The 144,179-nt window shown below is 43.4% G+C and overlaps 1 protein-coding gene across 1 annotated transcript; it reads right to left on the bottom strand.

Annotated features, from left to right (window-relative positions):
- Positions 1-280: 280 nt before the first annotated feature.
- Positions 281-119,879, bottom strand: LOC144825055 (nicotinamide N-methyltransferase-like). The gene is made up of 3 exons (XM_078683965.1): positions 119,706-119,879; positions 38,161-38,365; positions 281-918 (listed from the first exon to the last, which is right to left on the bottom strand). The coding sequence occupies exons 1-3, from the start codon at positions 119,851-119,853 to the stop codon at positions 483-485; spliced, it is 789 nt and encodes a 262-aa protein (XP_078540091.1). The 5' UTR covers positions 119,854-119,879; the 3' UTR covers positions 281-482.
- Positions 119,880-144,179: the final 24,300 nt, after the last annotated feature.

The raw sequence follows: 144,179 nt of genomic DNA on the forward strand, positions 1-144,179 counted from the left end.
TGAGACCCTTCCGGGTGAGTAGTGCGCTATACAAGTGTTATGATTGATTGATTGATTGAAGGACAGAAGGATAGATATTCTACAGACACTTCCTTCCAGTGTAAGGTGGCACAGGGAAAGGAATCAGATCAGTACTTACCCATTCATCATGTCATAGCTTCGATTTTACTGCTCTTTTGTCTTATGAATTTGAATATTTCTTTTTTCTTTTTGGGACCCACGTGGTGTTTTTGGCGAATGCACTGTTGTTTATTTAAAAAAAATGGAATTGAAAACCTTCAACACATATTTTATTAGTCTTATTATGTAAGGAGAGAAACGTTTATGCTACCTTTTCCATGCTGTATTTTGAGCTGCCCTTTCTCCGACAAAAGTGAAACAATTTAGAATGTGATGTTATGTTATGCATCACTGCTTCTAATGAAAGCAATGCACAACAAAGGGGTTAACATTCATTTTTTCAGTAGTGCTATTTTACACTATTACACATTCTTTGTCTTCTGAGCTAAAACAAACAGAATACTTTCATAATCCATGACTGAAAATGTCGTTTGGTTGGTTCTCCGGTTCATCATTGCTTCCTTTATAACAAATCCTTCATCCCTCAAAACTTTCCTCACAAAATCCTCATCAATAAATAGTATTGGGAACTTAAGTGTGTCTATGTACCAATATGTACAATTAATAAACACAGATATTATCAAGTGCCCCCCAACTTTTAACAAAGTAGACATATTATTCACACTGCTGATGAAGGAGGCGTGATCCTTGCAGAGTTTAGTCAAATGGTGAGCGCTAAACAGGCAGTCAGCCTGAGGGAAGATCTTTAGCACTTCTTGGCTGTTCTCATCAAGGTCTACTTTTTCAATGATTGTAATAGATTGTTTTAACATCTCTTCTTTCTCAGTCCACTGTTCCCTGAGAAATAAAAAACAGAAAGCATTACTTAGATTCAAATAAATAAATGTGTACTTGCAGGTGCAGTGTTCAATACAGATAGGTATTCTTCCATAAAGACAGTATTTCTTTTTCATTACACTAGGAAAGTTACTTTAAAACATCTTTAACAACTGAAAATGGTCTGAATTGCCTCATTCGAGTCCACTTCTAAGTTAACAGAATACACTTCTTAAGTGGTAATAAACTCAGCTGCACCAGTTTTACCCCTTAAGTTAGGAAAAAGTGGATTACTTTTGTTGATATCCTTACAAAATATGTTAGCATATTTTTCTGTATGATGTTGAAAGCCTTTACATTTTCTTAATAAAGTAAGGAAAAACTGAGTTTTAGCCTTCATAGTACTTTGAGGCAAATGACTACAATGGCAACCTGAAGTTAAAATTGTAGCAGCCATATTCCCATAGTTATAGATTAAAAGCACAGTCCATTATACAACTCTCCTTATTGAAGGTTACGACCAGTGGTCGATGATTTCAAGTAAGAAGTTGAGACATTTCTGGGGTCACTGTGAAAGAAATCCCATCCATAAATATTTATACCAACAATAAAGAAGTTGTTTTAGAGTTTGATGCTATGTTATTGCTTAAAATTGGGTTTATAGTTGGTAGAGGTATGCATCCTGTTCAAGTAGGGAACCACAATCCTAGTCAGAGAAAGTCACAAAATAACCTTAATTATCCTCTGCCCACCCTCAACTAGAAGGCAATGTGTAAAGTAATTGTGCAATAACTCGTACAATAATGCAGCAAATTGATCAGAGGAACATGGCAGCCGGGTAAACGCGACAACCGCCTCTCACCTCTCCGAGTGCACAGCGGAGCACACCTAGCCCGGACCCAGGACAGCACCTTCAGCGGAGTCGGCGTGGGAGTCGTGCAGTCACACAGTCTACCATAAGCCGCCAAGGTCCATTGGAAGGGAGGGCAATAAACCCTGGAATCGTTCTCCACCATTCCACCCTCGCAGCAGCCTTCCTGCCGCGTTGACCGGTGGTTGCTGGTGGCTCTGCAGCCCCGTTGGGATCGGTGAGTTTCAGCCTAGCTACACTCCCAGGTCACGGGGGGCAGCTTCAGAACAAGTCCCGGGGCGCGTGCACCATTACTGGAGTTCCAGGCACCCCATCTTATGTTCCCTAAAAGGACCCCCCGACACCGCTACAAAGAAGAAAGGACAAAAAAGAACAACCAAGGCTGACAAGGCAGGACAGACCACAGATCTACCACAGAAACCCCCAGGTACATCCAGATATACTCTGAGGAATTCAAAGGTAGATTTCTCCTTAGGTTTACCCAGGGAGGAGGAGCTAGCAATATCTCCTCCAATAATTTTCCCTATTAATGTACCATACTTACTGGTGTTAGAACTCCCAGTCTACTTCCTCATAAACAAACTCCAGCACCTAAAGGGACACTCTTTGAACATAAGCAGAAAAAGAAAAATGGGAAAACACAGGCAACCCCACACGACCCGCCTATTTGGAAAACAAAAATGACTCCCTCATTAAGATCAGGAAAGGGAGGAAAGGGAGGGGCTGCCTATACCACCTTCTAATCACAACACTCCTTCTCAAGTAATCCCCTTTAAGGAAATGGCACACACACTTAAAGAACAGAGAAAATACACGGGACAGGGGGGAATCCCTCTCTCTAATAAATTCCAAGTGCTTGAGGAGAACCTATTAGATCTCGAGTTGGGATTAGAAGAGGACTCTGAGGCTCCAGCTTCGGAGACAACAGTTGTAACCACAGAAGCAGGGAGTATATCGCAAGATACAGGGGGTCTTTTGCGTGCACTTTCGGAAGAAATAAAAAATAGGTTCCGCTTTCGGAAGCAAACCAAGCCAAGATTTACAATGTTTGTGAAAGACTGGAAAGTAAACTTACAACACTCTTAGAAAGAATATGAATCTTAGATGTGGCCTTGGAGATGGTACAAGAGGAAACGGCAGATAACTCAAAACAAATAGCAGAGCTAAAAGGGAGCAAGAGACTACTACAGGAGAAGGTGGAGGTGCTAGAAAATCATTAAGGATCCTAAATATTCCAGAAGTGGGTGACCTAAAATAATTTGTTATAACCCTGATAAAAGAGTCAATACCGTCTGCTAAGACTCTCAACTTGCACCAAGATATGCAATGAGTGCATAGGGATCCGTTCAGGAAGAATCCCAATATATCTAAGCCATGAAAAATTCTTGTAAAGTTTAACACCTACACGATAAAAGAGAAGCTGCTTGTCGAAGGCTTAAAAGTGGGCACTTTTACAAGAGGCGATTCTGTCAGATCTAGCCAGGGAGACTCAGAATCGACAGTGGGAATTAGGGAAACACATTCAGGAGTTGAAAGCTCTAGGTGCTATGGCCCAACTAAAATTACCCGCCACATTAAGAATAATGTGGAATAACAAGATGTTCAACATAAAGGATCCAGGTGAAGTTGTAAACCTAATAGAAAAAATGAAAATTTAAAGGGCTAGGAGTAGACGATAAAATGAATAAATCATGATTAATATGGAGATGTGAGGGAAAAGGGCTATTCAGAATGCCCTATTTGGATAAAGGGAGGTTCCTCAGGTGGGGAAAAGTCAACACACATGCACTAATGTACATAATTCACAGGGTGGGGAGCAGTGGGAAAAATGAAGAAAAAAAGGAGGTCCTTATATGCGGTAACAAATACATTGTGATCAAAGCATGTCATGGTCTTGTGACCCCTTTAATAAATAAAAAATATTAATATCAATACTACCCGCACTCTCAAGATACTAAGGCCCCCATTAGGATGGCGGGCCATCGTGGAAAGGGACTGCCCGCCATAAGTGCGGGGGTCCTGTAGGGGGAATTAGGATGTGCCCGCCACAGTGGGGGGGCTTCCTGTATTTTTAACATTGCGGCGGGCGGTGCTGAATGCATTGCTGGCATGGAAAGGTATTGGTAAATGCCCATCCAAATATGACTGGCGGTGTCTGATAGACACCGCCACCATATAAACCCTTTTCCGCCCCAGTCGCAAGGCAACTGGGGCAGAAAAGCAGCGGACGGTCTTTCTGTCTGCCGCGGACCCCCCATAATAATATGGCGGGGGGTCATTCCGGCACGGATGGCGGCCGGATCGCCCCCGCAAGGCCGGCGGTGGCTACCGCTGGCCTGGGGGGGGTGATCCACCTGCCATCCTAATGGGCCCCTAAGTTGGAATGTGAATGGGCTAAGAATGCCAGCTAGAAGAAGGAGAAATTTGCTCTTCCGAAAACAATCAAATAATGATATTATGATGCTGCAGGAAACACACCTTAAGAAATAAGAGTGGGAAGAGATAGTCAAAGGCCAGGGCTGGATTAATCAGTATGCATGCAAAAATCAAAATTGTAATGTAAAAGGGGTGGCAATTTTAATAAAGAATTCAGCGCCAGCCAAAATACTAGAAGTTATTGCAGACCCTAGAGGGAGATGGTTGATAGTGATCATGAACATCAATTCTATAAAATACTCGATGATCACATATTATGGACCAAATGTTGCCGACCCCTCCCCCCTAAATGACTTAATTCAAGTTCTGTTAGAAAATGGAAATATCATCATAATGGCTTACGATTTTAATGCATTACTGGACCCTGTCTTAGACAAATCCTCCATACGCCCCACGGTAAATACACCCAAAATGACTCGGACTATAAAAAAATCTAATGAAGCCCATGGGTTTAATAGAGCCATGGAGGAGCAAGACGGGCAATAATAAGGGTTTTACCTTTCATAATAAAAAACATTGGCATGCATCCTGCATCGATTATTTCTTAATCGACATCAGGTTGGGAAATAAGATTGTGATAATCACACGCCAGCCTGCCCATCTGTCGGATCACTCTGCAGTGAGACTTGAGACATTAGATAGCCCTACTCCAAGTAATAGATGGACTCTAGACAGATCCATCTTAGAGGATCAGAATATAGTTATAATCTTGAAAAAGGATAGTTTAGAATTTTTATCTATAAACAAATACTCTGCATAGCCAGGTATAATTTGGGATACTTACAAGGCCTATCTGCGAGGGAAACTAATATGTTATGCCACACATAGGAGGAGGGAAGCTAACATAAAAATTACAGAGCAAGACTGCTGGACTCGTTAACCTGAATAACGCAACTCATGAAGAAGTGGTCACCAAAATTCAAAAGCAGATCGACAAAGCAAAAAAAACTATTTCAGAACATCTAGATGAGATTTTAATACAGAAATGGAATGCTAGCCAACTGGCACACTACGAGTATGGGGAGGGATGTGGGAAGCTACTCAGTGGAAGGCAAGACGGGAACTAAGCAGAAATAACATCAAAGAAGGCACAGTGGAAGAAACAGGGGAAATTTCTCAAAGTGATCAAGTCATTGGGAAAGCCTTCACTGATTTTTTTTTTTTTGGAGAGTTTTATATAGCGCAAACTAGACCCGAACCGAATCAGGTATCAGAGCGCTTTACATAGCACAAGTTAAGTTTTTACATGAGGACACACACACACTTTCATTTTTTTAGGCACGGGGAGATTAAGTGATTTGCCCAGAATCACAGGAGGTTTTGGCGTCGTTACCGAGACTCGAACCCAGATCCCCAGGTCCGAGGTCGAGCGCCTTAGCCGTTAGGCCAACTCCTCTCCCCTAAGCTGATTCTTTGAAAACCTCTATAAAGAAGACTGTCCGGCGACAAAATCTCAGATTGAGACTTGGTTAAGCTTAGACTCTGTCCTCAAACTTTCAATAGACAGACAACGATACCTTAACAGTGAAATAAAATAAATAGATAAAGTTCTTAAAGCTGTTAAAGACGCTAAAAGGGGGAAGGTCCCAGGCCCAGATGGCATTCCATCAGAGATTTATAAAGTCTTAGCGGAGGAGTTAGCTCCATTTTTAAAACATTAACTCTGCCAACTATCGTTAGATGCAAATTGTCCAACCTTCGAAGCTTGTGGATATCTCCTGTTAGACTGGGTCAATATTATTTGCCCATAGTGTGTTCATATCAGGCCCAATCATTATCCCGAGATATGTTGCCGTGTTTGTCTGACGCAGTTCTTGGAACATTCCCTGTCTAGTACAGATTATCTGTGTCTTTCCTTTATTCAGGCAGTAGCCTGACCTGCTCCCAAATTCCTCAGCTAATCTCTCTAGTTCTTCTATTGCACTTTTTGGGTTTGATGTAACTACTGCAATGTCATCAGCATATGAGAGTATTTTTGTCTCATATCCATTAATTTTGAATGGTTCAATCACTGCATTCTGAATTATCTCCCTGACAAATGGATCCAGATATATAGTGAATAGAATTGGGAAGGAGGAAGCCGAGTACTCCTTGCTACCTCTATCGGATCTGATGTTATTCCCATCATTTGCAGTCTAGCAAATGATTTATGGTACATTGCCTGAATTGCTGCTATCATTTTTGGACCTATCCCTCGCTCCTCTAGGGCTCCCCGCTAATACTGCCAGTTCACTCTATCAAAGGCCTTCTCTGCGTCCAAGAGAAACACAGCCAGTCCATCCCCCCTTGCTGTTGCTAGATCAAGCAGAGATATTACTCACCAAGTGTGATCCGTTGTCCCCCTCCCTGGCACAAATCCATGCTGCCAGGGTGAGACCAGACTGGCTATGATTCTCTGGCGCCGAGTTGACAAGACCTTTGAGTATATTCTTGCGTCTGTGTTTATCATTGAAATGGGTCAATAGGACCCTGGTGCTGACGGTGGTTTCCCCTTTATATGATATGTCTGTTTCCTTCCATGAGTTAGGCGGGACCCCCCGATATTGAACGTCTAGGAAAAGATCATGAAGAAGTACAGCCAGATCGTCCCGCAGTAGTTTATATAAGTCTAAGGGGATTTTGTCTGGTCCAGCGGCCTTTCCTGAAGCGAGCAAATTTATAGCTAGGACCGTTTCTTCCAATGTAATCTCTTCTTCCAGATCCGAGAGTGTATCCGAATCTATCTTGCTAAGCTGTGAATATTCCCTTCCTGTGATTGGTAAATTATCACAGGGAGCTTGTTGGTATAGTTTGCCGTAGTACTGCTTAAAAACATTCACTATTTTATCAGATGATGTTTCTATTTACCTCTCTGAGTTTTTGATTTCAGATATATTATTCCTGTTGGCTTTTTGTCTAGCCCTAAGGGCCAAAAGTCTTCCTGTCTTTTCTCCATATTCGTACCTGTCTTTTCGGTGCGCTTGATATTCCTGAGCTACTTGCATCTGAAACACTTTATTCTTCTCTGCTCTAGTAATTATTAGCTGATTCTTCACTACTGTCTTTGATCTAGTGCCCTCCCCCTGAGATAATAATTTATTGTGTTCTGTTTCTAATTCTGCTAATCTGGTCATTAGGAAAGTGACCTGTTTTTTCCGCATTTTCCACTGTTGACCCACATAGCTTATTATTTCACCCCTTAGGCACCCCTTAAACGTATCCCACACAATTATGCGTGAGGCACTATACTGGTTAATTTCAAAGAATTCTCTAGCCCATTCTTTAATATATTTTACAAAATTCTCATCTGTCAGCAATTTCCTATCAAATGACCAAGAGTGGGGTTCTTTTTCCAGGCCCTGGCCCACTGTTTTTGTCATGTATTCCTATAGGTTCTGAATCGATCCCCCTATTCCTGACCCTATTCTGGTTAAACTAACTATCAAGTTAACTAACAGTCAGCCCATGAGGCAAGAACAGCCCCCATGATGCAGATACCGTTATCTGACGCAGTCACACTACGGCACAGGAACGTGTTATCTGATTAAGTCATAACGCTTGAGATCTAATTAGACAAGCGACATTCCTCCAGCCCCTGATAAGGCATACGACGTTCTCATAACAAATCAAACCTATGACAACCTGGAAAATCCGTGCGGCCATTGTTTTGATTTCACAGAGAACTTTAGTAAAGAATGTGCTAACGAGCAAGTCGTATGACATCTTTATTGACGTATCTATGTCCATCCTTACGTCAATCTCGGCACCTTTAAGGTATAAATATTGCCGATCTTGCCCTATGCAAACACACGCGTGGTGACGAGACGGAGCAGCCATACTTGCCGAAGCCGAGAGCAGAAGCAGACCCCGCTGGCAGCAGCCCCGCCTTCCTGACGCGCTGAGAGACGCGCTGCTATCTCAAGCCGAGAGACCCAGCACCGGCGCTTCTGGGCAGCCCTCGCAGGCAGCCTGGAATATCGAGAGCAGAGAAAGAGATACCATTCCTCATTCATCCTAACTTCCAGGTACAGAACTGAATAACCCCTCACAGAGAATTCTTTAGTTATTCACTTGGCAAAAACAAACTTAACTTAAACTGTAACTTTCTATTCCCGCCCACGCATTAGACTTAGGTCAGGTACACGGGGTAGGCGTATTTAGAAACACCAGTTGAGTACGTTTAGTCAAATGTATATGTGTATGTAAATATATTTTAATCATTTTAAACATCATATGGCTCAGAAACCATATCAATGTTTTTACAGTATTATTTTATACTATTGCTTTTAATGTATGCACTTTACTTAACTATAAGTATTGCAATAATATCGATCCATTTCTCTTGTACGAGAAAAGAGACTGATCAATAAATAACACCTTTTTATTGAACACGCCCGTCTCTTCCTTTTCTCTACAATCTGATGAGACTAAGAATGCACGTACTGACTGAGTAAAATAATTGCCTTGTGCTCACACGACTCTCGAGATTGACTCTTGATTAGGGGAGAGCAAAGTTGTCATGTTCTATGGTTGTCAGAAACTAAATCCCTTCTTGTCTAATCAGGGAAGTTAATTCCTCCTTGAACATTCGAGAAAGTTTCTAGCGAACTCTGAGCTACGCTGGCAAACCCAAAACTTAAGTCTAGTATCGACAGTAGTAGACCTAGTTAACGTCTGGCCTAGGCCTTTACTGCTGTAGGTATTATTCCAATGCGCAGAGCCTATTGGGAAGATAGGAACTACACTACATGGCGCCCAACGCGTTTGGAAAGGGCGATAAAACTAACGTAAGACATTTAGAGTAACTCAGTCGTGCTTTCTCACTCAGACCCCTTTTCCCAAATACTCCAAAGACGTCTGGAGTGGGTGAAAGGTAATATCCTCCAAAACCTCGCAGGAGGGAACTCCTATGTAAGGTTCTTGGTATAGTCAACGTTGAAGGATAAACTGTTCCAAAATATTGTGCATCTAATCTCTGTTTCCATAAGAAACCTGATCTGCAAACAAACAAAATAAGCTTCCTGTCGGTAAAATGGCAGAGAGTGATGATGAAAGAGAGGCAGTTAGATTAGCAACTGAACTCGCAGATGCTGATGCTACCATGCAAGCAGCAGACGCGGATATAATACTCATTCCGGTCATCAAAAGAAGATCTATAACTCTAAAACTTATAGAAAATGGACTGACACCTAGAGGTGGCACAGTCATATTCGTAATTGAGGCACACGAATATCGGCAGACAGAGGTATACTATTCATGGATACATTTTCCAGCAGCAAATGCTGTAACAAAGTACTTCCACTATTACAAAATAGAGGAACCTCCTAATGAGTACACTTCTTTCGAGGAGGTGAAAGTACCACTCAAATTCCAAGAGCATTTGCTCTTATTTGATGGCGCCCTAAAACATAACAATCACATTACAAGGCTCGGTCCTTTAGGTAGACCAGGAGCAACGTGGCCGGTCTTAGCCGGATACACACCACACCCAGACATCGAAGGGATGTCCACAGGAGAGCTGTTAATACAGCTAAAACAATTACTAAAAATTCATAGACAATTAGTTCAGTATGTAATGCGGACTTCAACAATTCAGCCAGCGATTAAACTTCCACAGCTGACCCCTCACCAGGGGAACACAAATAAAATCACACCACAGAACATCCAATCCTGCCTAGGTAAAGTTCCGGCTAAACGGGAACAGATACCATTCTGGTTGGCACAGAAAATCACCCAAATAGAGGCGGTGTTTCCTGACACCACCTCGCTAGAAAAACACAGGATTCTGACTATATGTCTCCCAATGGGAATCGCACCACACATAGAGGACTGTGACACTTGGGGTACAGTCTTTGCTTCCATCTACACGAAAACGCACGGTGTTCCATCCATTTCGGTGATACCAGATGTGCTAAAACAAATTCAAGATGAATACGGTCCAGAACCAGCTTTAACTCTTGGTATGAAATTACTGAAAGACTTCAAGCAGGTCTCGGCTATATTATTAGCCAACATAAAAGGTGAAGCAGCAAACGTGGCGATCCGCCAGAGGTTAAAAGAGACAGATATAGCAGACCAACCAGCTGAAATTGCCAGAATTATAGAAAAATCCTATGAGGAACTAGGGAGAGATAGTTTAGGTGGAATACCAGTAAAACCGCAACTGACTGAAAGTCCAGAAAAAATATTTTTTAATAATAATTCACCAAAAAAGAACTGGGATGGAAACAAACAATCCAATCCTAAAGAAAAGAAATTCCAGTCCAGAGGAAGGTCTCCTAGGCGAAGAGAAAAATCTCCAAACCGAAGACAGACGTCACCACAGAGTGACCCCTCTGGGAATAGATATAACCTTAGAAATAGGGATAATATTAAAAAACCTGATAGATATCAAGACATTGATACACGTCCCTCTCAATCTTTTCAGAATTCCTCGCAGAAATGGGAAAGAAGAGGACGATCAGAACAAAGAGAAGAGCACGCCAAGTCCAAAGACAAGGAACCTGCTCAGCTAAAAAAGAAATTACAATTTCCAAAAAAGAAGGTAGCCAGTATCAAGGTAGTTAACAATGCCGAGAATACTGAGGACACAACTGAAAAACGGAGAGTAGGCTCAGACAATGCTAGACAGCGCAGCAGAGGTGAGCATAGCTCACAAAGTCCTTATGAATCATCTGGAGACAGTGGACACGAATGAATATCTTCAAGTGGAAACTGCAGACACCAGAGTTAGCAAACCCCACAAGATATATGAGATAACATTACGTATAGAGGGAGATAAGACTAGGAAAATAAGGGGACTATTTTGGGATAACCTCTCCAAGGGATATGACATCCTTCTAGCTGAAAAAGACTGGCCACCAGAGTTTGTCAGGGAGTGCCCTCATGGCGAAGAAGTAATTATGCCTGCCTTCTCGAATCAAATCCCGATTCATAAAAAATACACACTTGCTAGAAAGTGGGCAGTGGCCTTAGCACCTGCTTTATATAAAAATCATGTAGGATGGGATGAGGATTCTCCTCCTCACAAAATCCAGTTAAAATCACAACCTACTGCACAAAGGCAGTACCCAATTAAGCAAGAAGCTAAAAAACAGGTAAATGAAATACTAGATCAGCTAGAATACCAGGGGGTGATTAAAACTTGCACCTCACAAATGAACAATCCTTTGTTTCCGGTCTCCAAACCAGACAATTCATATCGTCTAGTTTTGGATTACCGACACCTTAACACATGTTGCAAAACCTTTGCAGTGCAAAACTCACACAGTGCTGCACTAATGAATAACATAGTGCGCAAAAAATACAAAACAACCTTGGACATCTCCAATGGATTCTTTTGTCAAAATATAGCACCAGAGAGCAGATATTTAACTGCATTCTCAGTAAATGGCACTCAAAAGCAATTCAGTCGGTTAGCCCAGGGGTACAAGAACAGCCCGGGGGTATTCTCAGCGAGAGTAACAGAATTACTACAGCTATATGATGATGAAGCATTATCTTATGTCGATGACATTTACTTAACAGATGATGACTTGGATACTCACTTGAAAAGAGTGAACACCATAATACTTGGGTTCGCAGCAGAGGGTTACAAATTCAACTTTAAAAAATCCAGAATTGCCCATTTAACGGTCTTATACGTAGGATATGAATTATCAAGTATAGCCTGGTTGACAATTTTCTAAAGAATTAGAAGAATTAAAAAATCTAAAATATGAAAAGACGTATCCTCTGCCAATCGACATTCTGCCTCTACGACATTACGCCTGTGTAATCTATACAGACGGACATGCTCAACCCTCCGTTTGGGGAGAACAAGCATACAACCCCACATGTGAGATTACAAAAGAAGTGTGGCGCGGAGGTATATTAAAACCTCTATTAACAAAATCACACTCAGTAGAAACTAATTCAGAACAACAAACTGAAATAATAGCACTGAAAATGGCGCTAGATAATGCGGATCGCGAATTCCCGACACTTATAGTGTCAGATTCATATTACTGCGTCAAATCATATAACAGCGATTTGCAGACATGGATCCAAAACGGTTACAAAGATGACACAGATGCACCAATAAAGCAGAAACTGCTCTGGGAACAAATAGCTCTTTTACAAAAAGAACTACCAAAGACTCACGTGACTCACTCACTGAGTCATCAACGTGATGGCGTTCACGTTGTAGGGAATTCATTGGCTGAAACAGCCGCAGCGGCAGCCACTAAATCGGCTCCCGCAGATCAAAAAAAGCGTACATTAAAATACATTGACGGTGAAACATTGCTGGCGGTGAAAACGTCATCAAAAGGCGACTGCTCAGCGTTACCGATCAACTACCCACTCAATTATACATACATAATCGATGCAAACTCCGTCCCATTTGCTCGAATCCCTGGAGTGGGGGATAGAGTGATTCCAAACATGGACAGGAGACACTTGTTAATCGCAGACGCACATATGGGTGAGGGTCTTGGACACCTCAAACTGAAAGATTCTCTGGAAGAATTACAATCACGGTACTGGTGGCCAGGCATGAGCCTACATCATACCATGTTTGTAAAAAACTGCCCAAACTGCAACAGAAATCGCAGTGGGGAGAGAAAAAATATAATACGGTGGAATCTGACTGCAGATAACATCACCAGTAAAAAGAATGGCTTGCGATTAACATATACAGGCTAGTTTCCACTTATAATGTAGATCCTCAGCACTCGGCTGACGTCCGGACTGTTATACAAAGATTTGCGAGTCTAAATGGCATATACGCTAAGAGCATGCTACGTTAGACCATTGTTTTCACTCATGCACACCAGCCTGGGGGGAAACATGGCCAAATGAGCACAGCCCAGCGGGAATCTTCTCACTTCCTTCCTGAGGGTACGGGATGGTGTAAAGAAAAAACCAAGGCAGAAAGCAATCTATAATAGAAAGGATATTAGGTTCGGGAGCTGGGTGGGTCAAACATCTAATAAGTGTCCAACGTAGTCTAAATAACTTGCCAAGAAATTCTCTGAAGGGATTCAGTCCGTACGAATTATTATTTGGAACTAGAATGATTATCTCTGACCTCGACAGTCAGACTTCAGTGGTTAAAGAAAAAAGCTTTGATGTCAAAGACCGTTTGGCTATTTTGCAGGACTTAAACAAAACAAGAAAAGACCTGAGCAACATACAGTTGAAAGAACAGCCAACAACCACTGAAGAATCACCACCTGTCCCAGCAAGACCTGTCTGGATTCCAAAAGTCGGGGATCTAGTCAGGGAGAAGATCGCGGTAAAGAAGGAATTTGGGCCTTCTTACAGAAAAGCAGTTCCTGTCTTGTCTGTCAACGGGACAAGATCAGTTGTACTACTGCCACTTGCTGGTAAAAAGGAGAACCGAGTTGTATCCATCGACCTGGTAAAACCACAACATGTGGCCGATAACAAACAGTAGGCCAAGTGGACTCCCAATAAGTAGCAGAACACCAAGGTTTGCTACCAGTACAGAGGTCCTATCGAGGAGGCTAATCACATTCGAAACGCCTGCAGAAGAACAACAAGGACTATGCAACGATGCAATAGAACTCAGACCTCTGAAAACCCAAATAAAAACATTTAGCAGAGACACACCAATCTACAATGAAGTACCAAGTGACAATGCAAGAAACAAAAATCCTGAAGCAATTGGAACAATTGACAGAACTGCATCCGGGTACTTCATCAACTTCGATGATTCCTCTGAAGGCTTCAGTGAATCAAAGACACAGCCATCATCAAAAACCTTTAAAGACAAAACTAAGGAACTTTTGAAACAACTGAAAGAAACATATCTGATTTCTCCATGGATTGAATTTTGGGTGGGTTTTGGTGCATTTATCCTCATACTTTGGCTAATCATGGTATTTACTTTGGGACGCTTCATTGAGGGAAAATATGCTAAAATGGACACAGCAAGTCAGAACATCAACTTGGTCCTCAAACCACACACATCTTCACACGTCGAGAAAAGAGAACTTTCTTCAGCCAACTTCACAGCCAATCCAATACCTGGTGGGGTAGCCTGGGACAACACTGACTATGAAATTTATGGTCCGGTTGAGATCCTGAAATATCCACACCAAATCAAGATCTCCTTGAGTGACTTTGCAAAACCAAACTCATTTGCTGATGATTGGGACTTCGAAAGCATTAATAACATGATGTCTGATCTAGTAATGTCTGCTAAATTTACAAAACATGATTACTTGCAAGGTTCTACAAATTATGATAGTATGTATTGCTATAACCACTATGGTAACCACTTTTTACATAAATCTGCACAACCTAGAAATGTTTTAAATTATAATCAATGGGAACATTGTGCAACACCTCCAAAAGGGAGCTCAAGAACTGTTTACGACAAATATTCATATTTTTCAGGTTTTAACACAAGTAATGCTGAAACATTTTATTATAAATTGTCAAACAAGACAGGGATGAAAACCATGATAACCAACACAAAATTGATATATTCAGATTCATTCTTCGAAAAAATGAATACCTTTGGATTTGATTATTGGGACAAAAATGTTGATTTGAAAAGTGTTTGGGGTACAAAAGATTGGCAAGTACAGGGTTTAGAAGCTTTGTTTAGAGCCTGCATGATCCCAGAACAAATGATATTTTTAAATGACACTGTTCAACAAACCACCTGTCTTGGCTTAGCCAAAATCAAAGATTTAAATAAACCGTCTATTCCAAAGCCAATAATGTTTAGCAATAACTCTGATACAGATGAAGAGATAGACGTAAACCATATATTAAACCAAAACAGAACACATCCTGATTGGAAACAATGGTTGATCTGGCCCACAGATACAAATAACTGTCAAGATAGATTCCTGAATAAAACACAGGGTTTCAAAATGACCAGGCCAGACCCTAGATATCCCCAAAGACATCACCCAGGGATAATAACAACCTACAGTGTGGGCAAATTATGCCTTCAATGGCTACAAACTTCCACACTGCCTGAAATTAAGCAACACCTAACTTTACTTACTGATGGTGCTGACTTGCGTGATTTCATACTGGGACCACGCAAACAGCGTCAAAAGCGTTTCATAGCAGCCTCTGTATATGCCGCATACAATGAGGCCTGGAAGGTTACTCAAATTGAGACAGCAGAGAGAATACGGGAAATTGACCGTATTAATTTGGAAAAATCACTTTCTGTAGTGGACAATGGGTTAATGACTCTGTCCTCCAGAATTTTTTCATTGGACAGCATTGTGTCTTCAGCAATCGATATATTATCGCAAGACTTACTGTTATTACAACATGGTCAGTCACAATTGCGTTCTATTGTACAGCTTGGCTGGACGTTACAAAATCTGCGTTCAGGCTATGTGCCTTGGCGTTTAATCAACACAACGTCACTATTCCAAATCTTTAACCTTACTGATAGACAAATCGGTATGGCGCAAAAGGGTGCTGATTATACAATCTTGAGCATTGAAAAACTAGAAAGATTACCAATGACAATGTCAGAACGACCTGTCAGTGAATGGATAATACACGGAATCATAGATATTCCAATCTCAACCTTCAGGTTTCAATACTGCCAAAAATATATACAGGCTGGCATGTACGAGAAATTGGGAAAGGGGTACCTTAAAACAACTTGGAACCTGCCCTATTCACATGCATGTGTCAGTAATAAAGGACAGAAAGTGTTTCTTAGTGGCAGCAATTGTGCTATGTCACTAAGCGGCACGCTTCTGTGTAACGGAATTAGTTTGCATGGAGCCTGTGAAGGGAATTCATACAACCTTTCATGTCACCAGCATGGCGCACCTGCAACTGAAATAGAACGATTCTTTCAAAGACTCTATAATGGGAGTTACATTCTTATTGTAGACCGCAGATGTTGTAGTCTTATGCCCGGGACTCCTTATCTAGTCACTACGACTGCGAAGGTCAAGTGCTGTGGACGTTCTTTGTTCCCCAGCTCCTTTCCAGACAGGGAGGCAAGGGCATGGCCCAATTTGAAAATTACTTCTATTCGAATAGATACTTTAAGCAGAATGAAAACAGTGCTTCTTCAGACGCCTACAAGACTCACGTCATCAAAAGAAACGTATGATCTACAAGTCGCAAGGACGACTGCAGAGATACATACATTATTATCGACTAATTCCCCCGTACATTTCGCGGAAATCCTGAGCGAAATCTTAAATATTTCTGATACCACTGGGGTCTCAAAGGTATTTAAGACAGTATTTTCGATGGCATTAACACCATTCAAAGCCATACTGGGTATTTTTCCAGATTTCGTCCATTCGATTTTTGGCGGACTTCCCCTGATCCTGGGACTAATTGCAGGAATCCTATTCTTAGTCCTTATTTTTCGTTATGGCAACCCATGTCACAGATCAAACTCTCGCGACAATGGAAGATACGATCCTAGCCATTGGATACCGGGACCGGATATCAAAAATCCTGGGACTCTCCCGGCTTAGAGACCTAAACATGACTTGGTTTCTATCATTTCGACCAATGTGGCAAAGGTGTGTTTTACCTGTACTAAGGTGTCTGCTATGCGGAGAAGAATGCGTGTTAGACACCTGTCTGACGCTACAATCGGATGCGCCAGTGGATGCAGATACATTGTTGGTTCCTACCAAGGTTCACGCTTTGTGCTGCCCTCAAAGGCTGCCAATCCTGATGACGGCATTCCTGGAATCTTCACCACTACGATTGAAGAGTAGTGAAGTTCAAGATGAAAGCAGCATCGATCAGGTACGACCTTCTGTCAGCAATGCGAATCAGAATGTCAATGGAGACAATCATGCGCACGAATGCATGGTTACACCTATTTCCGACTTAGTGGAACTTTCCCATGAAGCTGTTGACAGTTTTTTCGAAAGCCTTAATGATATGATGTTCTCTCCAGAACAGAAATAGAGACTTTTGAGCAAGCTCGCACACGGCGTTCCCTGAATTCGGCCTTCAACTTTAAAAATAAAGTCACATGAACAATTTTTCCCACCAGTTCACGGACAGCAATTTTTTAGCAGCCCCAAATTGTTTTTTACAAAATTTTCGGGACACTTATCTTCTGCTTAAAGTAAGAAACTATTCCTAGAGAACTAAGATTTCTATTTTTAGATACTTTATAAACTTTAGTTGCCCGCTGGGATGTTCACAAATATTTTACTATGTGATGAAATGGTCTCGAACTTCCTTTCTGTATAGCTATATTAAGAGCCATTTCATGTGTATTTCTCATATACCAAATAAGCAATAATGCATACAAATGCGTGTTTACTTTAGCGTTTAATTCATAGCTTAAGTGCATAACATTTTATATGACTGCAATTTTTCAGTATATTTGAAAGTTTCAAAATGCATTTATGTATTTTGGGGTGGTAAGGTATACACTATACTCTATAGTATGTTGTACTATGTTATATTATGCATAGATTAGTAAATATGACCATAGTTAGCGTGGAGTGGGTGTCATGTATTCCTATAGGTTCTGAATCGATCCCCCTATTCCTGACCCTATTCTGGTTAAACTAACTATCAAGTTAACTAACAGTCAGCCCATGAGGCAAGAACAGCCCCCATGATGCAGATACCGTTATCTGACGCAGTCACACTACGGCACAGGAACGTGTTATCTGATTAAGTCATAACGCTTGAGATCTAATTAGACAAGCGACATTCCTCCAGCCCCTGATAAGGCATACGACGTTCTCATAACAAATCAAACCTATGACAACCTGGAAAATCCGTGCGGCCATTGTTTTGATTTCACAGAGAACTTTAGTAAAGAATGTGCTAACGAGCAAGTCGTATGACATCTTTATTGACGTATCAATGTCCATCCTTACGTCAATCTCGGCACCTTTAAGGTATAAATATTGCCGATCTTGCCCTATGCAAACACACGCGTGGTGACGAGACGGAGCAGCCATACTTGCCGAAGCCGAGAGCAGAAGCAGACCCCGCTGGCAGCAGCCCCGCCTTCCTGACGCGCTGAGAGACGCGCTGCTATCTCAAGCCGAGAGACCCAGCACCGGCGCTTCTGGGCAGCCCTCGCAGGCAGCCTGGAATATCGAGAGCAGAGAAAGAGATACCATTCCTCATTCATCCTAACTTCCAGGTACAGAACTGAATAACCCCTCACAGAGAATTCTTTAGTTATTCACTTGGCAAAAACAAACTTAACTTAAACTGTAACTTTCTATTCCCGCCCACGCATTAGACTTAGGTCAGGTACACGGGGTAGGCGTATTTAGAAACACCAGTTGAGTACGTTTAGTCAAATGTATATGTGTATGTAAATATATTTTAATCATTTTAAACATCATATGGCTCAGAAACCATATCAATGTTTTTACAGTATTATTTTATACTATTGCTTTTAATGTATGCACTTTACTTAACTATAAGTATTGCAATAATATCGATCCATTTCTCTTGTACGAGAAAAGAGACTGATCAATAAATAACACCTTTTTATTGAACACGCCCGTCTCTTCCTTTTCTCTACAATCTGATGAGACTAAGAATGCACGTACTGACAGAGTAAAATAATTGCCTTGTGCTCACACGACTCTCGAGATTGACTCTTGATTAGGGGAGAGCAAAGTTGTCATGTTCTATGGTTGTCAGAAACTAAATCCCTTCTTGTCTAATCAGGGAAGTTAATTCCTCCTTGAACATTCGAGAAAGTTTCTAGCGAACTCTGAGCTACGCTGGCAAACCCAAAACTTAAGTCTAGTATCGACAGTAGTAGACCTAGTTAACGTCTGGCCTAGGCCTTTACTGCTGTAGGTATTATTCCAATGCGCAGAGCCTATTGGGAAGATAGGAACTACACTACATTTTAAGCATAAGCGGATTATGATCCGAGAAGATTTGTGGCAATTTATCGATCTCTGCTCCCCCTAGTAGGTTAGTCGAGACCAAAAAATAATCTAAGCGAAAATATTTTTGATGCGGGTATAAAAAGTACGAATAACCAGGATCAGATTCCTTCTTGGCTACCCATACATCTACCAAGCCATGGCTAACCTTAAAATTTATTTATAGCCTGATTGACCCTCGGCATCCTTCCCTTATATTTCCGCCCTCCCACATTATAGCATTCAGAATGTATATTAAAATCGCCACATGCTATTACTAAATTTGGCCATGCAGCAAGTTCTAGCTCCAGTTCTTCTCATAACTCTGGATCATCTTGATTTGAAGCGTACACAGTCACTATAGTTACGCCAGTACTTAATAATACAATGGCCCACCTACCCCATTTATCCGCCATAGTCCGTTTAATACTGCCTACTTGGCGCTTGACAAATACTGCTACTTCTCTTATCATCGAGGTATGTAAAGAGCTTACTGCTAAATCATATCCTATCATTTGGAGGATACCCCGATTATTCCAAGAGACATGAGTCTGTTGTAGGCAGACAACTTTCGGGGTTAAAAATCTCAAGATTTCAACCACTTTTGCTATCTTATTTCTATCATTTAAGCCTGCAACATTAACTGAACAAATCTGTAGATTATTCATTAATTCTTATAGATTTACACCGTCTCAGTGATTCCAACCTCTTTCCTCTAATCATTCCTTTATTATCTGAATTGCCGATCTTGACCATTACCTTGTACCTGAAGTGGCCATTTGTGCCCACCTCTCCTTCCTGTCCCCCGAACCGCCTCGTCCACCCCTCCCATCCCACCCAACCCTCAACCCACCCACGAAAGCCTCTAAACCTTGGTCTAGTAGTGATGCTCGAGCTCTTGGCGTAACCTTAGTGTTCCCCTTTGATTTTTTTTTTACAATAATCAAATCCTAAAATAAACCATATACCCCAAAAGCGTGCGGAGGGGGCTAAAAAAAAACCCACAATATATAACCAAAAAAAAACCATGTTACTATCCTTCTTCATACCGTATCACCCCCTGTGCCTATACACATTCCTTAGTTTACCACATGCTACCTTGATACTACCTAGATAATACCTAAATCTAGAGCCTAATCTGCCCATCCTATTTTTTCCCACTTAGCTCATCCAAAAATTCTTTTGCTTTAATTTCTGAAGTAAAAAAACGGACCCTGTCCCCATTACAATTTTCATCTTTGCGGGATTCAGGAGGAATGCCTGCGCTCCCTTTTCCTGAAAGGGGCTGATCATCTGCCGTAACCTCCACCGTCTCTCAACAGTCACATGGCAGAAGTCTGGCCTTGTAAACAATTAGACATCCCCCACCCGCCTTTTGCCGATCTGGTCCAGCTTTCTCAAAGATAATTTGGTGTAGGAGATAGTTGCCAAAGAAGACCAACACGGCCCGAGGTCTCAGGGTGACACCAGACTGTTGTTTCTGAGTTATTGGGACCCGATGTGCTCGTTGGACTTCCTGGTCCCACTTCCATCCCTCGATCTCAGGAAAGGCTTTAGCTAGCAAATCAGCCATAAATGAGCGAATATCCGTCCCTCCTTTATGTTCCGGGATTCCCAGAAAGCGCAGATTATTTCTTCTTTGGCGATTTTCCTGGTCGTCAAGTTTCCACTGTATGTCCGCAAGTCTAGCCTCATGAGAGGTGGTCTGCTGCTGTGTTGCCATCATCTCCGTCTCAATACTACTCATTCTTGCTTTGAGGTCTGTTAACCTATCCGAGACCTCCGTGCATACTTTGGCTATTTTGTACACCAAGCCTTGAATCTTCCAAATAGCAGCCTGGAATCGTCTATTATCCTGTTTAGATTCATCCCTGTGTGCCATAACAGACTGTAGTATTGCGTCCAGGGTTGATGTGGTTGCTGATTCCGTATTGGGAAGAATTCCGGGGTTGCCACCTACCAAATGGCTAGTGGCTGAGTAATCCCAGTTTATATCCTGCGTACCCCCATTTATTTGAGCTGTGGTTGTCAATGACCTGGCTAGTCTCCGTAGTGTAAAAGCAGAATCCCTACCTCTAGTGGCATGCGGTCTTTCGCTGTCTCCTTCCACTTCGCTGCAGTTTTCACTTGTTAGCTCCACTTCCTGCCCCACCAGTGATTCAGCATTCTCAGAGAGTGAGTAATAGCAGTCCGTTGTCTCCATATCTGTCTCCTTCCCTTGATGGATTTTCTGCGCGAAGTGCTTAGAGCGCTTAGAAACTGGGTTGTCCAATCTCTTTGCTAATACCTCAGTTTTCTTTTTTAACATAGAGCTCAAGCTTGCATCTTTAGTAAGGGGCTGGGTTGGTTTCCCGTTACTCTTACTCTGACTTGGGCGATTAGAGTTATCTGGTTGAGCACCCCGGGGTCCCCCCTGACCTGCTTGTCTCTGCTTGTCTCTGCCCTTTGCCAGTTGATATTGAGGCATCTGATCATCCCCCTCCTGTATTGCTCCTTCATCAAGCATTCCCACATTGTCAGCAGTAACTTTTACCCCAGCCTCTCCACCTTGCTCTCCCAGTCTTCTGGAACCTCCATACTGTCCTCCACCATTTCATTCGTTTGAATGGGGGATTCTGTAGATTGAACCAGAGTGCCTGGGAGAGCCAAAACATCCCCTCCGGGCACCAACCCCGCCGCAGCCGCCTTCTGGGCAAGATGCTCAGATACTAAGCCCTGACTTACAGAGTCATTCTCCGCTGCTACCAGTCCTACCTGTATCCCGTCATGTGTTGCTGCTCTCAATTGTTCCTCTTTGTCGCCAGGCACCCCCTGCGCTTGTTGCTTCTCATGGTTCTTCTCCCGGCTATTCGTTAGCATCTCCATGATGCTAGGACCTGCCGGAGGCGGCTGGGGCGTTCCTCTACCCGTGAGGTCCTTCCGGGTCGAAACCTGCCCGCCTCGCCCGGGCGGACGCGTAGTTCCTCCTCCTCCTTCTCCAGTAGCAGGACCATCTTCCAGCTTACGGGAGGTTTTCGCCGGCATGTTATTCGTTTTTCCCATTGGAGAGACATCGTCGGCTGATCCCTTTAAAGCAGCCTTGGTTTGTGCTTTTGGCTTCATTGCCGCGTCGTCCACACACTGTTCTTCCAGCCGTACACCCGACAGGATGCTCCGCTCACGGCTCGTTCCCCACCAGGACACTGCCCAGCAAGCACGCCAGCAACAGGTAAGGGTGGCTACACTCTCCGCCGTCTCCAAACCTTCACACCGGTGTGTCTGTTCCGCACTTTCACCCAAATGCATCTTTTATATATCAGAATATTCCAGAGCTGGCCGGGGGGTGCATATACTCGTCAGGGGGATAACACCAGATGACGCCATCGAGCAAGTGCCGCAGCCTAGCCTAGCCTGCCGCCATCTTGGCTTCTATTCAGCATTTGAAGATCTTCCCTAAAATATTATATTTATTACAAGCAATCCCCCTAGAACTACCGCCCTGTGTATTTCAGAAAATGAATTCAATCTTTTCCAATTTTATTTGGAATTACCCAAAAACTAGACGGGCCTTAAGGACACTAACTTTACCAAGGGATAGAGGTGGATGGGCTGCTCCAAATCTATTTTTTACTATTTGGCGAATTTTGTGCAAGAAATGGGAGATCTGTTGGGAGCGGATAACTGTGTGAGCGAGGATAGCCTGCCTTCTATATATCAACTAGCTGTGAGGGGAGAAGCATCAGGGCTCCTCCTCAGACAGCTAGAACCTAGCTGGTATAAGAAGGCCCACTCTAGATGTTTGAAGGCGGCTAGATCGGCTTGGAGTAAAATTTGCTAAATTATGAAAATCCCTAAATGCAACCGGTATACCCCACTATGGGGAGCTTTAATCTTCCCAGGTGAATTTTCTGATGACATGGCCATATAGTGGGCACATGCAGGTATACAGCGAGTTGGGGATCTGCTTAATGAAAACCGTGACATGCTGCCATTCAAAGAGCTGGCACAGAAATGTGAGATTACCAATAGAATGTATTTTAATTATGTCCAAATAAGGGGATGTATAAGGGCCCATTAGGATGACGGGCGGACTTATGGGACCGCCCGCCATAAAGGCGGGGGTCCTGTGGGGGGTATTAGGATGCACCCACCACTGTGGCGGGCGCATCCTGCATTTTTAACATTGTGGCGGGCGGTGCTAAAAATGCATGTATCCATGCATTGCTTGCAGCTTTGTTTATGCAAATGCAGGGAGGTACCACAGGCACCCCCCATGTGCACCCCCCCTCGCCTTCACCATGGGGGCAAGCAGGGGGTCCCCAAAGTAAATACTGCATGCCTTTCCGTGACGGCATTGCCGCCACGGAAAGGCATCTGATTGTGCCCATCCTAATATGGCTGGTGGTGTCTGAAAGACACCGCCAGCCATATGAACCCTTTTCCTCCCCGGCTGCAAGGCGACCGGGGAGGTAAATCGGCGGAAGGTGTTTACATCCTCCGCGGTCCCTGCCGCCATTGTAATATGGCGGGGGGAAATGGGTGGCGGCGGTCACGGGTGTCGGGCGGATCGCCACCGCCTGCATGGTGGTGGCGATCCGCCCGACATCCTAATGGGCCCCTTAGTTAGGATTCAGGAAGAACTCGGGGCAATACCACTACTGGCTAAGGTGCATCGGGGAGATGGAAGGATTGGGGAATTCTATAAACTGTTCATAGAAACAATACCTCACGATGTGGAAAAAACTGAGGTAAAATGGGCATCCAAACTGGGGGATGATGATATGTCATTAAAACTGGGTGTGAATATATTTTTAGCTGCAAATCTTCAGCCCCAACATTATAAGACCTTTTTTAACTTATATTACACTCCAGCAAAACTCTTTGGGTGGGGAAAATGTGATAACGAACATTGTCCTAGATGTCAACAAAATCCCGCAGACATTACACATATGTTCTATGCATGTGCGTCCCTGACCTCTTTAAAAAAAGGCATAGACATTTTTGGGTGCGAATTGATGGACAGTGCAATCGAAATTAGTGCTCCATTGATGCTCTTATGCTATGATGACCGCCTGGAGTTAATACCTGCATATAGGTATTTTGTTTTTGTTTTAATAGCGATTGCAAGGCTACTAATGCAGCGTACGCGTACAAAATGCAGCCGCCAGAGCAGTCGTAGGCTTACCCAGGTTCTGCTCCGTCTCCAATACCTTGCGCTCTTTACACTAGCTACCGATTAGGCAGAGGATCCAGTTCAAAGTGTTTTGTATGTCCCACAAGATCCTTAAAGGTTCCCCTGCTCAGATTCTCCAGAACCTTTTGTCTCTCTACATCCCATGTCACTCACTACGCTCATCGGACCTTGAACTAGCAGTAGTTCCACGGTTTAAGCGTAGTCGGGCTGGGGGACGCTCTTTTCGTGTACGTGCTGCTGTTCTGTGGAATGCCCTTCCCTTCGAAATACGTACCCTTGCTGACCTGTTCTCATTCCGCAGGGCTGTTAAGACTTTTCTGTTTTCTTAGTTTGTTCCTTTTTATCAGTCCACTCTTTTAAAGTTGTGTTATGTTGCTTCCTTGTCAGGCGCCGGGACGCTCCTTTGCTGGAGCAGCTGTGCGCGTAATAAATGCTCGTAACATAACATAACATAACATAACTAATAGCTACAGCTTGGAAAGACCCGGACCCACCGGTGTATACCGCTTGGCTTCATCGCCTATTGAATATATACAACTTGGAACTGGCCTTATTTATAAATAAGGGTCATCGGGCTAGGAAGAGAGGGGACAAGATCTGGGCGCCCCTATCAAAATGGCTTGGAAAAAAACAAGATGAGTTAGGAAATAGAATGTGCATAGGGTAAAAGGGAGTAATGATGTAAGAATGTATTTTTTATGCTTCTCTTTAGTATGTCCTTGCTCTCCTCGTCTTTTGTTTTCTGTGTTTTATAAGCTTTGTATTGCCAAAAGCAGTGTGTGTATCCATTATTGTTTTTTTTCTGATGAGCTTTATAATCTGTACCTGATGGCAAAGAAAATTAATTTAAAAAAAATAAATAAAAAAAGGAGTTAGCTCCAGAGTTAACCTCGTTGTTTAATCACATCTATGTAGGCAACAACATTATCCCTGCTACGTGGAATGATGCCACAATCACTTTGATTTTAAAAACAAATAAAAACCCCAAAGCCTGCGAATCCTACAGACCAATTTCATTATTAAACAATGACTATAAGCTATTCACAAACATCTTGGCCAAAAGATTGGGGGAAGCCATAGGTGAACTAATTAATTTCTCTCAAAAAGCGTTCATGACAGGGAGACATTTACATGAGCTGGTCCATGACTTGGTCAGTGCGATTGATCTAACTACTGCCTAACAACACCCACTACCTGTAATGATGGTGGATGCCGATAAGGCATTCGACCGGGTATGTTGGCCTTACCTACATGAAGTACTAAAGTTTAACGGGGTGGGGTAAAACTTCCTGCACGTCATTCAAAATATTTATAGTTCCCCAAAAACAAGAATCATGGTCAATGGTAAATTAACTCTTGTAATGGTGATAGGTAGAGGCACCAGGCAGGGTTGCCCCCTTTCACCAATATTGTTAAGCTTATACATTGAACCATTGGCCAGGAGAATTAGAAGGGAACAGCAAATCACTCCCTTACAATATCAAGAATGGGTCAAGAAAGAGGCTCTGTATGCCGATGACCTCATGATATTTACACAAGACCCTGTAGGCTCTTATCCCATCGTTATGGATACGCTAACAGACTTTGGGAAAGTGTCTGGATATTTAATTAATGAGGATAAATCTGAGATAATGGCATGGAACATCCCCTTAGACACAACATTTAAAAAGCTAGAGAAGACTGAAATGAGGTACTTGAGTATACAAATCACGAAAGATATAGATATTATGGCAAAGACTAACTGGACAAAAATCGCTATAGAAACTAGCAAACTCCTACAACTCTGGTCCCATCCTGCTCTCTCAATTATAGGTAGAACCAACTTAATTAAAAAAATGAATCTGCTTCCAAAATACACTTTTCATTTCAACGCGCTCCCCCTATACTTTGAGTCCAAATGGATGAGGAATGCACAGGGCAAGATAAGTAGCTTTATCTAGAATAATAAAGCTATTTGAATCTCCTGGAAAAAGTTGCAGAAAAATAAATTGGTGGAGGATTACATTTGCCAGACCTTCAGATATATTGTTGGGCCTTCCACCTAAAACATTTTGAAGTATTATTATCAGACAACTGTCATCCAAGGAGATCCTGCTACTTAGCTCTAACTGGGGACTTGGCAGACCAGAGCTCTGGGTTTCTTTTCAAGTTTGGGCATTCCAAATATTTTAAAAAGGTGCGCCTCAGGGTGTTGGTCAGCACATGCAGACTATGGTCACAGATCAGAAGAATTCTTGGAATTCCCTATAATTGTCAGGTGGCCCCAATCCGGAATTCCACAGGAATCTCAGCATGCCTATTAGAGTCATTGTCATGACCTCTTATTCAAGCTGGGACAGAGAAATGGGGGCAACTGTTGGGGGGAAAGAACAGTATCTCTTGGGACTACCTTGCTCAGGAAACAAACAACACACTATCAAGGTTCAAATATGTACAACTAACAAGTTGGGCCCGTGATCAACCACACGCAGCACAGGCCATGGATTGGGTAAAAACAAATTGCGATATCAAAACCCAAAAGAAAGAGATCTCAACCTGGTATTGGATGCTGATAAAGGCAGAAGATGGCCCCAACACTCTACCAGAAGAAAGATGGAAGAGAGATCTCCCTACTGCCGACATAACATCTCTGTGGCAAGTATCAATGGCTACTTTATGATCCTTTGGCAGTTACGCTCCATTAAGAAAGAACCATCTGTTTACCTCCTACAGGGTATATTGGTCTCCTCTGGAATTGTCTAAAATAGGAGAAGGGAATAAGCTTTGTTCAAAGTGCTACAATGACAAGGCTAACGACCTTCACATGTTTTGGAAATGTCGAGGAGCTCTACTCTTTTGGCAAGAAGTGGGTAAAATACTGTCCACGCTATTGAAAAGAAGAATTGAGGTAAGCCTACAACTTATTGTTTTTAGAGCTCTAGAAGATAATGACCTTGTGGGGAGAGTCAGGAAATTCCAAGAGCAACTGTTACTTACTCTAATAATTATAGCACGTAGGGAAATCTGTATTATGTCGGTGTCAAAGTTGCCTCCTACCTGTGCTGAATGGTTAGCAACGGCAGAACGCATAAGTAACTTTGATCACCTTAGTGGCTCATCAAATAGAATAAAAACCTGGGAGCCGTTAGTTACATATATAAGGGGACTAGCACACATATAGTTGTGGCAAGATCGGGGTCCTATGATTAAGACTCTCCCCTCCAGAGAGATATTAGGTGGGTTACCCTTATATCTCTCGAAATGAAGCAGAAGGTACATCAGGAGTAAATCTGTCCTGCAGGATGTGGGCATGGGGCATGGGGCGATGGTGAAACAATGGTGCCTTTAATGGAACATTATCGGCATCCCTCTGAGGCACTCCCTTGTCTCCTTAATAAAGGATTCCACTCATATGGTTGAATTAATTTTTTATTGTAGTTTTATTCATTTGATTCATTTTTCATTGTTTCGTGTTTTATCAAATTTCATTCTTTGATACACTTTTATGAATGGATATCATTACTACTCATCCTCCTATGAATTTTGGGTATGAACTACCCTTCTTCAGGGACAGGCACTAGAAAATCAAAAAGTATATGTACTCATGAGTTCATCTATCGTGCAAACCTAACAGTGTATATAAACTATACATTTCTTAAGAAAAAAACGTGCCTTTTGTCACCCAGTGAAATGTGCAAGGTTTAATTGAGCCCGTTTCCCGAAGAAAAACCAAAAAACGAGCCAAAACAACTAAAAAATGAAGATAAATGAGGACGCTACTCACATGAGTCCCTTTCGAAAAATGTACTCTGAAAATACCAACAGAAAACAAATATCGTAAATCAAACTATCTGTTTGCATGTGCGTTGTTAACTGAGTTATATCTACAAGCTCCATGTCTTCATAACTAACCTTTATGTATGCTGGTAAACTATCGGAACATAATCCATTCCACGCTATCTCCTACTTCAATCTCCAAGACGTGCAAGACGCTCCACTATGCTTCCGTGTTAAACGTCCAACTATATCCTGGTTGGACCATCCAGCGGTCACCTGATCAATAAACATAGATAACAGACTGATGTCGAAATACTCACTATATCTTGTGTATGTTTTTAAAATACACAATTTAACTCCTGGTTTGACGAAGCTAAACTATAAAAAACCAAAATAGAAAAACCGAAATAAAAAACATGATGTCAGCGACAAATGTTTAGAAAAAACGCTCGGAAAAAACGAAGGAAGACTTTAAAAACGAAAATGTGAAAGGGTGATAGGAACTGAAGTGATGTAAGCATTTACGTTCAAAAAGCACATGATACAGTATCATATTATAATAGTACAGGTAATCCAAAAGACACATTGGAACATAAGGCAACTAACGGAGTTGCCTGAATTCTGTTTATCCAAATGGTTATAAATAACATGCTAGCTCCATTCGATCATTGAGCCCATTAGGCTTGCTTGAGCAAAGTCTTTGAATCCAGACATTTTCACGTTGAAGCAGGTATCTGTTATTGTCCCTTCCTTCCTGCTTATCTACAGCTTCCAGAATGAGAAATTTCAGTTGTGAAATATTGTGATGAGCTTCCAAAAAATGCATTGCAAGTGATGATTTGGTGTTGTGAGTTCTAATATTAGATTTGTGCTCTGTGAGTCTAGTTTTTATCTTTCGCTCCGTTTTTCCTACGTATGGTTTACCACACGGACATTTTAAAAGATAAATTACGTTTGTTGTGTCACAAGTGGCTGTGACTTTTAGTCTGATTTTATGACCTTTCATAGGATGATTTATAACATTTCCTTTGATTATATTGTTGCAATTTCCGCAATTCATGCATGGTATTGTTCCCTTGTATGTCCAATGTTTCAAGATTTCACCGATGTTATTCCCACGGGTGTAAGCAAAGAGAGGCGGTTCTTTGAAAATGTTGTTGAAATCTGCTTCCAATTCAAGCAATTGCCAGTGTCGACGCACACTTTTTAAAAATTCCTTACTTAGGGTTGAAAATGTGGACACTGCCACTATTCTGGTTTCTGTGTTTTTTGTTTGTGCTTTTAATAGTTCAATGCGATTATTGTCCTGTACTCTTGTCTTTGCTTTAGTTATGATTTCCTGTGGGTAACCTCTCTTAGCAAATCTTTGTCCCATCTCATCTATTCTCTGTGTAGCTCTGGTTTTGTTGGAGGTTATGCGTTTCACTCTTGCCATTTGTGAGAAAGGTAAGTGCTGTTTCTATGACATCTGGTGGAAACTAACGAAATGCAAAGTATTGTTCCTATCTGTTGGCTTTCTATAAATGTCGGTTTCAAAACCCTTTTCCGTGATGATAATTTCCACGTCAAGTAACGTAATCTTTTTCTCTGATATTTCCCAAGTAAATTGTATGCGGTCGTCTGCTTTATTGAGTTCCATTAGTGCTGATTCCAATCTTTTCTTTGAGGTTTTCCAAATAATGAACATGTCATCGATGTATCTAATAATCAATTTCGAATTCTCACGCCACTCATCTTTTGATAAAATGTTCTGGTTCTCAAATTGCATCATGAAGATATTTGCATACGCCGGTGCGGCCGAATTGCCCATGGACGTGCCTATGAGCTGTTGGTACCAAGTATTGTCATATTTAAAATAACTATGATAAAGTGAGAATAACATCAACCCTATCAAAAATGTTTTCATCGACATTTCCAGTTCAGTATTCAAAATGGCTTGTTCCACAGCCTCAATCCCCATTGCATGTGGGATTGAGGTATACAGTGAAGAGACATCCGCTGTGCATAAGATCAGTGTTTCTTCTTTCTTAATTTCCACTGCTTCAAGTTTAAGAAGGAAATCTGTGGTGTCTTTTACATATGTTGTCATCCTTTTAACTATCGGTTGCAAATACTTGTCAAGTAGTTGACCCAAAGGTTCGTGTAGACTCCCACACGTTGAGACGATCGGTCTTAAAGGAGGATCATATAAATTCTTATGTATTTTCGGTATCATGTGTAGTGTTGGACTTTTCGGGTGATCTTTCAGTAGGAATTTTTTTGTCCTTTCATTGATGGTGCCTATTTCGACTGCTTTTTCCACTATAATTTTCAAGGTTCTCATGAATTCCTCAGTTGGATTTATTTTCAGTTTCAGGTATGAGTTTTCGTCTGAAATGTGTTCCAACACTTTATTTTCGTACATTTCCTTTTTCATTATAACTAGGGCTCCTCCTTTGTCTGCTTTTACGCATGTAATGGTGTCGTTGTTAGCTAACTTATTTAAGGTGTCTAAATCTTTCTGTGTGATATTCCTTTTGGTCTTTCGTTTTGGATTGATGTTTAGTAGGTCTTGTTTTACAACGTTTTCAAATAAGTCCAGTGTTTTGTGACTTGTTGGTGCTTGAAAAGTACTGCTTGGCCTAAGTCCCATCAACTGATCTTCCTCTTTGGTATTTGATTTGGGTAAAACATTATCCAAAAAATGTCTCAATCTGAGTTTCCTCATGAGTTTGAAAAAACTCACTTCCAGCTCTAGTTGGTTTGAACTAGTGGTTGGTACATATGATGTTCCCTTTTGGAGTAATCTTATTTCATAGTTGGACAATCTATAGTCCGAGATGTTTATTACGAGATTTGTGTTATCTTCTTGTTCTTGGGGGCTGTTTTACTCCTCGTGTTGGGATGTTCTTTTTCTTTTTCCTTTGCCCCTCCTGGGTCTCCTGAGGGTGGCTGGCCCTGGTCTAAAAAAGGAATAGTACTGGCAGTTTCCAAGCTGCTGGTAGGTTCTTGTGGTCTTGAGGTAGAGGGAATCCTTCCAGGTTGCATGCGTTGAGTCGTATCACTGTCTGAGGACGATGTGTCCGTTTGTTGTGTGTATGGGCGGCTTCTTCTCTTCTGAGCATACACCTCAGCCCAGAGGTAAACTTCACCGAGTTCATAATCAAGAGTATCCCTCTTGAATTTCCGTATTTTTCTTTCGTTGATTTCGCGTGAATGCTTAGTTATTTGGTTATTGATGTCTTCTAACACTTTAGACCAATCCTCCTCTGACATCATGCTTGAAAGATTTGTGGAAATTTCATCTATTTCAGTTGTGAGTTCCTCTAGAATTCCCGATAACTCCTCAATAATTAATAAAATAAGGTCGAGCGAGCACTTGTTTAAGATTGCATATCACTTTTCCTGGAACCATGTTGAGTTTTTGCAGAGCGAGGGTTTTAAAGCAATTCGTAGCCCACGGGGAATACTTTGAGCCCGGTGATACTTTATTAAGGTGCTGGCTTGTAGTTTTTGGTTGACTTGTCTTTTAGATAAATAGATGAGTTGTTTGATGTTTTGTTCCTTATTGTGTGCTGTTGGGGCCTGTACGATTTCCTCCTGTATTAATGCGTACATTCTAGTGGCTTCATCCTCTTTAAATGCAAAGATATTGGCCCTAGCCTCCGTAGATTTAGCAATATCCTCGTATGAAGTGTTGTCCATGTTTGGTTTCTTTGCGTGCTACCTAACTGGCTTGGCGGAAAATTTGTGTAGATGACTTGATAATTGCGCTCTAGGTGCACTGCTTCTTTTATGAGTTTCTTTAAAATTCTGTTTGTTTGAATTGGGCTTGAATATTTTCAATTTGTGGGTGCTCCCAAGGTAACGTCTTCCGCCGAGTGACGTCTGTGAACAATGAAACAATGGTGCCTTTAATGGAACATTATCGGCATCCCCCTGAGGCACTCCCTTGTGTCCTTAATAAAGGATTCCACTCATATGGTTGAATTCATTTTTTATTGTAGTTTTTACCCAAATCAAATACCAAAGAGGAAGATCAGTTGATGGGACTTAGGCCAAGCAGTACTTTTCAAGCACCAACAAGTCACAAAACACTGGACTTATTTAAAAAAGTTGTAAAACAAGACCTACTAAACATCAATCCAAAACGAAAGACCAAAAGGAATATCACACAGAAAGATTTAGACACCTTAAAAATGTTAGCTAACAACGACACCATTACATGCGTAAAAGCAGACAAAGGAGGAGCCCTAGTTATAATGAATAAGGAAATGTACGAAAATAAAGTGTTGGAACACATTTCAGACGAAAACACATACCTGAAACTGGAAATAAATCCAACTGAGGAATTCATGAGAACCTTGAAAATTATAGTGGAAAAAGCAGTCGAAATGGGCACCATCAATGAAAGGACAAAAAAATTCCTACTGAAAGATCACCCGAAAAGTCCAACACTACACATGATACCGAAAATACATAAGAATGTATATGATCCTCCTTTAAGACCGATCTTCTCAACGTGTGGGAGTCTACACGAACCTTTGGGTCAACTACTTGACAAGTATTTGCAACCGATAGATAAAAGGATGACAACATATGTAAAAGACACCACAGATTTCCTTCTTAAACTTGAAGCAGTGGAAATTAAGAAAGAAGAAACACTGATCTTATGCACAGCGGATGTCTTTTCACTGTATACCTCAATCCCACATGCAATGGGGAATGAGGCTGTGGACGAAGCCAATTTGAATACTGAACTGGAAATGTCGATGAAAACATTTTTGATGGAGTTGATGTTATTCACACTTTATCACACTTTATCATAATTATTTTAAATATGACAATACTTGGTACCAACAGCTCGTAGGCACGTCCAGGGGAAATTGGGCCGCACCGGCGTATGCAAATATCTTCATGATGCAATTTGAGAACCAGAACATTTTATCAAAGGATGAGTGGCGTGAGAATTCGAAATTGATTATTAGATACATCGATGACATGTTCATCATTTGGAAAAGCTCAAAGAAAAGATTGGAATCAGCACTAATGGAACTCAATAGAGCAGACGACCGCATACAATTTAATTGGGAAATATCAGAGAAAAAGATTACGTTTCTTGACGTGGAAATTATCATCACGGAAAAGGGTTTTGAAACCGACATTTATAGAAAGCCAACAGATAGGAACAATACTTTGCATTTCGCTAGTTTCCATCAGATGTCGTTGAAACAGCACTTACCGTTCTCACAAATGGCAAGAGTGAAATCACATAACCTCCAACAAAACCAGAGCTACACAGAGAATAGATGAGATGGGACAAAGATTTGCTAAGAGAGGTTACCCACAGGAAATCATAACTAAAGCAAAGACAAGAGTACAGGACACTAATCGCATTGAACTATTAAAAGCACAAACAAAAAACACAGAAACCAGAATAGTGGCAGTGTCCAGATTTTCAACCCTAAGTAAGGAATTTAAAAAAACTGTGCGTCGACACTGGCAATTGCTTGAATTGGAAGCAGATTTCAACAACATTTTCAAAGAACCGCCTCTCTTTGCTTACACCCGTGGGAATAACATCGGTGAAATCTTGAAACATAAAAAAAAAAAAAAACGGACATGCAAGGGAACAATACCATGCATGAATTGCGGAAATTGCAACAATATAATCAAAGGAAATGTTATAAATCATCCTATGAAAGGTCATCAAATCAGACTAAAAGTCACAGCCACTTGTGACACAACAAATGTAATTTATCTATTACAATGTCCGTGTGGTAAACCATACGTAGGAAAAACGGAGAGAAAGATAAAAACTAGACTCACGGAGCACAAATCTAATATTAGAACTGACACCAAATCATCACTTGCAATGCATTTTTTGGAAGCTCATCACAATATTTCACAACTGAAATTTCTCATTCTGGAAGCTGTAGATAAGCAGGAAGGAAGGGACAATAACAGATACCTGCTTCAACGTGAAAATGTCTGGATTCAAAGACTTTGCTCAAGCAAGCCTAATGGGCTCAATGATCGAATGGAGCTAGCATGTTATATATAACCATTTGGATAAACAGAATTCAGGCAATCCGTTAGTTGCCTTATGTTCCAATGTGTCTTTTGGATTACCTGTACTATTATAATATGATACTGTATCATGTGCTTTTTGAACGTAAATGCTTACATCACTTCAGTTCCTATCACCCTTTCACACTTTCGTTTTTAAAGTCTTCCTTCGTTTTTTCCGAGCGTTTTTTCTAAACATTTGTCGCTGACATCATGTTTTTTATTTCGGTTTCTCTATTTCGGTTTTTTATAGTTTAGCTTCGTCAAACCAGGAGTTAAATTGTGTATTTAAAAAACATACACAAGTTATAGTGAGTATTTCGACATCAGTCTGTTATCTATGTTTATTGATTAGGTGACCGCTGGATGGTCCAATCAGAATATAGTTGGACGTTTAACACGGAAGCATAGTGGAGCGTCTTGCACGTCTTGGAGATTGAAGTAGGAGATAGCCTGGAATGGATTATGTTCCGATAGTTTACCAGCATACATAAAGGTTAGTTATGAAGACATGGAGCTTGTAGATATAACTCAGTTAACGACGCACATGTAAACAGATAGTTTGATTTACGATATTTGTTTTCTGTTGGTATTTTCAGAGTACATTTTTCGAAAGGGACTCATGTGAGTAGCGTCCTCATTTTTCTTCATTTTTGAGTTGTTTTGGCTCGTTTTTTGGTTTTTCTTCGGGAAACGGGCTCAATTAAACCTTGCACATTTCACTGGGTGACAAAAAGCATGTTTTTTTCTTAAGAAATGTATAGTTTATATACACTGTTAGGTTTGCACGATAGATGAACTCATGAGTACATATACTTTTTGATTTTCTAGTGCCTCTCCCTGAAGAAGGGTAGTTCATACCCGAAATGCATAGGAGGATGAGTAGTAATGATATCCATTCATAAAAGTGTATCAAAGAATGAAATTTGATCAAACACGAAACAATGAAAAATGAATCAAATGAATAAAACTACAATAAAAAATGAATTCAACCATAGGAGTTGAATCCTTTGTTAAGGAGACAAGGGAGTGCCTCAGAGGGATGCCGATAATGTTCCATGAAAGGCACCATTGTTTCATTGTTCACAGACGTTACTCGGCTGAAGACGTTACCTTCGGAGCACCCACAAATTGAAAATATTCAAGCCCAATTCAAACAAACAGAATTTTAAAGAAACTCATAAAAGAAGCAGTGCACCTAGAGTGCAATTATCAAGCATGGGGCGATGGTACCACTTAACACCTGATCACATTCCTTGCAAGATGTCGCATATGAGGACCAAAAAAAGAAAAAAATAATAATGCAGCAAATACATCCCAAAAATACTCCACACCAGGTTAAATGAAGGATTATTATATTCTGTCTAAAACAAGACCAAAATGGCCAAAGTCCAATTAGTAGGAGTCAATATATTACATTTTGAAGAAATAAATGCAATAAAGCACTTAAAAGCAAGTGGAGCTAAAATGATTACTCTAGGTTTTGAGGGACCTGTGCAAATCCAAAGTTCAGGCCAACTGCAATGGAGCACTGGGCAGCTACAGGGACCCACTTGGACCAGCTGAATATAGTACCTTGAATCCTGGGACACAGTCTGTGCGTTAAGGCTTTGCGAGGCTTTGTGTCATCCAATGTTGGTTCTGAGACGCTGTGCAGGGATGCTTTGCAAGGCTTATGTCATCCGGCATCAGTTCCACAATACTTTGCGGCAAGGCTTTACTTTGTCTGATGGCAATTACAAGGAGCTACAAGAGAAGGGGTTTGTCTGCGCACAAGCTGGGTTGTTGTAGTAAAGCTCAAAAGTTGTCACATGCCACGGAGGTTTCACTCTCTAGACCACAGAGTGTCCGGTTCAATGTAAGAGTACATGCGTCCTCTAATCTTAGAGGGGGGCCCTCTGGGCATGGCAGTCGTCGTGTGAACGATTTTTAAAGTTCAACTGATATATCCAAAGTTCTGAAACAAGCGGTTGAGTATTATAAATGAAATTTTATTCAATCCATGAAAATGAAAATCTCCTGTTTAAGTAACACTTAACTCATCTTCTGATAAATATTAAATTGAATATAATTGGTAATCCAATGCATTTCGTGCCCACGCTGGCACTTTATCAGGGGAAATATAAATAGAAACAGAATGGTTATCTAAATGGGGGACCATATCCTAAATCATACGACTGATTATTGATAATGAAACTTCAGTATTGGTGAGGATGTTGTGATTCAGAGAAAGTGATGGAGTGCCATGCACTTTGTTAATATCCATGACCATGCCAAAAGATCATAATTCTAAAAAAAAGAATGAAATAAAAAGGTGAAAATACGCGATGTGAACGAAGTCAGAAGAATATCAGTGAAAACATGTGTGTCAAGGTCTCAAATGTGTCTTATAAACGTACGTTAGTGACTATTAATACTTTGAAATTGCATTAAATGGCAACATTGCAACCACTCGGAGTGTAAAAAACGAAGATCGTTAGTGCCCGTCTTTTGTCAATAAAGTTATGTGGTTTTCAAATGTAACTTAGAAACATACAGTGATTTCAGGATGATTTATGCTGCCAGTGACACTTAAAACCTATGTGCAAGTTTGGAGATAACATTACGCTCGCCATGCGTATGAAAAAAATGATGGGTATCAGTGCACGTCTTTTAATCGTATAAATAACATGATAACTACTCCTTTCTGATCAGGAATTACAGCTTAAAGATATTTTAAGGAATTCCCAATGCTTGCCTATGAGACAAGTGGGCCTCACAGCAGTGACAAATTAATTGAGCTGTTTGTCACTACCAGGACATGTAAAACATAAAAGTGCATGTCCTACCTTCTACCTTTAACTTACATAGGACCCTACCATTTCAGCTACCAAGGGCCTTCCTTAGAAGTGACATATATGTAATAAAAGGGGAGTATAAGGCTTGGCAAGTAGTTTTGAGTCGAACTGGCAGTAAACTGCACACAAAGGTCCTGCAATGGCAGGCTTGAGACACGGTTAATGGTCTACATATGTGAGTGGAACAATCAGTGCTGTAGGCCCACTAGTAGCATTTAATGTATAGGCCCTGGGCACACGTAACGCAATTTACTAGGGATTAAAGTAAATGAAATATGCCAATTGGGTATGAACCAATCTTAACATGTTTAGGGGATAGAGCACAAGCATTTTAGCAATGGTTAGCAGTGGTAAAGTCACAGAGTCCTAAAGCCAGCAAAAACAAGATCAGGAAAAGAGGAGGACGTTAGCAAAAAGTTTGGGGCGACCTTTCAGAGAGGGACATTTTTCAGTGTTATGTTATGTTGATTTGTATGGTGCAGCTTATCACCCACAGGTGTATCTATGCATTGGAGCCAGAAAGTAAGCCAGAAGCACCCTTAGTTGAACAGCCAGGTCTTAAGTTTCTTGTGGAAAATGACAAATGTAGTAGCAGTCCTGATTTATTGAGGAAGTTCAATCCAGTTCTTGATGGTGATGAAGGAGAAGGCTCGCCCTCCTGACTTGTTTCTGTGGATGCTAGGGACTCATACAAGGGAGAGAGAGGTGGAGTGTAGCTGCCTAGAGTTGGCAGAGTTGAAGTTAGTTTGTATGGTATGCTAGTCCAGTTTTGTGGAGGACTTTATGGATGTGGATGAGCAGCCTTAATTTGCAAGGTTTCTGGATGGGTAGCCAGTGTAGTTCAGTGAGTTAGGGAGTAAGGTGAGTGTTTCTGGGGATGTATGGGATGAGTCTGTCATCCGTGTTTTGGATGGTCTGATATATGTTTTATAAATAACAGAAGTGGATTATACATTCAAAATATATATCACTTTTTTATTTATAAGCTGACGTTTGCAAATATTACTAATTTGATTTATAACAAATAAAATATAAATAAACACAATACATTTTTGAATGAGTCAAAACTGCAGAGGTTTCATGTCAAGAGACAAAGAGTATACATGGTAAGTATTATCTTGTACGTAAGCAGTGTACATATTATGGGAGCTTGAACCATGACCTAGTCAAGTACTACAATGTTGCAGAGAAAATATCCTTCTCATTAAACCTCTACATTTGTGACAAAATATATGAATATATGTCAGTGAATGATTGAAAATGATTAGGATACACATGTCATACCTCTCTTCACTTTCCTGAAGAATCTTAAAGGAGTCTTTCCAGTTAAATGACAGTGGGTGATTGTTCTTCCATTTCTTTACGTACTGTAGATTCGTATCTAAAACATCCATTAAAATGATTTCCTTGAAGTGATCACAAGCTGATAAAAGCAAATGAAGATGGGTGACACCACCATAGACGATGAGAATATCCCCTTTCAGAGACCCTGGTTGAAAAATAAGAAATATTTCAAGACTTTTTCAGTGTCCATTGCATAGCTTTACAATCAAGGGGGCATATTACCAACAACTAGCGATAATTATCGCTATGTTGGCTTAGCGGCAATACTTTTTATCGCCGTGCTGCGGCGATTTTTATCGCTTAGGAACCTTGCTATTATCAAGGTTTATCTCCTAAGCGATAAAAATCGGCCGAAATGCATGAATATCGCTGAAAAGTCAGCGATATTCATGCATTACCGAGCTAATGCTCTTAGCCATGTTATCCACCTACCATTGGATAACATGGCTAAGAACTGCTGAGGGGCAGGTGTTAGCTTTTGGAGATATTCGCGCTAAGCGTGAATATCTCCAAAAGTTGGTAATAGGAGATAGCGATGTTAGCGACTGTTTCCAGTCGCTAATATCTTGGCAAGCCCACTTTGCATGTCATTAGTGATACATTTCAATGACATGCAAAGCGGGGCCCAAGATGGTCGCTATCTCCTACTAGCTGTCGCTAACTGGTGTTAGCGCCAGCTAGGCAATAGGGAGATCATTTTATCTCCGCTTTCTTGGCTTTTAAAGCCAAAAAAGCGGAGATAAACCCCCTTGATAATATGCCCCAAGGTTCCTATAATTTAAAAACATAATAATAACTGAGTGAAGTGAGCTTTAGTTTTTCTACCAGCCCAAGCCCTAGCAGAGCTCTCACATTTTAAACGAATAATGCATGAGTAACTCCCCCAAATTAGGACACTTCTTTCGGTATTTGTACTTGTATGGTTGTAGTCTTGAGTCTATGACGTTGTAACCATGACTAACAATAGCAGTGGAATTCAAAGAAAAAGCTCTGCTCTAAAGTCACTCATACATGGAAGGCTGAAATCTGAAAACTTTGGGCAAACATAATGCAGATCTCCAGGAGTAGGACAGCGAGAAAAGGTCATGTTGGTTAACAATCAGGTAGCAATTTACTAAGCACAAATTTCTCTGATTTGTCTAATCTTTTCAGATACTAGATCTGTTTCAGAACAAGGTTCAGATGATTTAATAATTTGTAATTACTGCAGGGTTTATGTATTCTGGCCTCCTGTTTATATATCATCCGTATACAAGCTAAGGATTAGTAAGGTGCAACGGTTGCTGCTTTCTTGTCTCCACTATTAGCAAATACATTTGATTAGTTTTGATGTAAGTGGAGAAGCCCTTGCCATAATCTCTGTTCAAAAGAAATTATGTTGCACATTTAGAGTTTGGAGCAAAAGGCCTCCATACTTATAGGGTGAGAAACCAACTACGTCTGCAGTTTGTGGCAGTCTCCTTGCAACATGTAGTTTCCTGTCCTGTTAGGAGTGTACATTTTACTGAAACTGCCTTTTGCTAGTACAGTGTGAGCGCAATTTGTGGGAAAACATAAATGTCATCCACACCACCATGTCATGGCAGCATGACAGGTCGGTCACTTTTTTGTTTTTAAACACAATCTGCCGGGCGTGGCTTAGGCTCAGACAAAGATGGACGCCAGCTAGCGTGGCTCCGTGGGGGCTCAGGAGGGTTGTGGACTCACCGGCGTCTTCCATGCCATACTTTTGGAGTCCGTGGCGCCATGCAGCATTAAGGGGTGAACAAAGTCTATGTGTTGCATATTTATTACTACTTCCCTAGGATGTATGACATTACAACACATGCGTTTACCACGCATGCCTTTACAACGAGGTTTTTACATCGCAAACCTTTAGAACGCATAGCGCTTTGGGGTGCTGGATAGTGATTAGTTTAATTTACTATTCCAACTCCAGTCCCCGTGGACACTAGGGAAGGTGTTGGATAGTAAATTAAACGTAATCCCTATCCTAGAGCGCCCCCCAGCGCAATGCGTTGTAATGGTTTGCGTTGTAAAAGTTGCATCGTAAAGGCACTGCGTGGTAAAAGTTGCGTTGTAAAGGATGTTTCCCCTTCCCTATCAGTACCTCTAGAGGAGTATTATCCTTTTAATATCCTTTTAACAGGCATGGAGGATTCTGACTGTAACAATACTCCTCCTCCCATGGGAGCTATGCTACTAACATCAATATTTTCAATTTCAAGTGTCAAGCATGCATCTAAAGTAATTACTTCCGCTTCACTCATAGCTTGCAAGCGCATTAAAAAGGACCCTCATTTGCCAGTCACTTTTGCTCCACCTAGTTCCTTGGACTTGCTCCTTGAGGAGATCCGAGCCCTTCGATCTTATATGGAAGAAACTAATAAACGTCTTCATACTGTAGTGGATTAATGGGTGTGCATGGAAAATAAAACAGTGCAAATGAAACAATGTGTAGACTCTTTTCAAGCCATGGCGATCAAGGTACCCCCGATGCAATTTGAAACTGCTCATCTCAAGAATCAAGTGGAAAATCTTACAACTCGTAACAGGTGCAACAACCTACATTTTTTGGGGGTTTGGCAGAAGGTTTGGAGGGTCCTTATCCTATTGCATTCTTCAGGTCTTGTCTTCTGATGATTCTACTGACTGCCCCTAGTCTGATCGTTCAAGGAGCTCATCGTCTGGGTCACGAACCACGTGCCTGATCTTCATCTACTAAACCAAGAGGGGATATCACCTACTTTTTAGAATATACTGACCTATTGAAAGTTATTCTAGCGGCCAAGCTTAAGGGTCGAGTGTCTTTGGCAGAGTTCTACTCTTTTCTTTTCCCAAGATTATGCTAATCAAACAGCAGATAGGAGGAAGACTTTTTTGGACATTAGACCCTCTCTTTGCAATCTGAACGCCTGTGTTGGTCTCTTCTACCCCTGCTTGTTTGAGGTGATTTATAAAGACAAGACTACAACTTTTGAAGATCCTGCAGTATTCTAACAGTTTCTCATTAATTGCAGGGAGGAAGAAATGAATAAAACCAGGCTTTCAAGTGTCTGATTTGGTTGTAATATGTTATTTGTTGTTTGTTACCTCTTGATCTGTTATGAGTACATATTGCGAGTATGGTCATTAACTGTTACTCATTTATCCTGTCTTGACTTTCTTTTTATTAGATGCGATCTTCGACTTTCAAACCATGTAGCTGATGTACCCTTCCCACCCGGTCCATCATAGGTTTTCTGGTCGTTTGTATCATCTTCCTTATGTGGCGTCACTATCCTCATTTCGTCCCTGTCTTTTGGTCAGTCAATTTATTCCTTACTTGTATGGTCCTTCTTTTTCTCGTTCATTATTTCCTTTTTGCTCTCCTTTATTTCTTTTTGTTTATTTATTTATTTATTTATTTATTTCCGAGATTTTTATTGCGCAAACAAATACCCGAAGGTGTCTCGGCGCATGTGGCGGATAAAAAGACCGAGCAGCAGGCTTACTGGTTGAACAACCATGTCTTTAAGAGTCTCCGAAAGCTCATCAAATTGGGGGCAGTTTTTATGGTGAGTGGCAGAAGGTTCCAGAGTTTGGGTGTGTCAACCAAGAAGCGCCTGTCTCCCCAAGTTGCCGTTCTCATGCGAGGTACCGGAAGCAGGCAGGTGTTGGCGGATCTCAGCTGTCTCTTGGGGCTATACAACTGGAACGCTTCAATCAGAAACTTTTGACCGACGCCGTGCACTGCCTTGTAGGCGATGCAGAGGGCCTTAAATTTAATACAGCCCTCTACTCTTAGCCAATGCAGATGACGAATGGCTGAAGTGGTTGGCTGGCGGCGGGGGATGTCAAGAAGAATTCTTGCAGCCGCATTCTGTATGGACTGCAACTTAGATAGAACGAGTTTCTGAGTATTAAGGAAGAGGGCATTCCCGTAGTCGATTTTGGAAAACACTAGGGTGGAGACCAGGGTCTTCCCAGCTGAGGTGGGGAGGTAAGGCAGTATTTTCCTAATTTTCTTTACAATAAAGAACGCAGATGACACAACCTTGTTGACATGAAGGTTAAATGACAGCTTGCTGTCAAAGATAACTCCCAGGTTTCTAGCCTTTTCAACTGGGACAGGTGGAGAGCCCAGCTGGTTAGGCCCCCAAGTGGAAGACCAGTCCGGGGAGAGTTTACCAAAGGCCATGACCTCGGTTTTGTCTGAGTTAAGCCTCAGACAATTGGAGGACATCCAGGTACTGACAGCAAGCAAGGCCCTTTGAAAATTAGCTGCCACCGCTGGGCCGTCCTTGTGGATCGCCAGAACCAGTTGGGTGTCGTCTGCGTAAGATGTAAGTCGCAACCCATGGGCCTTTATTACCCTCGCTAAGTCTGCTACATAGATATTAAATAGCGTTGGACTTAGCGAGGAACCCTGTGGAACTCCACAGGGGAGTACAGAGACAGGAGAATAGAAGTTACCCAACTTCACTGTCTGGGTACGGTTGGCCAGAAAAGATGAAATAAGATCTCTAGCCGTACCGTTTATCCCCAGGGCTGTGACACGGTCGACCAGGACAGCATGGTCGACCGTGTCAAAGGCTGCGGACAAGTCCAGAAGGATCAGGACAGCCGCACCTCCCTGGTCCATAATGGCTCTGATCTCGTCTGAGGCCTTTATTAAAGCGGTCTCGGTTCCATGCCCTTTCCTAAAGCCAAACTGCGTTTCGTCGAGAAGTTGGTAAGTATCGACGAACTCTGAGAGTTGTTTATTCATCAGAGATTCGCATATTTTGGCAGGAAAGGGGAGACACGCTATTGGTCTATAGCTGGCCAGCGCTGTGGGGTCCAGGGAGGGTTTCTTCAGAAGAGGTCTGATCACAGCCTTCTTCCAAGAACCTGGATAGCGACCAGTTTGGAATGCGGTGTTACAAATTTCCATAAGTGGACGAGAGATTACCTCGCTGAGGTTAGCCATCACTGAAGGCGGACAGGGGTCTAAGGGGGAGCCAGACTTGGTAGTAGAGATGAGTCTGCTGATTTGATCCTGCATAACAGGAGCAAAGGACGAGAAGGGATCATGGTCAGTGGCTGGATCTTCACCACTGCAGACTTTGGATCTTGTCCCTACGTTCCCTGTAACGGATGAGTATATATCTGCCACCTTAGTAGTGAAAAAGCTGGACAGAGCATTACAAAAAGACTGATTCCTTTTCTGCAGTTCCTTTTCTGCCAATATATATTCATCACTATATCATTTGTGTTTCTTTCGTGTCTCTTACACGCTCTTCATTCATTCTATATTCTTACCCATGTGTTGTTCCCTATATGCTATTCAATTTTGTTGGTTTATTGTGAGTGAATTTGTTTTTTGCTTCTTTCGGCCCTGGGAAACGTAAAGGTGTTGCCATACTATGTCATAAACGGTTGGATGTGCCAGTGATCACAAGATATTGATACAATGGGTTTCTATTTTATAGCTAATCAATAAAATACCATGACAATTTTCAACCTTTATGCACCCACTGCCCCAGATAACCCCATTTGGCCTGACATATTGTCTACATTGATGTCTTACAAAGATGATTATTTAGTAGTTCGTGGGGACTGTAACATGGTCTTTGAGCCCCTCATTGACCGAGATTCAAAGTCTAAATTCATTCCTTCCCGCATGCACTCTCAATTCACATCTACTTTCCAATAGAGATCTTTAGTGAATGCTTGGAGATTATGTAATCCTACACTTTTAGAATGCATATTTTACTCCCCTGTACATCTTTCCCAATTTCAACAGGACTATCTGTTCCTTTCTAAATCTCCTGCACAACACATTACTAACTCAAGTATGGGATCCAAATTAATTTTTGATCACGCTCCAGTTATTTTGGACCTGGATCTTTTCCCACCTACTCAAGAAGATTGAAGATGGAGATTCTTATTGGATCCCAAATTAATTCAAAGTTTCGAATCTTTTGCCAATGCTTTCTTTTTTGAAAATGGCAACTCAACAATTTCTTTTAAGGTTATATAAGACACTTTAAAGCTGCCTCCAGAGACTTCATCATCTTTAGTGTCTTATTAAAGGAAAGCATCTTTCAATCAATTAAAGGCACTTACAGTTCACATTAAACAACTAGGAAAAAGCTTATTATCAAGGTCATTTTAAAACTTGTTTAGAGGAGCTTATCAAATCCAAATTCACCTTTAATAAGTTACTCACAGAAAATGTGAATCTATTTTTACTTAAATCCTCCGCCAAATACTACAGTGGTCAAAAGAAAGCTGGGAAACTGCTAGCAAATTATCTCAAAATTAAAAATGAACACACTAAAATTGAATCTATCCTCACCTCTTCTAATAATACGGTTTATAAAAATAAAGACATTTTTAGGAAATTAAAAAAGAGATTTTAAGAATTTTTACACTCTGGTATTTCCCATTCATTTTTCATCACTAGATGATGATATTCAAATTCAGGACATTTCAAATACTATGCTCACTATTAAATGAAGTAAAGCACCAGGTCCTGATGGATTTACTGTAGAATTGTATTTGCATTTCTCCAAAATCCTCCTTACAAAATTACATAAACTCTTTCTCTCCTTTATTTCTTTTCACAGTTCTAGTGGTTCTTTGCAAGCTGCCTTAATATGTCCTATCCCTAAAGACAATAAATATCATGCATTATGTAAAAACTCTAGGCCCAGTTCTTTAATTAATGCAGACTATAACATTTTGTCAACAATCTAGCTCTTCATTTAGAACCCTATTAACCTAATTTGATTGGTCATGAATAATGAAGCTGTATAAAGGGCAGACAGATCTCTGACAATCCTCACCTATTTTTTAATGTCCTTAGCAAATCTACTTCTTATAAGCATTCTCTAGCCACTATCTCTTTAGGCAAAGATAAGGTTTTTGATCGAGTTAGCTGGTCTTTTATCTTTTTTACTCTATCCTGGTTTGGTTAAGGCCCTCCTTTTAATAATTATGTCTCTTTGATGTATTCCTCTCCTACATCTGCTATTTTAGTTAATGGCCTTCTCTCGTTATCGTTTCCCCTATATTGGGGGGTTCAACAAGGATTTCCTCTTTCTCCTCTTCTCTTTCTTCTTGTCACAAACCCTTTCTGATTAAGATTAGTTTAAATGCCCAAATTAAAAGTTTTCTTCATGGTGACAATCAGTTTACACTTTCTGCTTATGCCAATGACATTTTATTATGTATGTCCCATCTACAAACTCTGTTACCAATCTTCTAAACAGAGATGGAACTTTTTGCATTAGTTCAGACAAGTGTGACATTTTTCCATTAAAAAAGTAATTATTTCATGCTAATTTTGCCTTTTCTCAATTCCATTGGAGCCCAGCTAAAGTCAAATATCTTGGTTTGTGGTTTACAGCATCTATTAAATAACCAGTTTCTCTTAACTTTAATGAATTGCATTCCACATTGAACTCACTTACGTCCCAATGGAATCCTCTACTTTTTTCTTGGTGGGGTCACCTAGACACTTTAAGATGATGATGGTACCTATAATACGTTTTTCATACCTCTAACATTCCTGTAAATATTCCTAATTTTCAATATAAGTTACTCTATTTGAACTTGTCTAAAACCCTGTGGAATAATAGAAAAGCTTGTATGTCTATTCATAAATTTAAAAGTCCCAAATATTTAGGGAGAGTAAACTTTCCAGACATTAGTTCCTATTATACAGCTTTTTCCCTCAAACAAACTTCTGTTTTGCTACAGGAAGATGACGTGTTCAACCTACCCTTGTGAACTAATATTGAAAAATTCTTATTTATTCATTTCATCCCTGCTGTTGTTTGTTTGCCTCCATTGGGGGCCCAAGCTAAGAGGAGGTCGGAGACCAGGATCGGGAGCCGGGGAGTGCAGGACTACTCTTCCCAACACCCCCTGTGGTGTCCAATTCAGCCACCAACATCCCCATTGTGCCAGGAGGTGCCTTCAAAGGCTCCCAGGAAGTCCCGCAGTGCGGGAAGCCCTGCTGTTGTTTGTTTGCCCTCAGTTGGGGGCCCAAGCTAAGAGAAGGTCGGAGGCTGGGATCGGGTGCCGGGAGTGCAGGACTACACTCCCCAGCATTCCCTGCCGCATCCAGCACAGTTGCCAACGTTCCCCTTGCACCAGGAGGCACCTTCAAAGGCTCCCAGGGGCTCCCGCAGCGCAGGACGCGCGCAGGCATACGCAGGCAAACCCAGGGCCAAGTGTGGCCCATCAGCACCCGTCAGAGGCCGGAGAAAGCTGGTTCCTCGTTAGTGGCACTGATATTTGCTCTTGGGACCTCTATTTGTCTAAAATGTAATCTCGGGAAGGACACGCAAAGGTAAATCATTTAATGTTTTAATACATTTTAAAAGTACATGTACAATGGGGAAACGGAAGCCTACAGCAACATCAAAAATAACAGACACAACATTGGATGGTTTCTTACAAAAAGTGGTAGGGTTTTTAACTAAGGAGATCGAAATAGCTGAACACAGACATTCTTTTGCTCCCTGCTCAATCCCATCTGCCCAAAATGACTCTCAAATTACCACCTCAGAAACTGCAGTAGAGTAAAGGCCACAACCTCCTTTATTTCCCATCATAACTATTTCAAGTCATGGTGTTTTGTCTGCCCCGAATGAAGGAACTGACCCGTCCACCGGTCCTGTGGAGAAACCTTCTGTAACTCGAGAAGAAAAAGGAGGGAAAAGAAAATGAACGGATGGAGCAGGAGCCGATTACAGATTAAGGGGTCAATTGCCAAGTGGGAAAAGAACTAAGAAAACCACCTCCGTTGGAAATACTTCCAGGACTCGGTTGGGGGGAGGGAGAGCAAATGTACTAAATGTCTTGGATAATAAAGTTGATGACAAAGTAGATAACATTGGTAAAATCGTACAAGAGGTCTTCCTGCTATAGGCCAATCTCCCTTATTGATGCCACAGCAAAATTGATGGGAAGGGTTGTCCTTGCTAGAATAAAAACCTGGGCGACAGACACAGGGGCGATTGCACAATCACAGTATGGCTTAAGGAGGGGCATGGGTACTGTTAAACAGTGCCTCAACTTGTCCCAGAACATGGGCAAGTACAAGAAACCCAGGAGGGGTTCTATTCATCTGGCCTTCATGGACTTGTCCAGTGCTTTTGATACTGAAATTGGGACAAGCTGTGGGCACTGATGGGCCTTGACTCCCAATTTGCTTAGACTAGTTAGCATTGAACAGCAGCTTGCCCGAGTCCTAATGGGTTTAGGTAATAATCTGGAATTCAAAAACCAGACTAATAACATCACTTGCTTAAGAAGCTCTGATGGAAACACCATTACTTCTAGTGTCCCATTAACCAGATTGAATTCCACAAGTGTAACATCTACTGCAAAAGAACAGGCTCTTTTCATAGATATACCGCCTATTAATGTTGGCAATAATACTGCGGTCTTGGTAAGCCAAGACCCAATCATGGCTAGGAACATGAACAGGAATAATATGAGTCTGGGGCAAGGGGACACTAATCATCCAAAGCTACTCATAACATAAAAGGACCTGTCTGCCACAAGATTATACAGATATAAATGTTACTGGTGGAGAAAATAGAGGCAGGAGGGGTGCTAAAAGCATGTTGAATTTGCCACCACAATGCACACCGTATACTCCTGAAGGGGGTTCCCTGCCTGGCATTCGGCCAGGAAGAAACCTGTCAAAGTCTTGTCAATGAATCGGCATACTGGTGCTCTAAGAAAATCTCATGGAAGATAAACTGGTCACAAAAAAATATTATGGCCAGGGGAGTGAGTTGGCTGGGTCACATGACCAAACGTGGGGGCGGGGATTGCATTGTACTCAATTTTAACAATGCATGGTGTGTACATTTTGCACTAATGCATTTTCAAAGCAAACATGACAACTCCATAGAGGCTTACCCATTGGGGTTTTTCTATCCCCTGCAATCTGACTATCTGGTGAGAAAAAATTTGTCACGGATGGCCCCTAGTATACAGCCACCTTCTTTCAGCCATCACAATCGTTTTGATGTCCTTTCTGGGCTGTCAGAAATTGACTGACTAACTGAGTGTTTCACCCTTCCAGCAGCATCAGCGATAGCAGGACTGACTTTTAGAGCTCAGGAGATTGGAGTTCACACAGATGTACTCACTAATAGGTGTACTGTTGATCCCCCTGAAATCTGTGCCCTAAAAATAATTACTAATGTGAATAACTGGGATAATTGTGAAAAATCACCCCATCCCCACAATTTATCTTCAAGTGATACTTCGACTAGGGAGGCCCCTGGACCCCCCACTATTACAGATGAGCAAGATATAAAGAATGAAGCCATGGGCATGGAAAAATATGGTTCTCAAAAGTCTTTCCTTAAATTCATTTAATGGAATATAGCAGAAATTGGTTCTAAACTGTCGGATGAGTCTTGGTTAACGTATATCGAAGGATTTGACATCATCTGTCTACAAAAGACATGGTACACGAAGGACATTGCACTGAATGGTTACTGCTCCTAAACAGTTAATGCAACCCCCTCGTCTTCATGGAGGGCTACAGGAGGTTTGGCAATGCCAATCTCAGTAAAATATGAAGCTATAAAAGTCACTGTTGTTGGTACATCCCCCCTGATTTTAATTAGTTATAATTTCTAATTTGTTGCATGTTGAGTTACTAGTGGTGAACTGGTATTACAATATTTTTAATTACAAGATTTGCCAATTATTGAGGCTTTACAGACAGAAATGAACATATTTAAGTGGCAACCCCTATGTATTGTCTGGGTTGGCGATTTCAATTACTCAGTCTGCCCATATAGCTCTGGTCATGCCTGGGGTTGCTAAGCATGGTGGGCTGCCCCTGGCGCATTTTAATCATTCTCCCCAGGGAGAGGCTCTAAAGAAGGATTTGGGCCTTATTAATGATTGAGTTAGTAACCCCTTAATAAAGTGCCCCACCTATGTGGATGGAGGTAAGGAGAGTGTTATTGATTTTATGTTCATAACATGAAAGTTCCTGCAATTTATTGGTGACTTCAAGGTGGATCCAAATACTGTGAGCGATTATAACCCCCTTATAGCGTCCACTAGTATAATAGCTCAGCCGCTGATTGTTGTTGTTTAGAAAGCTTCTTTTAATTCTAACAAAGTGGTAAGACTTAAATGGAATAAAGTCAAACCTACTGTGTTTGAAGCTAAAACTGTTTGATCACATTATGACTCTATTGTGAAGTGCTTAGCCCATGACTTGCCCCAGCTGAGATTATTCAGGAACTCCAACTGATCTGTTCGGATGTAGCCAAAAACATAACTAAAACAATTAAGGCGATGGACCATCCGGAGATAAGGTGGTTTAATGCAGAATGCACAAGAGCGCATACAATTTTAAAACGGCATTGCATGCACAGCCCCGAGATAGGACTCAGATTAAACATGCTCGGAAGGTTTACAAAGATACAGTGAAACAGAGGAAAGAAAAACTGAGGTGCTCAGCCTGGGATGATCTGGATAGAGCGAGCACCCTTAAGGACTCGAAAAGCTTCTGGGAAGTCATAAATAGCCATTTATTCAATGGGGAATTGGCCAGAATGGATTTCCTGATTTGGGGGAGTGTTTGGTAAACCCATTATGTGGCCACATTTAATCCAAAAGGCCGCCTACATGAGGTCCCCAGTGAGGATCTGCCCCAAGACCTAACCTCGGCCTGTCACCTAAGTGCGTCAATCTCAGTAGTTGAGGTTGAGGAAGCCATAGCCAAAGGAATCAGCATGAAAGTCCCCGTCCCGGATAGAGTGCAACTGGATCTTTCTAAAACCAATCCTAATCTGTGGGCTCCAATATTGACCAATGTGTTCAAAGCAGTGGTGATCAGCCCTATCCCGGCATCTTGAAAGGAGGCTATAGTGGTCCATGTGTTTAAAAAGGTAACAGGTGTGACCCTTCCTGCTATAGGCCAATCTCCCTTATTGATGCCACAGCAAAATTGATGGGAAGGGTTGTCCTTGCTAGATTAGAAACCTGGGCGACAGACACATGGGTGATTGCAAGATCACAGTGTGGCTTTAGGAGGGGCATGGGTACTGTCAAACAGTGCCTCAACTTGTCCCTGATCAGGGGCAAGTACAAGAAACCCAGGAGGGGTTCTATTCATCTGGCCTTTATGGACTTGTCCAGTGCTTTTGATACTTTAAATCGGGACAAGCTGTGGGCACTGATGGGCAAAATGGGAGATGAGGAACCCTTAGTTTCTCTTCTCCACAGGCTCCACGCCTCCACATCTGTAAGCATTAAATGTGGCGCTAATGGTGAAAAAACTAGACCTATCGCATCGACTGAGGGTGTCCAGAGGGATGCACCATTGATCCTTTTCTTTTTATAATTTACACCAATGGTTTTGATGCTTTCCTGTCAGAAAAAGATCTTGACTGTCCACCCATTGGGTTCACCTGGGTCCCGCTACTTTCCTATGCGGATAATACTGTCCTAATGGCCCTAACAGCAAATGGCCTTCAAAAATCTCCTGATGCATTTTCTGATTTTATGTTATCACTGGATCTAAAGGTTAATTTTATGAAATCTTATGTTATGGTTTGTGGACCTAAAACGACTAAAACTAGAAACTATGTATTTGGCCCAAAGAGGATTGATAAAATGAAAAATTGTAATTATTTAGGGAACATTTTTAATAATAAGTTGAAATGGGGTCAGCTTGTAACCACGAGGATGCACAACTCAGGTAGGGTGGTTGAGGGACTTTTCCGTTTTGCATCCAAACTAGAGCACAAACCGGTGACCAAACTGATTACACTTTATAAAGCCAAATGCGTTCCTGTGGGAACATAAGGTAAAGGTGTCTAGGGGTATCATAATAGTCGCCAGTTGCAAATCATGGAAAATACATTCATCAAAAGGTTACTGATGGTTCCAAATAGTGCCCCCACAAGCTTTTGTCATTATGAGGTGGGGGTTGACTATGTAGAGGATTGTATAAACATAGACCTGTTACTTTTATGTGCCAAAATGTGGTTATCGTAAGAGTTGGCATTCACCAGCGAGATTATTAAAGATTGCCTTAACCTTGATGGTGCATTGACTATTCCCTGGCTACGATTTGTCAGGGATACCTTTCACAAGTTAGGTCTGAGACATTATTTTGATTGCCCAGTCAGTATCCATGAGAATTCAAAAAAGATCATTAAAGAGGTGCACTCTGCAAGGGCAAACACCTGCCACTCTCATCCTGAGGTAGCAGGCCCTCTTTGTTTATTCACATACCTAGAGTATCCATGGGTCTACAATAAAGTTCTAAACACTTTAAATTCTAGAAAACGAACACCATACTGTCTAGGCGCCACAAATAGGGAAATATTCATTACATTTCCGGATTCCCATCACTCACCAACTTGGTGACATGCTTCATCATCTGGGTCTCCTCTTGAAGTCACTCCAGTGACGCTAAGGGCTACAACCCCATCATAGTGATTGGAGAGCCCGAGGATGATTTCATTCAACTAGTAAAAGAGGATACCTATCTAAACTACCCGATGAGAGCAGTGGACTGTGTGGGAAATTGGTGCAGTGCATCAGTGATATGTGAAGTTAAAATTGAATTACGACAGACCCTATGTTTATTATTGTCTCCCGTAGTTCAAGCTAAAAACAGTGCAAACAACAGTTTTACTAAATAGCTGTCTGATATTAAAGAGTGGTCAACATGTTTCGCCACACCCGGACATCGATCTGTCCTGTGCCTTCGTCAGGACCCACCAAAATATTTCTACTGCAAAAAGTGAAAAGAATATATTAGAAAATTAAGTAATACAAGTACACTCGAAGCGGTTGGAAACAATAAAATAGAATCACCTGTGTTGTGGAGTGTACAGTCCTTCCTCGGCAAAACTCAATCATATGCCTGGAGGTATCTGTAAAATAGGAAAGGAGAAAAGTGTGCCACATTTGTGTTCATTACCAAAAAGTAAAGTGTTCTTGAAACTATTGAAACAGTGACAATAGTATTGCCATCTATCATTCTCCAACAATGGATGTAAGTCACTTGTTCTTACCTAGAGTTTTTGAGGAGACTACCTCACCTCACCTGGGAATGGCTCAGGGGGAAAGGAGGCACTGCTCTAAAAAGGAAAAAGTAGAACAATCCATTTATTGTGGTGTTCTACCTCTCCTAACATCCTGTTAACTGTTATTGCGCTCCAATCGCCATACATAAACATACACACGCACAGAGTTAAAATCAGCTTGTCTAAGCTTGTCATCCTTCTTTCAGCCTAATAAATAGCTCTTAGAGTTCTCGTAGCTGCACCAACATTATGTGCAGCTTACTGCCCTGTCATCCACGCTTTTACACTATCATCGCAAGCATTTTATTGATTTGGGAGTATTAAGGTGCATAATAAAGTTTCTTATCCTTTCTACTAGCCAATTTTATTTGTTCACATCACTGTTCACTTTTTTTCACTCTTTAGTTGCACTGCTCTACAGTTGTCTGTTCATATCCCTGTACATGATAATACTCACTGGGTTCTAACTGGCTAGACAAAGTTGTTAGATCTGGCTATCTACAGTTGTTCTTTTAAAATCTTACCTTCCCGGTGTGAAGGAACCCAGATGATGAACAGGGAGCCAAGGATTGACAACTGATGGGTATTTTTCCACACAGGAAAGATACTTATACATAGATAGCGTCTCTACACGCAGTTAGTGTTTAGGTTCACTATCCTCTGTTTGGGTGTCACACTTTTCAGACGCATATTTTGAATTAGTTAAGCGAATGACCCACTGCTACTCTTTGTTAGTATATTGATTGTTTAGGGGTTGTAGCGGTGAGAGGTCTGTAAACATCCCCTAAGGCCATCTACTCCCTTGTTGTGTTTTTAAGCCTAATCTGACCTGTGTGGCCCAGTGATTCCTATGGTGTGTGAGAGTGTCAGGTGACAACTGTAAAGCAGTGCAAAGAACGTGGAGAGATCAATAAGTGAAAAAGTGTGTTTCAGTAGATAAAATTGGATAGTGAAGGGGTAAGGAACTTTAATGTGCACCTCTTCACTCCCAAAACAATAAAAGAGTGCGAAGATAGTAGTATAAACAAATGACTACTAATGAGTGTGTTAGGTCAACATGTTTCTGCAGACTATACGGAGCCAAAGGGTATCCTGCTGCTTCATCAGGACCATTAGCGCTACTGCTAAATAACAAGTGTAAAAAGGTTTTTTATCACCTGAGTGTTATTTCGGTCATCCTTCTCCTTAACTTCATGGTCCAAAGTACGCCAATTTGGCCAAGGAACACACAAACAGACACATAGAAAGAAACACACACAACAATTAGTCGTGGTTGGATAACTGGGTCCAAGTCCTTTAGAACCAGTAATCTTGCTTAGGGCGAATTATATGTATACCTTCAATCGATTGACACACATATGTTAATCATATACACAAAGTGTACAGTCTCACTCACCAATGTGGCAGGAGAGAAAAGCTCCACTTCACCTGGCCACAGCGCAGGTAATGGGAGCACCGCTCTGGTGGACAAGAATAAAAGAAGGGGTTTTAGTGCGGGACATTAGGACTACTATCATCACCCAACCGACAGCCCAGATATCGTCTATGTAATGCGTCCAGAGGCGTATTGACTCACGATAGGGATTCATAGTTGTTCACAGATGTTCCTGTTTGAACTCATGGACATAAAGGTTCGCCAGGCTGGGAGCAAAAACGCTTCCCATACTGGTACCGGAAGTCTGGAGGTAGATGGTGTTCTCAAATTTGTCTCGTCCTGTGGGATCGATGTGTAGAGAGATTCTACATCAAACGATACGAGTACATTCCCGCTCGAGAGGGAGGCAGAGAAATTAACGGGCACAGGTCCACTGGAGTCCACCTCCATCACCCCGGAGACTCCGCAGCAACAAGAAGAAACCGTCCGGACAACCCGGGACGAGTGCGAGGCAGACTAGTATTGAATTTGAGTTCCAAATCTCTTAGTGTGGACGAAGAGACGGTACTAAATAGAGGCCTTGGTTTTGTTTCCACCGCCCAAGGTGATGCATTTCAGACTAACTGGGAACTTGCTAACTTTTTTCGTAAAGTCCTGTTACATTTTTTCTTCAGAGGTAAGGAAGAATCAGTCGATCCTGTGGATACCAACACCGGGCTTAAAAAGAAATCCACGTTTAATCCCCTGACACACCTAATCCCGACTCAGGTGTTGATATACGAACAATCCGTGGGTAACTACATATTGTTGATATTCGAAAAGGATCATAAAATGTTCTGTAATTTTCCTAAAAAAGAACAAGCAGCGCTCTGCAGTCTTACATCTGATGGCCAGATCAAAATAAAACCGGCCGATAAAGGCGGAGCGATTGTGATTCTTGACACAGAAGTGTATCGGGATGAGTGCCTAAGACAATTAGGGGACAGGAGCTCATATCGCCCCTTAAAAGAAGACCTAACAGAGAGAATCAAGAATAACATCGCGACCATGGTCGAAGAGGCATTGAGCGAAGGGTGGGTTACTGCACAAGAGGCAATATTCCTACAGACCAAACATCCTGTGATGCCTTATTTTTATGTGCTACCTAAAGTACATAAATCTAAGAGGCCACCACCCGGACACCCGATTATATCCGGCATTCGATCCCTACTGGAACCCTTATCTACATTTGTAGATCGTTTTTTTAAGACCGATGGAGAAATGCAACCTTTTTACAGTACACAAAAGATGTTCTAAGGTTACTACCGGATGTTGAATTTAATAAAGAAACTGATGTACTTGTATTGTTTGATGTAGAATCTCTCTACACCTCAATACCACGGGACAAAACATGCGATGCCATTGCGTTACTTCTGGCGAAGAGAGATTTGGACTAGATAACTCCCACACATTTCATCATAGCATGTGCTCAGATCACCATGAAGGAGAATGTTTTCAAATTTGAGAACACCATCTACCTTCAGACTTCCGGTACCAGCATGGGAAGTGTTTTTGCTCCCAGCCTGGCAAACCTTTATGTCTATGGGTTCGAACAAGAACATGTGTTAACAACTATGAATCCCTATTGTGAGTCAATACCCCTCTGGAGGCATTACATAGACGATATCTTGGTCGTCTGGTGATGAGAAATAGCAGCAATTGATGGCTTCCTTACCTGGCTGAATGGCAGAAACAATTTAAAAAAATTTACAGTGGATATTAATAAACAAAAGTTGGCATTTCTTGATCTGTTGATTGCAGCCACCCCCACAGGGTTGGAAAAAGAATTTCACACAAAACCAATGGCAAGGAACTCATTATTGAGTTATGATAGTCATCATCCTAAGGCCTTGAAGGATAATCTTACTTATGGTCAGTTTCTGCGGATTCGCATAAACTGTTCCACCAAAGAGAGTTTTCAAACACGCAAAAACTTTAACATCACAGTTATGTGCAAGGAAATATCCAGCCAAGTTGGTCCGGCGCTCTGCGAAACGAGCAACTAATAACAACAGAGAGGCACTGTTGGATCCGGCAGAACCCAAATGAGAACTGTCAAGATTAACTTGTGTTAACACTTTCAGCACAGTGTCAAAAGAAACAAAGAAGGGTGTGCGGAAGCATTGGAAAATATTAAACTTCGGAAATGAGCAGATACCTGAGCCACTATTTTCTTTCAAAAGGAGCACCAAACTGCATGACCAGCTTGTTCATACTAGATGAAGGACTAGTAAAGCTCAGACAATGGACACGCTGTGGGGTCTCCCCGCTGTTCAAGGACATTACCCCTGTGGCTCTTGTGGCGTTTGTCCCCAAACTCAGAAATCCAAATCGGTTGATATTGGCATAGGAAAACTATGGATACAGAAGGAATTCATGAACTATGATAGTGAGAAGGTTGTATATTTGATTACGTGCCCCTGCAAGTTAAACTATGTGGGGATGACGACCCGCAATGTAAAACTGAGGAGAATTATGAAACATAGAAACACTGTGAGGTGCCAAAAACAAGACTGATGAGCCATTTCTTAGAAGTCAATCATCGACCAGTGGACTTCACATGGACGGTTTTAGAACAACCATATATTCCAGAACATGTCACTGACATATCTAAATTTCTCCTGCTCAGAGAACAGAAGTGGGTGTACAAACTAAAGAGCGACAAAGTGGGTTTAAATGACGCCATACCTTGGCTAATGCTGTGATAAGCGCCTATACCCTACTTGCACAAACTGCTTCTGGCAATCTGACTTCCAGTCATTGGCCACTCACTAACTCTTATGTCCTGGACAATTAAGTTGTTGGGTTCTAATAAGATCAGCGCCTTTTGCTGCATTATACCACGTCTGTGTGATTCCCTATATGTAGGCTTCTCTCATAACCAGCGATGATCAGTTCCATCATACTAAGAATTCATGAGCTCGGTACTACCAGACATACCAAACTACATATCTTATCTCGCTAGGACTGTCTGCCAATGAAGTGGTGAGGTTACAACTAAAATCAGCAAAACACTCCCCAGGGAACAACATTTCCCATGACTCACAAGCTAGATCACACCGATCAATGTTGTTTGTGGCTAACAACTTCATTAGTGTGATTACCCGAATGTAGGGATTTGCGACGATCAGTCACATCATGAATGAATGGAAGCTTGGCACAGGTTGAACGCTTTATTTACTATCAGTAATGATTAGTTAAATCACAATGGAAATGAAGTTTGACATTATTGTGCATTTTAAACTAGATATCTCACTGCTGCAGGTCGGTTTTAGGAATGAAGTGTTAGGTTTCAATAAAGCTTGGCGAAAAATCGCTCAAGAGAACTACTCTTCCCATGAGTCTTGCGACGTAAGGCGGTGACGTCATAACGTTGATGACCGCGGCGTCCTTGAAGTTGTGAATTGGCTACTTGCTTAAATGGATGTGATCGCCACCCGGTCGGTACCTCCCCGATGGCTCGGATGACTGCAAGAGGTACCGACGGACAGGTTAGGAGGCGGGTTTTCAGAAACACACTAGTTGGCTTCATTACGTCTCCAAGAGTATACAAGCCTCCCTGTATCAGCTAGATGCAATATGTAGGATTGTTGTGTACTCAAATTAGTGGCGAGGCTGTCGCTGGTAAAACGACTGACACTGGCTCTTTATGCCGCATGTTGCATATAGTTGTTCTTGAGAGTGAGTTAGCTGTTTGGAAATCGTTTTTGAGATGTCGTAGACTGTTTGCCAGAGCACTTAAGTTGCTGAGTGGCAGTCAATTTGGTAACCATTATAATACTCTTTGGTAACACACTTATGTTTTCTTGGGGCCCAATAAGACCATTGAGTACTCAAATTAGCGGTGAAGTTGTCACTTTTACAACGACTGACACTGCCTCTTTATGTCGCTTGTTGCAGTTAGTTGTTCTTGAGAGCATGTTAGTCCTTTGGCAATCGTTCTTTAGATGCCACAGCCTGGTTGCCAGAGTACTTAAGTCGTGGAGAGGCAGTTAATGTAGTAACCAATATAATACTCTTTGCTAACACAGTCATGTGTTTTATTTAGGGCCCATAGTAAGATCATTGAGGCTCTTTAATCTGCCGTAATGTAGTTTTTTAACCAAACAATTTAGCATAATTTGTGCTTTTGCAAATGCGAGGATGATAGCGAAGTAAGCTGCACATAATGTTGGTGCAGCTACAAGAACTCTAAGAGCTAATTATTAGGCTGAAAGAAGGATGACAAGCTTAGACAAGCTGGTTTTAACACTGTGTCTGTGTATGTTTATGTATGGCGATTGGAGCTCAATGACAGTTAACAGGATGTTAGGAGAGGTAGAGCACCTCAATAAATGATGGATTGTTCTACTTTTTCCATTTTAGAGCGGTGTCTCCTTTTCCCCTGAGCCGTTGCCAGGTGAGGTGAGGTAGTCTCCTCAAAAACTCTAGGTTAGAACAAGTGACTTACATCCATTGTTGGAGAATGATAGATGGCAATGCTATTGTCATTGTTTCAATAGTTTCAAGAATACTTTACTTTTTGGTAATGAACACAAATGTGGCACACTTTTCTCCTTTCCTATTTTACAGATACCTCCAGGCATATGAGTTTTGCTGAGGAAGGATTGTACACTCCACAACACAGGTGATTTGGTTGTATCGTTTCCAACCGCTTCAAGTGTACTTGTATTACCTAATTTTCTAATATATTCTTTTTACTTTTTGCAGAAGCAATATTTTGGTGGGTCCTGATGAAGGCACAGGACAGATCGATGGCTGGGTGTGCTGAAACATGTTGACCACTCTGTAAAATCAGACAGCTATTTGGTAAAACTGTCGTTCGCTCTGTTTTTAGCTTGAACTACGGGAGACAATAATAAATATAGGGTCTGTTGTAATTCAATTTTAGCCTCACATATCACCGATGCACTTCACCTATTTCCCACACAGTCCACTGCTCTCATTGGATAGTTTAGATAGTTATCCTCTTTTACTAGTTGAATGAAAACATCCTCGGGCTCCCCAATCACTATGTTGGGGCTGTAGCCCTTAGAGTCACTAGAGTGACTTCAAGAGGAGACCCAGATGATGAAGCATGTCACCAAGTTGGTGAGCGATGGGAATCTGGATATTTAATTAATATATCCCTATTTGTGGCGCCTAGACATTGTGGTGTTTGTTTTCTGGAATTTATAGTGTTTAGAACTTTATTGTAGACCCATGGATACTCTAGGTATGTGAATATTGTTAAAGTGGGGCAAGGTATCCAGGCAGGTCTTAAAACATTGCCTCCGACCCTATCTTAAGGTATTTGTGTTTTGTTTTCCTCTTTGTTTATTCCCTGCTCCACAGCAATATTATTTAACGTTCACCACAAATACCCAGACATGTTTTTGTTTAACAAGATTCCGTTTATTGACCCTCCATTTTCTAGTGGCTTTCCCGAAACAAGCGGGGTGGGCAGACAATTTAGGGCCCTGCCGTGGTGACAATTTGGCAGAACAAAGCACATCACACCTTATGCTATTTAGCACCCTTTACAAAGAGCCTAGGAGAACATTTGTAGTTCTGATCTTAAAAGAAATTAGGCCATGTTGTTATATTGAAGGTTTTCATTATTTGCATTCTTTGTCCACATTTGATATAGGCACTGGGGTTTCCAATTTTATTAGAGTTGCAATTGCTATTAGGAAACGGTATTAGTAGTTGAAACCGAACCAGATTAACTCAAATTATCACTGTAATTTTTTTAAGTGTATAGTACAAGATTGAATCTTAAGGATTGTATCCTATTTTTATCCTTTTTTTATAATTGAAATTCATGAATTGCTTCCCATGTTTTTTGTAAATAGGTCATGGCAATTATAAACTGTACTGTTGATTTTATGTACTTTTATAGTTTTCTTTCTGAAACCCAATTTTGGGGCCCATTAGGATGGCGGGCGGATTGCCCTCGCCAGGCTGGAGGTAGCCACCGCCGGCCTGGCGGGGGCAATTCGCCCGCCATCCTCACCTAAATGACCCCCCACCATATTAGTATGGCGGCTGGGACTGTGGCGTACGGAAAGACCGTCCGCTGTTTTTCCGCCCGGTCGCCTTGCGACCGGGGCGGAAAAGGTCTAATATGGTGGCGGTGTCTAATAGACACCGCCAGCCATATTAGCAATGGCTTTTTTAGATGCCTTTCCGTGGCGGCGATGCCGCTATGGAAAGGCATGCGGTCTTCACTTAGGAGAGGTGGGGGGTGCACACGGGGGGGTACCTGTGGTACTCCCCTGCATTTGCATAAACAAAACGGCAGGCACAGCGCGGTGCCTGCCGCTTTGTTTATGCAAATGCATACGTGCATTTTTAGCATTGTGGCACCGCCCGCCACAATGCTAAAAATACAGGACGGAAAGACCCTCTGCCGCTTTTCCGCCCCGATCGCCTTGCGACCAGGCGGAAAAGGGTTTATATGGTGGTGGTGTCTTTCAGACACTGCCAGCCATATTACAATGGGCATTCCTGAATGCCTTTCTGTGGTGGCAATGCCGCCACAGAAAGGCATACGGAGTCTAACTGCGGGGCCTGTTGCGGGCCCCCAGGAACTCTGGGGGGGTGGGGGTTAACATGGGGGGTACCTATGCTACCCCCCTGCAGTTCCATGCACAACATGGCAGGCACCGCGCGGTGCCTGCCATGTTGTGCATGGAACTGCACAGCATGCCTTCCTGGCATTGTGGCGGGCGGTGCTGAGTGCACCGCCCGCCACAATGTTAGGATTGCTGGATGCGCCCGTCACTGTGGCGGGCGCATACTAATGCCAGACACGGGACCCCCGCCCTTATGGCGGGCGGTCCTTATCCACAATGGGATGGCGGGCGGACTTTCCTAATGGGCTCCTAAATGTATTTCTTTTTCATCTGCTCAAGAGCGTTTCTCTTTACCTAATTTCTATGAATCTCAATATTCTTCTTTAATTTCTTTAATTCAATCGGCCTATGATCAGCCTTTGTTGGTCCCTACTTCTACATCTTCCAGCCATAATATATGTTCACTTCTAACTACTTCTCCCTCTGCATCTCAACTATATAAACAAATAACTTCCCCTATGGATGCTCGAGCCAAAACAGATGTGGTGCTTTCTTGGGAATTTGATTTCCAGACCTCCTTTTCTATTTCTGTTTGGAATAATATCTGAACTGAGATAAAGAAAACGGTAAATGGACAAAATATTACATTTTTTATATCGAATGTCAGTAATATCGAAGTAAAAATATTGATATTACAATAATATCGAATAATAGAATATCGATGTTTGAAATATCCTATTAATTTCAGTGTGATAAATATCGAAGTATAAAATATCGAATTGTTAATATCGCTATGATTTAATATCGAATTTTTAGTATTGTGATAAATATCAAAATTAAATATATAGAATGTTTAAAATATCGAGAAAAAATATATAGAATGGTTAAAATATCGATTTAGTAAATATGTAATAATTTTGTTATATATATAGTTTAATATATGTTTTAGGAGCGGGATGTTTGGTTATTGGGGGATAAAGGTGTGGAGTGTTGGAAAATAATTTATTTATACATTTTGTTAGAATTTTTTTTTCAAATTTTTAATATATTTAAAATTCACATTTTTTATAATTTCGAAGTAATATTTGTAGAAATATTTATTTATATTTTGAATTTATAGTAATTTTTAGGAGCGGGATGTTGGGTTATTAGGGGATAAGGGTGGGGAGTGTTTTAAAATAATTTGTTTTATATTTATTTTTGAAAAAATATATTTTTTTTTAAATTTGAATTTAATATATTTTTATTTTAATATTTTATTTGTTGAATTTTGAAATAAAAATTTCTAAATTATAGTAATTTTTTTAGGAGCGGGATGTTGAATTATTTGGGGATAATGGTAGGTAGTGTTTTTAAAAAATGTGTGACTTTTATAATTTTAAAATATAATTTTTCTAATTTGCAAATAATCTATAAACTGAGGAATTTAGAATTGAATTTTGAATTAATATTTAATTTTTATTTGGTATATGTTTGAAATTAGAATTTTTTGTTAATTTAAAAATCAAAAAATATATTGTTTTGGGTTAATTATATGTATACTTTAGGGATAGGATGTTGGGTTATTAGGTGATAAGGGTGGATAGTGTTTAAAAAATATTCATATTTAAGTTTGAAAAAAAAAAAATACAATTTAAAAAAAAAAAATATTTCAAAATTCTAGAAATGTTTACTATAATTTTTTCATATTTTTAAAAAATTTGTATTGTTTTTAGTTAGTTTCTGGATTGGGATGTTGTGTCATTAGGTGTTAATGTAGTTTTTTTTGTAGAATGTGTATTATGTATTTTACTTTTTAAATCATTTAAAACTAATGTAATATTTTTTTCATTTATATAAATTTATATTTATATTTACAAATATTTGCTGATTAGCGTTTTGTATCTTTCCATATTTTTACTTTATTTGGGTTAGCATTCTATATTATAAAGATTTATTGTCCAGCACTTTACTAGAGTTTCACCCTTCTTGAGTGGGAATAGTAAATTATATTGGGTCAGTGTCCAGCACCTTCCCTGACGTTCACCTAACTGGAGTGGGAATAGTAAATTATATTGGGTCAGTGTCCAGCACCTTCCCTGACTTTCACCTAACTGGAATGGGAATAGTAAATTATATTGGGTCAGTGTCCAGCACCTTCCCTGACTTTCACCTAACTGGAGTGGGAATAGTAAATTATATTGGGTCAGTGTCCAGCACCTTCCCTGACTTTCACCTAACTGGAGTGGGAATAGTAAACTGTATTGGGTCAGTGTCCAGCACCTTCCCTGACTTTCACCTAACTGGAGTGGGAATAGTAATTTGTATTGGGTCAGTGTCCAGCACCTTCCCTGACTTTCACCTAACTGTGGTGGGAATCATAAATTATGTATTGTTAGTTTTCTCTACATTTTCTGACTTTCATGTAATTGGAGTATGAATAGTAAGTTATATATGGTTTATAGTTTAGTGAGATACATATTCTTTTAAAGAAAATTCAGTAAAACTATAAATGTAGATTAATAATATGTAACCTAAATATTATATAGTAATATAGAAATATTAAGATAAATGCTTATTTTTTGTTTAATGAAAAAATATTTTTGAAGAAGCAAATAGAGAGGTATAGTTTCAATTTTTTTATTTATAGTATTGATTTTACATTTATTACAATACAAAAAATATGAACATATTTTTTTATGTTGCAGTTTTAGGTAAACAAATTTTGTATCACATTATACTTTTTAATAACATAAGTATATTTATTAAACATTTCTAACAGTTTTTGAATTGAACTATTATATTATTTATTAACATATTTGTTTGTTGTCATACATATATACAGTATATTTTTCATCACAACATTTGTGTAACATAATTATTTTGTTATTCACAATGATTAACAGCTTCAGATTTTTTTTAATTGTTTAAATAAAATATTTAATTAAGAATATTAATATATGATATATATTTATATTATTAATTATTAATTTTTTTTATTGTGTTAAAAAAATTGGAAAACAGATAAGTATTGTTTAACAATTTGTACATGCTTGATAGGTATTTTGTACACATTTTTAAACATTAAACATGTTAATGATAATTAATATTTACAAAGTGTCATTAACTACACAGTCATGTTTCAACATACAGAAAAATATTTGAAATATATACAGTTAAGTATGATGCATGTTTTTCATTTTTAACATTTTATTTGATATATTTAAGTTGTTATGTTGATTTCAATGGGACTATTTTCTAACCGCGTAAGGTTATTTTGCTTCATTCAGGACTGGTGGAGCTCGCAGTTGGAGGCTACGTCACGTTGGGAAAAGTATGGTGAATTTTAAGTATTATATGTTAGTAAATACGTTTGTTTAAGTGTAGTTAGGGGGTTGGTAGTTCTATTTTAGTTATCTGGTTGTGATTTTGGTAAAGTTTAGGTGTTTGTAATTTTTTACTGCGGTTTTGTGAGTTACTTTTTTAGGCCTAGTGTATTTAGTTTATTGTGTTATTAAATATGTGTTGTTTTTAGGTTTTACATTTATGTTATTGTATTTATTGAAATGTATTGGGGGTTTTATGTGGGTGGGTTTGTTTTCGATATTTTTTGCAGGTTCCTGTTTATTGCGATTACCATCCAGAGATGTGAATGTGTGTATTAGTTGATTAAACTAATATTTTTACACTTTCTTTTTGTTTTCATGATTTCCTGAAGCGTTTATTTACTTTTTTAAACCTTTTTTGGGTTTTTAAGAGTTTCGAATTTCGGTTGGAGAGGAAGACTCGTTTTTTTTTAAAAGTGTGTGTATGTTACTTTAATTAATAAAGTTACCATACTTTTTTTTCTCGGGATTTCCTGGAGCATTGTTTTACTCATTTTACATTTTTGGGGGTTTTTGAGGGTTTCGATCGATTGGATTTTTTGAGGATCTATTTTTATTGGTGTTATTGCATTTTTCCATTTTTGGGGGGGTATTTTTTGGATTTACCTTGGATTACCAGTCTACTATAAGGATTGCACGTAGTTAGACTACATTGTCTACTGCTACATGAATTGTAAGTTTATTTATTTTATATTATTTGGGTGGGAATAGTTATTATTATTGTGTGTGATGTTTATTACATTTTCAGAAATAATTTATAATTGTACATATATATTTAGATAATTGCATAAAATATATATGACAATTATGTATCATTTCTGAAAATATAATATTTATTTATGTTTGTTAACTGATTACTTTGTATATTATTTTGTATTTTTATTTGTGGATAGGTAAATTAGAGGAGGCTTTTGGCTATTAGAGATAGTCTAGGCCTCTTGTTGAGGAATATAGGGTCACTTGACTTTGTAGTAGTTTTAACATTTGTTTAGTTTGTTTTGTTAATTTAGGTCCAATTCGAGTTATAGATTGTTCTATGCGTAGCTCTTGATATCTTTGTTCTTTCTGTATAGATTGCAGTAGTTTTTGTAGGGTAGGTTTCCCTCTACTTGTAGTTGCTTGGAAAGCATTGTGGCATCCTTCTACACTATTGTTTGTTTTTGCTTCCTGGTTTAGTGTACTTGGGTAAACATTCCACCAAGGAATATGGAATTTTGGTTGCCTTCGATGTCCAGATCGGTGAAGTCTTCCCACCCATGTATCCTCAAAGTAGTCTAGGAGTGATGATAATTCGTCCTCATTTCTTTTGTAATAGGGGCTGTCTATTAGTATACTGTAGTGTTCTGTTATGTCGGTGACAGGTACATATGCTAAGGCTATTAGCTTTTTAGCTTGGTAGGAAAAGGTGCTATCTGTTGCATATTGTACACTTAGGGCCCCATTAGGATAGCAGGCAGAAAAACACCCCGACTGCCATGGAGGCGGAAAAAAACCGCCCGCCTGGATCGCAGATAAACCAGCGGTCAAATTAGGATCAACAGCCAAAAATGACAGACTGCGGCGGTAGCGGGCCACCAAAAACCACCCGACTTGGGCGGTGACGTCAAAAAACCGACCGCGGCGGTCGGAAACGCAGCGGAAAAGCTACACCCCACCGCAAGCAAAGCGGAGACACCGCACTCTAAATTAAGATATCCCCGATAGTCCTGCGGTACGATCCGCTGTTTCCGACCACCGCGGTCGCACACAGAAGTGAATGGGAGAGACAGCCGCAGAGCTGCAGCATAGCCACCGCAGCGGACGTTACATGAAAAACATGGCGGACGATGCCAAAACACCACAACAATGCCAAACTTAGCACAAATCAAAGTAGCCATGCCCTCCAAATACACAAAACACATACCAATGATAAAACAAATGTCCAAAAATGAAATACAATTCCCAGAACAACACCCACAACACACCTGACAGCAAAATCCCATTTGGACACGACCACACAGCTGAGTATAAAACCAGCCCCTTTACTGACCACAATCCTTTGCAACACTCCAGAAGAGAAAGGCATTCACCACATCTGACAGGAGAGGCAAAATAACACAACACACACCCCACCAACACCACCATCACTACCACCATCACACCAGCACCAACAATCCCCCAGCACACAACACACCTCACACATCAACACAACACCCACCACACACACCCCTGCACCCACAAACACTGCAAACACCATACACCATGGCAGCACAGAAAATGCCCAAATTCACAGGGAGTGAGTTGACAGTCATGGTCAATGATATAGTGAGAGTGGAACCACAACTGTTTGGTAGCCTGGTTCAACAGACACCATTAGCCGCAAGGACACAAATGTGGGAAAGAATAGTCCAAAGGGTCAATGCATCAGGGACTACCCCGCGATCCAAGAAGGAGATTATGACGCGGTGGCATGATCTCAAAAGGATTGTCAAAGAGAGGGGGAGCAAGAACTGGGAGCTGGCTAACAGGACCGGCAGTGGCCCTCCCATCCCACAGAAAACATTCACACCATGGGAGGAGAAGGTGCTTTCCATACTGCATCCTGAGAGTCTCACAGGAATATCTGGGGGAATGGAGGCTAGTAAGAACAAACAAATGGCAACCAACACACTGATAAGTACTTCCTTGCACAACCCAAACACCATTGCATTGTTCACCCTCACCTAACAGCTAGCTAGCCATGTTGCTTGGGAGGCTTGTTTGGGGGTGGGAGGCCTGTACCATGACTCCCACCATGCCCCCTGTCCCACACCCCAGCAGCATGGAGCCCTCCCCCACCCTGGAGCATGTGTCAGCCATTGTACTGTTTACCCTCACATAACAGGTAGGTAGCCATCTTGCTTAGGAGGCTTGTTTGGGGGTGGGAGCCCAGTATCATGACTCCCACCATGCCCCCTGTCCCACACCCCAGCAGCATGGAGCCTTCCCCCACCCAGGAGCATGTGTCAGCCATTGCACTGTTCACCCTCACCTAAAAGGTAGGTAGCCATCTTGCTTGGGAGGCTTGTTTGGGGGTGGGAGCCCAGTATCACGACTCCCACCATACCCCCTGTGCCACAACCCAGCAGCATGGAGCCCTCCCCACCCAGGAGCATGTGTCAGCCATTGCACTGTTCACTAGGGAGAGGTGTGGCGCCGCGGCCAGGGCGACTGACGCTGGAATCTGGGGACCACGGTTCGATCCCCGGCTCCGGCGGCAGGTTAGCCCAGCACCATGTGACTCTGGGCAATAGCTCGCTTGATCTACCCGACGGCCCCCAGCGCCTAGAGACCCTTACGGGTGATTGTGCGCTTTACAAATGTGGACTTTACTTTACTTTACGCTCACCTAACAGGTAGGTAGCCATCTTGCTTGGGAGGCTTGTTTGGGGTGGGAGCCCAGTACCATGACTCCCATCATACCCCCTGTCCCACAACCCAGCAGCATGGAGCCTTCCCCCAACCAGGAGCATGTGTCAGCCATTGCACTGTTCACCCTCACCTAACAGGTAGGTAGCCATCTTGCTTGGGAGGCTTGTTTGGGGGTGGGAGCCCAGTATCATGACTCCCACCATACCCCCTGTGCCACAACCCAGCAGCATGGAGCCCTCCCCCACCCAGGAGCATGTGTCAGCCATTGTACTGTTCACCCTCACCTAACAGGTAGGTAGCCATCTTGCTTGGGAGGCTTGTTTGGGGGTGGGGTCCAGTACCATGACTCCCACCATGCCCCGTGTCCCACACCCCAGCAGCATGGAGCCCTCCCCCACCCAGGAGCATGTGTTAGCCATTGCACTGTTCACCCTCACCTAACAGGTAGGTAGCCATCTTACTTGGGAGGCTTGTTTGGGGGTGGGAGCCTAGTATCACGACTCCCTCCATGCCCCTTGTCCCACACCCCAGCAGCATGGAGCCCTCCCCCACCCAGGAGCATGTGTCAGCCATTGCATTGTTCACCCTCACCTAACAGGTAGGTAGCCATCTTGCTTAGGAGGCTTGTTTGGGGGTGGGGGCCCAGTACCATGACTCCCACCATGCCCCGTGTCCCACACCCCAGCAGCATGGAGCCCTCTTCCACCCAGGAGCATGTTTCAGCCACTGCACTGTTCACCCTCACCTAACAGGTAGGTAGCTATCTTCACTGTGATGCCTGTTTCGGGGAGCGTGGCCTGCACTACTACTCCCACCATGCCCCCTGTCCCACTCCCCAGCAAGATGGAGGCCTCCCCCCACACCACCTAGGAGCACATGGAAGCCATTGCATTGTTCACCAAACAAACTTACAGGTAGGTAGCCATCTTCACTTGGAGGCCTGATAGGGGGAGGGTTGGCTGCACTACTACTTCCACCAAGCCCCCTGTCTCACTCCCCAGCAAGATGGAGGCCTCCCCCATACCACCCAGGAGCACATGGAAGCCATTGCATTGTTCACCAAACAAACTTACCGGTAGGTAGCCATCTTCACTGGGAGGCCTCTTTGGGGGAGGGTGGCCTGCACTACTACTCCCACCAGCCCCCTGTCCCACTCCCCAGCAAGATGGAGGCCTCCCCCACACCACCCAGGAGCACATGGAAGCCATTGCATTGTTTACCAAACAAACATACAGGTAGGTAGCCATCTCCACTGGGAGGCCTGTTTGGGGGAGGTTGTCCTGCACTACTACTTCCACCATGCCCCCTGTCCCACTCCCCAGCAAGGTGGAGGCCTCCCCCCACACCACCCAGGAGCACATGGAAGCCATTGCATTGTTCACCAAACAAACTTACAGGTTGGTAGCCATCTTCACTGGGAGGCCTGTTTGGGGTAGGGTTGCCTGCACTACAACTCCCACCGTGCCCCCTGTCCCACACCCCAGCAGCATGGAGCCCCCCCACCACCCAGGAGCATGTGTCAGCCATTGGACTGTTCACCAAACAAACCTACAGGTAGGTAGCCATCTTCACTGGTCTGGCTGTTTGTGGGTGTGAGACCTGCATCACTACATACTGCACCAATTGCATGCAATGCATCAATACCTGACATGTATGATTAATTGATGTTCCTCTGCGCCATGTAATAACACCCAGTATTGCACTTAACAATAATAGTGAAGTTGTCTTAATTGTGTAGTGTACAGACAGCGGATGACATGCAGCTAACAGAATGCTTGCACAGTGCCCAACACTGACCATTCCCCATCTAATCCACAGGTGATGAAGAACTCGCTGCTGAGGACAACAACGACCAGCAGAGCCAGTCTCCACCCCCGGTACATGGACTCTCGGATGTTGACTCCCAGGATAGTGTGGACGATGAGCTCCAGGCCGGCCCATCTGGTGTGCCAACGACCAACAGGTCCCAGGACCCCATCGTCCCCACCACCACGTCTGCTGCACCAACAACAGCACAGCAGACCCCTGATGTCATGGCCTGTGCCTCCACCGCTGCCACCTCGGCCACCACCACCACCACCACCACCCTTCCTGTCCCAGGGGACGACCAGGACACACCACCAACTGTGGAGGGCAGGGAGAGTGTGCATGGACCAACCTGGCGAGGCAACAGGTCCATGGCAGCAGGGCAGGTGGGAGGGCCAGGGTCACCCCCAGACCTCAGGAGGTTGGCACACCATCCCTGGACCACTTCACCAGAGTCATCGGTGCATATGAACAGGTCCAGGGACAAAGTGGCCGGTCTGACAAACTAGTACGTGAGTTTACCCTGCTGATGAGGTCCATCAACACACGCATTGGTCAAATGGTGGACCTCATGGCCCAGCAAGTGGCATTGCTGTGGGACAGGCCTGCGTCCCAAACACCTTCCGCCTCCTTCTGTTGTGATGCAGGATGACAGTGCACCATTCTCCCCTGTGACAACAGAGAGGGGTGAGTCCTCAGACACCGCTGGCCATGCAGCATGCCCCCCCCACCAAAGCGATGAAGGGGGCATCCAAAGAAGAGCCTGGGAGTCTCTGGAGGCAAAGCACCAGCCACACGCCAGTCACAGTGCCAGCCCTGATGGCAACCCTCTTCCCCACTGCATTGACTGTTTGGACTGTCCTTCCCCACACTGCCTTGTGAATGGCACTTGTCTGTTGGACTGGGTCACCAAATCCATGTGGTGTCTACTCTTACATCTCATCTACCAAAACTGTCAACTCACTGCTCCATTACCACCTTAATGTAAGTATTTCCGCACCCCTCACATGTCCACTTTGTAAATAAAATACCTTAGGCACTAGAATTTGTGCTGTTTTTAGTGCAATATTTACAGTGTTGAACATGTACATGATATATCGAAAAGATGTTCATTATGTAGGGATGGATAATTTTGAAGCACTTAGGGAGACACAACAGAACAACAAGCACTGGCGTCAGTGTGACATCACAGACATAACACTACACAAAATATACACGTAAGTCTGCAGGCATACAACACAATGTGCAGCAAGTGTCAACAAACAGAGTTCTGCATACGTTCACATGTGAAATGTCACTGCCACTTTTGCACACACAGGTGACTCAGCATGTACCTGTCTGTAGCATTGGCCCATAGTCCTTCACAACAACAGCAATCACACCAGACAATGTATAAGTCATACCTATTCACCCACCTTCAAGTAAAGTAGCGGTTGATGAGCTGTTGACGTATGTCAACTCCTTCCTCCTCTCCACTGTCTTCATCACTGGACTCAGGTCATTGGGCAGACGGGGGCCTTGGGTCCTCACCATCATCCAGGAGCAGGGGAATCCCCTTGTGAATGGTCATGTTGTGCAGCATACAGCATGCCACAATGATCTTGCAGACCTTCCCAGGCGAGTATGCCAGTGCACCTCCAGTCCTGTCAAGGCAACAGAATCTTGAGATGAGCAGGCCAAAAGTCCGCTCAATTACACATCGGGTCGTGCCATAGGCCTCATTGTACCTGACGTCAGTCGGGGTCCTGGGATTCCATAGTGGGCTCAGCAGCAGTGGACGACTATGAATGACAAACACACATTGCAATGTTGCACCGGCAGAGGGCTGCAGGTCACAGACACACAGCACGCCATATCACTAGGCATACTCACCCACAATCCAAGCACGCTCGGGAAGCATATTAGCCATCATCCGGGGCACCATGCTGTTCGTCAGGATGTACGAATCATGGGCTGAGCCGGGGAATCTTGCATGTGATAAGGTCATGTCCGCAAGGCACACCACCTGCACATTTATCGAATGATAATGTTTGCCATTTCTAAAAAGGTGATCCGTCGCCTGTGGTGGCACCAGACCTACATGGATGCAATCGATGGCACCAACATCATGGGGATGTGCCCAAGGAGATAGAAGTCACCCTTCACACTGACCAATTCTGCTCCCCTGGGAAAATGTATATATCGATCCTTATATATCATCATGGCTGCAAGAACATCCCTCAGCACCATGCTGAACATGGGTTGCGACATCCCTGCAGCGCCGGCCACGGTCTCCTGTAGGGAACAAGTTGCAAAAAAGTGGAGGGCTGTCATCACTTTGTATGTGGGTGTGAATGCTGTTGGGTAGTGGCAACGAGGCTGCAGGTGGGGCTCCAACAGATCACAAAGGATCTTCATGGTCGGTCTGTCGAGGCAGAATTTACGAATGATCACTATATCCTCCATGTCCTCCAGCACTGTCAGGTGACGTATGAGATTTGGCCTCCTCCTAGTTGAGATGTAAATGTTCAAATGTCAATGACAACCATCATGAGGTGGCCACAGAACATACCATTAAGGATGTCACGCAAAACCAAAGACTGCCATGAGAGATGCGTGGCACACCAGGTTACATGGGTGGACATTTGAGACACACAGAGGGCACACCTCTCCATTTTCAATACACAAGTGCCGCAAACAACACATAGGTCAATGGGAATGAACACATACAGAACCTCACATTCCACATGCACACGCCTCGTACCGTACCATCCACAAAAGTGTGTAAGATGACCATGACTGCCTCATACCCATCTGCTGTACATGTCACACCTCAATGCATCATGTGAACCTGGCACACATCAAGAGCCCAATGATCACAGTAGCTGGAAAACTTTTTTACATGAGCTGATATGGTTGCATAAGTAAGTAACAACACCATACAGTGAGACAAGCCTTGCAAAGGTCAGCACTGACCCACAAGACATTGATTTGTCACACATCATTGACATCAGCTTAACACTGTCAAGCATTATCAACCATCAAATGCATAAGTGACATTGCAGGGACCACAGACCAATGTGTGTCACACATAATGTGCGACCACCTGTGCATCATATGGAATAATGGCATTGTGTGCACAATGATGTGCCCTTAACCATGTTGCTGCTGTGTACTGATGCAGTGTTCACGATGGACATTGCCATTGCATGTGCCAAAATCGCGGTTGCTACCGGCTGGCCAAGGTGGTGTGACACCTTCAGCACCCCCTTCACAAGTGCGGTAGGCATTGGGATGGGTAGATAGCGGTGGGCATGCTGCGCCACCCAAATCATGGTTGCTACCGCCTGGCCACGGTGGTGTGACACCAGCAGCACCCCCAAACAAGTGCGGTAGGCATTGACATGGGTAGATGACGGTGGGCATGCTGCGCCATCCAAATCACGGTTGCTACTGCCTGGCCACGGTGGTGTGGCACCAGCATAACCCCTTCACAAGTGCGGTAGACATTGGCATGGAGACATGGGTAGATGGTGGTGGGCATGCTCCACCACACTATTTGCGGTTGCTACCGCCTGTCCAGGGCGGTGTGTCACCTTCAGCACCCCCTTCACAAGTGCGGTAGGCATTGGGATGGGTAGATAGCGGTGGGCATGCTGCGCCACCCAAATCATGGTTGCTACCGCCTGGCCACGGTGGTGTGACACCAGCAGCACCCCCTTCACAAGTGCGGTAGGCATTGACATGGGTAGATGACGGTGGGCATGCTGCGCCACCCAAATCGCGGTTGCTACCACCTGGCCACGGTGGTGTGACACAAGCAGCACCCCCTTCACAAGTGCGGTGGGCATTGGCATGGGTAGATGACGGTGGGCATGCTGCGCCACCCAAATCACAGTTGCTACCGCCTGGCAACGGCGGTGCATCACCGCCATGGTGCATTGCCTACAGCCAATGGGAGCGATGATTGTGGTGGCATGATGCACTTTTGAAAATCGCGGAAGGCGTGCTCCGCCACCGCGGAGGCGGTCATTGTATGGGTTTGAATGAGGCAGACCTGGACAACTTATTGCAGCTTTGCACCTTACAAACGACCCCAGGGGGCTATAAATCTGTGGGAGTGCGCCTCACATTTCCACTGTTCCACTGCCTGGGACCGTCTCCTGCCTCAAGTGCCTGCTGCCTGGGATCCTTTCCTGCTGTTGCCTGAAGTGCCTGCTACCTGGGACCCTATCCTGCTGCTGCATGAAGTGCCTGCTGCCTGGGACCCTCTCCTGCTGCTGCCTCGAGTGCCTGCTGCCTGGGACCCTCTCCTGCTGCTACGTCAAGTGTCTGCTGCCTGGGACCCTCTCTTGCTGCTGCCTGAAGTGCCTGATGCCTGGGACCCCTCACCACTCACTTCAACCACAGGTGTTCCATGTCCCCAGGGATGGCAAGGACAGAGAAGATCCGTGCCAGTCCATTCACAAGCGAGGAGCTGGAGGTCCTAGTGGACGAGGTGCTGGCACAGTACCCAAGGCAATATGGTGGCCCCAATGTAGTGGTAAGTTATCATTAAGGGAGCTGTTGGGCAAGGGGGGTGTCAGACATGCATCGGACTGGTGATGTTGGCGAGCCACTAAGGGGGTTCAGTGCAGTCATCCTGCATGTGTGTGTGAATAGCAGGTACCCTCTACGCCCTGATGTATGCATGCAATCACATCTGTTTGGCCCATGCAGAGTGTACTTGTGAAGTGTCCCCCAGTTTGGGATGGAGTGAGATTACAATAGGTCCTGAATCTGTGTCTTGCCACTGTACTGATAGATGTTGGTACATGACACTGTGTAACTGCTCATTTACCCTTACCACTAATGGTCCGCATATTGGCAGTGACTAATCTTGAGCTGGATGCACGTCTAAAGGAGCATCGCCAGCAAGGCAGGGGTGAGTATTTGGGGAGGGTGACTTTGGATGGGAGTGGATGCATGTGTACAGGGCCTGTGGCAGCGGTGGCCCATCTGATGTTCGTGTGGTGGTGCTGTTCTGTGTCATGTGAGTGGCTGCTGAGATGTGTGCTACTGTCAGGCATTGGGACAAACTGGCCTTACAAAGCTGATCATCTCTGCTGTGTTGTCTCATAGCAAGATGTGTTAGGATCCACATGGTCATTCAGCATTGGGATAGTGTGGTGAATAAAGTAGGGGGTGAACAGCAGGGTCCACTATCTGAGTGTGACTTCATGTATGCCTACTTTGCATGCACCATGATCGGTGAGGACCACACATCTGACAACAAGGTGACCCAGAGTACCACATGGTGCTTGGTATGGACTACTTGGCATTGTGGACTGTCATGTCCTAATAGGTGTGTGTGTTGTCCCCTCCTGTTCCCTGAAGGTCTGTCAGTGGCAATGAGTGTTGTCCCCACATCATGTCCCTAGGTGTGGGCAGGGCAAGTTGTGTGTGTGGTACACTTCATCCACGGGCAGGGTGTTGTGCTGTGTGGCCTGAACATGGCTCAGTCATGGCAGATATTCAGGGTTACAGGCACTGTTGTTGTCTATATAGTGTGTTGCTGCAATGTGATTGCAGGGTGTGGTGGTCACCATGTTGATGTGGGCATCCCCTATACTGCATTGATTGAATTGCTTTGTCCAGATGATGACACTAACACAACCCTACATCTCTCTTATGCAGAATCACCAGTGGACATGGAGGAACGGGAGCCAGAAACCATTGGTGGCGAGAATAGCACCACAGCTGCACCAGAGGCCAGTGACACAGAGCCCACCAGCGCATCTGAAGGGAACCGTAGTAGGCAGGAGGAATCCGTGGCTGAGACACAGAGTACTACATCATCTGATGCCAGTGGTGATGCATCCATGTTGGCAGGCACAGGGGATGGGGAGTCTGCAACATCATCTATCACTCAGCGGCCAGTGCCTACCCTCCCATCCACTTCATCTGGTGCTGCCCAAGTCTGTGTCAGTAAGAGGGGACGAGTTACATTCACACCTGGCACCGCGGAGCGTGCACCTGTCCCCCCTGCTGGCCTCAGTGCTGAGTCCAAGGTCCAGCGCCTTGAGACCCTACGGGTGAGTAGTGCGCTCTACAAATGACCTGATTGATTGATTGATTGGTCTGTTGAGCTCCTGCACCAGCTTTGTGTGTGCCAGACCGCCCTGCTCAATGCCTTCAGTGACCATGACAAGAAATTAGGCCAGGTGGTTGCCTACATGGAGGGCATACACTCTGACGTGGGTGAGCTACACCGTACAGTCCAAGCTTTGTCATCCGCAGTGACGTCTGCCCTTCAACAAGCACATGCTCCCATTCCTGCTCAGGTGCCTTTCTCCACCCCTCAGTCAGTGGCCACATCAGATGACAGTGCCCATGGTTCGCATGCATCACAGACACGATACAGCATAAGGAGCACACAGCAAACATAACCCAAGCAGTCACGCCCACAGACACCATCCCTACAGGAGAGCAGAGCCACCCCAGAATGCAAGGACAAGAGCCCGTCAGAGAAGGGCGAAAAAGCAATGAGGCTGATATCAGGCTCACATGCCTCAGAGGCATCACAATCAAAGGACTATTCTGTCCCTAAAACTTCACACAGAGCTAGGCGTGCAGTGTCTGTGACCACTGAGGAGGTGTTGTATAGCAGGAGTACCCCTAGGAAGGGCACAGTGCGACCCCCACCACATCAACTCCAATTCCAAGCCCAGTTAAGCAGGTGGAGGAGGCCACACATGGCAAAGGAGCAAAGGAGGACACTGTAGGGACCAGCCCTGGCAAAGGAGCTAAGGAGGACACTGTAGGGACCACACCTGGCAAAGGAGCAAAAGAGGGCACTGTAGGTGGGACACCTGGCAAACAGAGGAAGGTAATCCAGAGGCGAAGCCAGACAAAGCATTCCACAGGATCCAGCACGTCACCAGAGGTAGTGCCAGTGTCTGCACCTGATCCGGGACAGTTGGTGTGTGTGCCTGTTGTGTCATCACCAGTTCCCATTGACCCCAAGACAGGGAAGCCATTTCGTATTCCCAAAAAGTGGAAGTGCACCCATCCAACCTCTCCCACCCACACTGTGTCACAGGTCTGCATGACTACACCTCCACGTGCCACTATGCCACCTGGTCCAAACAGCCCTCCAGCTTCCCAAACAACAGATAGCCCTACATCACCTGTGCCTATGTCTCCCCACTCAAGTGTTCCTGCTGTCCCTGACACACAGACAGCACCAAGTCCACCAGACAGCCAAATGTGAGTGGCAGTCCCCCTCATACACCTGTCTCACATTCAGGTGTGCTAGTCCTGTCCATTGTGTGCCACCTGGGTGTCTTGCTGGTAATAGAAGGGTACAGTCAAACACACTCACTGTGCAGCTCCTCATGTCCTGAATCTGCATTTCTCCCTGGCCACTGATATTGACATTCAATGCTGTGTTGTACTCTCCCCTGTGCCATGGACACTGGCCCTGTTGCTCTGCTGTGCTGTACGCTCCCCTCTGCCATGGACACTGGCCCTGTTGCTCTGTTGTGTTGTACTCTCACCTGTGCAATGGACAATGGCCCTGTTGCTCTGCTGTGTTGTGACTCACCTGTGCCATGGACACTGGCCCTGTTGCTCTGCTGTGTTGTACACTCACCTGTGCCATGGGCACTGGTCTTGTTGCTATGCTGTGTTGTACACTCCCCTGTGCAGCCTCTCATCTACTTACTGTGCCACCTGGCATGGACACTGGCCTTGTTGCTCTGCTGTGTTGTACTCTCCCCTGTGCCATGGACACTGGCCCTGTTGCTCTGCTGTATTGTACTCTCACCTGTGCATGGACACTGTCCATGTTGCTCTGCTGTGTTGTACACTCACCTGTACCATGGACACTGGCCCTGTTGCTCTGCTGTGTTGTACACTCACCTGTGCCATGGACACTGGCCCTGTTTCTCTACTGTGTTGTACTCTCCCCTGTGCCATGGACACTGGCCCTGTTGCTCTGCTGTGTTGTACACTCACTGGTGCCATGGACACTGGCCCTGTTGCTCTGCTGTGTTGCACACTCCCTTGTGCAGCCTCTCATCTACTTGCTGTGCCACCTGCCCTGGACACTGGCCCTGTTGCTCTGCTGTGTTGTACTCTCCCCTGTGCCATGGACACTGGCCCTGTTTCTCTGCTGTGTTGTACTCTCCCCTGTGCCATGGACACTGGTCTTGTTGCTCTGCTGTGTTGTACACTCCCCTGTGCAGCCCCTCATCTACCTACTGTGCCACCTGGCATGGACACTGGCCTTGTTGCTCTGCTGTGTTGTACTCTCCCCTATGGCATGGACAGCGCCCCTGTTGCTCTGCTGTGTTGTACTCTCACCTGTGCCATGGACACTGTCCCTGTTGCTCTGCTGTGTTGTACACTCACCTGTGCCATGGGCACTGGCCCTGTTGCTCTGCTGTGTTGTACACTCACCTGTGCCATGGACACTGGCCCTGTTGCTCTACTGTGTTGTACTCTCCCCTGTGCCATGGACACTGGCCGTGTTGCTCTGCTGTGTTGTACACTCACCGGTGCCATGGACACTGGCCCTCTTGCTCTGCTGTGTTGTGCACTCACCTGTGCCATGGACACTGGCCTTGTTGCTCTGCTGTGTTGTACTCTCCCCTGTGCCGTGGACAATGGCCCTCTTGCTCTGCTGTGCTGTACTCTCACCTGTGCCATGGACACTGGCCGTGTTGCTCTGCTGTGTTGTACACTCACCTGTGCCATGGACACTGGCCCTGTTGCTCTGCTGTGTTGTACACTCACCTGTGCCATGGACACTGGCCCTGTTGCTCTGCTGTGTGGTACTCTCCCCTGAGCCATGGACACTGGCCCTGTTGCTCTGCTGTGTTGTACACTCCCCTGTGCAGCCTCTCATCTACTTGCTATGCCAACTGGCATGGACACTGACCCTGTTGCTCTGCTGTGTTGTACACTCACCTGTGACATGGACACTGGCCCTGTTGCTCTGCTGTGTTGTACTCTCACCTGTGCCATGGACACTGGCCCTGTTGCTCTGCTTTGTTGTACCCTCACCTGTGCCATGGACACTGGCTCTGTTGCTCTGCTGTGTTGTACACTCACCTGTGCCATGGATACTGGCCCTGTTGCTCTGCTGTGCTGTACTCTCCACTGTGCTATGGACACAGGCCCTGTTGTTCCGCTGTGTTGTACTCTCCCCAGTGCCATGGACACTGGCCCTGTTGCTCTGCTGTATTGTACCCTCACCTGTGCCATGGACACTGGCCCTGTTGCTCTGCTGTGTTGTACACTCACTTGTGCCATGGACACTGGCCCTGTTGCTCTGCTGTGTTGTACACTCACCTGTGCCATGGACACTGTCCCTATTGCTCTGCTGTGCTGTACTCTTCACTGTGCCAAGCACACTGGCCCTGTTGCTCTGCTGTGTTGTACACTCACCTGTGCCATAGACACTGGCTCTGTTGCTGTGCTGTGTTGTACTCTCCCCAGTGCCATGGACACTGGCCCTTGTTGCTCTGCTGTGTTGTACTCTCACCTGTGCCATGGACACCGGCCCTGTTGCTCTGCTGTGTTGTACTCTCACCTGTGCCATGGACACCGGCCCTGTTGCTCTGCTGTGTTGTACACTCACCTGTGCCATGGACACTGGCCCTGTTCCTCTGCTGTGTTGTACTCTCCCCAGTGCCATGGACACTGGCCCTGTTGCTCTGCTGTGTTGTACTCTCACCTGTGCCATGGACACTGGCCCTGTTGCTCTGCTGTGTTGTACACTCACCTGTGCCTTGGACACTGGCCCTGTTGCTCTGCTGTGTTGTACACTCACCTGTGCCATGGACACTGGCCCTGTTGCTCTGCTGTGCTGTACACTCACCTGTGCCATGGACACTGGCCCTGTTGCTCTGCTGTGTTGTACACTCCCCTGTGAAGCCTCTCATCTACTTACTGTGCCACCTGGCATGGACACTGGCCTTGTTGCTCTGCTGTGTTATACTCTCACCTGTGCCATGGACACTGGCCCTGTTGCTCTGCTGTGTTGTACACTCACCTGTGCCATGGACACTGGCAGTGTTGCTCTACTGTGTTGTACTCTCCCCTGTACCATGGACACTGGCCCTGTTGCTCTGCTGTGTTGTACACTCACCTGTGCCATGGACACTGGCCCTGTTGCTCTGCTGTGTTGTACACACCCCTGTGCAGCCTCTCATCTACTTGCTGTGCCACCTGGCATGGACTCTGGCCCTGTTGCTCCGCTGTGTTTTACTCTACCCTGTGCCATGGACACTGGCCCGTTTGCTCTGCTGTGTTGTACTCTCCCCTGTGCCATGGACACTAGTCTTGTTGCTCTGCTGTGTTGTACACTCCCCTGTGCAGCCTTTCATCTACTTACTGTTCCACCTGGCATGGACACTGGCCTTGTTGCTCTGCTGTGTTGTACTCTCCCCTGTGCCATGGACACCGGCCCTGTTGCTCGACTGTGCTGTACTCTCACCTGTGCCATGGACACTGGCCCTGTTGCTCTGCTGTTTTGTACACTCACCTGTGCCATGGACACTGGCCCTGTTGCTCTGCTGTGTTGTACACTCACCTGTGCCATGGACACTGGCCCTGATGCTCTACTGTGCTGTACTCTCCCCTGTGCCATGGACACTGCCCCTGTTGCTCTGCTGATTTGTACACTCACCTGTTCCATGGACACAGGCCCTGTTGCTCTGCTGTGTTGTACACTCACCTGTGCCATGGACACTGCCCCTGTTGCTCTGCTGTGTTGTACTCTCCCCTGTGCCGTGGACACTGGCCCTCTTGCACTGCTGTGCTGTACTCTCACCTGTGCCATGGACACTGGCCCTGTTGCTCTGCTGTGTTGTACACTCACCTGTGCCATGGACACTTGCCCTGCTGCTCTGCTGTGTTGTACTCTCCACCGAGCTATGGACACTGGCCCTGTTGCTCTGCTGTGTTGGACACTCACCTGTGCCATGGACACTGGCCCTGTTGCTCTGCTCTGTTTTACACTCCCCTGTGCCGTGGACACTGGTCCTCTTGCTCTGCTGTGCTGTACTCTCACCTGTGCCATGGACACTGGCCCTGTTGCTCTGCTGTGTTGTACACTCACCGGTGCCATGGGCACTTGCCCTGTTGCTCTGCTGTGAGGTACTCTCCCCTGAGCCATGGACACTGTCCCTGTTGCTCTGCTGTGTTGTACACTCACCTGTGCCATGGACACTGGCCCTGTTGCTCTGCTGTGTTGAACACTCACCTCTGCCATGGACACTGGCCCTGTTGCTCTACTGTGCTGTACTCTCCCCTGTGCCATGGACACTGGTCCTCTTGCTCTGCTGTGCTGTACTCTCACCTGTGCCATGGACACTGGCCCTGTTGCTCTGCTGTGTTGTACACTCAACTGTGCCATGGACACTTGCCCTGTTGCTCTGCTGTGTTGTACTCTACCCTGAGCCACGGACACTGGCCCTGTTGTTCTGCTGTGTTGGACACTCACCTGTGCCATGGACACTGGCCCTGTTGCTCTGTTGTGTTGGACACTCACCTGTGCCATGGACACTGGCCCTGTTGCTCTGCTGTGCTGTACTCTCCACGGTGCCATGGAAACTGGCCCTGTTGCTCTGCTGTGTTGTACACTCCCCTGTGCAGCCGTTCATCTACTTTCTGTGCCACCTGACATGGACACTGGCCCTGTTGTTCAGCTGTGTTGTACTCCCCCATGTACCATATCCACTGGCCTTCCTGTTTGTTGTTTTCCTGTGCAGATTATCTTGTATATGGTCAGCATGTTGTGCCTTGCTCTTGTGTAGTGTTGTTCTACTGTCACATCTGTGCAATATGTGAATAAAGACAGTTACTCCTGTTGTTTGTTTTGTCAGTGTGCTTGCTGATTAAAGTACTTTTGGTGTGTGCATTTGGTTGCCTGTGCCACATGCTCTATGTGTCACTTCAACATTGGCAAGCTCTTTGCCCACATCAAATTTTTAAACAGGGGTGACAGGGTCTGCAGTCCATTCAGACACTGACACTTTTGTTATCTGTGTTTTCTCTTTTACCTGTCATGCAGTTCTCTTTTTAGTGGTTTGCTATTGTTGGCTACGTTGTTGCCATGTCAGGTTGGGGCACACTGCAAGCACAGGGTGTGATGCTGTGCACAGGGTTGCATGCAGGCTGAGCAATGTCATGATGTATGTATGTTATTCTTGTAAATGTGCCCAGCTGTGTATGTGTATGGTCATTTTGTGTTGACCCTTAGTCCTGGTCCCCTGGCCTACATGAGATGTGTGCTCTTGGGTGGTGAGGAGGTGTGCAGTGTGAAGGGTGTGACTTTGTAGTAGGTGTGGATGTGCGTGTGACCCTGGATTGTGATAGCCACACATGTGTCACACAGGAGTTGTGTCCCTATTGTTTGGATTGTCCTGCCCTGTGTAAATGATTGTATGCACTTGTGTGAGTAGTCAGTTGTGCACTTCTGCAGTGTGTTGGTGTGTCCATGCAGATCTGTATGACTCCTCCTTGTTGTTTTGGTCACTTATGAGTGTGCAAAGTGTGTGACTTGCACATCAGTGTTGTGTTTGTTTGATCATCAATGTGTCTTGAGTGTGTTTGTGTAGACTGTGTGGCCCTGCTGCTCCTCACTGGCATTGTGTGTGTGTTTCTCATGCATTGCAGAAACATGGTGCCTTTTCTCCTCCTGTATGGCATGGTGTGTGTGGTGTAATGTCATCACCTATGTGTGCCACTTGTGACTAGCCATTGTGGGTCTGCCCCCCCTCTATTTGTGTATTGTACACCCCTTACATGTCTACTACTGACATGCAAGTCGGTTGACTTCGATGTCAGCTGTCCCCTTTGTTTCCATGTGTATGTGCCTCCCGATCATTTCATTTGTGAGACTGTGCCTTGTGGTGCAGTTCTTGTCATGTTCCACTCTGGACATTGCCCCAATGGTTTATGTTTGACATTCTTGAGCTTTTTATCAGTGAGGATTTCCCATGTGTTCTTGGGCTGTGTGTGCTGCCCAGAGCTCTGGTGTAGATGGTTCTGCTCTTGTATCCCAGAGTGATGCATCCTGTTGTTGTTGTGTTGGATGTATGTGTGTTGGCTGTGGTATTGCTTCACTTCCTGGGTGTGCTGTTGTTTTTGTGGTGTGTGTTGAGGTTGTGTCAGTCATGTCTGTGTGTAGCGGTTGTGCTTGTTGTGCACACACTGTTTGTTGTGCATACAGTGCTGTGTGTATGTGGGCTTGACATTGCCGGATGTGCATACCATGATGTCCTGTGGTGTTTGTTGATTTGTGCTTCATGTGCATGTGTGGTTGGTTTGATGTGGCAGTGTAGTTCTGTGCAGATGCACTTCTTGTGTGATTTGTTGTATGTTGTGTGTGTGTTTTGTTCTTGAGTGATGATGTTGTGCACTCATGTTGTGTTTGTGCTACCATTGCCTTTCCACAGTTTGGCTGACAGGTTATGTCTGTTTCTGTTGGGGTTCTGTGTGTGTTCCTGTGGTGTTTGTGTGTAGTTTTTGGGCAGGCATCTGTTCAGGCTTCCACTGTGTGTGTGTTCAGTTTGTGGATACACCCAGGGTGTGTGTTTGTTTGTGTGTGTATATGCTGGGAAGTATTGGCAGCCTTCAGTGTGTGAGCCACTGGTGTTGTGTGTTCCTTGTCAGGCACTCCTGCAGTGGCTGTCTCCCTGGTTGTTTGTTGTGTGGTGCAGAGTTTGGAATGTGCTTGCTTGTTGCTGTGCTTGGTGTTTGTTGCTGTGCATGTGGGTGGGCACCTGGACTGTGACTTTGTGAGGTGTGTTGATGTGTGTTTGGGGGTGGTGTGTCCGTGTGGTCTCTGTGCCCTGCCCATGTCTTGGAGTGGCCCTGCCTTCAGCATTGTGCGCATGTGTTGACCGCGGCCGTGACGTGACCGGGACCGGGATGTTTCTGCTAGTACGCGGTCGATGTGTGTCCCGGATGCAGAGGGGTGACTTGGTGGTAGGTGGGTAATGTGTGGGTGCCCTTGTGAATGTGTTGTGATCCCCAGCAGGGTGCCTGTGGTGGAATTGGACCCTGTGTCAGCCCGTGTGTTGTGTGTTGTATTTGTGTACTTGCGTACCAGCGGCGGCATCGGGGGCGGGGGGCCCATTTGATGGTAGTGCTGTAGCAGGTACATGACCGGATGCATATGTAGAGCTGGGCGTTCATGACCGGGTGAAGAGGACAGGGTCTCTGCTATGGCGCTCCGCTGACGAGTTTCCGCCGTCTCTGGTTGGGCGGTGTCTCCGCTGCTGTGCGTCTGTCTGTTTGGGCCATCCTAATTTGTGGAGAGGGGTGGACTTCATTCCGCACAGCGGTGAGTCTCCATTGGCTACCACCACCGCGGTGGTGGGCGCACTTTGATGGCGGTGCGCGTCACTCCGCGGCGGACAGGAAATTACCTATGTTTTGCTATACTAATATGGCGGATGTGAGTACCGTTGCTCGCGAGTGGAAAAAGGCGTTTTTCGCCCCCCCAACACCGCGGTGGTGACACTGCCCGACATCCTAATGGACCCCTTAGTGTCGATTTTTGGAGACGCCTCCAAAGGCTTTGGTTGAAATGGTAATAGCAACCTTGAATTGCTGTATGTGGAAACGTTTTTAAGATAGAATTTATCATTGCCAATTCGAAGTCAATAATTTGTTTCTGTGGGAAATAATTATTGGTTTCTTGTTTTATTGTATTTAGTACTTCTATATAGGTATTTTGTTGTTTATTCGGTAATAGGCAGTAGATACATGGTATATTAGAATGGTGGTACAATCCATGTATGGTATACAGCTGGAACAATGGTTTGGGGCAGGTTTTAAAAGTTCCGTCTATCATCCAGTTGTGACATTGTTTTAATTTGATTAAATTGTTTGCAGTAGCAAACATTATTATTCTGTTGGAAGGGCATTTGTTGTCATAAAGCAGAAATTGTTCATTATTGTGGGTTATGCTTATTTCAGGGAGAATCACGACTTCTTCTAGGGTTTTAGGTTTAGGTAGAGTACTTGTTGTTGCCCGCTTTTGCCTGGCAATCGTTGTTTTCAAAGATTCTATTGAGGGGAGTTGTCCTGAAGCATGTTGAGGAACTTTTAAAAGTTCCTCTTTTAGTATTTGAGTTGTGAGTTTTTCAGTATTGGTACTTGCTTCTTTAATGCTTTCTAGGGCATCTCTGACCTCTATTTCAGTTACACTGGGGGGGGGGGGTGATTCTGTTATTTTGTAGATAGTACTGTAGCTTCTTCAGTGATTGCTCTACCATAACATTTATTTGAGTAGTATTTACTACACTTCCAACACAAGTCTTGTTTGCTTTTCTTGAGTATACACATACCCCATATAACATAGTAACATCTTATTTTTCTGAGACATAACAAATTCTGCACCTTCAGTCATGTTTGTATTTGTTGGGCTAGGAAAGATTAGAAAAATACATTTTAAGTATAAGAGCTTTTATATGTGTTTTAAATGCATTTATATTTCAAATGTTATATGTACAAGGTTTCTTTTGATGCAATTTGAAATGTTCAGGATATTTTTTCAAGCTTTTAGTTGTCTTTTGATGATGTATTTTCTGTTGGTGAGAGAAAAAACATTTAGTTGTTGTATTCTTTTATTTAATTTTGATAAGTTTTTAGAGGGGAAGCTCTTTTAGAGTTAGCATTTTAGGCTTTTTTAATATTTGAAACATATATACTTACTTTTGCAATTCGTGGAGTTGTTTAGTTTGAAGAAGTACGTTTTGGATGTGTTTACATTTTTTTGTTAAGGAGATAGAAAACAAATAAAATATGTATTAGAACTTTGCGTTTACAAAATGTAGTTGGTGTGTTTTACAATTTTTAAATATACTTACATTCATTTATTTTTTCTAAGGAAGATGTTGAAAGTTTTGTGCTGTGTTTAGGAGATGTCTGTAGAAGATATTTCTGTAGAAATAAAATCAATGTTAGTAAAGTGATCTTATATATGGTTTTACTTCTAGGATATCACTTTTGTTTCATTTAAATAAAAGTTTAACTTACTTTGGGTAGTTCTGCAATAATATTTTCTTGAAGAGTTGTATTTTCAGGAAACAGTTGGGCAGAGTTTCACCTTCTTCTTTCGTTAGAGTAGGAAGTTGGAAATACATGTTAAATGTTTTTTTTTTATATTGTGTGTTTGATTAGTTGGTTCATTCTATTGGTTTATTTAGAAATGGGAACATTTCATTGGTTATTTAGAATTTTTTTAATTAATTGGTTGTTTGTTTTAATATAAGGAAATGCTAGTTAGTTATAAAATGGTGTAAAAATAATTACATTTCGTTTTCCTATTTAAAATATGTTACATTTTTCTATTAATTATTATTGTGCAAGTTTTATATTTGTGAGCTGTTTTTAAAAGAATTTAAATAATTTTCAGTGTGACAATTAGCTTTTTATATGTTTATGTATTAGTAATTGTTTTTTTTTGTTATGTAATAGTTGTGCAGTGTTTTATAATGTAAATACATGTTGATTTGTTGGATTTATATTGTATTTGCTTGTTTTTACATAGTCGATATATTTTTATAAATCGATGTTGGTGTTATCTATATTTTTGTATTCGATATTTTTGTTGCTTTGTATTTATTTTACTGTCTAACGATATTTTTTTTCGATATTGTGTCTTTTGATATTTCTTAATTCTGATATTTTGTACTTGATATTTTTGTATTTTATTAAATATGTATTATAATTCAATATTATTGCTGTCGATATTTTTCGCCGATATTTTGTGTATTCTATATTTTGTCATTCGATATTATGTCAGTGATCCAAAGAAAATTTCTAGAGCAGCTAATACCACTCAATCTTTGTTATTTCATCTATAATATGCTCTTGTACACTCCTCTTTCCCTACACAAGATAAACTCTTTTCTCCCCTCCACCTGTTGGACATGTAGTGCTGTTTCCAGCAGATTTGAAACATGTGTTGTTTGAATATTCTCGTGCCTACAACTGTTGGTTGCAGGTTTGGCAACAAATCAATAAAAAAATTTCACACACAAAACCCCTTTTGTTTTATTCATCTATTTCTTAGTAGTGTTTCTGAAGATTGGGCTGCGCAATCAAATAATTTCCACATAATTGATTTACTCCTGGCAGTTGTCTTTCAACAGATTACTAAGGCATGGAAAGATGGTACTACAGGGTCTTTTACAGGCCTGGCTGTATGTTGTCTGTTACAAATACAGATTAGACAAAGCATTTGTTACTCCAGTGTCCCTCGCTATCAAGCGCGATCTTTTATGTTTACCCATCACTAATTTTTTAGATATGTCTGCAGTCAAAACTGGTCTTCATGCACCCCGAATTGAAGAAGTACCTATATCCGCATGAATTGTGTTTTGTATGGATTTTATTATATTTAGCGATTGCCTTTCCATTTCCTCTTACTCTCTGTTACTGAATTAGAATTATACAGTGGTTAGATAAGAGTTAAATGTGCACAATTGTCATTTTTCTTTCTTATCACTTATGTGCTTCATCTACCAAAGTAATAGTTCTTATATATGGATTTTATTTTGTATGTATTGCTTTGTTTTTTCCATTAAAATAAAATACTTTCTTAAAACAAAAAAACACAATCTTGCAAAGTTAAGATTGTTATTTCTCCTTGTTACTTCCTCTTTCTGTGTGTAATGCATTCTGCAGCACACAGAGATTGAGGAAGTTGCACCTAAGGATTTGTTTTGTGCAGGAAGGTGCCTTTTCCTGCACAAAAACAATCCTGCATGCAATGCAGGTCTCCTTGCTCCATGGTGCAAGGGTGTCTGCATTGTAACTAGGCTTGCAAAACCGTGCCCAAACAGGGGGAAAGTGTAGGAATGCACTGCATGCCTTAAATAAGGCACTTACCTGCCATTTCCCCGTGATACAAGGCAGCCCAGTAAGATGACTTGCTGCACTGTCTTGCTCCACAATCTTCATAAATATACCCTGCTATGGATAGAGAATGTTATATACGGAGACTTGATAAGAAATAGGTAAGGAATTGAAAGTCATTTGCTCACACATTATGTTGTATACTTAAAATATTTTTTAATTATAGTTTAAGGGCCTCATTTACAATGCCCCTAGTGGCCCTTTTGAGCCACTAGAGTGGCACTTTTGACTCTCTAGTACCAAGGCATATTTTCAAGGCCATGCAAAGCTACTTTACATGGCTTTTCATGGCCTTATAGATATGTGCCCCTTTCATACAGAGCACTGCATGAAGAGGGCATTCTTTGGGTGTTGCTGTGGGCGTTCCCTCGCAATACCCATGGAATCTGAAGCATTCCACGATTTACGAGGAATTGTAAGCCTGGGAATGCATTATATTCTAATGCCAACCCAGAGGTGCTATTAAGGAAGCAATATGAAGAGAAATCGATTTTTTTCTCCTTTTTTTCCTCTTTCTAAGGTGTCCCTTACTTTACAAAAGCAAACTCCCTTACAATGCACACACCCTTGCACCATAGCACAAGGGTGCCTTTGTTGGTGCATAACAGATGATTATGCACCAGGGCAGGGGGAAAGGACATGAATGTGCCATATCTCATAGATACAGGGCTTTCGAGCCGTTTCCTTTTAATGTAGGGCATCACAGCAAGGTTCCTGGCGGCACTGCCTTTGGCAAAACTTCATAAATGAGGCTCTTTGTTTGTAGAAGACAGTCTTCCTGACTAAAATACCAGTGCCAGATTTATCATAGTGTTGCAATTCAACATTAAAGTCAGATTTAACAAGAATCACAAGACCACCTTGCTTGACAGTGTAGTGCTTAGTAAATGGTGAGTAACGCAAGGCAGTGCAAGTTATTGCCTTGCGTTACTTTGCATCAGGAAGGCATTGCAAGGGTGGAGTGGGGTGTTCCCACACATCCACCCATGGTGAATTTGCAGATTTACTATGAGTGATAGATCTGGGACTGTGTCAAAATGCTAAGTATTCCCATGGGAAATGTAACAAGGAGAAATATGCCGCACATATAGAAAGAATAAATAGCCTCAGAAGATTGTTTTGGGGCAGAAAGGTGTCCCTTCCTGCATAAACACAATCCTGCTTATTAAACAGGCACGCTTTCACTGAAGCATAAGGGTGACTGTGTTGGCACAAGGTGGCGCATTGTGCATCAGAGCAAGTAGAGGGCGGAGTGTGCCTATGTAATGTTAAATATAGCACATTCCTGTCCTCTCACCTTTCTCACAGCGCAGCACAGCAAGATGTCTTGCTGCATTACGTTGCATGAAAGTTTGATCAATCTGGGCTCAAGTTTATTTGTTGTGATTTTTTTAACCCATTAACTGCATTCACAATTTTAGGATTGATAAACAATCAACGAGATAATCTATTTGTTCTGAATTTACCAATTCTAGCCAATGTAGTTTGATACACATATTACACAATTATTGATATAAATTAACAAAGCATTAGATAATGCCTGCGGAAGACAGAGAAGTAAGGGGAAAGAACTTGGAGAGTGCATTTAAATTTTAGGATGTGGGGTTTATAGATTGATTTGGAGGATAGCTTTCAAGTAGAAAATATTTAAATTGACAAAAGAATTGCTGAATGTATTAAATATGCCTGTGGGTAATATTGTGTATGTTTTTGTACACTTATTTTATGTATTTTTATGGATAGTTTTGTATGTTGGGGGTTGAACGAATATTGATATTTTGAAAGTGTATACTAATTATGACTTGTTTAATATTTTAACATTTTCTATATTTTTTATTATGGATATGTTGTGTATATGGATGTTTGAGTGAATGCTTGGATAGTGCTTTATTTCAAAAATAGTTGTTTTATAAATACAACTTTTTCTATATTATCTATTTAATTCAATTATTCTTTACTAAGGTATAAATAAGTGTGTGCAGTTCTGTTATTTTAAAGATGTCTTTAATTATTTAATACATTTAAAATGTTCTGATTATTCTTTTTTATGAAACAGTTTTAATGTTTACTGTTTTATTCGTAGTTGCACTTTACCTCCCAATGTTTGTTAGACTGGAGTTATTACAGTAAATCTGCCCTCTCTCAATATTGCACTTTCCCCAATTTGTGTTACAATTGCAATTAGTGTATTACATCTGAAACACCGCTCCACAATGTATGCACTTTCCCCAATGTTTGGTAGATCTGAGTTACATTGGTAAATTTGAACCCCACTTTCCAATTGATTGTGCATTCATAGTGCTTGTTGTATTAGGATAATACATTTCAACTCACAATATGCATGCTCCCCACTATTGAATTGACTGAAGGTTGCTGAGAAGCATCATTTCTTTGACCACCTTTCGAAAACAGTTGAATTACCTGGATGTTCTGAGACAGTGGGACCTGTCACACCCAACTTTTTGCCAAAATGCTGGGAGACCCGATGTGGGTATCTGACTGCTCCTAAAACTTGCTAAGAATAATAATTTTAATATTAATATTAAATCTGACCGCATCTCCCTAATGTATGCACTTTCCAAAGTGTTTGTCATGGTGGATTTTAATAGTAATATGGTTCCTTCTGTCCCAAGTATGACACCTTCTCTAATGTTTATTCTCTCTGTTTGAATTATTGTAGGACTTTATTTAATCTGCTGTATATGGATTGTTTTGTATTTGTTTAACAATTTTTTGATTGATTTTAGGTTACCACGTTTAAGTTTATTCTGCATATTTTTTTAGATATTGTAAACATATTTAAGTTAAAATCTATTTCTATGGAAGGGCCAGATTTATCACTTCTTAGCACTTCTTGTATACTTTTGAAGAAGACATTACTGATCTAGTGAGTTCTTGGTACAGTCAGAGTAGGAGTAGAGCATCTTAGTTCCAGATAGTCCTCACACATGCTGGATTTTCTCTCACAAAGTTCTTTGGGAGAGGTTTGTTATTACTAGGCACTGAAACACACCACATTGGCGTAAAGGTGAGTGGCAAAACATTCTAGATTGGTCGGAGGTCACTCAAAATGTTCAACCAATTCCTCTACAAAAAAACCTCTTCCATGGTCAACTGGTACTAAAAACCTCAGTGTAACCCAGAAAAATAGGTCTACCTGCCTTATGTTCACATCATTTCTATTATTACTATAGAAACATAAGAAGACTTTCCTATGCACTTAGACCTGGATGTCTGTTCCCATGAGGTTTGGAGGAACAAATTTTCTTAAATGCCCTAAACAAATTATTTAAACTGTTTCATTTGAGAATATTGACTGATGAAGGAACCTGCTTTAAAAACTGTGCGCTAAAATTGTGACACGTTCTAGGCTAGAAGAAGTGCTGTACACTGAAAAATAGAAGAAAATTGTTTGCCTTTCATTGAAATAGACTTCAGACGCAGAAGAGGTGGTGCATATTGCACTCAGAAATTGTGATTTCATTGGTGCTGCTAGCTCACAATATGCATCAAACCACTTAACAATGATATATCTTGAAATACACTGCTGATGGACATACGCATGACATGACAGGTGTCGAACAATTGCATGAAGATGGTAATATTTACCAAACAGTTGCTTCAAAAAGGAACTAATTGACACAGGTAATGGTCCATGGCCATGGTTTAGATTGGTTAATTACTTGAATCCGGGTCGATGGTTGCTAGATACAGATGTGAATAGGGCGTTTTCCTGACTGCTTCCTGAAAATTTTGAAACAGTGAACATTATCTTAGCTCACCTTATGATTTTCATACTTTGACAGTTCTCAATATGTCTTTACCTTGTTGTAATGAAATGTAATGTAACGTAATGTAAATGTACACTTATGGAGCACATTAAACCATAGGCATTAAAGCACTATAGCCAGCAAGAGCATACAGGGGAGACCAACACACAATTATGACTAAGAAAAAAGGCAAGTTTTCATGTTTTTGTGAAAAGCAGCGTATGAAGTAATACTCGCAATATGTACTGGGAGACAGTCCAATAGTCTAGCTATTGCCACTGCGAATGCATGTTCACCCCATCACACCTTCCTAAAGTGAAGGACAATAATCTTCCTCTTCCTAGCCGATCTTGACTGTCTACTAGGATATTACCAGGAAAAAACGTTCTCAAATAATATGAGCCCTGATGATTTAGGGCCTTGAAGACCAAGCACAGGGCTTTGAATGACAGTCTCTTCCTCACTGGGAGCCAGTGAAGAGCCCTCAGTTTCTTCCTCACAGATTTAAGTTTGAGAACTCCTAAAACCAGTCGTGCTGCAAAATTCTGAAAAACCTGAACTTTATTCAGGGAATACTGTTTGGCATTCAAATATAAATTTACTCTTGAATGTTTTCCCACAATTTGAACTCTCACTTACCTCCTTTTTGTTTTGTATAATGGCTGAAGACTACTCTGTAGAGCGCTCTGATACCCATTTGGGTCTTGTTCGCGCTCTATGACATTTTTTAAAATAAATACAGCACTACAGTAGTCAAGGCGAGAAGTTAAGAGCGCAATAACAACCGATATTCTTAGCTCCTCAGTGAGGAATGGAAGGTACTGTTTCAGGCACTTGATGATCCAAAACCAAGAACTCACTGTCATCTTGACCTGGAGGGCAAATGTCAGTGTTATCAAAAAGCACACCCAGGCTTTTAGCAGAAGGTTTAGGAGTTGGTAGTGAGCCACAAGTCTCTGGCCACCAGCGATTCGTGCAGACCGAGGGGCATATTTTCAAGCACCTACACCCACCACAACGTCACTTTTTGTGACGTTGTGGTGCCGATAGGGTCAGCTCCCTATTATCAAGGCAGCGTTAAGACACTTAACGTGGCTTAAAGCCACATTAAGTGGCTTAACACTGCCTTCACAATAGTGTCCCTTTCAAGCTAAATTTAGTGTGAAAGAGGTGTGCAGTGGATGTTGCGGTGGGCGTTCCACTGCAACACCCATTGAATTTGACGTTGCCACCTATTCTCAAGGGTGGCAATAATAGGTGGCAGTGAAAAGATAGCGAAAAGAGGAGAAATGCTTTTGTTCTCCTCTTGTGCAGCACACAAGGAAAAAGCAAAATGCCATGGATTGTTTATGTACAGGAAGGTGTCCCTTCCTGTACATAAACAAACCTTTTTTAACAATGCCATTTTGTAACTTACATGTGTGCCTCAAGATGCTGCAAAACACACAAGATGATGGACGGAATGTTGCACAATGGCAAAACATTCACCCGCAGTCACAGATCTGGGTTTATTCCATCGTTATTTTGCTCATCAAGCCACCCCAGTTCAGACATGGCAATATGCAAATCAGTCTTGACCCTGTGCCTCATGGGAACAGTCCAGCCCGAACTGCCAATCCATGTCTTCCCTGGACCGGAATCAAGCATCCTAGGACCGCTTTCTGGCTATCAGCCGTCTTCAGCCAGGATAGCTTTAGCCATTGTGAAACATTCCGTCCATCATCGTGTGTGTTTTGCATGATGCTGCACACACGTAATTTACAAACTGGCATTTTAGGTATGTTTATATGCCGGAAGGGACACCTTCCTGTACATAAACAAACCTCCCTGCCTGCAGACACCCTTGCACTCTGGTGGAAGGGTGCCTGCGTTGGTGCTAATTCATAAAACTTAGTGCCATCGCAGGGGGAAATGCGAGGCTGCACCAAATCCTTTATAATATGGTGCAGCCTCCTATTTCCGAAGTGGAGGAGAGAGGAGTTAAGCCAAGAAGGATAACGCCTCTCTCTGCCACTTCCTTGCTAATATGCTCCACAATCTTTTAACTTGAGCCAATTTTCTTGCATCCAGGTCCTGACTTCCACCATGCACATCCTGAATGTGTCGGCTATGCCTTCCCAGTCACCAGACATGGAGAAAATGATCTGAGTATTGTCCACCTAGGACTGCACCTGAAAACTGAAAGAATGAGCCAATTTAGCCAGATGGGCAACATAGACGTTAAACAATATGGGGCTACAGGAAGACCCCTATGGGACCCAAAAAGGGAGCTGAAAAGCCTTAGCTCTGAAGTCACCGCAGCTCAACGTTGGTTCCTATTTGTCAATTAAGGATTCTAGGAGATTAAGGGACAAACCCCTCAGTCCCCCTTGGTGAAGTCTTTGCACCAATTTCTATGGAAATTGGTGCAATTAAAGGCTGAGGATCAATCTAGCCTGACTAGCCTCGCCTCCCTGATCTACTTGGTGGTGTATAGGGTTTGCCACTGCAATAAGTGCAGATTCTGTGCTGTGGTACCTCCTAAAGCCATTCCGCAATAAATCTAAAAGCTCTGGTCTGTAAAAAACTGTGGTAGTTCCTGATCTATATGTCTTCAATGATTTTGGCAGGTACACATAGCAAAGACCTAGGATAAAGATTTTTTGCAATCTCCTGAGTTTCCTTTTAGTTTCTTTTTTAGAGGTAAAGCTACCCACTTATACCTGAATGTAAAAAGCTACATTTGGAGGACATAATTTTACCCTGTTCGAATTGCGGATTTACTATGAATGGAGAGAACATAAAGGGCGTTCAATATCAACCCCAATGTAAAACTTTTTCTTTCCTTAACTTAAATTGCAGGTCGTTACCCAAACACAAATTTGAGATCCTTGATTTACTAATAGATAAAAAACCGGATGCCCTCTTTCTCACAGAAACCTGGTTACAGGAGAGCTCTGGCCCGGATATTGCGGTGGCTGTGCCAGCTCACTATGCCATAGTAAGGAACGATCGCATTAATAAAACAGGAGGTGGGATTGCTATTGTTTTTAAGAAAGAGTGTAACTGTGATTTCACTCCTTTGGTTAGCTCCACTTGTGAAGGTGCTATATAGCTTTCCCTCTCCCCTAACTTTGTGTTTTCTGGTCTACTTGTCTACCATGCACCAGGCTCCGCTACAGCATGGGCAACTGCCCTCCCGGAAATAATCAGCCCGTTAGTGATGAAGGCTGCCAATTTCTCCCTTATTGGGGATGTCAACCTACACTTAGAAAATCCAATTAATACAATGACATCGGAGCTCATCTTCGACCTAGCCTCTTTAAATCTAGACCTCTTAAACTCGGGACCTACTCATATGGCAGGTCACTTGCTTGACCCTATTTTCTCCAACCTCAAGACAATTGAGGTTCTTCCTGCATTGCCCATTTGTTGGTCAGATCATTTTCTGGTGAGGTTTTCACTTCTGGTAGCTATGCAGATGCCCCAGGTTCTTCCGGATCAACATAAACTAATTAGGAATTGGAAAAAATTAGAGACTGAAACACTGAACATTTTTTTAAACTCTCATCTCCCTTGCTCTAAGCAATCCATTGACTCGCTATCTACGGCAGTACATAAATGTCTTCTAACGGCAATTTATTCTTGTCTACCTATGACCGAAGTAAAACGTAAGAGCCAGCGACCTCCGGCCCCATGGATCACGGAACTATTAAAACAAGAAAAATCTGAATGCAAAACCTTCGAACGTCAATGGAGAAAGAGATATTCATCTGAAGCAAAAAAACTATACAAAAGTAAATTAGCCAAATATCATACCCTTTGTAATAAGGCTAGAGCTGATTATGTGTGTGCCACCATTTCGGAGGCTCTCAACCGCTCAAAAACACTGTTTAAGATGGTGAAAGAACTGGCTGGATCTAAAACATTAGCTATTCCACCGGAATTAAACAAACAACAATGTGACACATTAGCAACTTTTTTTGTACAAAAAGTGAGTAAAATATATTGAGGAATTGCTGTAGCACAGGACGACTGCCCTCCAATTGCTGTAGCACAGGACGACGGCCCTCCATTACCAATCTCTTCATTGACTTCCTCTCCTGACAATTATATTAATAACTCTGATTCACTTCCCCCTCCGTGTCATAAAAGTACGCTAAACTGTTGGCCCAGACTAAATACCAAGGTTCTAATCGAATTACTTAATACGATTAAATCTGGATCACCCAATGATCCACTACCCTGTTCAATACTTAAAAAGCTTAGCCCTCAGTCCCTTGACATTATAACTGAGTTGCTCAACACCTCTCTTCAGGAGGATACTGTACCAGCAGAATGGAAACATGCTATGATCCATCCCCTACTTAAGAAAGCGGGTACTGACCCCAATCAACCTTCCAATTTTCGACCCATCTCTCTTTTACCAGTGTTTTCTAAGATTTTAGAAAAACATGTTCATCAAACTCTCGCGGCATTTGTTACTGCCCAAGACTTGCTACCCGCCGTCAATCAGGTTTTAGAGCTGGATTCTCTACAGAAACCACTCTACTAGGAGTCACAGAGAACATTCGTTGCTTGTTAGACAGAGGAGAGACGGTGGCTCTTATACTCCTCGATTTAAGTGCCGCATTTGATACAGTTTCCCACACTGTATTAATTAACACACTGCGAGCACTAGGCATCCGTGGTTCGTCACTCAACTGGCTAATCCCCTTTCTGACGGAACGTACCTTCCAAGTTTTCTCTCAATCTGCCTGCTCAGACACTCATGTCTTTGAACATGGTGTACCTCAGGGCTCTATACTCAGCCCACTATTGTTTAATCTATACATGAGTCCCTTAGCTAAGGTGGTCAAGGACTCAGGCCTATTGATGTATTCATATGGGGATGACTCTCAGTTGATTTTTTCCCTCTCTTCTGAGAGTATCGATACTCCCTCCACACTTAAAACTGGTCTCACTAAAATAGCAGGATGGATGCAGGATCATTTCCTCGAATTAAATGGGGAGAAACCCAAAGTCACCATTCTCAGTAAAAATAAAAACCTGTGGGGCCCCCAACATTGGCCTAAGGAAATGGGCGCGCTCCCCATCCCTGTCTCACAGGTTCGCAATCTTGGCATTATCATTGATGACTCCCTCAATATGCACCAACATGCTGTAAAAACTTCAGCCAAATGTTTCGCAATCCTAAAGTGGCTAAAGAAGATCTGCTGGATGCTACCAGAGTCAACTCAGAAAACCGTAGTCAATGCCTTGATTACTTCAAGGATTGACTACGGCAACATACTCTACCTGGGCGCAAAAAAAGCAACCATCCGTAGATTGCAGGTTGTTCAGAACTCTGCTGCCAGACTGTTATGTAAAATCCCCAGAACCATTCCTACCACCAGATACCTCCGTGACCTTCACTGGCTCAGGGTCGAAAACAGAATCAAATTTAAAGCACTCTGTTTTATGCACAAAATTAATACCGGATCGGCCCCAAAATATCTCCAATCACTTGTTCACCCTTACTGCCGGTCCCACACTCTCCGCTCCTCCACATTAAAACAGTTTGTCATTCCTAAATTCAAGCTTTGTCGCATGGACGGCAAATCTTTCTCCTATCTTGGACCCCGGTTATGGAATTCTTTACCTTTCCCGATACGCATTGAGACTAACTTTATGAAATTTCGAAAAGCCTTAAAAACCTGGTTATTCGATATCTAGATACCCCCCTCATCCTTAGCCCTACTTCAACTTTCACAATTTCGCGCCGGGAAACCCTCTGTGGGTAGCTGTTGCGCGTAAGAAATGCAAAAACTAAACTAAACTAAAGCAATTCCTTCTTTCCAGCACTGGGGAGGCAGTCCAGATTCCAACACCTGGGGGTACATCTTCTCCATAAAAGTGGCTAATAGACCTGGTGCAAGTTGCATCACCATGGAAGGACATGTATCATTTGGGAAGCCTGATGTAATTTGTCCTAAAATAGTTTAGATTTTTGCTGCTGGAAGGCTGGAGAAGGATGACAATTTGCCCATAATAGAAGACCGTTCTAAGAGGTCTACTTCCAAAGATGTGGGTACTGGACCCACCTCCACAGCCTGAAATTCAGACATAATCTTCAAAATCTTGTCCTCAAAAAACCGAGGACTACCTATTGCTAAAATATTAACAATTGTACAGCTCTTGGTGAGCTGGCAGCGATGTAAGATCTCAAACCCCCTTAAATATTTCCTCAGGTACATTAAGCAAAGATCCTACTTTGAGACAGAAATACACATATTGTGCTTCTTTAATGCCATTCTTATAATTTAGAATTGCCTCTTGGGGTTTGTCTTTTTCCTCTGGACTACATAGTAATCTACTCTTGCGTTTTTGCTTGTGACATTGACAATGGAGATCTGTCAGGCTTTTGAAAAATCATGAGGCAGAGAACTTCTTCCATCCTCTGATTTTGTAATAATTGGGGCTACCTCAATAATCGCTGACCCAACCATCTATTAAAGTCCTCTGTTGTCTGTACCTGACTGCTACCTCCTTTAATCTGAGAGGGATCAAGGGCTTTACTCAATGCATCGCTAGAAATTGTGTTCCACTGTCTATGGGTGGAACATCTGTCCTGTCTTTTTTACCCCTCCATTTCACCCTATATAGCAAACCCTACCACATAATAATCCATCCAGCTGAGGGGCAGGCAATTTTTAACCAACAAGTCCATAAAATTGGTAAAAATACCATCCAGTATGTGACCAACTGCATGGGTAGGGGAATCCACCCGTTGACAATATCCAAAGCTAATCATTAAATCAGCAAGGGCTCTAGTGTCATTGCAGCTTTCTTCTGAAGAGAAATTAAAGTCCCTCAAGATGGTACATTTGTAGCAGGAAATAAAGGGTTCCAATACCAGATTCCGAATTCCCATAAACTTTGTCCGTGGCCCGAGGGGCGATTTACCAGTAATCCCACAAAATTAAATAAGACGTTAATCCTAATTCTAAAATAACCCTCCTCACAACCCTCCAGAGATGTGGTAATAATTGGTTGAGACTGTCTTGGTATTCCAATGATCTCAACAAAGAAAACGTGGGATTTATTTTTCTTATTAGAGATCGTCTAAAATGTCCAAACCTATTTGCCTTTCTTAAGAGGGACTATTTAAAGCAAGGTTTCCCTACAAACCACTAAAAAGTGTTCTTCATAATTATTTTATTGGTTGGATTCCTTTAGATAATTTGGGGCCATTTGTAGGTAGCCAAATACCGGTCGGTAATGGAGAAATTCAGTACATATCACCGTTACCGACCGGTAAATAGGCATGCGCGATGTAGGGAACGATTCGGGAAAAAAGTATCGGTAAATACTGATTCTTCATCATCGAATCGGAATCTACCGATTCATAAATACCGAATCGGATAATACCGATTCAGAAAACACAGATTCGGAAAATACCGAATCGGAAAATAAGAAACGATTAAAGAGATGTAGGAAAAAACGTTAACTAAGAAATCCATGAAATTCGGTATTTAAGAGTCGGTAATTCTTTTTTTTTTTTTTTTTAAAGTGTCCAATACTGAAAAATACTAAGGGGCTGTACCTGACATATGCGTTAGCAATTAGGTAAAACATAAACTCAGAGCAATACAAAAACATAAATTCCCCTCCCGTTTCCCCCCACCCAGCCTTTCGGAGAGGCAATCCCCAATGTCCAATAGCCATCCTCAGTACCCAGAACATTCGGTATGAATCTAAAGCAGTACTCGTGGGGTACATGTTAAAGTAGAAAATACAATCACTTGGTGTACACCAAAGGTGGGGGCGTACGCTATCCAGCACTCTAGTAACCAATAAACATATGATACAGGTTGGCATGCAAATCCCATCAATCTGTTATGAAGAAACATTAGAACGGAGTGTACATTAGTCGATCGTTCACCCAGCGCCTTGGGAGGAGAATAGGTCTGCGCTGGCATCTGATCCACTCCGGGGGGACATGAGGCGGCATCCCCAGGTCGGGCCTTAATATTGGGTTTATAGACATGGCGGAATTCCTGCACCTCTGTCGGGTTGTCAAATATATGGGTTCGGCCGGTAACATCCACTCTCAGTCTGGCAGGGTACAACATGCCATATTTGAATCCCAGATTTCTGAGAGTGGCCTTAGCCCCTTGAAACGTCCTCCTAGTGTCCTGTACCATGGTGGTGAAGTCAGGGTACAATGATCATTTGGAGCCTTGCCATGTGAGCTCTCCCTTTTCTCTGGCCAGTCGTAACGCAGTGTCCCTATCTCTGAAATTCATTATCCTGGCGATCATGGGTCATGGTGGAAGGCCGGGATTAGGCTTGTGGCGAGCGATCTGTGAGCGCGTTCTACAACAAACCCCGGGGTAAACGCCTCTTTTCATAAATCTTCATTTTTGAGGGCCACTTCCTTCAATATTCTTTCCATCCTGTCTATCCTTTTCAGAGATTGGGCTGTTCCAACTTCCAGGTCCGAAGTGCGGGATTCTAAAACATCCAAGCGTCTGTCCTGCACTTGAATTTTGGCCCCTGGGTCCGCTATGTGATTGTCTAGGGTCTCGAAGCGAGCGTCTAGCGCCTTGAAGCCCGCCCGCATCCCAAGCAGCAAGGGGCTCAATTGACCAGCGTCTTCCGTAGGTGCCTGTGGGGCCTGTCCATTCGCTGCCATGTCGTTTGGTATGCCATGGGTATGCTTTTGTTTGTGTCCGCAAGTTTCTCAAAGGGAAGTTGCCTTTGCTTCAAGTCTCTGCGGCCCATGACGCACCAACCGTGTGCGGACTATGTAGAGGGTAAGTATGCGTTGGTACGCAGTTGGAATTCCCAATGTAGCTGTAACCTTTGTATTGTTAGTCAGCTAGTAGGACTGGCGACTTCAGCTTGTGACGCCGCAAGAATCTGTGGTGATGCAAGGATTGGAAGATTAAAGGGCCGCCCTTTGCATTTACTCATGCGTTTTTTTCTCCCCTGGATATGTGCAGCCACGTGGTAGGCCGGCGCTGGGCGATTCCACCTGTTTATGGGCCATGCAGCGTGTTCCGTGCTCGAGGCCGCGCTGTGGAGCCATCGCCAACCTTAGGGGTCGTCTCTCTGCGCAGTTGTGGCGAAGGGTTGCAAGGGTAATTTGTGTATGGCGGCGCAGGAGGTAGGCAACGAGGGGGGGAGGGGAGCAAAGTAGGCAATATGGCCACAATCGCTGGGTTGCGTTGCCCCTAAATTGTCTCAGGTGAGGTCTGTACCCTCAGTCGCGCCCCACTGTGTGTCAGCGATCTGCCCGGGCGGGAGGATATTTCCCCACCGATTCTCTTCTCCCCGCCTCCATATCTGAAGGCATCAGGGTGCCAGGCAGGTCGCGTGGTGGAGGTGAAGGGGCCGCTCTGGACGGTAATGTGCTCACCGCCCTGTGGGGGTTCAGATGTGGGGCCCCGCGGGGCGCTTACCGCTTCTTCTCGTTTTAGCCGCTCCACAAATTAGCCGCCGGAGGGGTAGTGCCCGATCTTCAGTAGGCCACCATCTTGCCCGGAGCAATCATGCAGCGTCTCCGAACTTCACCCAGCGATATCTTCATCATACGGGTACACCGCCAGGCCAGATTTCCACAATGTAGTGCCACATTGTTCCGATGCCTCTGTGCCAATTTTCAGCCGTTTGTGTGTATGGGAAATGCCAGATGGGTTACTAAGCGCCGGGAGCTTCAGCCCAGCGCGGCCATTCCGATCGCGAGTCAAGCCATGCCCCCCAAGAGTCGGTAATTACCATGGATTGAAAGCAGGTGGTAACCAGGTACAGGGCATAAAACAGGCCCCAAAATGCAACATTGTTATCAGAATGGCGGCTTTCTATGTGATAGCAAGGCAGCTATGGCTACAAGCAGCAGGAGTGAGGATCTGGAGATGGGAGGAGCAAGTCTACAGACAGCGGATCACACTCTTCCAACTTACTGAGGCAGAGATCCATGAAAGGTACAGGCTACACCCCCACACCATCCTGAACTTGATAAGGGATCTGCACCCACTCCTGGAGCACCCAACACCAAGGGCGCACGCCATATCTTCAAATGAGGGGAGAGGGAGAGGGAGAGGGGTTGGCCTAACGGCTAAGGCGCTCGACCTCGGACCTGGGGAACTTGGTTCGAGTCTCGTTAACGACGCCAAAAACCCCCTGTGATTCTGGGCAAATCACTTAATCTCCCCGTGCCTAAAATGAAAGTGTGTCCTCATGTAACGTAACTGGTGCTATGTAAAGCGCTCTGATAACTGATTCGGTTTGGTTCTAGTTCGCGCTATATAAAACTGCAAAAAAAAAAATGTGCAGGTGCTCGGTAGCCTACACCTACTTGCATCTGGCAGTTACCAGGGGGTGATAGCGGCGGAAGGTGGGTTGTCTCAGATCTGCCTGTCCTGTTTCTCCAGGAAGTTCCTGGAGGCCATGATGCAGAGAATGCATCATTACATCAGCTTTCCTGACACACATGCGGAACTGCTGAAGACCAAGACTGACTTTTACCAAATGGCACAGTTCCCACATGTCATTGGCTGCATTGATGGCACACACATCCCAATCTACCCCATGCAGCCACTGAGAACATCTACAGGAACAGAAAGTCAACCCACTCCATAAATGTGCAGGTAATCTGTGATGCTGCCAACATAATCACAGACATCGTGGCCAAATTCCCTGGAAGCACCCACTACTCCTACATCTTCCAGAACAGTGGCATCTACACACGCCTGGAAGCGGGAGAATTCATAGGGTACCTGCTAGGTAAAACACTGTGACACCCCCTGATAGATACTGCAGATGTAGGTGTTGTTGTGCATGTGATTAATTGCTCTCTCTTTTCCACATAGGCGATAGTGCATATGCCGTCCGCTCATTCATCCTCACTCCCTACCTGACCCCATCAACCCCAAGTGAGAGACGATACAACGTGGCACACAAATCTACATGCAACGTTGTGGAGCGCACCTTTGGGCTGTTAAAAAGCAGGTTCCGCTACCTCCACAAAAGCAGAGGCGCACGTCAGTACTCACCCCTCATCTGCTGTAAAATCATTGCAACTTGCGCTATGCTGCACAACCTTGCCACTAGGAAAGGAACAGCAGTAGAATTAACAGATATTGAGGATGATGATGATGAATTTGCACACTCTGAGCCCAACACAGCAGGATTGGCGCCAGCAACAGATGGAAGACAAAGACGGGCAGAGATTACACACAACTATTTCTAAGTAAGTAAGGAGACACAGCCAGTTGTATGTACACGACGTAGTTTTAATATTTTGGCACTACGCCAGTACACAAAGGCCCAAATGTGCCAGTCCGATTGTTGCCATCCATTAGGGAAGTCCTGGGTTACTTCACCCATTCCAGTTCAGGGAGTGTGGGCAGCATCAGTGTCTACGGGCATGCCCACCGGTGCTGGATGCCATTGGCTGGCTGTCCTCACTGGCTGTGTGGGCAGTGGCAGACCAATGCCGCCTGCTGCTCCTCCGGGTATCAGTAACAGGGGGGGTCATGCTGCTCCTACTCGTGGTCTCCCCACTCTCCCCCACATCCAGAGCACCTGTATTTGCCGACTGAGCAGTCAGCAGCACCTCAACTGCACTTGTCACCCTCACAATGCCCCTGGAGACTTCACTTCTGCAGTGTGCCAGTCCCTCCTGCATGTTGACGCACCCCCTGCAGAGCAGGGAAGTCGCAGTGGCTAGGCGGTTCACTGCCCTTGTGTGTTGTTAAGACCTCTACCTCTCCCTGCGCCTTGTTGCCCTGTCCTCGTCCAACTTGCTGCACAGCAGCAGCATGACTGGGACATGTCCCGCAGCCATCTCTCTCATTCCCTCCGCCATTGAGCTGATGCCCTTATCAATGTATTTTACATTTTCATTTAGCTGCTTCATCTATCGTTGGACCGACTGGATGGCCTTTCCCTGCATGCTCTGCACCTTTACCATACTTGCCTCCAGGTCGCAGAAGACACCAGGACCCTCACCATGTTGGTTTGGACTGCTGTCCCTGGCCCTGTGGCGTCTGGCACCTGTGTGGGCCCCCTCGGTGGTGGACTGCTGATGAGCATTGCTGTCCTCAACTGCCACGATTGATGTGTCCCCCCACCGTGTCTTCTGCGGAAGACTCCATTCCCCGGAGTGTGCCAACAACATGCCTCCTGGTTCTTTGCACTGCAGGTGTTGTTGCAGCCGGTGACGCTACCAGTTGAGGTGAGGACAGGAGAAGTGGTGAGGCCAGCAGCTGTGGGGAGGCCAGCAGCTGTGGTGACGCTGGCAGCTGTGGGGAGGCCAGCAGCTGTGGTGACGCTGGCAGGTGTGGCGAGGCTGGCAATGTTGGTGATGCCGCTGTTGCTTGTGTGGTGTGCCCTGCACTGGTACTCGCCTCCTGTGTGCCTTCTCTTGGGGGTGCACTGCCTTCCTTGTCCTTGGGACGCCTGCGAGATGTCTCGCTTGTGGACAGAAAATCATACATTAGCTCTGTGGTCCTGCAGCCCTGCTTATACAATTAAATTCTCATCTCTGAAACACTGTCTCTATTGACTTAGCTTGCTCATCACTGATTTGTGTTGCATGCCTTGTTGTTTGGTGTGTTGCCTGACATGGTAGGTGTTTCACTGACTACATCTCCCATAATGCATTGCTGGTGTATACTAAAACCTGTACTGGAGTTTGATTCACACTACCACATTGGGGAAAGGGAAGGGTTGGGGGTGATTGCTGTGCATGCTTCTTACCTTTTTTAGTGGCAGCTCGGGCTGAGCTGTCTGCATCACCAATCATACAGATGCTCTTTGGCTCTATGATGGACTCCACCAGCTCCTCAAGCTCAGTCAGGGCAGGTGCCCTGTTCCTCCCTCCTACTGTCTGCCTCGCTTATTTCTGGAGCTTAGCCATTTTTCTCTTTGTCACGCTCCAGAGGTCATACCACCTCTTCTTGAGGTCGTCGATGTCCCGTGGGGTCACTCCAATGGCATTCACCTTGGTTTGTATAGCCAGCCAAATCTTCCTTTTGGCAGATTCTGCCACCTGCAGGGACTGCTTGCCAAACAACTTGTGGTGTTCCTTCACTACCTCCTCCACAAGGACCTGCAGCTCCATGGTGCAGAATTTCACCTTCCTCTTTCTCTCTGCTCCTTCCCTTTCAGTGTCCTTGCTTGACATCGTGCTGTTTTCCTAGAGTAAGTATCCCAGTGTCTCAAGGGCTCTGCTCTGCTCTCCCAGCCTCTCCATCAGCTTCAGATTGAGTGCACCTGCATGGGTGTGGCCACTTCCTGGTTGGGAGTTGGGGTGGTTGCACCGGATATGCTGATTCCTTAATTGTTTCTTTCTTTGAATTGCTGATTCGGTATTTACAGAATCGGTATTTACTGAATCGGATTTTACAGATTCGGATTTTACCGATTAGGTTTTTACCGATCGGTGTTGGGGATTCGGTATTTCTTTACCGAATTTTACAGATTCAGTAAATATTACCGAATTTTTAACTACATCCCAAATACCGAATTCTTATTACCGATTCGGTAAAATTCGGTAATAATCGGTATTTAAGATTCGTATTTGGGATTAACCTACATATGGCCCTTAATCACTCTTTTTTCTCTAAAAAACTATGGTCATTAGAACTACAGCTCAAAAAATGTTCCTTTAATTCTGAAAGAAATCGGACCTCATTTATGGGAATTTGACGTAGGACAGCACAGCAAGTCATCTTTCCGTGCTGCCCTACGTCAAAGTGAAAGAGCAGGAATGCACTGTATTTATCTAATAAGGTACATTCTTATTCTTTCCCCCAGTGAAGTTTTGGAAGCTTAGCTCCAACAGAGGCATCCTTGCATGGTGCAAGGGTGCCTGTGATGCCGGCAGGATTATCAGCAAGTAAAGCAATCCTGGGGGGCATTTTACTCTTTCTATGTGTCCTGCAGAATACAGCATGCATGAAAAGAGGAACGAATGAGGAGAAATAAAGTTATTTCTCCTTGTTGTGTCTCCCTTGAGGAGGAGTAAAGTTTTTATTCATCCCCAGATCTACATGTAAATATGGGAAAATGTCAAAATTCATCAAAGCACCCACCACAACACCCATAAAAAGCCTCCATAGGGGGGTATGGAATTTGCCTGATCTAATTGTTTTAACTTGGATGGCTAAACCAGGGTTGTCTGGGTATTATTTTATGTCCCTCTTTCCACTGCCATTCTGCAATACTGGTATAATCTTTCTTATGAATGTATGGCTGGGTCAATTATTGTATTAATGCCAGGTGTTTGAGCCTCTCATGTTGCTTGGTCTATGATTGATGTACTATAATGGACTTTAAGAAATAGTTTACTATAAGTGACCAAATTAATCTTTGTATGAGTTTCATAATTGCTCCCTTTTAAAAAGAAATATTATAATTCTTTATTATTATTATTATTATTATTAATAACAAAAATAATGAAATGCCTCCCTATTGCAGAGTAAGGCAATGAAGTGATTTGCGCTGCCTTGCATTGCTCCATATTTATGAGGCCGTACTAAGCCAGGCAAAGTGGCTTTGCATGACCTCATAAATATGAATTTGTGATATGTGATGCCAGAGCATCACAACAAGTGATGGTACGGCGGTGCAAGGGGCTCATAAATATTACTCATTGGCTCCCCTTCTTCTAGACATCTTATAGTCACCTGCATTTAGAACACTAGAACATGACAGCTACAAATAGAATGCACGTTATGTGGGAGTCACCTGGTTTTGATTCACAATCTCCCTAACATTTTTAACATGGATGTCCAATAGACACTTCTCTCGACTAATCTAAGAGTGTAGATTTGACTAACTAAGATTCAAGCTAAATGGAACTCCTTCATTTGGGCTTCAAAAAGGTATAAGAATCTCATGGAAAAAGCTCCGTAGAAAGAAAGGCAAGGGTGGACTGTGCGCACCAGATCTGAGAGTATATGCCTGGACCCTATTATTGAAGGCAGGAATAAGGTTATTCGATACCTTAGGGGAGACAGAAACAGACTTCATGTTTCAAAATAGGCTATCTGAGATCCAGGGAGGATCTAATGCATTTTTGTTTAAGTTTGGAGACATGCGTTTTTAAAAAAAAGTGCGATTAAAGGTCCTTAGAGACATGGCATATGTGTGGGCCAGAATTAGGAGAGCGCTGAACATCCCATATTATTCCGCTATGGCCCCAATTTGGGACTCTCCTGGTTCTCCTGAATGGACCAAAGACCTATTATCTATAGCTTTGCAGAGTGCAAACATCAGATCATGGGGCCAGTTATTGCCTGAAGGGAACCTTTTGAGCTGGGAAGACATTTCTGTTTTTACAGATAAAAATTTCTCTAAATTTAAGTATTTACAAATTAAAAGCTGGGCCCAGGCTGTTACAGGGGATAAAGGCGTTAAGACTCTTTTGGATGAGCTCTTAATGAAGAAAACAAGAACCCTCAAAACATCAGTGCTTTATTGGATAATACTCGAGGGAGAAGATGGAGAGTTCATCCTTCCGGAACAACTATGGAGGGACCAAGTCTTGGACGTCGACTTGCAGAACTTATGGCAAGTATCCTTTGACTTACTACATCTTACGGTCTCACCTGCCAATTTAAAGCGGAACCACTTGTTTTCTCTCCATAGAGTATACAAATTCTCGAAGGGGCCTACTCCGTGTTGTCCAAAGTGTAATCTGGAAAAAGCAGATGACCTCCATATGTTCATGACTTGTCCTGCACTTAGAGAATTTTGGTTTGAAGTACAAGAAGGTATGAAAGCCCTTTTTGGGTATGAAATACAGGTTAGTACGCGACAAGTTTTTTTTAAAATTCCTTCTAATTATGAGCAAGTACCTCAAGACAGTAACAAGTTATTTCTTTATTTAATTGTCCTAGCCCGTAGGGAAATATGTAAACTGTGGGTGAGCACTATTATACCGTCATATGTAGATTGGATTAGGGAAATCAGGCATACTCTCAGTTTGGATAAAGTGGTATGGAAGAGAAGGAAGCATTTTTGGACTCCCTGTATTATTTGGCTCGATGGACTATGAACAACTTTGTCCAATGATTAGGCCTTTTTGCGGAATGAACCACCCTAAGATCAGTCCAAGGGTCTGGTAAATTGGGAGACTGAGCTGACTGTTCACATGGTGGCACCGTGAGATTCATTCTGGGTGTCTGTAAAAAGAGCTTCCATAAAGATTCTCGGTATAATCAATATCGAAATTATCTTTACTGGCGTATGAGGACAAAAAAAAGAATGTAGATTTGCGTGATCACGTTCCACTCTAAACTTTGGTTTAAAGTCAACCTTCAAAATTGCAGTCCATTTGCTTAAATTAAACCATTAATTACATCTATGACATAGGGTGACGAATGATTCAATCTGTACTCTCATGTCATTTAACATCTTCTTGATGTTGACTTACTTATTTACTTTATTTGCCTTAGGGTCTCTGTTTTACATAATAGTGTTTTTATACAAGGACCCAGTTATAGGTACAATTAAACAATCTCTGCTGCTACTGTTATTTCAAAGAGAGTTACAAGACATAGAGCCCAACACATCATTTGAAGGGAAGGGAATTCCAGTTGAATGAAATTCCTCTGTGAGGAATGCCTGCCAGTGTTGAACCAATCCATTATCAGGAGGAACTAAAGAAGGCAAAAAGGACCTTGAGTAGAGGGTAAAAGAAGCTGTAAAATGCCCTACTTAACTGCAGCAGCACGGTTATTGAGTATGCAGAGATTAGACATGATTTGGAAGGACAACAAGCAGGACGATGCGCGGCCCTAAATGACTGAGGACATGAGGTATTAGATGACATGGTTTACCACTTAGTTGTGGACAACAACCATGCTCCCATTTGGGTAAAGTTGTAGCATACCTTAGTAGAACAGCCTTGCTAATAATGACTAATTTAGACTCATTCCCAGCCAATATATTCCTACTTTCATCTTTCCAATTTAGGACGAGTTGGTCTAAGAGGTTGAACTGTAAACAAAAAGCACCTTACCTACTCAACATTACATCAGACCTGCACGACCACCAAGGGGGATCTGATATATCATACTTAATCTAGATCCCTCGAATGTGTAAATAACACTAGTCCCATGGGTCAAAGATGTAAACTTTGTAAAGGAGAACAGACACAGGTCCCACAAAACACAAAAAATGTGTGAAGACAGAGAGAGTGCCTCACAGTCGTAACACCCGAGGGGGTTCCTGGTTACCAATTACCAGTATACCCACTTCTCATCATCGGTCACTCTCTCTGTGTGTGGTGTGTAAGAAAGAACCAAATTTACACATCTGCATAAATAATAATAGTGATTTGTAAAAAAGTGAACAAATACCAATGTGCACTATAATAAGACGTGTCATGCTATACCTGGAAACCCCCAAGGAAAACAAACCAATGTGTTTGATTCAACCCAAAAAAATATAAAAAAATGATATGGTGAGGATTTCTGGCTATCTGTCTTTATTCTGGTACTGCAAGCCTCCCAATTTAAAAATGGTTACTTATATACCATCCATATTTATATAATGCCGACATGTTTCATTGCTCCACTCTCAGCAACTTCATCAGGGCAATCTGGGGTTCTCAATTCTTAGCCTCCACACTTTTATTAACGTCAGACCTGTGTCAATATTTAAAACAGAACACAGTGGTGAAATAATGAAAACCCTCCAGCCCAGGGTCTGCATTTGAGGACACTTAGACATACCATATATTGAATATTAAAATAAGGAAGAATTACCTTATGATTGCCAAATCAGGACGTACCGGCAATCATACACAGGACCCCGTGTCACGTGATCACGTGTCCGCCAGTGGCTCGGTAAGTCTCAAGCCCCCTAGATAAAACCAATGTGTAGAAGAAATGCCGCATGTCAGGCACAGATGCATATATCACAAACAGGCTCCACTCTGTGCGATAATATACGGTAATTGTGAGGGAAGCCCCGCTGTTCATCACGGGTTACATTATACCACACAAATCGTGAAACCACCCTCTTTCTGACGTCACGTCGCTCAACATCAACAATTTCCACGGTAGTAGTATGCTTAAAAATGTGTCGAAGTTGGTCGTTCACACTAGCGTTCAAACTACTCATTCTATACTAGTTTGCATCGACAGGCAGCCCAACCCACAGTCGCCACTGCCTGTGCAAAACACTATCGGGCATTAAGGAATGCCTGATCGGACATCTAGCAGCCCACTCTCAGTTTTCGTTGCTAAGGCGTCCGTGGACACCGGTCACATACATACACACTTCCGACCCAAGCCTTACTAGTCCCTCCGGCGCCTCCAACGATCCCACGGCTTCACTCCTGTCTGAACGCCGAAGTAGCCAGGGGTCGTGACCACGCCCACCGCGTAGCGTGACCTAAGCGTCAGGGGTTACTGCAGCAGCCATCATGAGAAGGAATACTTTCAAGATGTGCCGCATTCCAAATGGTCATGGATAAGCAGCGGGATGTAATTTGTTAGCCACATATTCAATAAGAGGGGTTATCATGAAGAGAACACTCCCCATTATACTGCAAGAAATTAATTAAATTCTCGCCACATTAAGAAAGACAATCGAAGTGACAATGCCCCCACCTTCTAAAAGGGAAATAGTGTAAAGAAATTCCCTTAAAAAGACTTTTATTTGGAAAAAGTTCCTCAAAATAACTTACACTGCCAACACCAACCTGTGTGAACAAGCTGGTGCACACACCAGACAATGTGGTGTGGGGTTACAACATATTAAATGGCTGCTCATTCCAACCTGGACAAGATACCCAGAACTCCTACGTACAACTGAAACCACCAAGGTCATCTTGATTATCAACATTTGCCAGACTCAGTGCGGGCTTAAAGGTGACATGGGGGAATACTGGGGTTACATTCTGCCTGGTGGGAAGTAGCGTGTATATCTCCTCATACTACAGAAAGGAGAAAGTGGTACAGGTGCTCTAGGGGATGAAATGCTTGGGGTACAGAGTTCACCTCCTACTCACTTCGTTCCATTCAATATTTTCAATCAACCCCACCAGGTCCGCCTTTTCTAAAAAAATCCACTTTGCCTCTTTTCTCGCATAAATTGTCTCTAGATTGTGTGTATCACCCACTACCTTCTCTAAGACTGTCCATGTGAGATCTTTTTGGTCAGGTCCCTCTTCCATGAAATGTTGTACTATGCGAGTAGTGAGTTTCTTGGCTCTGATAGTGCTGAGGTGTTCCTGTATACAGATCTTTACTCTCCGAGAAGTGAGGCCAAAATAATAAAGCCCACAACTGCAAGTCAGTCTGTAAATAACGTGAGATGTATTACAATTGCTGAAGCGGTTTAAGAACCAAGTTCTACCATTATGCAGGACGACACTTTTCGTTGCTGAGGTGTAGCTGCACACAGAGCAAGGATAGTGTCCAGTAGGAATGGTGCTCGGCTGGACTGCCGAGGGGCATCGGGTATGGACCAGCTTGTCACATAAATTGGACGCCCTTTTGAAGGCAAACATCAGAACCAGCATCTTACTTGTGGCCGTATCCAAAATGGACCAGTGTTTTCTAATGATTTGTCTCATTCTGGTGGACAAGGGGTCAAAGGTGGTAACCACTGGAAGACACAAGTCAAGTCAAATGATCTTTATTCGGAGTTTGGTACATCCATAAAAGTACATACAATTTAAAACACATTAAAAGCACATAAAAAGCATATACTTAAAAGTATTAGGTAAGACGGAACTTTCCCAATAAGGTTTAAAGCAGCATATATAGCATAAAGTGCATAATACATAATAAGAAGGATCTTTAGTGTGCAGGTAATTTTAGTCATAGGTTTCAGTTTATCCTTTCCTTAAAATAATCATTTACATCCAAGCGAGCATACAGTTAAATCTATGTGCTAAATATGTCATAAAGGTGCAATGTGCGTTCAATGACAAAAATACCGTAGTCCATCAGGCATGTTCCATGCTTGCCCTTGATCTCACACAGGCTTTTAGAAAACAGCTTACAGTACATATTACCTCGTCTGTTGACAGAGTTTGTAAGGTTCTCAATGCCATAATAAAATCCCTTTGATTTTGTTTGCGGAGAATCGGCATTAAATATTGGCGGGTATACAATTTATAATGACCACAAAAGAAAAAATAATGTGACAAGCTTTGTTTCCCACCTTCAGAGCAGGGACAATCCAACTGTTCTAAGTTTTTATTATAGCCGAGGGGGAAGCTTAATAGGTTAACAATGCTTCCATCCCGGAATCGGAACAGTAGACTCCGGTTCCATCTTCCTATCGGGATTGACAGATATCTACAGCGCTTATTTAAGTTATCGTTATCTGAATCGGCATGAGGCAAATATTTAATAACCGCAGTTTTAGCAAATTCAGATCTCATCCGTTCCTCCCTGTAAAGGTCAAGTAATGCCCGTTTAACAATGTTCTTATGAGCATGAACAATGGTATTAGGGGAGCTAAATAATGAGCCCTGTCCCACACTCAACAGGCTATTCTCAACAGCAGTTAACCAGGGTACACGGTGGGATCTTTCACATAGTAAGCAATCGGATATTATGCTACGTGTTAGGGTTGCCGCTGGGTTTAGCCATATTTTTATCCAAAAAAGCGCAGGCCTAGATCTAATAAAATCCTGGATATATGGCAACCTAAGTTCATTGTGACAGATAAATGTGGGGGCACAAGGGACTCCCCCCAACACCCGCCTGCAAAATCTATTTTCCTCCAACTGAATAGACATGCTGTTACAATAACCCCACACTTCTGCTCCATATGTCCCTGTTGGTTGACACTGAGTACGATAAATGTTGAGGAGTGGAGTAGTAACATCCGCCTGTTTGGGTTGTCGGAGAGATAAGATCAAATTAATTGATTTAGCAATTTTGTTTCTTGCATAGGCAGCATGGGGCTGCCATGAGCCTGTATTAGAGAATAATAACCCTAAATAAGGGAAAGTGCTAGTGCATTTTAAGGTGTTATCACCTGATTTGATTGAGGTAATGTTATATTTTTTTGGTCCACAGTTCATAATGAATGATTTATTAAAATTGGTATTTAAACCCAACTCGGACATAAAAGCAACAAACCCAGTGATTAAAATACGTAAAGCATTGGGTGTACGCCCCATTAAAACTGCGTAATCCGCATAGAGTAAAACAGTAATGGGGGAACCATTTACAATAGGTACATCCTTGGTGGTCTTGCTCGAAGTGCTGCTCAACCCGTTAATATATAAAATAAAAAGCAGTGGGGCGAGTACGCAGCCCTGTCTAACTCCCCTGCTAATAAAAATGTCATTAGATAATTCGCCCTCATTATTGATACGTACTCTGGCTTTTAAATCCCTATGTAAGTAAGAAAGAAAGTATACCAATGAATCATCCAAACCATAATTAAGTAAAAGTGACCACAAACTAGAACGATTAACAAAATCAAATGCAGAACTCAAATCCATGAATCCCAAATAAAGCGGGGACTTCTTTACAATAATATATTTCGCCATGATCAAATTCAAATTAATACATTTTTCGATGGTGCCCACGTGACTCCTAAATCCTAGTTGACTACAATTTAAAACATTATTTTCCTCAGCCCAGTTCCTGATCCTTTTAAAAATTACCCTTCCAAGGACCTTTAACGTATTATCGATCAGTGAAATCGGCCGGTAACAGGCAGGGTCCATCCTGTCACCCTTTTTGAATATCGGTACGATGACACTATTCGACCATGATTCAGGAATTGAGCTGTCAGTTAGGTTATTAAATAGGTCGCATAGTAAGGGGGCCCAGAAATTAATCTCAGATTTGATCTGATCGATTGAAAGACCATCCGGGCCGGGAGCTTTATTTCCAGCGCTCTCCGCTATGGCATCTTCGACCTCGGATAATAAAATATATAGAGGCCCGGCAGTGATAGGTAGGGGGACAATGTCTAGAGAGGTACCAGGTGTGGCGTAAATTTTAGAAAAATGCTCCACCCAAGCCTCGCCAGTTATATTGGAAGACACGTTTGCTTCTCTTTGACATTTCTTTCCAAAAGCGCTTCACGTGGAGTGTTCAATGCCCTCTTACGTGCATTTTTTATCACTTTCGCTGGGTATTCTCTATTCTTAAGTTTAGTGACAAGCTCCTCTGATTGATCCATGAAGGCTTCTGTGGTGGAGCAGTTCAGCCGATATCTCAAGAACTGCCCCACTGGAAGGTTATCCCTGAGGGCCCTGGGATGAAAAGATTTATAATGGCGGAGAGAGTTTTTGTCAGTGCTCTTTTGGTGTACACTCGTTGTCAGTTTGCAATCCATCACCGCGATATCCACATCAAGGTATACCGCTGATACATTGCTGATAGTCCAGGTAAAACGCAGACTGGTGTCCGCTTGATTAAGCCACTGCAAAAACATCTGGAGTAGGTCCTCTGTACCTGTCCAGATACAGAGGACATCATCGATATATCTTCTCCATAATCCTTCCAACCCAAATATGAGTTGGAAGGAAGGTACACCACATTCTCCTCGAACTGGCCCACATATATGCAGAACACAATGTGAGTTCAGTGAACCACTGGTCCCATCCTTATGTGCACACAATATATTTTTCTATAAATGCCGGAATTTCAAACTTTTTCATCGGTAGTTCATATTGTTTTTATTTTCTTTCTGCTTCATAAATCAATGATTATTTATATTTGCGCATTGTGGCTCTTTTTCTCAGAGCATACTGATATCTCTTAATTCAAATACATCAACATCCAATGCATTTCGGGGCCATTCTGTGCCCCTTCATCAGGGATACTGCGTCAGAGCCACAATGCGCAAATATAAATAATCATTGATTTATGAAGCAGAAAGAAAATAAAAACAATATGAACTACCGATGAAAAAGTTTGAAATTCCTGCATTTATAGGAAAATATATTGTGTGCACATAAGGATGGGACCAGTGGTTCACTGAACTCACATTGTGTTTTGATTACTTAAACGCCGAGGGACACCTGACGTTGCTTATGTGGCACCTTTAAACTTGTATGAACTTTATTGAAATACTGCTGTGCACCCCAGTACACTGTTTTTTGATTGCCACATATATGCAGGCCAGACTGGGGGCAAATGTAGCCCCCATCGAGGTCCCTGGTAAGTACCAGCTCTATGCATTGCATCACAAATGTCTGCGGCGTGTCGTAGAACCATTCCATTGCCCCCAGGGCCCTCGCTGCTGCCACCAGCGTGGCATCCTGGGGGATGCTGGTACACAGCGACTCAATGTCGATGGTAATCAGCATTTGGTTCTTCTGATCAAAATCAATATCTTTTAAAATATTCAGTATATTAGTGGTATCCTGTACATAGGATTTTTGTGTGACCACTGCTTCCCTGAGGAAAAAGTCAGCAAACTGGGATAGCGGTTCAAGCACTGACTGGATCCCAGAGACAATGGGGTGGCCAGGAGGCGGGCGTTGGGGTTTATGGATTTTTGGCGTAAAACGCCGGTACCCGTGTTTGGTGTTAATAATGAAATTATAAAATCTGCCTCTTTCGGAGTAATCCACTTTTTGGCCACCGCGTCCGCTACCATCTGCTTGATGATGTCAAGTAATTCAGGGGTGGGATCACGCGTGAGGGGATGGTAATTAGTACGGACCCCTAACAACTTAAATATTTCTGCTTCGTAGTCATCAGTATTCAGCACAACAACCGCCCCACCTTTGTCGGCTTGTTTGATAGTAATAGCGGTATTCTGTTGTAAAGATCTCACAGCCGTCCAGTCATCCCTGCTCATATTCTGACCCTGCTGTCGCTCGTGATTAAATTCAAGGGATTCTATCTCTTGTAAGATCCGTTGTTCAAATACTGCGACCTCACTCGATATAGCGTGCATAGATTATTATGTGGTCACACCAAGTTTCAGCTTTTGGGCCCCAAATGCAATTGATCACATTAAAGCCAATGACAGAGGTGGCAATAGAGAGCTAGATCTTAGACAAATGGATTCAAAATGGATTTGCTGCTTAAGAAGTGTTCAATATGGGCTCAATCAGAATAATGAATGTCATCACTTTCTGTAAATTTTGAAAATTTTCAGTGAACATAACTGTAGCCTTCTTGCCATACAAAATCATCTTCTGTTTTGTGGTTTTTAAACTGTGAATATAATCTGTGATCAAAACGACAATATTATGTCAACTTCTTACTTTGCAAATGTTAAATGTTTATGAATCTCAATTATAATGTGTGACTCGAGAGATTTTTATAGGATAATTACTTCAAACTGAGATTATAATGTGTAGCTAAAATGATAATATTGCTTTAATATACCTACATTTCTTTTGTCACCTCTATATTGGGATATTTTTACAAATGATAAATGTTTAATTTTTTTGACTACAATGTATGACTTTAGATGTCAATATTCGCTGTAAAACACAATCTCGAAGGATTGTGGTCAATTGTATTGCAGGATGGTTTTTGTTTTTCATAATTCCAACCTCAACAATATAAGACTTTTAATACTATCATGCGTGGATACATTCTGCATGTGCACAGACTTGCTCTTGGTACTCCGTCACATTTTAAAATGGCCGACAGGATTTTTGCTACTTGGGAACCTGGTGAACCTAACTCTTATTAGGCTTAAAATGTGCGGCTTTATTGCACGAATAGGCTTGCCCATTTGAAAAGCATAAAACCATTTTTTCTGAGGTATAATTTAGTAAAGCATGAAAAAATTGTCTGTAATATTGAACGTTTCGTCATTTATCTAGAAATTTCAAGATGGCCGACTAGGTTACCTCTGATCGGAACCGTTACGAAAGTGCAATATCTGGGGTCTTCAATGTGCACGATATCACTCTTATCCATTTGTGCTCATTCCAGTTAAAAATCTCCAAATCCCGTGTCGTTGGGGTACCGTCTAGCTCAATTATAGATACACTATTGTCAAAAACCTGGCTCGTTCGATGAATATTTAGAACTTCAAGATGGCCGACAAGTTTTTCTCTGACCGCAACCATGACAACCAAAATACATCCGGGGTTAATAATTACGGTGCGCTTACCAGATTCTCACTCAGGTGTTTCTATTTTACTAATCAACAGCACTATAAAATGGGCCGGTTCCACAGACCCCATTCTAGTACTGCCAAATCGTGGACGCTGTTTTTTGTTTCTGGCTACCATGCCTTTTTTCGGTAGGTTTGGCCGAAAACTATTGCGAATTGGGTTTTCAAGCTGTTTCTAGCTTTAGAAGTTAAAGATATTTTTAGCCTTAAAATCTGTCCTTTGTAGTTACCATCAGAGCTATCTAGTAACTCACCTTTGCTTTATCTTCAAAGCCGGGACCGGAACTTTTGAGCAATCGGTAATACATTTTTGCCTTAAGCCCTGAATTCAAGGTCCTGAATTCAAAGTCACTAAATTTTCGTATCCCCTTTTGTCATAATTACATAACGCTCTTTTAAAAAAACTGGGTTCGCTTGTCCATTTTATGCAGCGCATACGAACAGAATCAATATCCAACCTTCCCTCTGGTTTTATTTTCAAAGCCGAGATGGGAGCTTTGACTAATCAGTATTTTTCTTTGTTTTAAGTTATGCAATTTAGAGACTTTCCCAGCTACTGAATTGCAGTTTCTTTCTTGTAGATTATATGAATGAAGTCAACATTTATTTACGTTGGTCTTATTTCTTTTTGTTTTCTCACATCATATATGAGACACAGCGAGAATAAGACAGGTATTTTCTCGCCCTTTTAGTGTTATTTAACATTAAATTTTTTCAGATTAAGATAACGAGTGACTGGTACATATAACCATTTGACAATCTATATGAATTAGCATATAGTGTCATATTTATCTAAAATATAGGATAGGGCTGTGCCCAAATCAGACCCCAGTAATCGAGAGATATGGAAATATATTGTTGGCCGACAGTGTCTTCTATTCATATTCGGCAATCATTATGACTCCTACCAAAACATTTGAATTAAGGATATTTGTAATATATTATATTCCAGGTGAAGATATACATTGTTGCACAAACATAAATTATCTGGATAAAATGTAAAAACAAGTTGTGGTTTTATATGATTCAAACCTTTCAGATGTTGCCCCAATGACAGATTTGACTTTCTAGAATTAAAACCAGAATGTGCACATACTAGCTATTTATAGTATGTATTGTTTTGTGAAATTAATTGTATTATACAAGATCTTTATGGATAAATGTTAGAAGCTGAAAAAATGCATTTCATGTATTTTCCAGGATAGTAAATCCTATGTTACTGACACAAGAGCAATCATTTCATTTTTGAACTAGTACAGACATTTTATCGATGTATGTGTCATAGTTCATTATACTATATAATTCAACATGTCTAGGAGATGCAAGTTATGTGCACAAAAACCTTACAAAATGCTTTTTATGACTAGTGGTCCCTATGATTTGTGAAACTTTTTCCTAAGTGAGATTTTCTATTTAGGATTTTTTCATATTGCCTACCAAATATTTACAAATTAGTTTGTAGAAATATCCCTTCCTCCCAAATCGTTCGCAATGCATCTTTATTCTCTTCTCCAAAATGTAACATGAATTTTTTTAATATTTTTTCGAAAAGATAAAACATCTTGGATTGGCTGGAATTGCCTTTTGAACGTTAATGACGAGTTTGTCTTTTAATCTTGTAAATAGCTATGTACATATATTTTGGGTGTGTAATTAGTTTATGTTTTATTTTTAGCCCTGAAGAAGTCTCGTTTTCGAGACGAAACGCGTTGGCTAAAAGAGAAATTTCATGTACATTTGGATTTTATCTGTTTTGGATTGACTAATAAAGAATTGAATACGATCATCACTGAAGTCCGGACCTGCTTATTACGAAATCTTTTTAAGGGAATTTCTTTACACTATTTCCCTTTTAGAAGGTGGGGGCATTGTCACTTCGATTGTCTTTCTTAATGTGGCGAGAATTTAATTAATATCTTGCAGTATAAAGGGGAGTGTTCTCTTCATGATAAACCCTCTTATTGAATATGTGGCTAACAAATTACGTCCCGCCGCTTATCCATGACCATTTGGAATGCGGCACATCTTGAAAGGATTCCTACTCATGAAGGCTGATGCAGTGACCCCTGACGCTTAGGTCACGCTACGCGATGGGCGTGGTCACGACCCCTGGCTACTTCCGTGTTCAGACGGGAGTGAAGCCGTGGGATCGTCGGAGGCGCCGGAGGGACGCGGCACTAGTAAGGCTTGGGGCGGAAGTGTGTATGTATGTGACCGGTGTCCACAGACGCCCTAGCAAAGACAACTGAGAGTGGGCTGCTAGATGTCCGATCAGGCATTCCTTGATGCCCGATAGTGTTTTGCACAGGCGGTGGCGACCGTGGGTTGGGCTGCCTGTCGATGCAGACTAGTATAGAATGAGTAGTTTGAACGCTAGTGTGAACGACCAACTTCTACACATTTTTGAGCGTACTACTACCGTGGAAATTGTTGATGTTGAGCGACGTGACGTCAGAAAGAGGGTGGTTTCACGATGTGTGGTATAATGTAACCCGTAATGAACAGCGGGGCTTACCTCACAATTACCGTATATTATCGCACAGAGTGGAGACTGTTTGTGATATATGCATCTGTGCCTGACATGCAGCATTTCTTCTACACATTGGTTTTATCTAGGGGGCTTGAGACTTACAAGCCACTGGCGGACACGTGATCACGTGACACGGGGTCCTGTGTATGATTGCCGGTACGTCCTGATTTGGCAATCATAAGGTAATTCTTGCTTATTTTGATATTCAATATATGGTATGTCTAAGTGTCCTCAAATGCAGACCCTCGGCTGGAGGGTTTTCATTATTTCACCACTGTGTTCTGTTTTAAATATTGACGCAGGTCCGACTTAAATAAAAGTGTGAAGGCTAAGAATTGAGAACCCCAGATTGCCCTGATGAAGTTGCTGAGAGTGGAGCAATGAAGCATGTCGGCATTATATAAATATGGATGTAATATAAGTAACCATTTTTAAATTGGGAGGCTTGCAGCACCAGAATAAAGACAGATAGCCAGCAATCCTCAACATATATTTTTTTAATAATTTTTTTTGGTTGAATCAAACACATTGGTTTGTTTTCCTTGGGGGTTTCCAGGTATAGCAGGACACGGCTTATAATAGTGCACATTGGTATTTGTTCACTTTTTTACAAATCACTATTATTATTGATGCACATGTGTAAATGTGGTTCTTTCTTACACACCACACATAGAGAGAGTGACCGATGATGAGAAGTGGGTATACTGGTAATTGGTAACCAGGAACCCCCTCGGGTGTTACTACCGTGAGGCACTCTCTCTGTCTTCACACATTTTTTGTGTTTTGTGGGACCTGTGTCTGTTCTCCTTTACAAAGTTTACATCTTTGACCCATGGGACTAGTGTTATTTACACATTCGAGGGATCTAGATTAAGTATGATATATCAGATCCCCCTTGGTGGTCGTGCAGGTCTGATGTTATGATGTTATGTTGAGTAGGTAAGGTGCATGAAATAATAGCAAAGTTGAACTAGTTTCACTAACTCTGGGCCATATTATCAAGAAAGGGCGATACATTATCGCTACTTTTATCGGCAGAAAACTGCCGCTAAAGCGTCGATAATGGGCTTGATAATATGCCCTTGTGAATTCCCACAGAAGCCCAGGTTAACACCAGAACCTGGGCTTCTATGGGAATTCACATGGGCATATTATCAAGCCCATTATCGCCGCTTTAGCGGCAGTTTCCTGCCGATAAAAGCGGCAATAATGTATCGCCCTTTCCTGATAATATGGCCCACTGTTCTTTAGATAGCATGTTCCCATGAAGTTACTCGTTACTCAACATATCCAAGAGAAAGGTCCAACCAATTTAATTTGACTTCAAAATTATTGTAAAGACTGTAAATTCTTCTTGCACTGGTACATCACAAGCATTTTGTAAAAAACGGCATATTTTGCAAAGGTTTTCAACACATGATTTCACTCTAAACTTACAAGGGATTGATATGTCACATTTTAATCAATAACAAAAGAATTACAAAAGCCACAGTTTTCACACAAATGTCAAAATTGCATAAAATTCCTGTTGTTTTCCAACATTTCATAATGAAATACAGGAAGCTTAAGAGAGAAGGATTTTGCATAGCTTTTTTCTACACAGAATCGATTCAAGTGAAAATACTACGAAAGGCAGTAACTTACATACCAGAAGCAAAGAAGTTGGAAACTCGAGCTATTGGCTGCACCACTGAATCATTTACGAAGTCAGATTGAGGTGAAAGGTATTTTGCCAAACACTTCTCTGCATCGAAGTATTTCTTGTAGAAATCTGTCCATGTTAAACTGGACTCCATGTTCTGACTTTAGAATTGTTGATAGGTTGTGCATACGATGCCTTGATGAGCAAAATGCAGTGTTGATGAACACTATAAATGCTTTTGGTGATTCCTCGTTCCGCCTTTCATGAGTCATGAGTGCTTTGTGGTTTTTGTTTGTTTATGCTCTTTCAGGCAGGTCCTGCTGCTACATGTCGTGACTTTTTCCGGGATCTTGCTTGTTGGTCTATCCACCGAAATTACATTTATGTAATGCAGTTTAGTTATGGCACGCTACAACCCAGCATGTTTCGACTTAGAGATAGATATCAGAGCTACTTTGGTGTGTCGTATCGTATGAAAGGCCTGAATGTGGTGACACTGCGGGATATCAACATGTGTGTTGTAGCTACCATTAGCTGTACTGTTACATGTTTCCCTTGAGTCATAAAGCTCTGCTTTGGGCAGCACAGAGGATTGGTACACTTGAGAATAACTGAGCACAGCACTCAGAGGACACCACTGCTCTCTTTATTTGAAGATGCCCCTCTAGTGGGCTGCATTCATATTGGTATATACATAGGGCTGCACATTTTAATCCCCCATATTTAGAAGGACAGGAAAAGCCACACCCTGCGTGGCTTTTACTGTTCTTGTAAATATGGCCCCTTTACAAGCAGCACTTTGCGTGAAAGGGGTGTTACATGGGTGTTGCTGTGGGTGTGCTTACGCAACACCCATGGACCCTGACATATATCCAGATTTACGAGAAATGGTAAACCTGGAAATGCATCTGAATGCTACGCCTCCTCCAGGGGAGGCGTAGGTAGGCACAAGGAGAAATGTATTCATTTCTTCTTGGATTTTTTCCTGTTTCTATGCGTGCCTCATTCTGCCATCGTCGATGTCTGACCTAGGGTGGTGTGGAGTGCAAAAAAACGATGGATTTCGGCCCAGATCTCTGTACTGGGGTGAATGTATGACAATGTTCTGCATTCTGTCCATCACCTGTTGTTTTTGCCTTTGTCGCTCCGAGTGGGATGGGTATGCTCAGACGTGAGTCCCATGCTCTCCACACCACTGGAGTCAAGCTATCCAGGCTAATGACGGCTGATAGCCAGAAACCGGTCCTTGGATGCTTGATTCCGGTCCAGGAAAGACATGGCTTGGCAGTTCGGGCTGGACTGTTCCCATGAGGCACAGGGTCAAGGCTGATTTGCATATGGCCATGTCTGACCTGGGGTGGTGTGGAGTGCACAAAAACGATGGATTTAGGCCCAGATCTCTGTACTGGGGTGAATGTATGGCAATGTTCTGCTTTCTGTCCATCACCTGTTGTTTTTGCCTTTGTCGCCCCGAGTGGGATGGGTATGCTCAGACGTGAGTCCCATGCTCTCCAAACCACTGGAGTCAAGCTATCCAGGCTGATGACGGCTGATAGCCAGAAACCGGTCTTTGGATGCTTGATTCCGTTCCAGGAAAGACATGGCTTGGCAGTTCGGGCTGGACTGTTCCCATGAGGCACAGGGTTAAGGCTGATTTGCATATGGCCATGTCTGACCTGGGGTGGTGTGGAGTGCACAAAAACGATGGATTTAGGCCCAGATCTCTGTACTGGGGTGAATGTATGACAATGTTCTGCATTCTGTCCATCACCTGTTGTTTTTGCCTTTGTCGCCCCGAATGGGATGGGTATGCTCAGACGTGAGTCCCATGCTCTCCACACCACTGGAGTCAAGCTATCCAGGCTGATGACGGCTGATAGCCAGAAACCGGTCCTTGGATGCTTGATTCCGGTCCAGGAAGGACATGGCTTGGCAGTTCGGGCTGGACTGTTCCCTTGAGGCACAGGGTCAAGGCTGATTTAGATATGGCCATGTCTGACCTGGGGTGGTGTGGAGGGCAAAAAAACGATGGATTTAGGCCCAGATCTCTGTACTGGGGTGAATGTATGACAATGTTCTGCATTCTGTCCATCACCTGTTGTTTTTGCCCATGCGTCGACGCATGGCAGCGATGCCTGTATCGACGCATGGCAGCCCATTGGGCGACAGCGCAAGGTAGAGCACAGGAATGCGACATATTATTGTAAATATTTTGCATCCCTGTGCTTTTAAAGTGCCGCAATGTGGCGCAGCCAAAGGGCTCGAGGTGCCACGCTGCTTTACTTTCTTGTAAATGAGGCCCCTCTTGTGCACACAACGTGCAAGACTCAGGCCTCCCACATAACCATCCCATCCCCAAGCCAAATATGAAACCTACTCTAATAGTCTGGTATCACCATGACACAGCAGTTGAATAAAAGAAAACAACATTAGCAAATGAAGTGGCAGTCATAAAGTGCTAGATATGAACACCAGGAAACAATTAGGACAACAAAAGGATGGTACAGCAACTGATTCGAGATAAATAAACCAAAAGACATTTATCCAAGATTCCTCAGTCCAGTAATAAACAGTTCACGCATGTATCATTGCCAGCAGCTTCTTTCCACATGCCTCCCCTGCAGGGGCAGTCATCAGGCACCCACAATTCTCATTCCCTCTTAGGATTTCTTGGGCAATTGTCATCTTCTTTACTTTATACAGCATTTGCCTCTGACTAACCAATATAATAAAGTACACAGAGTTAGCTACATAGCCATAGGATACAACTCCAGATTGAACTAGACAAATTACATATTTCATACTTCAAGTAAAAACAAGAACACATTGTTGTGCGATCTGCTGTGCACATTTTGCCTAAAGACCCCCAACTTCTAATCTCCACCCAGGTTCCACCCAGGGCCCCCATGGACATTGACCAGACGACATTTGAAAAGCAAAGATTGGTACCAACTGCTCTTTATATCCTCAATCCCGGAGAGGGATCACAAACCCCAAATCCAGGGCACTGCATAGCACACAAGCCCTGCCAGGGTACCTGAACACAAGTGGATTGCCCACATTTTCAAACCAGGCATCGCGGGTTAGGGCTGGGCAGTCCAGGACCACCGGCAGGTCAGTCCCCCCTCCCACCAGCCAAGTGCCCACATGATTAAGATACCACCTAGGGGTCCTTCCAGCCACCGAATCCGAATTCTTGGGTCCCTCCTGTATTTAGCTGTCATCAACACTGTCCAACTTCTTCACAGCCCCTCTATCTCAGAGGGGCACCACAAAACTCAAATCCAGGGCACTGCATAGTTCACCGGCCTTGCTGGGTTATCTGAACACAGGTGTAGACCCCAAAGTTTCAATCCAGGAATCATGCGGAAGAGCAGGAGAGTCCAGGACCAATGGCAGGTCATCCCTTCCTCCCGCCAACCTAGGCCCACATGAATAACCCCCTGTCCATGGGTCAATCAATTCCCAGAATCCAAATTCTTGGGTATCCCACCATCAGCTCAGGGGAGGGTGAGTGGGTAACAAGCATTGTCTGCTCCAAATCTGCACCAGATGCACCCAATTTGATACCAATCACCAGGGAACTGTGTACGTACCAACCCACAGGCAGCCCCCATCCATATTCACCACCAGACAACCAACGGATAAGGCTGAAAGGTCCAGGAACACCCACAGGTCCACCCCCCTCGGGCAAGCCATGTGCCCACCAAGATCATTACTTGCTGATATCAGCCATAGGCACCTCACCAGTGCTTCTGAAAAACAGGATCCCTTGCAGAGCGCTGGACCAGATCTGCAATGATGCATATTTCAGTCCCATCAAGAACCCCCTTCAGCAGTAACTCCGAACCTTTACAGACTTATTACTCAGTCATGGATACTGCACTGCTGATCCCTTCCAATGAAAACCAAACCTCACAAGCTAATTCTAGTCTAGGCCTAACATCTGAGGATGATTGATGTAGCCTATCCACTGCAATAACCTTGCTCTGCAGTCCCACAGGAGAAGAGGGGTACACCCTCTAAAGCACACACTACCCTCCCCCTTAAACCAGGCTCCCTGTAAGGACACTGGTGCCCAAACCTGTGCTTTATAAAACCTAGAACTTCCTTGCCACGGCAGCAGTGTCTTTTTGGAGACACATCAAAAGCACATGCACTCTCATTGAGTTTTTAAGCACGCAGTGGAAGGACACAGGTAATGGATGCATGCCACACACAAAGCATAAACACTAGAAGAGCAAGTAAAGCCACGTAAGCTGACGTATAAGAAGCAAACAAATTAGAATTACAACAAAGCCCACCAATGGTGAATAAAGGGGAGTCTCTAAGCCCTCTGCAAGCTAATAATGTCTTGCATCAAACAACACATGTGCTGACTTAGGCTAGACCTAAAAAACAGTACCACCAGACCTTTACAAAAGCAGCCAAACACGCACAACGCAAATTACCGTTTGCAACTTCTGAAGGAGTGACTAAGACACAGGCTAGACTCCACTTTCCTCTTTCTCCTGCCAAGTAATCTAAACTTCTACGGATCGCGTTGTACTTTCTCGTGATTATGTCTTGCTGTTGTAGGAAAAAGGGATAATCAGTCCTGCAATTGCCCCTCCCTGGCTGTGTAATCTGTGTACATCCTGGAGTTCTTTGTATTAAGGTTTGTCACTCAGAATCCACCTCCTGACACTGCAGCTTGCTGTAAGAGGTTGCCAATTACAGCCCCTGGGCACCCTGTTGCCAATAATAAGATTACCAACAAAGGTTCTGGTATTAAATCTCCCGCTTTAAATTATGATTTTATCAGTGCAAGATCTGCTGTTCAAACATTCGATAAGCACCTATAGCCTAAATTCCCAATAACTTATATGCATGTGTTCATATGTCTGAGGGAGATCTGCATCCTTCTAAGTGCACGTGAGCGCCTCTGAACCACTCTTGAGGACCTTGGTGCTTAGACCACAGGGTGCTTGATTTGTGTCAGAAATACTTTAACTGCAGATGTTAGTCTTTGCCTGCGAAATGTACGTTTACAAGGTTAGTGATGAATACTGTTCAGAGACAATCTTTTTCCTCCTTCTTTTGTATTTTCCCATACTTTGGTGTTGTCGTCATTCCTTCTCAAGTTGCAAGGCCCTCACTCCAGCGCCTTGACACCGTATTTGTGATTGATAAACCACATTTCAAACCGGCACACTTTAAAAGCTGGGTTTTGTCGTAATGTGGCTGCCTGACCCTGTATGTGTGACAGGACAGGCAGCACAGGAAGGGCGTGGGGAGGAAAGGAAGTAGGCGGCAACAAGGCAGAAAGGAGGTGTACACGCAAGAATAAAGACGTGTTTACCGTACCTCCTCTGGCTCGCGTCGTTCTTGGGGTAAGAGGTGACAATGGCGACGAGGATGGGATTCCTGCAATAGATCCCACGTCGCCTCAACACCCCGCTGCGTGTGTGCAGCCGAACGCTCGAGCCTGCAGCCCCTGCCAGAGCGGCGCCTGGGCGCCTGGAAAACAAACCGCGCTCAAGCGCCGACGGGCTGCCCCCCTGCCTCCTGCCCTCTGTCCCCACAGCAGCGCGGTAGAAGAGGAACCGCTGCGGGGGGGGGACGTCCCGGTGTCCCATCACGCTGCAGCCACCCACCAAGAGAAAGCGTGCAAGACGCTGCAGACACCCGGCTGGAAGAAAAGAGCGCGAAAGACGCTGCAAGACGCTGCGGCCGCACCGAAGCGAGTGAGAGACGCGTGGTGGGCACAACCAAGCTGGGTGAGTCCAGAAACGAAGCGACTGCCCAAATTGCCTAAATAAAACGTGCTTCCACACAGAATTTAACTGTTCCAAGCCATACCACGTGTCACCGACGGCGGCCATTTTGAGGTCAGGCGTGGCCCATTGACTTTCATGCACATTTACTGGAGCGGCCATTTTAGAGTCAGGCATTGTGAAATACTTCCATAAAGTGGCCCCAAATCACGCTAAGCTCTTTTCCGAGCATGTCATTGGTATCTAGCTCCTCCAGTGATACAGGAGGAACGCCAGCAACAGCTGCACCTGCGACACCAGGAACACAAGCTCCACCTACCAACGCTGCCATCATGAACCACACAGGGCCCCAACCCATCATGGGATTATCATACCTCCGGCCACCAGAGCCATTGGAGCTCACCTCTGGCAGCAGTATGGGCCCCAAATGGAAGACGTGGTCTGAAGATTTTGAGGACTATATGACAGGAGCACAAGTCCAGGACCCCAAACAGAAACTAGTTGCCCTACGCAATCTAGTAGGAAAAGACATTGCTCAACTCATCAAAGAATTGCCTAATGCAGCCACTGCTTCATATGATGACGTCAAAGGAATTCTCGACAGGCAATTCTTACACAAATACAATCTTGACTACGAACGATACACGTTTAACCTAGCTACACAGGAAAAAGAAGAAAGAATGGGTGACTTCATATTACGCATTCGACGACTAGCTCGACACTGCAATTTTGATGACTTCAAGACTGAGGATGCACTGCGACTACGCATTATTGAAGGATGTCAATCCGAGTCACTAAGGCGACGCCTATTAAAGAAACATTACTCACTAGCGGAAATCGAAGAAATGACACGTATAAACGACCAGGCAGAAGACCATGCCAAGAAAATGGAAGGGAACAAATCAGACAAAAAAGAACAGGCATTTCGTCTTCAAGCAAGAAGTCACAAGAGTCGTCCACACCAGACTGATCGAGGAAAATCAAGAAAATCGACACATCATCACTCTTCTCACAGGTCCAGAGCGAATCACAGATCAAGGGAGTCACGCTCTACCAAATCCACCAAGTCACACTCCAGCTGTTATCGATGCGGACAGGACTATCCACATTCAGGTCAATGCCCAGCCATGGGGCAACGATGTCACCACTGTGGCAGAGACAATCACTTTGAAAGTGTATGCCAAGCTAAGTCGTCAAGACAAAGATCATCACGCTCAAGACAGCGATCTTCCAGGAACCAATCCTCAAAACATCATCATGCACGTGCTGTCAAAGAACAGGAAAGACACTCCACCAGCTCTTCACGGTCCAGTGATCACTCCCTCGAATCACGCCAGTCTCGTCGGTCGAGGTCAACATCCAGTGACTCCGCGACACGCACGCCTGTGTCTCAAGATAGTGACGAATACATATGCATGGTCTCAGATCCGGACCGGCTGCGAAAATATAAGAAACTAGACATTCGAATTGGAAGTCACCCAGCCAAATTTGTCCTAGACTCAGGAGCCTCCCTGAATTATATCTGCGCGCTAGAACATCAGAGTATGAAACCACGTCCGGTGCTAGAACCAGCAGCTGTGCGGATCTTTACATGGATGTCCAGGAAGCCACTAACATGCCTAGGCCGGTTTCACACTACCCTAACCTTTCGGGATCGAACAATTCCAGCATACATCCATGTGGTAGAAGGCCCAGACATAGCTGACTGTCTACTCAGCTTGCCAACAGCGGAACGACTCAAATTGGTAGAACTTCTCTACATGACTGAAGATGCACCAGACATTGTGGCAAAATTCCCCAACTTATTTAAAGGACTGGGAAAACTGAACCACTTTAAGGTTAAACTACACATAGACGACCGTGTCACACCAGTAGCACAACACCATCGGAAAGTGCCATTTCATCTGCAACAGGCAGTAGATGATGAACTACAGGAACTACTCAAAGCCGACATCATTGAACGTACTTCCGGCCCTACGCCATGGATATCACCCGTGGTTGTCGTCCCCAAAAAGGGACAAAACAACAAAGTGCGTCTCTGTGTAGACATGCGTGCAGCTAATGTGGCCATTGAACGTGAACGTCACCCTGGGCCACACATCAGTGACATGATTGCCCGTCTCAATGGAGCCACCGTCTTCTCAAAGCTAGACCTCAACAAAGGTTATCACCAGCTTGAACTCCATGAACGCTCCCGCTACATCACCACATTCACAACACACCAAGACCTCTTCCGTTATAAACGCCTGAACTTTGGCATATCATCGGCCGCTGAAATTTTCCAAGAAACCATCAGACGGGTAATACAAGGCATACCGAATTCCTTCAACTACAGCGATGATCTCCTGGTGTATGGCAAGGATCAGACGGAACATGACACGGCCCTTGACCGAGTGTGTCATGCGCTCCTCAATGCAAACCTCACCCTGAACTCGGCCAAATGTGAGTTTCACAAATCACACCTGAAGTTCTATGGACACATCTTTTCCAGAGATGGTATGACACCGGATCCCGAAAAGGTGTCAGCCTTAGCAGACACGCCAACACCTCAGGATGTGAGTGACCTTCGCTCATTCCTCGGTATGGCGAGCTACTGCTCCCGATACATACAGGACTTTGCGACTCTTAGTCATCCACTGCGGGAACTCACCCGTCAAGGTCAGCCATTCGAGTGGACAGACGCCTGCCATCACTCCTTCAAGAAGATCAAGAAGGCTGTCAGCTCGGCGATCAATCTGGCCTACTTTGACGCAAAGAAGCGGACGGAACTCACGGTGGATGCCAGTCCGGTTGGCCTCGGTGCCATCCTTGCCCAATACACGGAGGACTCTGACCAACGTCACATCATTGCTTACGCCAGCCGTAGTCTCACTGACACCGAGACTCGGTACTCCCAGCCGGAGAAAGAAAGCCTAGCGGTGGTCTGGGCGTGTGAACATTTCCACCTCTTTGTCTACGGCAAGCATTTTACCATTGTCACTGACCATCAGGCCCTCATCACCATCTTCGGCAATCCCAAGGCCAAGATGCCTCCACGCATAGAGCGCTGGGGCCTCCGTCTGCAGGACTACATCTATACTATTGTCCATAAGCCTGGGAAATCGGACAACCCTGCTGACTATATGTCACGCCACCCGACAGTCTCTGCCACTCCTCCGCCTTCCATTGCCGAGGAATATCTACACTTCGTCATTGATGCAGCGTGTCCTCCCACAGTCCCGCTGACCGCCATTCAGGAAGCATCGGCTCATGACCCAGTTGTCCAGGCTGTTTCTGAACGCATCCGTAATTGCTCATGGCGTCACGTGCCGGACGACCACAGCCCTCTCGCTAAGGAGCTTCTTGCATTCCGTCATGTCCAAGATGAACTCTCAATCAGCAGTGACGGTCTCATCTTGAGAGGGGGGAGGATTGTCATTCCTCAGAAACTGAGACAAGGAGTCATCAACCTTGCCCATGAAGGCCATCGTGGAACAAGTGCCACCAAGAAAGCGCTAAGAGAACGGGTTTGGTTCCCGACACTGGATCAAATGGTGGAAGACACTCTCAAAGACTGCACATCATGTCAGCTAGTAAGTCGAGACGACCCGCCAGCTCCACTACAGATGTCTGAACTGCCCGAAGGAGTGTGGCAGCAAGTGGCGGTAGACTTCTTTGGACCCCTGAAGTCAGGACAGTACATCCTCGTCATTATGGACGAATATTCCAGATTCCCGTTCGCCCAACTCATACCATCCACCAGAGCAGCTGCAGCAATTCCAATGCTTGATGAAACGTTTGCAGCATGGGGCATTCCTCTACGTGTCAAATCCGATAATGGGCCTCCATTCAACAGTCACGAGTTTGCCAACTTCGCGACACACCTGGACTTCAAACATCAGCGAATCACACCACTGTGGCCACAAGCCAATGGCATGGTGGAAAGATTTATGGGAACACTAAAGAAAGCTGTGCAACAAGCGGAGCTGGCCCACAAAGACATTCAACAAGCGCTGAATGAAGTGCTAAGAGCATATCGCACCACGCCTCACAGCACCACAGATCAATGTCCAGCCACCCTCATGTTAGGGAGAATTCCACGCACCCGGCTGCCAACCATAGCCAATGCGAGTCAGTCAAGACCAACAAACACTGACCATGAGACACTAGTCAATATTGATTACGACAAGAAACTGAAAATGAAGACGTATGCTGATCAGAGGAGACATGCAAAGCACTCGGATATCAGAGAAGGAGATTGGGTGACAGTTCGGAGAGATCGAGGAACCAAAGCAGACAGTCGCTACCTGGCACACCCACTAAAGGTCAGCCGTCGGAGAGGGACAATGATTACGGCCCAAGGAGATCACAAGAAAATAACACGTAATATATCACACTTCAAGAAATGCAACCCACCTGGAACAAATGACCAACACCAGTGGGAATCATCTACCGAATCTGAAAGTAAGAGTAGAAGCAGCGACTGTGGCTCATCCAGCCCAGCCAGACAGGACCACCCTGTACGTCATCGACATACCTCAGACAGATCAGCGAGACCCCGACGACAAGTTCGACGGCCGGAACGCCTCATTGAAGTAATCTAAGTATGCAGTAAGACTTTATACAAAAGGGGGAGATGTCGTAATGTGGCTGCCTGACCCTGTATGTGTGACAGGACAGGCAGCACAGGAAGGGCGTGGGGAGGAAAGGAAGTAGGCGGCAACAAGGCAGAAAGGAGGTGTACACGCAAGAATAAAGACGTGTTTACCGTACCTCCTCTGGCTCGCGTCGTTCTTGGGGTAAGAGGTGACAGGTTTGATTTGCATTGAGCGCTACAAAAGCGCACACTTTCTATTTTTCGGTGCATGACCACATTTTAAAAACTAGGGGCTTATTTACAAGCCCCTTGCGCTGTTAGTGCGTCACTTGTTTGCAAGCACTAACAGCAGCACAGTGTCCTGGCCCCATATTTACGAGAATAGGCTAACCCACCCTCAAGGGCTTTTGATGGCCTTGTAAACACGATCCATTTTCATGCATCATTTTGCGTGAAAAGGGCGTGCCATGGGTGTTGTTGTGGGTGTTCCCATGCAACACCCATGGATTCCGCCACATTCACAGATTAACAATATTTTGAAAACCTGGGAATGCGTCAGAATCCTATGCATCACCAGGGGAGATGCAAGGAGGCGCAACAAGGAGAAATACCTTTATTTCTCCTTGTTTTTTCCTCTTTCTATGCATGCTGCATTCTGCAGCACACACAGCAAGAGGAAAACACTATCAGGAAGAATCAGGAAGATGTTCCTTCCTGCACAAAAACAATTATCCCTGCAACTCCGGCACCCTTGCACCATGGAACAAGGATGTCTGCGTTGGTGCATGGCAACCAATTGTGCACCAGCGCAGGGGAAAGCCCATGGATGCATCATATTGTTGTAAATATAGAGCATCCCTGTGCTTTTAAAAAAGAAGCCCCTCTGAAGAAAATAGAAACCTTCTCAGGGGGCACTGATACTTGGTCCTTTTAAACCAACAAAGAAGAAATTGGCACAGGAGCTGAAATATAAAAAGAACATCTTTATTAACCTTATATGAGGGAGACTATGTCACACAGAAGTCTTAGCAACTGAATGAGGCAGTCTAAGGAGTACAGAAAACAGGGGCCTTATATATGCTTAGGGTTACATAGCATAAGTCCAAGGGGCAGTTCTGGCACATGTATGCATGCAAAAATGACTAAGATGGGCATGGAAGATCTGCTTGCTCTACAAAGTGGGAGGAGCTAACAGTTGCTAATTCTGGTGAACACATCCTGATATTTACAGACTAGAAACAGTTGCAAGGATAGCTGCAAGCTCAACTGAGCATGTGCGAAGGTGGAAGATGCTAAATATAGTTCGTTTCTAGGCAGATTACAAGAGCAGTCAACACTGAGGGAGGAGAGAGCACATGGCGAGCACGTGGCAGCACATGACAAACAAGATGGCTGCCAGAAATACAAAATGGCTTTCAGCTCATGCTAACAAATCCCTTTCATATTTTTATAGATGGTCCTTTTAGCATGAGCTAAAGACATTCCTATGATCCAGTAGGAACATAGAAAATATTTGCACAATAATTTTCATAAATGTATCAATATCCTAATTCATTGCAAAGTGGGCATTTTCCATTCTAAACATTTCATTAAGTTGGTACATGTAAGGTATAAGCAGGAATACTAAGGGAACAAAGCATCGGGTCATAATTAACATACAGATAGCAGGAGAAAGTAATGACCACTATCACAAACAGAATTATCATTTTTCCAAGTCCTAAGCAAAAGCAAATCCTAAAATCATCTAGTAAATATTTTCAGGGCTCCTATGAATTTCAGTGACTATTCTTTTTAATTTCAGAATAGCCAACAACACATATGTAATGAAAACATTTTCCAATTGACTTTTACATTTTCCTTTTATGAGGGCTAGAACATCAGTCATATCTGGGACCAGGAGGACCACACAGGGCCATAAGAATTAAAACGAAGAGCTGCAAAGAGCTGCTCCTCCTCAAAAATGGGACGACTAAAGGGGTACATTATTGACAAGAAAAAGAAGAAGTCCTTGGGGAAATTGAAGCCTCTGTACAACCAACCAGAGGGGAGTGTTCTCCCTGTGTCCGCTTGAGCCTCACAGGCAGGCTCTTGTTGTTTCCACGGTGGAGCTGCACAACTCGCAACTCAAGAATCACAGCCCAGTTTCAAGGAAAAAGTCTCTTCTTTCAGAATAGGACAGTCACCCACTAGGCAAATGCTCTTAGCGATCCTGTCCGGTGTCTCAGGCAGTGCACCAGTTTTCTTCACTTCAATCTAACAGGCACCAGCGCCACAGCACCTGTACCCTAATCTCAAGTCCTTCCATAACTCCTGTAATGCTCTGCTGGTGCACTGCTCATTCGTTGGGGCCACACATTGCATCCAGTGTACCCTAGTATCTCTTGACCAACAAACATAGGAGCAAACTTGCATTCACTTTAGGACCAGGATTCAGAGGCCTGATGCTAGGATCTCTGAAGCAACCCTTCTTTCAAAAAGGGGTCACCTCAAGCAAAGCCTCCTCGCCATTCTGGTCGGTCTGTGACTCAAAGCTGGACATCGATCACAATTTCTCCTTTCTGATTAGTGACCCCGTCTTTCGTCCAAGACCAGTGGCAGGGCTACACACCTGATCACAGGGCTTCTGCCTTCCCTGAGGTCATAGTTGCCAGCAATTCCTGTGCTGGTTACCTTCACTTTGGCTTCAAGCTGGACTGGTGCTGACTCCCCAGGCTGAATCTGATGTCCGGGCCCCTCTGGCAATGGTTGTAAAGCAGCAAATATCTATTGGTGGACAGAACAAAAGATCTTTAGACAAGGCACAGAAACAGTCTATCAACAGAGAGGATAGTCAGAATACTTCCTAGTCTTGGGACGCCCCATATATTAGCAAGGCACCCAAGAACCACTTTCAACTATCTATGATAGAGAAGAAAAAAAACAGCCTGGACCGTTTGGCAAGTATAAAAGGAACTCTTTGGTGAACAAGAGTAATACATCACCCAATCCCAAGCAGCCAAGGAAATCTGTATTCATTTACTAAATTGTGAGGGAAAGAGAAAAACAACACAGACATACCCTAAACCCTTACATTGGTGTATTCCTGTGTGCTAATCTGAAAACCCTCAAAAAAGGAAATGCTCTACACTTTCGCTCATAAACTTTACATTACTTGTACAGGACTGCAGACACTTCTAAAATGATTCTTCCTAATAAAACCACCTACATTGTACGCTTTAGGACCATGCTCTCATGTTATAGGAGCAGCAGGAATATCTAAAACTGATAATTTAACATGAGTTTCTTATCTATAAAACAGCATTTCCTTCAAAACATTTTTTGCTAAGGATCACATGGGCATCTTCCCTTCGTTCTACTTTTCATGATCCAAACTATGCAACATCAGCTCTAAGAAGGACTGTCAGTTTATTTACACAGACTAGCTAATAGAAAACTAGTAATGCCCTTGCAAAACTATGTAGCATGGAATAACATTGTGTTTGAGCTCTTGAGGTGGAAGCCGGGAGCGAGCTAATTTTAAAAATGTACTTATTGTCACTGATACTTGTGTTTTTAATTACTCACCCTCACTGGCAACGGGTTGTCCAAGGCAGCGGATTGAGCGCTAACGCGGCAACAGAAACCCAACACTTCTTGGCGCCATCACGCCAAGCCCGGAGGCCACGCCCCTTTCCGAGGCCACGCCCCCCGCCGACCACTACTTATAGACGCCGATTTAGGGCGCCTGGTAAAAGCATTGTGTTTGAGCTCTTGAGGCGGAAGCCGGGAGCGAGCTAATTTTAAAAATGTACTTATTGTCACTGATACTTGTGTTTTTAATTACTCACCCTCACTGGCAACGGGTTGTCCAAGGCAGCGGATTGAGCGCTGACGCGGCAACAGAAACCCAACACTTCTTGGCGCCATCCCGCCAAGCCCGGAGGCCACGCCCCTTTCCGAGGCCCCGCCGACCACTACTTATAGATGCCGATTTAGGGCGCCTGGTAAAAGCATTGTGTTTGAGCTCTTGAGGCGCAAGCCGGGAGCGAGCTCATTTTAAAAATTTACTTATTGTCACTGATACTTGTGTTTTTAATTACTCACCCTCACTGGCAACGGGTTGTCCAAGGCAGCGGCTTGAGCGCTGACGCGGCAACAGAAACCCAACACTTCTTGGCGCCATCACACCAAGCCCGGAGGCCACGCCCCGTTCCGAGGCCACGCCACCCGCCGACCACTACTTATAGACGCCGATTTAGGGCGCCTGGTAAAAGCATTATGTTTGAGCTCTTGAGGCAGAAGCCGAGAGCGAGCTAATTTTAAAAATGTACTTATTGTCACTGATACTTGTGTTTTTAATTACTCACCCTCACTGGCAACGGGTTGTCCAAGGCAGCGGATTGAGCACTGACGCGGCAACAGAAATCCAACACTTCTTGGCGCCATCACGCCAAGCCCAGAGGCCACGCCCCTTTCCGAGGCCACGCCCCCCGCCGACCACTACTTATAGACGCCGATTTAGGGCGCCTGGTAAAAGCATTGTGTTTGAGCTCTTGAGGCGGACCCGGGAGCGAGCTAATTTAAAAAATTTACTTATTGTCACTGATACTTGTGTTTTTAATTACTCACCCTCACTGGCAACGGGTTGTCCAAGGCAGCGGATTGAGCGCTGACGCGGCAACAGAAACCCAACAATTCTTGGCGCCATCACGCCAAGCCCGGAGGCCACGCCCCTTTCCGAGGCCATGCCCCCTGGTCGTCACCTGACAGCAGTATATATCATGTGTATGCTCCGGACGCGCAGCGGACGAGCGCAGCGGGCGCGACGTTTGCGCGCCGAAGGCACCCCAAAGGTAAGCCCGTCTGCGCCCGTCCGCGACCGACCGAGGCCAGGGGCCACTCCCCCTGCCCAGTCATCAAGCCAAATCATTCCCTATAATTCCCAATCCCTCCGTCTACTAAACCAGGCAGCTAAGTCACCCTGTCTACACGTTTGGGACCCATCTATAAAACATCCTGCTTGCAACCAGTGTGGCTTTCACTTTTCACTCCATCTGTCAATGAAACCCACAACATACTCCATGCTCCGGCTCAACTGCCGCTCACTCCCCAAGCACTCTACTGAAATCTTCCTAATGTTAGAGGAAACAAGCCCAGACATCCTCTTCGTCACAGAGACGTGGCTGCAGGAACACTCAGAACCCGATCTGGTACAAGCACTTCCGCCTGGATACCAAATACTCCGCCTCGACCGAAAGAAAGGAATAGGCGGTGGCCTAGCAGTAATCCATAAAGCAGATTACGAAGTTATCAGCACCCCCGTTCATCTTCCGGACAGTGAATGTCTCCCTTTCTTTATAAAACTTAGCTCCACTCATACCTTATCGGGTATGCTCATATACCGTGCGCCAGGGTCTCAGGGTCAATTTCTTTCTCATCTTGCCCCGATAGCTGCAAATCTTGCACTCAGCTCTGCTAACTTTACAATTCTGGGCGATCTCAACATCCATCTGGATGACACGAACGACCCCACCGCCAGAGAACTTTCCTCCAGCCTACATGCCCTCGATTTACATCAACTCGTCCCCGGGTCCACTCATCAAAAAGGCCATCTCCTAGACCCCATCTTCAGTAACTGCCCCAACCTTCACGTCAAAAATCCTTCCCCCCTTCCCTGGTCTGATCACTTTCTTATCCCATTCACTTGGACCCTTCCCTATCACTCCCCTCCTAAACCCCCAACGATTCAACAATCACGCAATTGGCAAAAAATCCCCCTACCGGAGTGGCAGGATTCCTTACAGCGCACAAAACCCACTAACTCGTCCAATCCCATTCAGGCCAATAAGAATTGTAATAAATGGATCACTAGTTCTTTAGATCTAGTACTTCCACTAAAAAGTATCCATCCCAAGCGGGGCAACCCAAGTGCCCCATGGTACACAACCGATCTACGGGAGGCCAAACGTGCCTGCAAATCGAGAGGAAATGGCGCCTCGACTACCTCCCAGCAGATAAAGCGAGCTATAGAGCAGCTATTAAAAACTATAAAGTAGATATTTAACTAGAGCAGGCCAAATACTACGAGCAAAAGATAGATGAAGCAGTGTTATGTTATGTTATGTTAATTTCGATTTATATAGCGCCAAATCACCGACAGGTCTCTTAGCGCTTGCTTTGGGAACCCGTCCTGGCTTTCCCTGCGAGATTACCCCTACTGGGTATCCCCAAGGTGAAGACCAGGCATCCCGCCGCAGGGGGGCCGTAGTGGAGATTAAGCAAGCTATTGCCCAGAGCTGCAGAGTGTGAACCCATGTTTCGAGTAGGCACCGAGGCGAGAATTATCGAGTCCGTGGGCATTTTGGGCTCAAGACCCTGCCGCGTCGGGAATTGAACCCTGGTCCCGGCCTGACCTCTGCATCAGGGTCTGCCTCCTCTAACCAGTGAGCCACACTTCTCCAGTGTCTAGACCCAAGGAGATCTACCGGATAGATAAATCCCTCCTGCAACTTCCCAATAACCCAAAGGTGTACAACAATACCCAGACCCATTGCGAGGAAATAGCAGAGTTCTTTCACCATAAAATAGAAGTCATCAACTCCTCTTTCCATCACTCTGCTACCCCGCCCAGAGACTCCGCCGACATAGGCCCCATGACAGCCCCACTTAACGCTCTTAACAGTCTCCCGGCACTAGACCTAATCAACCTAGAAAAAATCATGGGACAGGTCAACTCTGGATCACCCACCGATCCAGCTCCCCTGAGGGTTCTCACTCCAATAACCAGTCAGATATCACCCACCATCCAAGACCTGCTCAACTCCTCCCTTCATACTGGCATTGTCCCACCCTTATGGAAAAGAGCTATGGTCAAAACCTTATTAAAAAAACCCAGTCTTGATCAATCCAATCCCTCTAATTACCGTCCCATCTCCCTCCTACCTTGGCTCAGCAAACTTCTTGAGAAGTACGTCAATTCTGTCTTGACCGACTTCCTGGAATCTAATAACATACTTGATCCCACCCAGATGGGCTTCAGGCCCTGTCATGGAACAGAGACTGCCCTGATTGCAGTGACGGAGGAGGCAAGAAGGATCTTGGACGGTGGCGGGTCTACGGCCATCGTCCTACTCGACCTGAGTGCCGCCTTCGACACTGTAAATCACAGCATTCTACTCTACCGCCTTGGTATGATAGGAGTGTCAGGAACAGCACTCACTTGGATGAGATCCTTCCTCTCAGACAGATCCTTCCAAGTATTTGAGAGGGAGTTCACCTCCTCCAGTAAACCTCTTAATTGCGGAGTGCCTCAGGGCTCCTCCCTGAGTCCCACCCTTTTCAATGTTTACCTCAGTCCTCTGGCTGATGTCGTCCGCCCTTTCGGTGTGAAAATTGTCACCTATGCGGACGACACGCAGCTGGTGGTAGCGTTGGACCCCCTCTTAATTCCCACCACAGCCTTCACAAATGCTTGGAAGCGGTCGCTGCCTGGATGTCGGGCTCCCACTTAAAACTTAACGGGGATAAAACAGAGGTAATGATCCTTGGAAATAACATCACGAAATCCATTGACTCCATCTGGCCCCTCTGTTTAGGTGACCCCCCGAACCCAAGGAGCAAATCAAGAGCCTAGGCATCTGGCTCGACCAAACTCTCACCTTCAACCACCAAGCAACCAAGCTCGCCGCCACCTGCTTTGGACTGATGAGGCTACTTCGAAAAATTCTCCCTCTCCTCCCGTTCCACTCAAGACGGATTATGGTCCAAGGACTAATTCTTTCACGTCTTGACTGTGACAAAGCCCTATATCTTGGCGCCCCACAGTCCACACTCACTAAACTCTAAATTATTCAAAACTGTGCGGTAAGAATTCTTCTGAACATCCCTTGTCGAACCTCAGTAAAAGCCAGATTGAAAGACCTTCACTGGCTCCCTGTGAAAGCCAGAATTGAATTCAAGAGCATGTGCATTGCACATCGCTCTTATTGGAGAACAGGCCCTTCCATCAATCGCCCTTTAGTGAAAGCCTATCTTCCCACCCGCCCCCTCAGATCCGCGACCTCCCACCTCACCTCAGTACCACGTATTAGAAGAGCCAGATGGGGAGGCCGCTCGCTTTCTTACAATCTGGCCAAGACTTGGAACTCTCTCCCCCTCCCTATCAGATCGGAATCCAATTTGCTCACCTTTCGAAAACTTTTAAAAACCTGGCTTTTTAATAGGACTCCAATCTAATTCTTTCTCTGTTTCTCAAATTCCAGCCTCCTCTGCTTAACCCTCTACTTTGTCTTTTACAGCGCTGGGACGCCCATGGATAGCCATCGCGCTATATAAATCCTCTTTCCATTCCATTCCATTCCAACATACAATAATGGTGTTATCACCTTAGAATTTTAGAACAAAAACTACCCACATCTAGCTCCCCTAAAGGTCAAAATAAGGGAACAACAATCTAGACTATTTATCCTGTCATAATTTCATCAAACAGGCTGGGCAGTAACATAACATATATTTTTATTCATGTTAATAATGCTAACAATGTTTAAAACAGTATTACTGAATAGCCAATTAAATGTCTCATTGCTATTTCACAGACAATTTAGACAGGCTAAAAAAAATGGAGAAAAGGGGAGAGCAACATACATATTACCTAGCCTTAATTTGTAGAGGAGCTAGCCTCCTTACCCTATATTGACAGTAGGAAACCTGAAACAGGTTTCACTTCTGTCAACACTATCAACCCCTATTTGTAGCAACTGGCCATAAACAAAGTTATAGGAGGTACATAGCACTTTTGAGGAGGTAGAGAATAAATATACCCAAACCCCAGTCCTTTTAGCAAATGTACAAATGTAACACGAGGGCGAATGAATTCAAACTAAATCCCATTAGCTCAGCCCTAGTAAGCACCAAACTAAAAGCATCAGTGCTGTATATATGGCCAAGCTCACATATACAATTGTATTGTGGTATATTCATATGAGTGCATAAAACTTGCTTTTGCCAACAAAAAACATAAGCACAACTTCCTTCTTTCCCTGCGCTGCCATCTTGTCTTTCAAAAAGTTTCAGATGTCAAAATGTCAAAGCAGAACTTGCTCTTGTAGCCCTGCCAGGCTTCTAAATAGAACTAACTTTTAACTCTTCCCAGCTGTCCTATTCTGTGTGCGAATGCAGTCCCATTCCCCTGTTTGTCTGTTTAGAGTTAAGAAAATAACTTCTGCTCATTTTTTATACATATTTTCAATGATAAGCAGTGTGCAATACACTTGTCTAACAATATAGAAGTCATCTATTTGTATTATACCTAAATGTATGCATTTACTGAAGCCCAAGGCACTTTAAAAGTTGCTCTGAATGGAAAAAATGCTGTTTAAATAGTGAATTTTGCCCAATTTCGACTTAAAAATGAATATCCTATATTTATTTTGCATAATAGTCATCCTCAAAATGATCTCTAGATAGCCCAGGAGTGAGAAATCAGAAATAATCATATATACCATCATAAAAATGAGTTTTTTACGCCTGCGCAGAGTGAAATTCCATATGCAAATATCCTCATTATGCTGTACGACACAACTTAAATTTAATTTTAATGCTAGTAGGTCACAGTATGAGTATTAAGTTTATAAATATTAAAAAAAATAAAAGCAATTCTTTTTTTAAATAATTTTTTTCATAATTAATAAAAAATAAAAAATAAACCAATCATTTTTGATAATTCCACATGAAAAGCAAGCTGCATCCCTTGCCTATCATATTTAGACGCATTCATTCACAAGCCTAAGCACAGAAGCCTAACTTGAAACATGAAACATTTTGTGACACTTTTATTAAAAGGACAGTCATTTAACATCAGAACCACGAATATGCTTATAAAAAGGCTTTAGAAAAGGAAATCCTTACGTTAAATGTTTTCCTGTTATCCAAAATAATGAACCTGATTTTTGTAACTTTTTAAAACAGCAGTCTGAAATGCAGTATTTTACCCCGTGTTTAACTGACAAAATCCTGGCTGAGTCAACATTCCTGTCTCTCCGTGGCCTACAATCAAACCAACAGGTGCTGCTAAGCAGCAGTTAAAACACAGCTGTTGTAAAGCTTTTTTTAGTGTTGAAATGGAAGCACAGTGACTGTCTATTTAAAACTGAGGCATTTCAATGCATGTTCTATAATATGTGTTTTAGTTCAACAACATCCAATTTACTCAGATGATGTGTTTGCCTGTTAATATCTAATACAATGTATCTAAGGAAAATGTTTTATAATTGTTTATTTATTATAGAAACACACAATTTCATTTTGAGGCCTATTTTTATTCCTATTGAATGTGAATTCTAATTGTATCTTTTAAGCATTGGCAGTTTGTACATGTGCATAGTTGCTTACTCTGTAAATTAAGTAGTAACATATAATTATTTAGCATATCATATGGTTCATTTCTGGATTTTTATTTGATTTTTATTTAATATTAATTAAATGACATTTTGCATAACAGACTGATGACAGCACGAAAACACAAACACACACATTGAGCTCATTCCAGACATATAGAGAAGGGGTCATGCACTCAGAATCACATAATACAGCGCGCTTAAGAGCCTTTATTTCACAAATAGCGCAATCACTATTTAAACACATGATTAACCCACAGATCAACACTTAGGACGGAAATAAAGGACAGCCCATTTGTAAATACTAGTTGTAAGTCATATTTACAAGAAGCGCTTCTCAATGGTATTCCAAAAGACTGCAAAAAAAACAGCCCACAAACTGTTTTATTTCCAAGAAGCCAGAATACACTCAATTCACTAGCTTTGACTGGCAGAACACCAAAAAATCGCTCTGCATATCTCCATTTATAAACGTGCGTAGAAAAGGATCCTTGTTGGTATTATGTCCATATTTTAATTCCATGGGGATACAGAATCACCAAGGAAGAAATATGTTTTTATACCTAAACCTATTTAGCTAATCCCTCAGGGGAGCCGTCTAATTTAATTCATATATCACTATGGTACCTCCAAAAAGCAACAGATTCTTCGATGTGTGCTTGAAACAGGCATGCCAAAAATATTGCAGAATATGCAAATATTATAACCAAAGTAGTGCTTAAGGCACTCTTCGTACATTGCGCCGTTCAAACAAATTCAAACAGAGAAAAATCTCCTCATTACCTGCCTACATAAATTGCAATTTAAATATTACATACATACTAATCAAAAGTTGGCCAACGCAAATCTAAGCCACAGTAAGTGTTACTAAACTACCTTACCAATCAAAGGCATCAAAACCAACAGCAAGTGCCGCAGAATGACTCTTACCAAACAAATGATTGCCCAAATTCTAACTGCTAAGTTCTGAATGACCTAACGGTCGTCTTTTAGAATACTCACGCCAAAAAGCTTCTCAGACAGGAGTGATATCATGTGGAGGATCAAAATCAGGAAGATCAGAAATATACTGGGCTGCAGAGACAGAGGATCACCAGAATCTCTGTGCACAGAGTACTTCCTTAGTAGAGTCCTGTCCTGTCCTCCTCAGTAGATTTCTGTCTCCTGACAAGATCACTCCTTAGATAGCCACTTCTCTGATGAGGTCTACGTTGGAGCGCCATTTGTAGAACATAGAAACCTTCTCAGGGGTCCCACTGATACTTGGTCCTTTTAAACCAAGAAGGAAGAAATTGGCACAGAAGCTGAAATATAAAAAGAACATCTTTATTAACCTCAAATGAGGGAGACTACGTCACACAGATGTCTTAGCAATGGAATGAGGCAGTCTAAGGAGTACAGAAAACAGGGGCCTTTTATATGCTTAGGGTTACATAGTCAGCATAAGACCAAGGGGCAGTTCTGCCACATGTAAGCATGCAAAAATGACTAAGATGGGCATGCAAGATCTGCTTGCTCAACAAAGTCAGAGGAGCTAACAGTTGCTAATTCTGCTGAACACATCCTTACATTTACAGACTAGAAACAGTTGCAAGGATAGCTGCAAGCTCAACTGAGCATGTGCGAAGGTGGAAGATGCTAAATATAGTTCGTTTCTAGGCAGATTACAAGAGCAGTCAACACTAAGGGAGGACAGAGCACATGGTGAGCATGTGGCAGCACATGGCAAACAAGATGGCTGCCAGAAATACAAAATGGCTTTCAGCTCATGCTAACAAATCCCTCCAATATTTAACACCTCTGTGCAGCAAAAATGGCTTGTGGAGCTGCGCTGCATCATTTTGCTGTACATAAGGCCCCTAGTTCTAAACCTCGATCTGAAGATTTGTCACCAGATCTGTTTTTCATCCTGACTTCAGCAATTCTGAATGTATGAGGATGAAAGGTGTTTGCCTGAGGCCACCACTGTGCTTGTAAAAGAACCTGCGAGCACTACCTGAATAACTGACTTGGTAACTATGACCTACTGGACTGCAATTTCCTTCCTCCATACCCCCAACATCTTTGATGACTCAGGCATGCCGCATTGGCATGGTGGCCGGCGCTGCTGGTGGTTGTCTTAGTCCCACAGTTCTCATCCATTGTACATGGTGATTATACTGGGCGATTCTCGGGAACCTGGACTGTGGGGCTCGTTTACAAGGCCCCTAGAGGCACTTATGTGCCCCGAAGTGGCACTTTTTTTATGCTCAGATGGTTCAATGTGCCACAGCATATTTACAAGGTAACACAAAGCCAGTTTGCATGGCTTCTCATGCCCTTGTAAATATGTGCCCCTTTCACGCAGAACACTGAGTGAAAGTGGTGTTCCATGGGTGTTGCTGTGAGTGTTCCCATGCAACCCATTAAATCTGAAGCATTCCCAGATTTACGAGGAATCATAAACATGAGAATGCGTCAAATTCTAATATCACACCAGGTTGTGGCGTTAGGGAGGCGCAACTAGGAGAAATATACTTATTTTGCCTAGTTTTTTCATTTTTCTGTGTGCTGCATTCTGCAGCACACATAGAAAGAGGAAAACACATCTAATGATTGTTTTTCTGCAAGAAGGAGTCTCTTCCTGCACAAAGACAACCGCCCCTACCACGCAGACACACTTGCACCATGGTTTTCTGCACTACGCACTCCGCTGAGCTCGCGGAGCGCAGAAAACTCCGCTTTACGATGCGCAATCGCTAACGGTAAGTTTGTGATCACGAATGGTAAGTTCACGAGCGCAAGCTGCTGCATGGGGAGAATGTCTCCCTGAGCTGCAGGAATACCAGCACAAACTGCAGTTTGCACTGTACTCCGCCACTCACGAACTTTGCCGAGTTTTTTTGTAACTTCGCAGAGTTTTGCGTAGCAAAACTCTGCAAACTATGCCCAGTCCTAGTCTTCACAAGGTTCTGACACATGGGCTAATAGTAACTCTTCTGATGCGTGAGAACCAATCTTGATTTGCATGATGCATGAGAGTCTTGCCAAACAGATTCCACATCTAAGACTTCCCACCCAACTTCCCTGTTTGCAGTCCGGGTCTGCTTTAAATTAGGTTTATTTTCACTGGCTTTGGAAAACCAGTATAAGATGCCTGTGTGGTGTCTCTCCCTGTTTTCTCACCAGATCCTTCCTACACTGCTGGAGTCAGCGGCGTCAATGTGCCACTAGCTTCAACTGGTATACAACCCTTCACCCTGCCCTTTCCTTTCACCTTTCTTACCTAGGCACCCCTGAGTTGTGTGCTTTTACCTCCTTTTGTATCTCTAAGCTGCCACTACATCTGTTGTGCTCTCCCCTTCCCCACCGTGATCCGCACCACACCCTCTCTACTCCACTACACAATGTTGACCAAATGAGTGAAAGTTGGAGCCAACTGCTTCATTATCATTTACCCTCTCAATCTATCCAAAGCATCAGAAACAAGGGTCAAACATAACACCCTTGAACAATTGTCTGATTCCCTTTTCGTCAACCAACACCACAACTGCCGATATGGGAGGATTAAAACTGATCTCATTTTCACCACCAACAGCATTTCATCTTGGACCACCTGTCTTCAACTACTAATATAGCGTTACTTCCTGATCCTCAATCCTACACGGTCACCAACAAACAAAATTCCACTTGAGCTTGCTTCAATGGATCACTCACTTTCTCCCTGTGCAACAACGGAAAGGTTATGCTTCATGTTAAAGATACTTGCCTCTCTCTTTTCCACAAACTATTTCCA

The sequence above is a fragment of the Lissotriton helveticus genome, chromosome 3_1 (assembly GCF_964261635.1).
Source record: "Lissotriton helveticus chromosome 3_1, aLisHel1.1, whole genome shotgun sequence".
Lineage (NCBI taxonomy): Eukaryota > Metazoa > Chordata > Amphibia > Caudata > Salamandridae > Lissotriton > Lissotriton helveticus.

Excerpts from the sequence above, each read along its gene's own strand:
- LOC144825055 (XM_078683965.1), bottom strand. The coding sequence starts at position 119,853 with ATGGAGTCCAGTTTAACATGGACAGATTTCTACAAGAAATACTTCGAT. Across the intron at positions 38,366-119,705 it reads TTCCAACTTCTTTGCTTCTG|GGTCTCTGAAAGGGGATATT; the intron begins GTATGTAAGTTA and ends TTTTTCAACCAG. Across the intron at positions 919-38,160 it reads CTTCAGGAAAGTGAAGAGAG|GGAACAGTGGACTGAGAAAG; the intron begins GTATGACATGTG and ends TTTATTTCTCAG.